The sequence below is a fragment of the Trachypithecus francoisi genome, unplaced genomic scaffold (assembly GCF_009764315.1).
Source record: "Trachypithecus francoisi isolate TF-2019V2 unplaced genomic scaffold, Tfra_2.0 Lachesis_group9, whole genome shotgun sequence".
In the NCBI taxonomy this organism is placed as follows: Eukaryota; Metazoa; Chordata; class Mammalia; order Primates; family Cercopithecidae; genus Trachypithecus; species Trachypithecus francoisi.
This window is the reverse complement of record NW_022681474.1, coordinates 71,579,829-71,724,007: the sequence shown is the minus strand read 5'-3', so window position 1 is coordinate 71,724,007 and position 144,179 is coordinate 71,579,829.

Sequence of the window (144,179 nt, the reverse complement as noted above, 5' to 3'; positions counted from 1 at the left end):
GTTCTAGTTTTCAGTAGACCCTAGCAACTGTCTTGGCCCTGGGCCCCAGGGCTGGTAATGGCCCTAGGAGGCTGGTAATAGCCTCCTATTGTTGCTAGTCTCTGGATGCATCAACCACTCTCACTTTTCCTTAACCTGCCTCCCCTCTGTCCTTATGTCTTCTTCATTCAAATCACCTGGAATGAATTCTTTCCTGTAGGGGCCCTGGCAGTTAAACCTCTGAATGTTTGAATCTCTTGTAAGTCATGTAATGCCATGCTATCAACTCCAGGGAAGCCTTCTTACCTCTTTCAGGCAGGTGCAGTCCCCAGTTTTAAGAGCAGGGGTGAAGCAGCCCTAACCAGGTTGCTCATCAGAATTGCATGGAGAGCTTTGAAAAAGATGCAGATTCTGAGACCCCACCTATTGAATGACAGTTTTCTAGAGTGAGGTTTTACAATTTTTATTTTTAAAAAGATCTAAGCAAGAAGGGCAAGGTGGTGATAATTGTTCAAGTTAGATGCTGGGTACATGGGATTTGTTACACCATTTTCTCTACTTTTGTGTATGTTTAAAATTTTTCACTATAAAAAAGAATCATATTAAGATTCTAAGTTGAGAACCACTGATTTAAAGTGGAAATTTGATATTTGTTTTGCTTGTCTCATTGTTCTTTTTCTTCATTGGCCTCGGTCAGACCGTGGTAGGGTTCCCATATGTGTAAACAATTGGAACAAGGCAGAGATCCAGCATCTTCTATTGACTATAGTCTTAGGCACCATAAACCCAGGAACTCTGGTCTTGTCTCATAGGATACCCTTATAGATTGGGTCGAGCTGATTTGGCCAAATCTACTGGTCTTTTTTGAGTAGTTCCCACTCACATAGACACAATTTGTGACCTTTAGTCAAATTCTGTAAGTGTAAGGTTGGAAAACCCAAGTCCCTGCACTCTGGGATGGCTCTCCTTCCTTTCTTTATGAGAAAGTTCTCAGGAGTCCCACAGTTCTATTTGTACTGTACCAGAAAGGGACCCAGAGTTCCAAGTAGCAAATTCAGGTTTCTAGTCCCTATTCCTGTGTGATCTTGGGAAGACACTATCCTTTAGAATTTCTTCAGTTTCATAGCATGTAGTGAAAGCATCATCTCTGACTTTGAACCCAAGTTCTGCCACTTCCTAACCATGTGACTTGGGGCATATTGTTCAACTTCTGTATGCCCCAGTTTGTTCATCTGTAAAATGGAAATGTTAATAAAAACCACATCATTAAGTAGTTGAGAGTATTAAATGAGCTACTGTATGTAAAGAGAATAACATTGTGTGTGGTGTATCTTAAGTTCTGGGTACGTGCTATCTGATATTATCATTTTTGCTCCTTAAGTTTGTATTTCTAACTTTGGAGGGCTAGGCAGAAGGAAACACGGCAACAGTTTCAGATACAGAGTTTTTCTTTATCATAATATAATTTGAAAACTACTGCTGCAGATATTGAAGAAATGAATGGCTATAAAATTTTGGGGGAAAAAAATCCATTCAAAAAAGCCTGTGTGGTTGACTTTGTAGTTGCTGGTCGTTTTACAGACTTCTGGGCTTCTGCCATCCTGGGTGAAAGGGCTGGCTGGACCTGAAACTGCTCTTTCCCTGCTCTGGCCTGGGACTGCCAGGAGCAGCTTGAGTTATTAGTTTTGGTATGTGGGAGGCGGTAGTGGAGGAAAGAACGGAGGAGCATCTAGGATTCTCCTAAATCAAGTGGGAAAAGACAAAAGGCTGAGATGACTTTGGCTAACGTACACCCTTTCTCAGCCAACTTGAGGACACCCGGCTTCGTTTAGCAAACCTGACCTCATGTTCCTGTCAATTAAAAACTATGCAAATGTGTTTCGAATTTTGTAGGCAAGGGTGTATTATCTCCTCATGCTGACTATTAAAATTCCTGATAAAAGCCAATATCCAAAAGTTGGATAGCAAGAGAGAGAAAGAAACTTGGTACTAAATTTAATAACTTAGTACAAAAATACATACATTAATACATAATTGTACTAAAGAACAAGTGCTTAAGTCCTCTCTTGGCTGGGAGGAAAAGATTAACCTCCCCTTTACATACAAGCTCACCTAATCTACTAAACTAAACTAAAAAATATATATATTGTGTTTGTTTGTTTTTTATTGTGGAATCTGGGCTTCACAGGAGTGAGATGCTAAGTGACATAAACTGCTTCACTCTTAAGCCAGGATCTAGCAAATGGTTGAAAGCTAGCCCATCTGTAAAGAAGTATGTCTTCACTCTGAAATACTGGTCACTCACTCTGGCATATTCTGTTATTTCCTCCAACCCCTGGTGGCATGTATTTAAAAGTCACTGGCTGAGAAAAGTCGGATTCCATTGCTAATTTTGATGAGAATGGTAAAGGCAGGCATCATCATAGTGCAGGACTCAGTTAGAACCTACCATTCACCCTGTTGTTCTGAAAACTGTCAAGGAGTCACATGGGCTGGCTGCCTGCCTCCTGATGGTATGCTCCAGTACTTGTCTGGGCTTTACCCCTTTTTTGTGGGGGGAATCACGCTTCCCTGGAAGCTCTTTTCTTTCTGCTCCCTCCTCTAACATGTGTCCTGAACAAGATCTCTGTGACAATGCCTTGCAGGTCACAGTGGATGGTTTCATGGCAAGCAACTGATGGAAGCTGAACAGTCAGTGTCTTACCCCTCACATTGGTTCAGCACTGGGTAAGAGACCCCAGCTAGTTAATGTACAATCTTTCCTTGGGATTAATTCCTGCCCCCAACCCTTAATTATGAAAATTTTCAACCATATCACAAAGTTGAAAGAACTGTATCGTGAACACCCGCCACCCAAACTCTACCAGTAGCCATTAACATTTTATTATATTTGCTTTATCTCATATCTATCCATCTCACCAGCTATTAATTCAATTTCTTTTTGTTGCATTTGAAAGTGGATTGCAAATATTAGTACACATCTCCATAAATATTTCAGCTTGTGTTCATTAAGTAGGATTCAGTATTTGTTTACAGTGGGCTTTCTTTTGCTACAAAAATTACATACAATGAAATGCACATATCTTAAGGGTATATTTGCGGAGTTTTGGCAGTTGTACACACTCAGGATTTATTTTCATCAGAAGTGGAGACAGAGTCCCTTTCCCACCAGGAATGTGAGGCTCAAAAATGGGAGCCTAGAGTGGGGGACAGCTATGACTCCAGCCTTCAGATACTGAAAGCCAGCTAGGGATAAGAAAGCTGACATACCAATGTGGAGGCAGAGCTGAGAGATAAAAATAATTTTGAAAGTATTGCAGTCATTTTGGCCTTTTTTTTTTTTCAGTTTGTTAAATGCGCCTGTACATTCCCATATTTGCTGAAATGATACGGAGTTGTTTTTTTTTTTCACTTGCACCCAGAATCCTAATACATAAACTGTCCCCTTTAATGCTAATTCATGCATTACATGTCTATTGCAGATATGGTGTCTATTTTAGGTATCTACCAAGTGGAGAGGGCTTACGAAAGTCTAATATTCCTTTCAAATCTAGGAGACTATGGATCTGATAAGATGAAAGCATTGGCCTTACCTAGGTCCTAGCTACGGATCCATCATATATATGAAATAAACAATTTTGCACAGATATTAGCAACTTTATTCAAAGTGTAATCTCTGACTTAAATAAAAACAAAAGCAAAAATATGACAGAATAACCTCAATATTAAAAGTATAGCTATTAATATTAGAAGCAGGACCCTAATGGACTTGTTAATTATTATTTCCAACTTTGAACATTATCCAGTTTTTGTGACTTTAGCTAAATAATTACAGAAACAGAGGCAGCGTGTTTTCACTGTTAGAGGTGAAATAGGTTGCAAAATGCCAAAGTGGATCCAATGTGGAAAATGTTGAATCCATGTATGAGAGAAGGGGAAAGAGAGGAAAGCTTTCAATTATTTGAGGGGGAGTAAAGGAAGTCTTTATTGCCCAAGAGAAATTTCTACTGTTAGATTTTGGTTCTTATGATACTATTTATCAGTTGTGTTATTTTGGTATTGTATGGCCAATACTGATTTCCTTTTCTCTCTTTGTCTCAAACCAAAATAAAAGTCTCCTTTGGTGATTTCTATAAAAGTCAGAATAGAGGTTATTTTGGGGGCAAAGGAAAGGCTTGTGATTAGAATGGGCTCATGGAGGGGTCCCAGTGTGGCTGTCCAAGTTCTGTTTCTTGACCTAATGGTGATTACAAGAGTGTTCACCTTATTTTTGCTGGGGTTCTATTTTTGTATTTTATATTATACAATACAAATCTTAAAATCTGGAGCAAATATGTAAAGATTGTTAAAATTTGATAAAGCTATAGGGTGGGTACATTATTAATGTATTTTTCTGTATCTTCGGAACATGTTACAATATAACATTTGAATTAAAAAATTCTTCCATAATCTCTAGCTTCTCTATAAAAAATGGGCATTTTATATAGGCTCTCATTCTGAGATCTGTCCACACTGGCAGTAAATGACAGTCATCTCAAAATTGTCACTCTCATCCTTTTCTTTTGCACTTTCCCCTCAAATTAGTTCCTCAATCTCCGAATCTTCCCAGTTCGTCAACTTTTTTGCATGAGTCTTAGCCTGGTTCGTTTTTTTTTTTTGTAGAACATTTGAACTGTACCGTACATTTGAACAACAAATCTTGACTGACCAGATCTACTCATTGCCGAAGTGAATGAGGCAACTAATGTAATTATTTGGGTAATTTATGTTAAAGCTTTCCAGTTCAGATAATTCAAATGTAAGCACAGAAAAGAGTGTAGGCTGGGTGCAGTGACTCACACCTGTAATCGCAGCACTTTGGAAGGCTGACATGGAAGGATTGCTTGAGCTCAAGACCAGCCTGGGCAACAGAGCAAGACCTCCGTCTCTATTTTAAAAAGTGTTTTTAAAGACTGTAGTGGTGATTGTCTTGTGTGACCTAATTATTGCCTAATTCCTAATTTCTTTTGGATTTTGAGTTTCTTGGTATTATGTATAAGGAGGTAATTTGTGACAACAATAGCTAATAATGTTTAAGTGCTTGCTGTGTGCTAAGCACTGTGCAAAGCACTTTCCAAACATCCCTTCATTCAGTCATTCCATAAGTCTGCAAGATAAGTACTATTACTGTCCCAAATTTAAAGATAACAATCCTGAGGCTTCTCAGGATGATTTTTTCAAGTCACACAGTTACCGTGTGAACTGAATTGTAAAAGGCCTGTACCTGGTTTAATACTCTGAGGTCATTGTCTTGAGATTCTTAATAATTTTTGAACAAGGAGCCCTGTATTTTCATTTTACACTGAGCTCAGCAAGTTATGCCCTGTGAGGTAGAAAAGGGCCAGAAACTCCAGAGGTGTGCCGCTAACCCCTATTCCTTTCTGCTGCTTTATTCTTCTCCAAATAAAGTTAGGAGAGGGAAAAAAACAAAGAAACAAAACACCAAGACAGACAAAAACACCCCAAACAAATAACTGAATAACAACAAAAAACTAGAAACAGGTGACCAGTTGATATGGCATATGCGTGTAAGTAAAGACAGCAAGAAACCTATCTGCAAAAAATAATTTAAAAGTGTGTGTTTTGTGCTTAGATGAACATTTCCTGGATATTGTGCTTGGTAAATGAAATTAATATCTGAGACTTCTTCTCCTTTAAGAAATGAACCTATTCCCCTAACATAAAGTTTATTTTTTCTATATTCACATATAGTTAAGGCAAGAGTTATCTTTTCTGAAACCAACCATTTTTGAACAAGAGCACAATCTGTGGATTTGCTTGTTGTTTTTTGCAACTGGGAATAGCTTCTCACTGCCTGGCATTTAGACGTATAAATTCATCCACACTTACCCCAAACAAAGCTACGTGCAGGAAACAGCAGGAAAACAATGGCTACAGAATAAGGAAGGCTGAGTTGTGAGCAAATTCGTGCGTGGGAGATGTAGGGAGGAGTTTGGTCACTTCTTTTGCCTGTGATCCCTTTATTTCCCACTTTTTCTAATTTGAATCTTGATGCTCCTTTTTTCTGTGACAGCTTTGGGAGCTCCATTTTCCATCCTTCTGCAATCTTTGCCCTGTTTTGCGTGTGGTGCCCGCCTGTGCTTGTTTCCTTGTTCAAGTTGCTCAATTTGAGCTGCTCGTTCATGGCTTGTCTGATGTGGCCTCAAGTGTCTTCATGGCTTGGCAGTGAGAAAAAGCTTGGCTCTCACTCTTCCCTGGTGTGACTTGTTCTGTGGAGGGTGAGGGTTAGGGCTGGTGGCAGCAAAAAAGCAGAAACTGGTGCAGAGGTTCCAGTTCCTATTCAAGACTCATTGAGGCATTCACCACTTGCCTCTGGAGAGCTTTGGGACTTAGATGCCTTGAAAGTTTAACATATTTTAGCTTCGATGTGACTTCTTCATCAGAAAGTCAAATCCCAGGAGAAAAAGCTTTTCTTGCCATGCAGGGGCTTGGCTACAGCTCACTGGTGGTTACCGACATGCCCTCTCTGGCCCCACCCAGCTCAACAATGCCCATCATTGTTTCCAAAAGGGCTTTCCCTGTGTCTGGTGCAGACCTGTATAGGCAGCTCCACAGCAGCATCCAGCTGACGCCACGGCCTCCTCAGAGCTGGAGCATGCCTCCCAACCGCCGGCATCCCAAACTGGAGGATTGTCATGAGTAATGTGACGAGGAATTTTTTCCTGATTCTGGATTGAGGATGGATTACCAGCGCAGAAACTGAATTTCTGGGAAATTATGATTCCCAAAGGTCTATCTATGAGTTTAGCTTAGATCTTTCTATGCCAAGAACAGTGTTTCTCCATTGCTGCATCACATTACCCATGCTATGAAACAAATTTAGAGTAGAAGGAAGTTAATTAAGAAAGCTGGGTGTTGATTTCATGGTGAAGATGGAAATACTATTATTATCAGTGACTCTAGGATGTGGATCTAAATTGTCAGCCTCTCCAGTGATGGCCGGGCATGGTCAGAACAGAGAGGAAAGGCCATTTCTGTATCAGGAATCAAGGAAATTGATGGGAAAGAAAAACGCTGACCTCCCCCTAGGAAAATTAACCATCCCCAGAATAACGATCGCACATTTTATGGTTAACTGGAGAACAGATCGTGTTCTCTAGAATCTTACACTGACCAAAGTTGAAAGAATCTTGAAGAGAATTCCTTGTTTCTCAAAGTGGAGTACACAGCAGTTTCTTGGTGTCTTTGGAGCTACATATTAAATTATTGCACATCTATCTCCTGGAGCAACAATTCTATTTGATAAAAATGAAAAAACAAAACTCATGTTACTATATTAGAAACACCAACATCCTATGGAGAAGAAGGCAGCTTTGGTCTGAATCTGAGAGGAGGAAAAACTGCATGCCAGCAAGGGGTCTCTTTGGAGCAATATATCCCAGGGTCCTAACTCTAGGAATCAGTTTTTATTCTCTTGTGTCTTTGGGTTATTTCTGTAAAAAGTTTGACAAGCACTGGTCATGTTAGTAGACAAGTAGAAATGAAGATATTAAATTATTCTCCTCTGGTCACAGAAGGACTGGGCAGGCCCAAGGTCCCTTGAATCCTTCCTACTGCCACTTTCACTGTTCTATAAATATATTCTTTGCTATGGAAAGGTTTGTAAAATGTAAGTATATCTTCCTGACTTAGGAAGATTTATTGGTAACATTTTTTTAAATAATAAAGATATTCAGTGTTTGTGAAATACTGAATTAGAAAAAACATATAATAGAATAGAAATTTATCCAACCTATTTGGTAGAATAACTGGAATAAACGTACTGAAAAACTTGGAGTTTGTACATCTTTAAAAAAATGTTAAATAAATGGATGGGGTACAAGTTTAATTTTATTACATCGATAGATTTTGTAGTGGTGAAGTCAGGGCTTTTAGGGTATCCATCACCAAATAATGCACATTGTGCCCATTAAGTAATTTCTCACCACCCACATCCCTTTCACTCTCTCACCCTTATGAGTCTCCAGTGTCTGTCATTCCTCACTCTATGTCCACGTGGACACATATTTATAAGTGAGAACAGGCCGTATTTGTCTTTCTGTTTCTGAGTTGTTTCAGTCAAGATAATGGCCTCCAGCTCCATTCATCCTGCTGCAAAAGAGTGATTTCCTTCTTTTTAATTGCTGCATAGTATTTCATTGTATATATGTACCACATTTTCCTTATCCAATCATCTGTTGGTGGATGGACACTTAGATTGATTCCATATCTTTGCTATTGTGAATAGTGCTGCAATAAATATGTGGGTGTAGGTATCTTTTTTAATATTCCTTTGGGTAGATACCCAGTAGTGGGATTGCTGGATCAAATGGTAGCTCTATTTTTAGTTCTTCGAGAAACTGTACTCTTTGACAAGGAAATTCTACTTCTATAGATTTTTTTCCCCAAGGAAAGAAACATGAACGTTTGTAGCTATAAAGATGTTCATTTCAAGATTGTTGAAAATAGTGAAAACCTGGAAACAATTTAAATGTCTAATATTTGGGATATGGTTTAAGTAAGTTATAATACATCTTTACCATAGAACACCATTGTAGCCTCACACTCCATTTAAATGATGCTGTGAAGGTTAAAAGAGTACGGATTCTAAAACTTGATTTCTTGGGTTTGCAGCCTGATTGTGAACTTACTACCTGTTAGATGTTGGTAAAATTTCTTAAATTCTCGGTGCCTCAGTTTCTTTTTTCCTTTTTAAATGTATACCTTGCTGTTCATGTATAACTCAGTGTCTCAGCTTCTTCATGAAGATAATGATGTAGCATTACACCTTCCTCACAGGGAACTTACCAGGTACTCATCAAACATTAGCTATTGGTAGATAAGCAGTTACCAAGCAGGAAAGTCATGTATTACTTCTTATTAAATAGAAATCACAGGTTAACAAAAGTCTGTACAATATGACAACGTATTGTATTTTAAAAGATCCTTCTGAAAGATCTAGACCAGTATTCCCAAACTGTGTGCCAAGACATCCTGGGGCACTGTGGTGAATTCACAGCAATGCCCATCCCAGTATATTGTAAAATTTCTAGGGAAACACAGTGACACCTTTGGACACTGTGAACTACATACTACCATTAAGGTGTTTGGACTAAACTACATAATAAACATAATTTATTTTGGTCTAAAATGCTAGACAAATTTACTGAAACACTGAGAGTGCCATGAACCGAGAAAGCTTGAGAACCTCTAATCTAGCTTGTGGACATATACTAAGGTGTTAATGTTACTGAGAGGTGGGGTATACATGCTTCACATTTTTTTTTTTTTTTTTTTTGCTTCTGATTTATCTAGACTTTCTAATTTTCTGCAGTGAACATTTATTTTTATTTTTATTTTTTTATTTTTATTTTTGTTGAGGCAGAGTCTCGCTCTGCCGCCCAGGCTGGAGTGCAGTGGCCGGATCTCAGCTCACTGCAAGCTCCGCCTCCCGGGTTCACGCCTTTCTCCTGCCTCAGCCTCCCGAGTAGCTGGGACAACAGGCGCCCACCATCTCGCCTGACTAGTTTTTTGTATTTTTTAGTAGAGACGGGGTTTCACCAGGTTAGCCAGGATGGTCTCGATCTGCTGACCTCGTGATCCACCCGTCTCGGCCTCCCAAAGTGCTGGGATTACAGGCTTGAGCCACCGCGCCCGGCTATTGTTTTAATTAAAACAATTTCTTCCTGAATCTGTGCGACAACCATTTATTAAGCACTATTTGGTGTCAGTCTCTGGGCTGGACACAGGAAGGCGAAGATGCCACACCCTCAAGGAGCACATACTTGAGGGTGAGTCAGGAATGTAAACAAATAATTGCTGTTCAGTAGAACAGTCTCTGAGACAGTGGTGCTAATTGGAGTGGGAGCACTGAGCTCTGCTTTGGGAGATTAGTGCAAAGTTAGGCACATCTTGTGGGATAAATGGGACTTCCAACTGGAAATGGAGAAGGGGTAGAAGAATGTTCCTCCTTGTGGCTTGTGGGTGGAGACTTGGATACATTTGGTGGGGGGTTTAAAAGACTGGAAAGGCAGGCAAGGTTAGAATGGGAAGGCTTTGGTGGGGCATGCCTTGGACTGGGCGGTTAACTTGTAAAGGACAGGAAAACACTGACAGGTTTTAAGCAGGGGAGTGTTATAAATGTTGTGCTGTGGAAGGATCACTCTGGCAGCACTGTGGAGACAGCACAGGGAGGCTGAGAGAGAGCTGGACAGGGAAGGGGACCAGCCAGGAGGATTTTGTAATAGCCCAGGAAAGAGGTCATGAAGCCCCAGTTGGCTAACAACAGGTTATGCAATGGACCCCTGTGGACTAAATCAGCAAAAGCAAATGATCCAGATGTAGAACGTTGTTCATCTCAAAATATGTTGGTATCTTTAAAAGTAAAAACTTTTTTGTCTGGTGAGAAAGATAATACATGTTCAATACAGAAAGTTGGAAACTATGGAAATGTACAAAGAAGAAAATGAAAGCATCTATAATCCCATGAACTGGAGATATATATGTATGTACATGTACTGTACATGAGAGGTAAAAATTAAATATTATATTTATATTTAAATGCTGATTTATAAATCTTATATATACATAGTTTATTTAAAATATGTGCATATGGTAAAATAAAATCTAACTTAGAGAAGGATAGAAAATAAAAAATAAATATTGAATGTTTGCCACATGCTAGGCACAAAATACAAGAACTTACATCTATTTGGCTATTTAATTCTCACAGCAACCTTGTGAGAAAGGTCTTGCTTGTATTCTGTCATTTTACCCATAAGCAAATTGAAGTACAGAAAGATCAATGTGACTTACCCAGGGTTTGGTAACTCAAGTGTCAGAGCTGGGATTTGAAATGAAATTAAGCTGTTTTTCCTCCAGGGCCTGTACCATGAAATCATCATGGGGCAATTTTGAATGATATATTTAAACTAATGTTGTTTGATTCATTGACTTTACGCAGTGACTCCTGATACTCCACTACAGCATTGTCCAACTGAACTTTCTGCAGTGATGGTGATGGACAGATTCAATATCTGGTCAATCTAGTACAGTAGCCACTAGCCACATGTAGCTAGCTATTGAACACTACAAATGCTGCTACTCTGAACAAGGGACTGCATTTTAAATTTTAATTAATTTAAACTTAAATGGCCAACTGCAGCTAGTGGCCATCCATGGGACAGCACAGATCTCCGTAAGATGAAAAAAATGAACACCTCACCCCTTGGTCATATTCTCTGTCCTAGTAAAACCACCTTTATTTCTTATTTCAGTCCTTTCCCATGATCATCTCCATAAAACATGCCTGTATTTATATTTCTTGATTTACCTAATTGAACATTATGTCGTCCATCCTGTGCAAGATGAGGAATTATTTTGTGTACACCACTCCCACACCCCTCTCTTCTCAATGTTATGAATTTATTTCTATCATTAGTTACTTATATACTTTGGTATTAGTTAAGATTTTTCTGATTGAAAGTGGGATAGAAAAAGCCAAATCCATCTGATTTCAGCAATACAAAGGGAATTTATTGGCTCATATAAACAAGATCAGAGGCAGAATTGGCATTAGAGCAGGCTAAATTGAGAGCTCAATGTGAGTGGACTCGATTTCAGCTCAGCTGTCCTCAGTCTGCAAGCTTCATTTTCAAGTTCTATGTGGTGACCACAGCTGTAGCTCTGGCTTCATAACCTCTTAGATTCTAGCCTAGCAGGAAAGTAAGCATGTGTCTTTCTTGTAATGCTATTTAGGTGTGGCCACAATGATGCTCAGTTAAAACACACACATGTGCACATGCACACACACATAAACTCAGTGATTACAGCAATAAGCATTTACTTAACATGTGTATGTGTGGGTTGGCTAAGTTCAGATGATCTAGATTGGGCTTGGTGGGGATTCTGCTGATCTTGCTAGAAGCTGCTCACACTTCCGAGGTCAGCTGGGGGTCAGTTAATTTAGGCTGGGCCTCTATGGACAGCTCTGCTGATCTTGCTTCTGCTTCTGGGCTAGTGTAGCTCAGCCCTGTTCCATATGTCTCTTCTCTTCTTTCCTGGGACCAGTGACCCATCCCAAGCATATTCTCATGGTGATGACAGAGACACAAGAGTGCAAGACCAGTTGCACAAACACGTGTAACCTATGCTGTGTCAGGTCTGCTAACATCTCATTAGCCAAAGAAAGTCACATGACTGTACCCCAAACCAACCGAATGGAGAAGTACTCTCCTCCCATGGGAGTGAGAAGGAGGCAGAGAATATTTCTGAACAATAATTTTCTATACCACTTAAGCAGATGGGGTTGGCTTGCTCATTTCAAAACAAGTGATGTGGCCAAGGGCATAGGTTGTACACTTTGGCCTAGACCTAGGTCCCAAATTCCATCATGGGTGTAGAGTTACATTCAGATTTGCCCAAAGCATGTGAGCTAAGAGTGGAGAAGGAAGGCTTACTTCAAATCAAGGTCAGGGTTCTGCTAGCTACATATAGGGGAAATGGATGTGAGATGGCAAACCACAGTGACAATTATAACTTTAAACAATAGACTTACACTTTTGTTTCTTGAGTCTTTGGTGTTAGATAGTATCCTTTGACACCACATGCCTAACAGTTCTCTTTCATTCCCCATTTCCACTCTGTCAGCTTGATCATTCATGCTATTTGTTTATATTTATGAATGACGGACTAGGTAATTAACAATGGTGGCTGGGTGTCAGGTGCAGCTCCCTGCCACTGAGTAGGTGTGTCTCCTCAGTAAGCACATCTGAGATTGGTGGCTGGCTGTGTACATGGGTGGGATGTATCAACCACAAGCTTCCCTTCAGGATGCAAGCACAGAGAATCATACAAATGACTTTCCTTTCACCTCAAAACACCAAAAAGAGGGGGCTTCACTGTGGAATGCCAAATCCCATACAACAAGCTTTAGCTCTTCCGGGGAGACATCTTATTTTCTTAATAGATCAGATCTTGGGGAGGGGACGAAGTTTTCTGAATCCCCTCTCACTGTTCCATCTGTATGCATGGAAAAGGAGGAGAGAGATGACAAAGTCAAAACAGTACAGCCATTCTCTGGACAACCTTCCGTTAGTCACTTGGTTTTTGCTCCTCTTTCCATTTCTGAGTTCTGAATCTGTTCATGTCCAACATGAAGATTCCCCAAGACTTCTTTGGAAAGAATGTTCCACCCTTTCTGTAGCCTTCTCCTGAGTAGATCTGGGGTGCTGCTTTCTCTGCTGTCTTTGATCTATCCATACTATTCACTGTCTTTCCATCTTCCAGAAAAGTATCAAAATGTCTGCTGATGGTTTCCTTTTTTTGTCTTCAGCATGGTTACGAATTTATTTCCTTAACTGACTCTTCAGCAGAATTTTGAAAAGGAGTGTAGATAAATGCAAGCATCTAGTCCACCATCTTGAACACACACACACACACACACACGCGCGCGCACATATATATATATAATATTGTGTGGGTATATAAATGTGTGTGTATGTGGGTGCACGCACATGTGTTTTTTTTTAAACAACATTAGATTTTGCCAGTTACATTTTTGCTACTGGCTTAATTGAATACCCTTCTAGAAGAGCTTTGAAAGCTGTTTCTTAAAACCACTTGGGGAAAACAGGGACCTTCCTCTCACTTTATTATTATTTTTTAATAACATTAGTTGAGTTTTTGGTGTTTTTGTTTTTGTTTTGTTTTGTTTTGTTTTTTTGCTACCTGAATGAATAAACTTCACAGATGATACAATCTATTACACAGAAATCAGTTTAAGTTGTACTTAAAAACAAGAAAAGATATGTTGATTCTAACCTCTGGAGGTCAGCATTGGCTTTATCTATGTTTTGGATTTTCGTTGTTACTTGTTTTTAATACTGAACAATCCTAAGCCATACACCCTTATCAAACTAGAGCATCCAGTTCAAATCCCGAGAGTAGCTGGTAAAGAATGGGCCTGGAATAAGAGTGGGTAAATGACCCATGAAAGAAATGACTATGTTATGTTGGATCTAAAACCTAACTGGTAAATATTTATCTGTTACTGTTAGTACTATGTATACATCTACTGTATGCCAATAGTATTCAAAATATATGGTTCTACTGAGGATGGCTAAAACACCCATAGATGGAGGGAGAGCTTCTCTCTAGTGGGCTTCAAATTGAAAAGATGCATAGCATTGAGATAGACACTTTCCAGGAGAAAACCATGACTCACATGGGGATGACTTCAATGGCATCTGGTTTCCATCTTCTTTGTTTCTTCTCTTGGACTCCATTCAGAGGCACTTCCTTCCAGCTGGAGCTTTTAATGGCATAATGTGAAAGCAAGATCCACAGAAGTGGGTTTACAGGAGGGACTTGAAGGAGAAAATGCAGATCATCAGGGGGAGACGATGGAAAATTACACCCAGATGGGAGGGAACAGAGAATGTACACACATCCAGACTAAAATATACCAATTAAAATATTTAGGGAAATGAAGAGTGGTGTATGATTTTTAATATAGGGTAACAAAAATGTGAACGGAATAAAGAGGCAAAGTGATATAGTCCTGATTGCAATTAGCACATTAATGCAATTTCTGTTTCTAGCCTGGGAAAATATGTCAGCTCTCTTTACTTAAATGAATGGAACATGGCGCTGCTTGTAGTCTTGCTATGACTTATTCATTCTACACACTAGCTCCATTCATGATGGCAGTACCCTTCTTTTCCTTTCAGAGCTGGAAAGGTGCTGGTGAAGCTCGCCTGGTGTGCCAAAATGACCTGGAATTGGAGGTAAAGCCACCACCTGGGTGGGTGGGTTGGGCCTGGTTACAATAACCAGCAGCCCATCTGAGTCCATACAAGAGAGAGACTGGAAGGGGTACAGCAGGTCATTGGTTCCTGTATGAAAACATGTATTTTCACATTCTCCTTCTCCCAAGCCATCATTAGCAAGGAGGAAACTCTGTTGCTTCTTTCAAAATGAGAGTCCATTATATGCTGTACCTTTCCTCCCTATATATGATGTTCCTTTTCACTGAATATTACCAGATTTGAGTGATTTGCCACTGGTCTTATTCTCTTCTCTATCTCCAAACAGCTCTTGCAAGAGGCCGTATCCCTGGGAGGTAGGTGGTGATGGCATGGAGGCTGTAACAATGGTTATGGTTCTTCTGCATATTGTGGCAGTCAGAGCTGATCCAAACTGAGAATAAGTCAAAAAATAATTATTGAATACTTGTCCAAGTCTCTGCAGAGATATATTTTAATGAGTAATACTTCAGTCCCTCTTTTATGCGCTAGGGATGCATTCAAGACCGGCAGTGGATGCCTGAAGCTGTGGATAGTACTGAACTCTCACATGTTTTTTCCTATACATACATATTTGTGATAAAGTTTAGTTTATAAATTAGGCACAGGAAGAGATTAACAACAATAGCTAATAATAAAATAGAACAATTACAACAATATAGTGTAATAAAAGTTACGTCAGCATGGTCTCTCTCTCTCTCTCTCTTAAAATGCCTTGTTGTACTGTATTCATCTATTTTTGGGCCATGGTTGACCATGGGTAACTGAAACCTAGAAAAGCAAAACCTCAGGTAAATGGGGACTACTGTATACAAAATGGTAATATGAGACAGATTGCTCTAAGCCCTAAGAGAGATACAAATCAGGCTAACAGGAACAATAGAGGTTAATTCTGATGTGTTGGGAGACAGGAGTACATATCGGAAGGCAAGGGTTGAAATGACAACGTGGAAATGTATGGGGAGGATTCTTCACTTCATTGGTTTGGCTAAATTCTGGGGCAGCATTGGCTTTACATATAGGCTAGGGGTCCATGAACTCAGATGCCCACAGGGGCCAGACAAGCCCCATATATATGTGAATCCGTCCAGGTGTGAAGCAATCGGGAGTGTTGGAACCTGTGATAGAAGGAGGGGCACGCCCCCACAGAAAGATCTTCAATCTCATGTTAAAAATTCAAACAATTCATGTTATTGTCTGCAGATCTTCTCTGTCCTACAAAGGCATCCCTGTGCCTCTGTATTCAGACTCAACTCCTCCATCCCAGAGAGAGACCCAAGCTTCCTCTCAGATGCACCGTCATATTTGCATAACTAACAGAATCTTCTAGGGCTGATCCTCCCAGAAACATGAGCGAGCAGGCCTTAAAGACAAGTACCCATCTCCAGTGTGGAAGATGAGATTCTTTAAAGGGCAATTTAATCAGCTTTCATAGGGCGTTCTATCACACGTGGGCCAAGAGCCCAGCGCTGGAGGAGCTAGTAGAGCTGGCTGAGTCTCCTGTGATTTTTCCAGGACTGCCCGCAGTCAGAGGGGGAGGAGGAGAGCTTCAACCAGAGCAGCTGTTTCACAAGTTGAGCTCCTGAGTAAACTCTTGTCTGAACAGGGAAAGGCCTCTGAGCATAGTTATGACACAGATGGGGAAACTCCATCCCTGCTCTTCAGATGGGGGCTTGGGTGGACGCGCTGCCTGAGCTTTCTTGACCGTATTCCGCACGGAGCTTTTCCCCTTTGGCGCGTAGTGTATCCATCCCATCCCTCTCCCTTTCTAACAAATACAAGGCCTTGGATGTAGTTGCTCAATAAGGACAACTTAGTAAAGTCACATCAGTCCTGATTAAATTCACAGCTTGCTGTAGAATTTTCCGGAATTGAAGAATGACAATCACTGACTTCAGTATGCTCCACAAGTAGCAAATAGGATTAAAGAGAAAATAATAAATTCATACATAGTGAAGCTAAAGAACACAAAAGGGAAAAAAGTCTTACAAAAAAATTAAATTAGAATTTAATCCCTGACTAAAATATCTGCATTCTCTCCTTTAATCCTTTTGACAATAAGCAAACCTATCAATTTATATTAAAGATATAGAGGCTTTATATTAAATCAGAATGTTGTAAATTCTGTGGGCAAACAGGAATACTTTGGGATTCTCTCCCCATCCTTTTTTTACTACTAGGGATTTCAGATATTTGCAAATAGTCTTTTTTGGTTGTTGTTCCTTCCTTTGGTTTAACTCAGTGATTTTCAAACTCCGGCGTCCATAGGAGTATTTTGTACAGGGCTGGACCTCCACCACCCAACCATGTATACAGAGGGAGTTTTGAGCACATGAGATTCTCACCTGATAACCAATTAGATGTTTCAGCCACTACCTGCCCTCCCCCCCCGCCCCCAACACACACAGAGGAGGCTGACTGTGGTGAAGTCAATTGTTCACTCTCCTTATGGTTTACATTTTCTTTTCATATCAAATAGGTAGTCAGATTTGTTCTTCCTTGCTTAAGGCAAGAAAGGAGAAAAAATGAAGCTGCTTCTCTCGGCTGGAGAAGAGATGGCCCTGTTGCTCCTGTGAGCTGTGGGACCTGGGAATCACTCCATAGTGTACCCCTCAGAAGGGAGGAGACTGTGTGTACTCCAAGGGAGGCTAGACCTTAAGGGTGGGTTTTCTCACCTCCTAGAGATCCCTGGCATCCCACATGTGGCCTGAAATAGCAGAGATGAGACCTAAGTGGGCCATGTAGACTGCGACAATTGCTATTTCAGCACTAACCTGTGTAGACAGATGACAAAATACTGGAGTAGTCTTCCCTCAACATTGCATAAGACCCTGTACTCTGTAAGACCCACACTTTTGCAGAATCCTGGTGCGTGGGGGTGTGAGAGCAGCCCAAGCATGGCTGGATTAAATTTCCTGCCAGCTTGGTGGGCTGGTTACTCAGAATCCAAATTTAATTTGATGTAAGGAAATCTGAAAATTTTATCTGTTTCTTGAACACATGAATTTATAGACTGAGATTTACACCTAATTCAAATATTGAACGCCTTGCTAATGGGGAGGATTTGCTGACAGCTACAAGGGATCCGTCTCTGCCAGCATGGGATGGATATGTCCCATGAAAATACATTTCTGAAAGGTGAGCTCATGTCATCAGTGGGAAGCCGTCAAGGTTGAACTATACCAGTAGTTCGGTTTCTCAGTTTTTCCAAGGCCTTGTTGTGGATCACTTAGCTAGTGCCCTGATCTATCCTTGCCAATACTTTTGAGGGTTAAGAGAAACAAACACCAAAGTGCACACATTGAAAAACAAACCAACAAACAGCTTCACTCTTAAAAATCACTTTATTAGGCTCAAGATGAGCTCCTGCCTGCAAAGCTCTCAACTGCTAGAAACTGTGGGCCGGGCAGCCGCCTACTTCCCATCCAAGTCACAGTGCTTAGGGTTCAACTTGAATGGCTAATTATTGGTCACCTCACTTTCTTGTCAAAGCCAAAAGATTATACTTAATGCACAACTTAAGCCGTCCCCTGGACCTCACTTGTTTGGACTGGCAATCACGTTTTTTGTTCCCCTCCCCATTTACCTTAAGTTTTAGTAATTGCACTCTGGGCTCAAAAGAGCATCCCACTAAGCCATTGAAATGTTGAAAAGCTCCCTGACATGGGACATATTTATCTGCACTCAGAGAAAGAGCTGGGACAAATATGTGCGGCTTTGGTATGACAGGATGCAGATTTCTTGTGAGCAATTTCTTAACTTTCAGCTTAATAATAACTATAATCAACTCAGTGCCTTGAGAGTTGGTTAGAAGTGTTGTTACACAGTAACTAGAAACTTTAAAGATGGTAAATAAGTCATAATGGTGATATTTTCCACAGTGTAAACACAATGCCCAGTATCCCTTTGGGCTTTACAAAATGCAGGAACACTTGCTCAATCCATTTTTCTAGAAATAAAGAAGAGAAAGCCCCTTTTCTAGCTCTTCTCTAGCCCTTCCTGCTGTGGGATTTCTAGTAAAAGGACTTGCTCAACTCTGGTAGCTTTTTCAAGGTTGCATCCAATGATCTACTAATAACAAACAGGTCACCTTCCAACAGATGAGAGACTCAAACTGTGGGCATTTTGGGGCCACTTAGAAACACTGACACCAGCGGGATGTAGGTGTAGTCATCAAAATGGAGCCAGGTAGATATTATCAATAATAAAAAAAAAAAGTCTTTCAACTCCAATAGGCCTAATATTGAGCCTCACTACCCAATCTTGAGCAATGAGAGCCTGGATGAGTAAGTAACTTAAGAGATGAATATATATGTAAGCCTCACCTGTAGGATAAGGATTATAATGACTTTGGGACTTACCATATTCTTTTCTGTGTCAAGTTCCTGTGCAATTCATTCTTCCTGCCTTGCTAATTCTTATTCATGCTTACTAGCTCATTGTAAATATGATTTTTCTCCAAAAACTTTTCTGCTACAATCTCCCATATATGTTAGCGCCCCACGGCATGGTCTTCCTCTCAAAACATCCCATCCTATTTCTTCACAACATGTAAGGGATTTTAACTAAATCATTTTCTCTATAATTTGTCTCCATGGTTGGAATTTAAGTTCCAGAGGGGCAAGGAGTATTTCTTCTGCTTACTGTGGTATCCAAAGCTCCTTGTACACAGCCTTACTCATAGCAGATGTTCAGTAAAAAGTTGTTGAATGAATGGATGGTTGCTCTGTCTGTTGAGGTTGGTGTAAGGATTGTGAGACAATGCCTCTAATAGAATCTGCACATAGAAGCAGTCACATCAATCCATTTTAGCTTTATTCCTCCTCTCTTTCACTAGTGTTTGACAGATGTATTCCTTTCCCCCATTTTCTTCTACAAACTCCAGATTTTTTATTTCCTGGCAAAGAATAACAATTTTAGAGTTGGGGGTATAGGAGGATTATCACTTTATGGATCCCCATGTTAGGGACACAATAGTTGAAGTCATAAGAGAAGTTGTTAATTGTCAGAGTCATATAATCTATGTGATGGTGATGGTGGCGGTGGCCCATCTGGAGTGGCCACTACAAGGATGCCAGCTGCAGTGAGGGAGGTGCAGCCAGGGCTGTGCACTCTGCAGCACTGACGGGGGCTGGGAACAGATAATGCCAACACGAGCCCTGCACCCTACCAAGTTGGTGGGATGGGAGCCTGTGCTCCCGGGTGCAGATGCAGCTGTGCAGCCACCTAGCTACAGCTCCAGACCCAGGCATCCCTTTACTCTCAGGATCCCGGGAAGCCCCCTATCCCTGCAGGCTTGGAAGTGTCTGTTCCTGTTCCCTGACCTTGTCCTACTCCTGGATCCCACTTCAGTGCAGAGCAAAGTTGTAGCTAAGCCTGGGTGCTGTTGCAACCTGGTCAGGTTGCGCATGCTTGGAGCAGCACTGACATACCAGTCACCTCTCCCCCAATTGCCTCAGCTTCCTCCAGACTTTGGGCACTGACAAGTGTGAGAGGGAGGCTGGGGTACTGAGGGTGGCTTGGTGCAGGCCTTCAGGTGCCCCTTGGTGTGGACAGCCTGGGCACTGTGTATGGCATGTTGATGGCAGTGGCGGGCAGACAGGTCCCTAGGTGGCAAGGGATATGTCCCTGGTGAAACCCCACCTTCAAGCTGGGAATGCTCTGGAGGCTGGGCTTCTGGTTCCAGGTGGAGACCCTGACCCAGAGTGAAAACTCATGGTGCTTTTTTCCAAGCCCACCCATGGCTTCCCATGGACCAATCAGCATGCACTTCCTCCATTTTGAGCCTATAAAAACCCCAGACTCAGCCAGACTCAGACACTTACTGGGACAACCTGCCTGTCCCACTCGGGTCTCCTGAGAGCTGTTCTGCAGCTCAGTAAAGCTCCTCTCTGCCTTGCTGACCCTCCAGTTAGCCGCATAACCTCATTCTTCTTGGATGTGGGACAAGAACTCAGGACCCACTGAATGATGGGAGTGAAAGGAGCTGTAACACGTTCCTGGCTGGTTCACTGACCTTCAGGCAGTGACACACTCCCAGACTGTGAAAGTGAAGCATTGCAACCCTTGTTGGGGCCCAGACCCCAGGATTCCCTGAACCAGAGCTGTTGCAACACTACAGCCCTCCCTCCCATGCTTCACTTGTGCCCAGCAGCCGCCCCATGGGATGGGAAGCAGCAGTGGGGACAGGCCAGTCCAAGAGCCGTGGGCCTGAGTAGGGCAGTGGGACTAACACAGCTGTAACACAAATACCTGAAACATGTCCCCCACTCTGTACACACCCCCACTTGCTCACTGTGGGTGACAAGAAGGAGAGAAGAGTTGCAGCCCTTCTGGAAGCCCAGATCTTGGGGCTTCCCAAGCCTGAGTTGTGACACACTAACTAACACCCTTTTTGGGGTTCTGCAGTTCCTGGTGTCTCCAAGCTTTCAGGTGCCACTGCATTTCCCCTCATCCATCTAGACCCTGGTGCCTGCAGTGGAAGTCACTTGGGGTATGCAGCCGCATGTGAAGCCAGTGCCTATGCTGGCACCTGGAGCTACCATCCTGCTGCAGCAGCTGGTGTGCCTGGGTGTGCACAGCAGCCAGACCCTGCCCCTGCTTACACATTCACACACCCCCTACCACTCTGCACCTGGCTCGCCCTTAGCAAGTGTGGGATCTGTGCCCGTAGCATGGGCCGAGCACAGCCTGCTGGGCTGTGTGGGTGAGACAAGCCCAGCAGAAATGAGCAAAACTCAAGCAGAGGCACTGCCGGCCACAGAAGTTTCCAGCTGGCGAAATGACACCCTAAGCATTCTGTGACGATGGTGCATTTGGCTCAAGGTTTCTAGCTTCTGCTTCTTCATCTATAGTTCTAGCCTTTGTATTGCACTCAGTAGATACTATATGTTACTTTTTTTTTCTTAATCACCAACATCTGCTAAAACTTTTGCCTAACCAGAGAATTCAACAGGTTACCTGAACGGCTAACCTTATATGGGTCTGACCTAGCTGAGACTGTTTTTATTTTTTGGGACGGGGTCTCACTCTGTTGCCCAGCCTGGAGTATAGTGGCATGATCATGGCTCACTCTATCTTTGACCGTTCAGGCTCAAGTGATTGTCTTGTCTCAGCCCCCGAGTAGCTGGGGCCACAGGTGCATGCCACCACATCTGGCTAATTTTTGTATTTTTTGTAGAGATGGAGTTTTGTCTGGCTGAGATCTTTAATGAGAAAACAATTTCTTACCAAAATTCAGCATCCATTAACCACTTGCAAGTAAAATAACCTAAGAAATTTGTTTTAGACCTGAAAAAAGGGCAGATTTCATTTGCCATAGGCAAGGCAACTGGAATAAAATGTTGAATTTTTAATTTTTTTAAAATCCAAAGAGATATTAGGTGTTTTCTTCTTTTGTTGCGTGATTTGTCAGAATTCATACTGTAAAGATTTCAAATTAGTTCACTGCATGATTCAATGCTAAAAGTGGTCAAAATTGTAGATTCATTTTGTTCTGATACGCTTGCTCTTTGACAGTTTATAGATAATTTGGAAGAAGTGAAAACTGACTGTAAAGATTAGATTGTTTTATCCAGTTAGAGGCTGAGTAAGAGAAAGTTGTTGGAAGTCTTTATCAAATTCAGATCAAAGACTTCTGGGAATTAATGAGTATCTTGAGAGAAACAATCTGTTAGACCCCTCAGAGATGCAAGATTGTCTTTTTTGGCAGACACATATTCATCTGAGCACACTGAATGAGAACATTGCTCATTTGTTCAAGAGTGTACAGGTATATGATATTCATACTACACATATGAGTTGAAGGATGATAACAAATCCAAGTTGGACTTATATTTCACTGTGACCTGGCCTGGACTTAATGGAATCAGAAACTTTGAAGAAGTGCAGAACCATCTGAAACAATGAAGTCACCCTTTCAGAAGCAATTCACTCATTTGGATGCTATGAATCATGCTTCAAGCCTCTTTGCTTGCTTTTGATGCTTAAATAAGGAAAGTTCCTGAATGATCAAGTATCTGTTGTAACTGTGGCACTCAGCTGCTCAATCTTTGGGCAGTGTTTGCATTTGCATGGCTCTGTGACAAAATGTTCTATTTAATTTACACCAAGACCCATCATCAACAATGGAAGCTCAGGAGCAGAATGTACCCATTATTCTCAAAAAGATGAATTTTGCTAAATAGTGATATTTTCCCTGACTTCATCAACAAGAATTGGCTAGCCCTGGGCCAAAAATTACATGTTTTTATGTGAAGAAATTCAGGTAATGTACCTTTATGAGTTGCTTTAAGATTATTTATAAAATTCATTAAAAATAACTTTTGTCATATGACTACAAAAGTAATAATTCTAAAAATTAGGAAAATATAAAAAGCACAAAGAAAAAATATCCACCATCTTAGCATACAGTCATATACCATAATAACGTCGCATATATTTCCTGTTTCCATACTTCCATAAATATACATGTATGAGAATTTATATATGTATGTATGTATTATGAATATATATGAAGGGACATCAAAATGTTCATGGAAAATGCATATTGTGAAAAAACTATGCATGAATTTCAATTTTTTTGCACCAAAATAAACTCGTACTAACTTGTTAGAACATGGCTGAAACAGGATCTAGTTTGAGGCACTGAGAAAGCTTAGACATAAGTTTGTAAAGAGCCCCTGTCAGAGCAGCATGAATTCTGCTAAAATTGAAACAAGAACAAACATCAAATTTAGGGTGAAGCGGGAGTTGAATAACAGTGAAATCATTGATGCTTTATGAAAAGTTTATGGGGACAGTGCCCTCCCCCAAAAGTAGCAGTTTACAAATGAATAACTTATTTTAAGAAGGATGAGATGAAGCCTTCAGTGGCAGACCATCCACATCAATTTGTGAGGAAAAAATGTATCTTGTTTGTGCCCTAATTGAAGAGGACTGATGATTAACAGCAGAAACAATAGCCAACACTGTAGACATTTCAGTTCAGCTTACACAATTCTGACTGAAGAATCAAAGTTGAGAACACTTTCCACTTAATGGATGCCAAAACCATTGTGCTCAGATCAACTGTAGCAAGGGCAGACCTTTCAATGGGAATTGTGAACAAGTGGGATCAAGATCCTGAAACACTTCTTTGAAGAATTATAAGAGAAGATGAAACATAGCCTTACCAGTATGATCCTGAAGGCAAAGCACAATCAAAGCAATGGCTGCCAAAAGGTGGAAGTGAACCATTCACAGCAAAAGTGGACCAGTCCAGAGCCAAGGTCATGGCAACATTTTGTGGGATGCTCAAGGCATTTTGCTGTTGACTTTTGGGAGAGCCAAAGAATGATAACATCTGCTTATTATAGACTGTTTTGAGCACTTTAGTCAAACAAAACTTTAGCAGAAAAATGCCTAGGAAAGCTTCACCAGAGTCCTTCTCCACCATGACAATGTTTCTACTCATTCCTCTCATCAAAAAAGGGCAATATTGTGAGAATTTTGATGAGAAATCACTATATATTCGCCTCGCAGTCCTGAATTGGCTTCCTCTGAATTGTTTTTCTTTAATAATCTTAAAAAACCTGTAAACAGCACCCATTTTGCTTCAGTTAGTAATGTCAAAAAAGACTGCATTGATATATTTAAATACCCTTAGTGTTTTAGCGATGGACTGATTGGCTGGTACCATCACTTACAAAAGTGCCTTAAACTTGATGGAGCTTGTATTGAGAAATAAAGTTTATATTTTTATTGATCTTTTAATTCCCTTTTTCCGTGAGCTTTCTGAAGTCTCATTATACATGTATGTGTTAAAATGATACAACATATTGTTTTGCAAACTTGTACTTTATTATGTATTATAATATTAATAATAGTGATGATAAATATTATTACTGTGTGCTGGGAACTAGGCTAAGCACTTTATAGGAACTATCTCCCTTAATATTTACAGTAACCCTGTGAGATACTATCGTCACCCTCATTTTACATGTGAAGAAACTGACACTTAGTGAGGTTAATTAACTGTCTGAAATCATAGAGGTGGCAACTGGTGAAGCCAGAACTTGAAATGATATCACATTTCAAAACCTATCTCTTAACCATTATGTAATACCACTTGCCTTCTCAAGACATTAAATATTCTTCTATTGTCTTTTAATGTGTATATATTGTATCAAAATATTGATGAAACTATTGCTATTATTAACATATGATAGTTCCAATTTCTAGTAGTATAAATAACAGTGTGATGAACGTCCTTTTAGATAAATGTTTGCCTATAACGTTGGTTAGTTTCTCCTGAATACTGACCTAGATAGAAGGATTTGAATAGCTTATTTGGGAGTGATCCAGGAAACATCAGTAAGGTAAGTAAGAAAGAGAAAGGAAGAAAGTCCATACAGGATTTGTTAATGAGCAAATCACCACCATGGACAACTGAGGCCACATTCCATTATCACCCCTGGGAGTCTGTTCTGAACTCACAGTTGTCCCCATTGAGCATGAGGAATCCTTAACTTCTATCATTGGTTGAGGACTGCTTCCAGAGCTTTTAATCCCTTGACTTCCAGCCAGCCTAATTTGTGATTTAGCATACTTCCTTATCCAGAAAGGATCCCAGGCAGAAAGTTGCCAGTGCTGGCAGTTGGAAACTACATTGCATGCATACACAGGATAAGGATGGACACTGACAGCATCTGCTACAGCATATGTCCTTGATGTTTTCTTCCTGGATAAATTTAGGTTAGATACAAATCGCAGATATAATAACTCTGGATTGCCACATTGACCCACAGAAAGATTGTTAGCAGTTTATACATACTTTCTGTGCTATGACAGTGCTGGGGTTTGCTATGTTTAGATACTCACTATGTATAAAAATGTATCTCATTTTGTATTTTCTTGATCACTGTTGCAGTCAAACTTTAAAAATATCAATATATACTTATTAGTAAAATTAGCCTGTGTGTGTGCATTGCCTTTCGTTTATTTTGATTATTTTTTCTGTTGGAGTGTTCATCCTTTTAATTGACTATTTTTTAATGTGTTGCAAACATTTTTTTTCCTAGTTCATTCTTTGTCTTTTAATTTTTATAATTTCATTAACATGGAAGAGTTTTAACCTCTTACATACCTTCATCTATATATACCTTCATCAGTTTGCTTCATAAACTTGGATTGTTCATGAATTTTTTTTTACTTTAAAAATGTTTAAAACCTCTGATAAATATGTCTGGTATTTAATTTATAGTTTGAGGTAAAGATCAAATAGGTAATCTAGGCCAGTCGTGGTGGTTCATGCTTGTAATCCCAGCACTTTGGGAGGCCGAGGTGGGCAGATCATGAGGTCAGGAGATCGAGACCATCCTGGCTAACATAGTGAAACCCCGTCTCTACTAAAAATACAAAAAATTAGCTGGGTGTGGTGGTGGGCGCCTGTAGTCTCAGCTCCTTGGGAGGCTGAGGCAGAGAATGGCATGAACCCAGGAGGCAGAGCTTGCAGTGAGCCGAGATTGCGCCACTGCACTCCAGCCCGGGTGATAGAGCGAGACTCTGTCTCAAAAAAAAAAAAAAAAGTACTCTATCTTTCTCATAATGATTTGAAATGGCACCATTTACTTAGTTCTTATGAAACTGATCAATCTATTGAAAACAATAACTGAGGGACTTCTTGATTGAGTGATTTGTATTTCTTATATTTTCTGGCATCCATACTTGGAATAGCAAAAGGCAGTATATCACAGTAACTGCTATTTAAAAATTTTTAAATTGTTGATATTCATGATATTATGATATTCATAGTATTCATATGATTATATGACTTACTATTGCAAAATCCTGGCTACCTAAAGCATATACCCACCATTGCTTATATTCTTGGCATGGATGTACAAAAAAATCTGCATGATTTTTATCTAATTTCCTGCATTTTTTTTTAACATTCCAGCCTACAAGTCACACTCATAACGTCATCTAGAAAGAAAACATTATTTTGAATTTTTATTGTAAACATAACTTGACATGATTTTTAAATTACGTTGTCCACAAGAGGCAGCACTCTCTTCAGCAGGATACATTATTTGGTTATAAAGTAAAATTCTAAAAATTGTTACGTGTTGAATCAGCCACCAGGGACTCCTTATGTTTCCACAAATGCAATTATCAGTAGCATAAAAATGGAAATTGCCTGTAAGTGTTCAAGCTTCAACAATCTGCCTTTTCCGATGGTGTAGTTACATGGGAGAAGTGAGCCAGAGCTGGGGTGCACAGCACAATACACAGTCTGCTACTTAGCTATCAGGCTCCCTGATTTAACATGCACCTGTCATAGATTACATTTACCATTTTCCAAGTGGTGCCCGTCAAGCTGAGTCCGTGTGGTGTCATCCCACTGTGTTAAAATGTCAAGGGGTTGCTTATCACAAGTGCTTGAGAAAATTTGTTGTTCTAAGAAAAGAAGCCTCACAATGACCTCCTGTCAATACTGTGTCAATGGAATAAATCTCCAGAAAGGGTTCCAATAGCTTTCTGTAATCGGTTGAATTGTGACCTGCTCCCAATTCCTATGTCAAGGTCCTAACCCTGAGTATGTAGACGGCGTCTTTACAGAGGTAATCCCTTTAAAATGAGGTCATTAGAGTGGACCTTAACTCAATGTCACAGATGTTCTTAAAAAGGGGGAAATTTGAACACAGGCAACACGTAGAGGGAAGATAATGTGAAGAGATATCATTCTCTACAAGTCAAGGAACACCTGATGGTTGCAGAGTGAAGAGAGGGGCCCATGACAGAGCCTTCCCTAGTGCTTTTAGAGTGACCATGGCTCTGTGGACACCTTGATCTTGGACTTCTAGACTCAAGAACTGTGAGACAATACATTTCTGTTGTTTAAACCATTTGGTGTATGGTGATGATGGCAGCCCTAGCAAACTAATGTACTTTCCTTGCCTATTTTACTTATTTTGTACCCTCAAAGCATTCTGCCTATACTTCTAGAAGAGATTTATCACATTTTATTGAACTTTAGTCTTTCCTAATTGTTGGTAAATGGGTAATATGGATATGGGAAAAATTCCAAGTATAGAATAGCACAAAAACAGACTTAGGGTGAAAACAGTCTCCTCAGCTGGTTCCCCAGTGCCCTCTACCCCACCCCTCCAAGCTCCCTTCCAAGAGGCAACCACTGTGACCTGTATCTTATATTCTTAGTTTCATGATCATCTTCAGTTTACGTCTTTATTTCCTTTCATTAGCCATAGGCCTCTTGGGGAAAGGTACCATTCATTCATTCTGTGTAATCTCAGCTCTCCATAAATGTGATTTTACAAGACTGTTTTCTGTGTAGATGCAGGCAGATGGATACATAAAATTCAAGCTAGGTTTAAGGCTACAATTCCTGGTAAAATCCAAACACTTCTGTTATTTAGTCATTTACACCTTTGCGGGTTAAGTGGGACCTGAGAGAAGATTTTGCTCGGGGGTAGAACAAGGAGACAGTAAGGAACCTGGGCAAAGTTGGGGAGATTAAGTGGAAAGAAAGTCATAAAACAGGAAGCAAAAACTTTGTTGATCTGACTTCTCTTTTGCTGTTTTTATAGTTCCCTAGTAATTGACTTGGAATAGAAGTAACCTAGCTCCTGTTTGTTAATCTGAGAGGCAGTCTATTATCTTGGTTATGAGTTTCAATTTGGGGGCCAGACTGCCTGTGTTTGTAATACTAGTTCTACTACTACTTAGTTACATGATATTGAACAAGTACTTCCACCTCTCTGTAATGAAGTTCTTCATCTGGGAAATGAAGAAAACAAATAGTATCTTCTTCTTATACTTGTTATAAGGATTAAAAGGGCTGGCACGTAGTAAATGCTGTGTTAGATGTATTACTAATCACCTATAAATTGTCCCACTGTGAGTTTGTTAGTGTATCAATTAGAACGCTTTTCTGGCAGCAAGTTGAAGAAAACCAAAGAGGAGCTCAAATAATAAAGATGTTCATTATTTACCATAACAGGAACTCCAGAGGTGGTTGTCAGGGTCGGTAATTCAGTGGCTGGTTGACACACCAAGGATGAAGGTTCCTTCTTTCTTTAAAACACCAAAGTTTGAGGGATGGGCATCTCAGCATGTCAGCTTTTGTCCTCAGTCTTCTCTCCTCAGGGTCACAGAATGTCTGTCACTGTTCCAGGAGTCACACATAGACATATTAACATTGAGAGAGAGAGAGAGAGAGAGAGAGAGAGAGAGAGTTAGAAAAGGGAGTACCACCACCACCACCAGTCTCTTTGAAAGAACAAGTAGAGTGTTCCCAGAAATTGCCAGAAGTTTTCTCATGTTTCATTGGCTAGAATTGGACCACATATCCATGCTTAACCAATTATTGGATGTGCAATAAGAATCCCATGATCATGGCTGGGACCACCTTCCATGAAAGATATGGCCATCCAGAGCAGGGCACACAAAACCAGGACTCTGCTAGCCTAGAAAAACAGCAGTGTGTCAGCAACAGGTGTCTCTACCACACTTAGTTTGCCTTTTGATTTCTGGATTTAAGTTTGCTTACTTGTTTATTTATTCCAGTAAGTTATTTTTGTTTTGTTTGGCCTTAATGTGTACCTCCGGCCTCAGATAAATTGTCGTGGAAAGTAATACTCTTTGCTATTTCATACGTGTGTGTGTGTTTGAAAGAATGAGAGAGAGAGAGAGACTGTTTTTGTGAGAGCCTATTTTTCTCTCCAGTTCCTCTAAGGAAACCACCATTCAATCTTCTTTACCCAACTGTTCACACTTCCTAGGTAATCTCATCAGTGTTCATGGTCTCAACTACTGCCAATAGGATGATTCTCCAATCTCATTGTCCACCTCAGATCTCTTCTGAGCTTTAGATATGCATATTCACCTTCTTGATGGCAGTCTTTATTTGTCTCTCCTATGGGAATCACAAAGAAGTCCAAAACTGAATATTTTCTCCTAAGTTGACATAACTAGCCATCAAGGAGAATAGGGCCTTATGGAGTTCACAGTGGAGTAGCTCCAGTTCACCAGGTCTTGTCTCTGATTGTGTGTTTCTGACATGCTTAATTTCTCTGGATCCTGTCCTGCCAACTTGACCAACTTTTCCATTAACTGTCTCAATTTCCAACCCTCCTTCTTTACTTTATGATCCTCAAGTAAGCTGTTTCCTGTTGGACAATGCCTCTTGGGCTATGTCCTGACAAGAATGCATCTTGGCACAGTTGGAGCTCTCCAGCCTGCTCTCTTGTCCCTCATGAGGTTCCCATGGCCACTGTGGCAAGACATGGCTTTTCTCCAGGCCACGGCCAGCTCTTTCCCCCTATTTCAACAATGGAGGGTTACAAGTTTGTCATTAGCACTTAATTCCTCACAATGGACAAGTGGTCTTTCAAATGGGACTGGGGGACAGAAGCTTTGTAATTGGAATGACTCAAATACAATAGAAAGACACTTTAAAGTCAGGTGCAGTGGCATGCACCTGTAGTCCCATCTACTCAGGGGGCTCTGGTGGGAGGATTGTTTGAGCCCAGGAGTTCAAGTCTGAAGTGCACCATGATTGTGCCTATAAGTGGCCACTGCATTGGGCAACACAGGGATTTAAATTGAATTAAATTAAAAAGACATTTAAAGATACTGTATAATTGTGACTGTTCACTATAAACTGGAATTAAAGAAAACCATGCCACCTCATGCAACCTTGAAAGCAAATTACCAAACTTTGAGAGACTACAAGGCTCTCTCAGGGTAGAAGAGAGGGAGCTTGCACTCTTTTCTCAAGCTCACCAAGCTGCAACCAGATCCCTGGCATAGAGCCCCATCTAGGAAATGCCCCAAGTTCTTCAAGTGAAGAAGTGGGAGTCACATTTCTTCCCAGTGAGTTCACTGGCCCCGAGGGCACCATGGCAGGATGAAGCCTTATTTCTAGAAGAAACTGGCTTTTCTGTGGCAGGCCCAATTAAGCCACCAGCTGTGATCAATTATCTAAAAAACCAATCAGATGCAGGCAGCTGGGTAGTGTGGGGGCTGGACTGGAATCTTCTGAAAGTTAGACTCTTGGCTGCCTAAAACTTCAATTTCATTTGTATTTATGAAGCCCCTCTTCAAACACAGATGGATCTTATTGAAGATCCTGCATATGAGGGGTGTTAGGACACTGGGGAGGAAGCCAAGTTCAAGGTTTACCGTCTGACAAGTTATTAAAGACATATTAAAAAACCTTGAGTTTTCCTGTTCTATGTCTATATTTTTGTGGGGTGGGGTGGGGAAGGGTTTCTATGGCCCAGGGACTTACACCTACTGTGCTTTTTCCTCATGCAGTACAAAAATCTTCTCTTAGAAAAATGCATAGATGTTTTTATGCAAGTATCTCTAGGGCTATATAGACTTGAGCTTTGCAGTGGTTTTCAGACTGTTCCTCAGAACCACCTAAGTCTGATAGAATTTCTACAGGGCCTGATTTGGGAGGAAAGGTGTGCCACAGTTGGGATTCTAACTGGTCTTTCCTCCCAGGTATTAAAAAAGTTTTATTTTTAAAGTTTTAAGTCAAAGAAGTGAAGGCTTAATTTGGGATATCAGCCAACAATTAGATATTTTGGGAGGATGAGAAACTTTCATGTAACTCTGAAATTTACCGTACATGTATTGCTCACTACATGAGGTCCTAACCAAGGTCATAGTTAAGGTTACAGCTGGAAGAAAAGATTGTTCTGCCACCCAATGCCAAAGAAGCTGTTAAGACTAAGCTCTTGTGTCAGGAACTTCAAGATAGGCTTCTCTAATTCTTCTTCCATAGAAGTTCTAGAGAAAAAGGTGAAATGCATAAGTCAAATGGTTAAGGAAGCCAAATTAGACATCAAACTGTTCTAAGAGCTTGATCTGAATTGTTTTTATAATTGAAGCAGCCTTGTTCTATGTCATGAATGCTGTCTCTCATCACTGAATTTCAGAAAGCAGAAAAATATCATTTTACTGTTTCATGCTGTTAGGGCATTTGTACACTGGAACCTATTCATGTTTCCTGTTCTGTCTTATTAATGAGCAATGTCCATCATATACTGCTAAGAGATAAAAAATAGTTGTATCTTAAAATTCGATTTACTATATTGTGATTAATTACTTTTGTCACCAGGAAGCATACGGGAAGTAAAAAATTCAGCATCTTCTTATTGAGTTCATTTTACGTGCCAGGTACCATGCCTGGCATGGGGGTGGGGATTAAAAAGTGGAGCCAGACCCAGTCCCTGCACAATGTCCCATAGTCTAATGGAAGAGAAAGGACTGAATATAACTCTAAGAAAATTGCAAGTGAGTATAGGAGGTGGGGAGAGCTAAATAATGAATGAGGCTGGGGTAGGTTTTTGAGATGAAGCAGTAGAGAAAGAGAACACTAACTTAAATAAATGAAAAGAGACTGACATCTTAGAGGTATCCTGGTGAACTTTTGGAACACTAGAGATAAAACAATAATCCTAAACTTTTCTAGAGAAAAAAAGAAAGGCAACTGGAAAGTCCAGGAAGAACTAAATGCCAAATAAGAAAATCAGTTCAACTATGAAGCAAACAAATGTATCAAGATTTTGTGTCACTGAGTGTTTAGTGCTTCATCCTTTAGATATGTAGGATAATATCTCCTTCTTTATAGGTCCAGGCACATTACTTGGCATTATGGTGAATAATCTTTACATTATCTTAATATTGTTAGCACTGTTTGTTGCTGTGACCATCAGAATGAACTAGGTTGGCCGGGCGCAGTGGCTCAAGCCTGTAATCCCAGCACTTTGGGAGGCCGAGACGGGTGGATCACAAGGTCAGGAGATCGAGACCATCCTGGCCAACATGGTGAAACCCCGTCTCTACTAAAAAAATACAAAAAACTAGCCGGGCGAGGTGGCGGGCTCCTGTAGTCCCAGCTACTCGGGAGGCTGAGGCAGGAGAATGGCGTAAACCCGGGAGGCGGAGCTTGCAGTGAGCTGAGATCCGGCCACTGCACTTCAGCCTGGGTGACAAAGCGAGACTCTGTCTCAAAAAAAAAAAAAAAAAAAAAAAAAAAGAATGAACTAGGTTATGCTGCATATGACCCCAAGTCTTAGTGGCTTCCAACATCAAAAGTTGATTTCTTCCTCACACTAAATGCGCATTATTGGTCAGCTGAAGCCCAGATGTATGTTGTCCTCACTTGAGGGCCCAGGCTTTCACTGGAATGTTGTCAATCTCATGGCAGAGAAAAGAGACATGGTGACCCATGTCTCTTAACATTTCCGTCCAGGAATAACAAACATTGCTTTCACCCACATTTCACTGGCCAAGGCAAGTCACATGGCTACTCTTGAATTCAACGTGGGGTGTGTGTTTACAATCTTACAATAGGTGGCACCACAGAGATAGAAACAAAAATATTTGGTGAACAGTAATACAAACTCTCACAGGCCACCTTTCTTGTATTCAGCTATTCATATCCTCCTTTTCCCAAAAGCTGAACATACTCATCCTTTCTCCAAGAAAGACAACCAGAAGTCCTAAATAGTAATTTGGACTTCCCCTTTACTTCTAAGGAAAAGGCCAGTATCTTCAGGTGATAGGAGATAGTCTCTGTATCAGGTGTGGATACAGCTTTTCTTGATCCAAAGCTTCAGAAAGAAAAGGAGAAGCCATCTGCCTCTTACAAATCCAATATATAGTGACCCCCCCAGGAGGATATTATCTAAGAGAAGGAAGGATTCCTTGATTAGGACATGGTTCTGTTCCCTGGGTGTAGCTCCTAGACATTTTCTCCCTTAGCGCTTTACTCTATCCTATGGGAAGTCTTACTTTTACATTATTGTCTTTGGCTACATATCAAGAAAGAATTATAGAACATGATCTCCTTGGGGTCTAGAGAAATTTCTCCTCCTGCTTCAGCTCAAGCAGGAAGGATGGGGAAGAAGAAAGTGTCGCTTTTTTGTTTGTTGTTTGTTTATTTTGTTTGTTTGTTTGTTTTTGAGACCGAGTCTCGCTCTGTCACCCAGGCTGGAGTGCACTGGCACAATCTCGGCTCACTGCAAGCTCTGCCTCCTGGGTTCACACCATTCTCCTGCCTCAGCCTCCCAAGTAGTTAGGACTACAGGCGCCCTCCACCACGTCTGGCTAATTTTTTGTATTTTTAGTAGAGACGGGGTTTCACCATGTTAGCCAGGATGATCTTGATCTCCTGACCTCGTGATCCACCTGCCTCAGCCTCCCAAAGTGCTGGGATTACAGGCATGAGCCACTGCGCCCCACCGCAAGTGTCGTTTTTTAAGTCTTAAACAATGTTTTAAAATTTAGGCTAGTAGTTTTATTCATAGTACAATGCTTTAAAAAACTTAACTTCATATCTACTTGATTCTTGTCAAAGAATTTCTATTCTGTTTTGAAATATGCCTCTCTAGACATGTTTAATTGCTAGTACCTTGCATCTATCAGACTTTCCAAGGAGACCAACACCCTTAATCTCTTCTCCCTGAGTCATTTTGTCTAAAGGGATTTACTGAATGCTGTCTTACTAGGTTGAAAAGTTCCAATAAATGGCATGCAGAAACTCCTTCATTTCATCCTTGCCATGAGGCTGAATTTTAGTAGAACTTTGGTGTTCAAAGACATATCCATATTCCTCCCACACAGAAGAAAACCAGAACATTTTATAATTAGGAACATAATCTGTCATAATTTCTCTTAATTTTAGAGTCAACATATAGAAAAAGCACAGAAGACAACTGCAGTTATACTGTAGAATTGGAGCACTAAAAACATTAACCATATGAAAAGAAGAACATAGCTGACAAAGGTAGGAAGATAAAAGTGGTGTGTGCAAACTACTTTCTTAAATAGAAATCTTGCCCCATACCTCTGGCTCATCAGGCTTTATCCTGTACTCATGGTGATTATATAACTTATCATCTGAACCAGGACACTCTTGAGAGTTGGTGCTATTAATAATTACTTCAGGAAAATGAATACAAACAGAGACTGTCCTATTCAAATCAGGATCTATAATTCCCTACCTGAACTGCCCAGTCAGCTCATGATCCCAATTACAGATATTGCTGGAATAGTGTGACTTTTCAGTTGTAGAAAAAGATGCTCCTCGTGTCAATCATAATTTGGCAGCATGTAAGTGAACAGTTGCCAGTACGATTGTTTGCCAGGACCCATGGTTGAAACCACTTCTTTTTTTTGACTATTGTTGCTGGTACCTAGATACCACTGCCAACTCTGCTAACTTTCCTTTTGGCTTTTATGACTGGGAGTCTGCAATTGTGGAAGAATGAATTTCGAATGATGTGATTCTGGATGAGGACTTGGAATGAGAGAATCACAAGTTAATTATGCCAGAGAAGCTTTCATTCATTCAACAAATATTTATTAAGCATGTTTTACATGCCAGGAACTTTACAAGAAACTTGGGCTACTTGGCGACTTTACTCCAGGAGTGGGTTCAGACTCCTGATGGATGAGCTCCAGGTCCTCCCTAACCAGACTGCCGACTTCCTGAGGGCACAGCCCACCCCTCATGCTTTGAGTTTCTCATGTAACCCATCATAGAAAGTGGAAGAGGCTTCAGAATATTTGTCCCTATGAGATAGAATCATATTCTATTTAGCTTGGGACATGGCAGGTACTCAGTTGTTAAATAAAAAATAGTTATTGAGTAATTTATTTATTAAGTTCCATTCCTTTGGTTAAACAAAATCTGGTACCGCACCAAAAGCAAAACACTCAACTGTTTGAGGAAGTCCAGTTTAGTTTGTTTCAGAAGTATTTTTGCCAGAATACTGAAATTCTTTCATGAAGCAACACTATCTTGCTCTTCTCAGAATTAGTGAGTGACCTTACAACATGAGATGAGGGTGAAGTGTTTTTTTCTTTAAGGCATCTTTAGCGCAGCCTTATTCAAAATGAAGCATATTCTGAGAGTTTCTCTTAGTCTTTTGAGATGTTGGTTGAAAATCCATCATGACTTCATTTGAAGTATTTATGAAATTTCAGCTTGAGAAACACATCTGCTCATTTTTTTCACTGTGAAATTACTTCACTTAACAGAGGGTTGCAAATTTGGCAGTCCTGTCATGATTTAAATGGCCGGAACCTCATTAGTGTTGCCAGCATGTATTTAATAAATTCAAATCAGAATAGCATTTAATTTAGTTTTAATAGGATAGTTAATGTGTGTTAACGAAATATCAATTGATTATTAAAATAGAGAGTGCTGAGGTGTAACAGATATGTGAGATATAAATCTTGTTGCTATGCCATTAATTCAGAATTACATAAGCAATACATGTCTAATTAGATTCTTAGTAGTGATGAGTTGTAAGCATTTATTGAGATTCGATAAGATCGATGTTATAGACTTGTGCTAAGGACTACAGCTTAATTAAGAAAAGAGGAACAAACCTTCGTTCCCATTTTCGCCAGTCTTTGCCATTTTCTATTTCATATACTATTAAGCTGGAGGAGTGGTGGCGGAGAGAGGGGTATGTGATCCAAGTACGGTACCTCAGGTAATCCCACAGTGGTCAATAACAAGAGTACAGGGCTGATTATTCTCTGATGAGCTTGGATTTGGGGCCTTTGGATAAGGAACTCACTGATATCTTTTCTTTTTTATTTTTCTTTTTTTGAGACAGAGTCTTGCTCTGTCACCCAGGCTGGAGTGCAATGGCGTGATCTTGGCTTACTGCACCTCCACCTCCTGAGTTCAAGTGATTCTCCTGCTGCAGCCTCCCAGGTAGCTGGGACCACAGGCATGCGCCACCACTCCTGGCTAATTTTTGTATTTTTAGTAGAGATGGGGTTTCACCATGTTGGCCAGGCTGGTCTCCAACTCCTGACTTCAGGTGATTGACCTGCTTTGGCCTCCCAAAATGCTGGGATTACAGGCATGAGCCACTGCGCTCAGCCAGGGACTCACTGATTCCTAATATCCTTTTCCTATAGAGAATTTTGGAGATTCAGCACGACATGGCAATATAGTCAGACCATTTCAGTAGCACAAGGTAAAAACTGACCCAGAACCAAATGGAATAAGAACAGGTCACTTACGTACTGTGATTTTAGGAGTTCTAGCTACCCCCAAATTATCTCTCCTACTTCTCTCTCATACCACTTGGAAATCATTCAATTATTCCTTTGAGCTCAAGGTATTATTACCTCTTGATTCCTGGATTATACAAGATAGCCATAAAGTCTGGAAACAGGTAATTTTATAAGATAAATGGATAATTGATATAAAAAAGATATGACATGTTCAATGACATTACATGATAACACTCATTGTGTTGTCCCTTGGTAAAAATACATAGCTCAATGTGCTGTGCAGAATGACAAGTATTGCATTTCATTGACGCAGTATTTCATCATCCCCCATACATGTGTATGTGATGTGTTGCCTTACTTGTGTCTCTGATTTTCAATGAAGAAAACTGCATCATTAGCATACTCCAGAAGAAGTAATCAAGTGGGTTTGATCTGTAAGAAATGATTTATCTGTGCCACCAGATCTTATGGCTACTCTGTATTTTAAGCTCATATCTGTCAGTTCTCTAATATCATTTGGAAAATTACTCAAACTATTTACTTGTCATATGTCATGGAGATACTTTGACTTTGGAATTAAACACATGATTTTGAGGTTTGTGTTTTGTTCCTAACTGTATGGACTTCTGCAACTTACTTAACTTCTCTGGGCATAATGATACTGAGTCCATGGTGTTATTGGGGGAGTTAAATTATATTTAAATGAGATCAGGTATTAAAAATGCCCAGCACAATATCTCCTACATTTTTCTGGATAAAATAGATATTGGTGTCATTTATTCTTCCCTGTTCTCTTCTACCCTTTTCTCTACCTCTTATGTTATTTCATTACCTTTAATGTACGAACATTACCCACTCTCTTTTCTTTTGGAGGGGACAGATGGAATGCTGATTCTTAGATGGGTGTGTGGCTTAGTTGCTGGAAACCTGAGGGAGGAAGTGGAGGAAGGGCAAAGAACCACAAAAGAGAAGGTGGTAGAATACTAACAACAAAATTTCTTGCTGCTCACATTTTTGCCACAGGCCAATCCCGGCCTAACTCAGCATCAAAAGCAACCCCAGCTATAGCTGTTGCAGGCACCAGGTTGCTCTGTTAGAGAGGTTAAATACATTAAAGCAGTTCCTTTCTCTACTGGAGCTCCCCTGGGGCAAGGCCACTGCCTACCTCAGTTGTGTATTCCTAGACTAGGCAGTTCTGAAAGGAGACATCCCAGTCTGCATGGGTGTAAACACTGTTTCTGGCTTATAAGTTTTTTGTGCATCATTAATTTATTCTCTCAGTTATTCATTTGCAAACATCCCCTGAAAGTGTCCCCTAGTTTCATGACCTCTGCAAATCTCTGCGGATAGAAAGATGATTCAGAGAGGTTCACAGTTAAACGCAGATGCCTGCTTGCATTGACTTTTTATACTTGGAAAACCTGTACCTGTTACAATAGGAACCTTCCAAAGAAAGGAAATCATTAAAAATCATTCAAATTTCCATCTACAAGGTCAAGCAGTAAATAAGAAATTTGACTTTTTTCCTAGAAAACTCAATATCAGAAATTATGGGCTTATATTTCCCCTATTTATTACTTTCCTTGTTAGTAAGACGGGTACAGGAATCTGACTGTGGGAAAGGGTCTAATAATCTAGGCTCCTTTCTTTGCTGTTATGTTGGTGTTTTCCTCTATTATTTGTAATCTCCACCAAAAGTTAAATAAAAGAAGAAAGATTAATTAGGCAGGTTTTATTTTATATCTTCTATCAAAAAGCAACTATTTTCCAAGTCTCCTACTATGTACTCAATATTCTAAGCTCTGTAGGAGATAGAAAAAGACACAGGAAATATTCCGTCTTCATGGAGCTTTCTCAGTCCAGTTAGGGAAACAAAACTCACTTATTTGAAAAAATGGAAACGAATTGCGGACTAGACTTTGTGGTCTAGTTAATATGAGATCAGAGATGAAAAGAATCACAGTGCACTACATTCTCCAGACAACAGATTGAAAGAAGGAAAAGAAAGAGGAAATAGCTAATTTCTAGGAGTATCCTATTCCATTTTTAAAAATGTAATCATTCAATTCAGTTTCTGGGGCAAGTCTTATCCTCATTTTATCTGTGTAAAAGCTAAGACACAGAAAGTACCTAGCCGTATTTCTTTACCTCTCTACAGTTGCATAGCAATTAGGTGTTGAAGTTGAATTTTATTCCAAGACTAGTTGATGTCAGAGTTCTTTCCCATAGATAATACTGAGGCACCAATGGGTCTTGAGCCAGGTCTTGCCAGATGATATACAGGTATAGAGGAAGACCTGGATACAGGAAGGAGCAAACCCTTCAAGAAGCTCTGTGCATTTGGAGGGTAGTGAGGAGTCTAATGAGATCAAAGTGGGCTGGGGATAGTGGGAGACAATATTTTCCTTTAAATTAACTGTATTCTTTGACTTTTTTTCAGTAGAATGATTGATATTGAATGAATAATGTTTAAGTTAAGCAATAAAAAATAAGTTTCGAACTCTTTAAGGATTTTTACGATAAAGATCTAAAATGTAGTTATCTTTTTTCTACAGTGTATTTGTGTACAGGAAAAATAAATAAATTTCGATTGCTACTCAACTTGGAGCATACAGTACTATGCAGCATGGCTCAAGTGAGTAGTTTAATTGAATACTGTATCAGTCTGTTCTCATGCTGCTAATAAAGACATAACTGAGACCCGGTAACTTATAAAGGAAAGAGGTGTAATTGAGTCACAGTTCCACATGGTTGGGGAAGCTTCACAATCATGATGGAAGGCAAAGAAGGAGCAAAGTCACGTCTTACATGGTGGCAGGCAAGAGAGCATGTGCAGGGGAACTCCCCTTTATAAAACCATCAGATACCATGAGACTTATTCAGTAGCATGAGAAGAGCATGGGAAAAACCCACCCCCATGTTTCAATTACCTGCCACTGGGTCCTCCCATGCCACGTGAGGATTATTACAATTCAAAGTGAAATTTGGGTGGGGACACAGAGCGAAACTGTATCACATACTAAGACCTGCAGTTTGGAATATTTTGTTATTTATGTGATTCATGAGCAAACAGATGCTTTCTGGGATCTGTGGATCTTTGAAAGCAAAGGAGTAGTTTGACAGTCCACCATGACGATAGATAAATTGTGAGCCTCCATACACCTAGTGACCTCAAAATACATAAAACAAAATTTGAAAGAATCACAAAGAGAAACTAATTCAGAATCATAGTGAGAGATGTTAATACATTTCTCTCAGAAACTGGTAGATCAAGTAGAAAAAATAAAACTAGTAAAAGTGTAGATTTGCATAGCATAACTTAAAAGCTTGATGTAGGCATGGAACCTTGTAGGCATGGAACCTTGTAGTCAAGAGTCCAAGATTTCATTATTTTAAAGACCTAATTAAACACGTAAAAAAACTGATCACACACTAGGGCAGGAGAAGAGGCTGAACAAATTCCAAAGATCTATTCGCATGAGCCATCTTATCTAATCACAGTGAAATAAATTAGAAACTACAAGAAAAAGACAATTGAAAACAACAACTACCATCATATTTTTGGGGCAATGGGCATATGTCTAAAAACCTTAATTGTTGGGCCAAACACGGTGGCTCGTGCCTGCAATCCCAGCACTTTGGGAGGTTGAGGAGGACTGATCATGAGGTCAGACGTTTGAGAACAGCCTGACCAACATGGTGAAACCCCTGTCTACTAAAATACAAAAATTAGCCAGGCGTGGTGTTGCATCCCTGTAATCCCAGCTACTCCGGAGGCTGAGGCAGGATAATCGCTTGAACCCGGGAGGTGAAGGTTGAAATGAGCCGAGATGGCACCAGCCTGGGCAACAGAGTCAGACTCCGTCTCAAAAAACTAACAAATAAACAAAAAAAAAATTAATTGTTAAGGAGGAAAAAATGTGGAGATTAACACTATTCAGTGCTGCATTTCAAATTATGAGCTAAAAGCAGAACTCCGTAGAAGATTTATCACCTATAAATTAACTCTGTGTCAATAAGAATTCAACAGAGTTTTCGTGATACTTTAAAAACTATATTATTCATAAAGAAGTCAGAAAATAAGAATAGCCCATAGCTAAAACTATTCTTAAAGGAGAACAAAGATTACAGACCTGTACTATGTGATATCCAGATTAGTTATGAAGCTATAGTAATAAAGGCAAGGTGGTATTGTGCAGGGATTGATAAACAGATTATCGGATCAGAATCTACAGCCTAGGAATGACATCAAGTGCACACAGGTTTTAGGTGCATAACAGAGGAGTCAACATCAAATCTGAGGGATGGTGATATGGTTTGGATCTGTGTCCCTGCCCAAATCTCATGTAGAATTGTCATCCCCAGTTCTGGAGGTGGGACCTGGTGGGAGGTGATTGGATCATAGAGGTGTTTCTCATGAATGGTTTAGCACCATCTTTTGGTGTTATTCTCATAATAGTAAGTGAGTTCTCGTGAGATCTGGTTGTTTAAAAATGTGTAGCACCTCCCCGACCCCAGTCTTGCTCCTGCTCCCACCATGTGAGATGCCTTGTTCCCCCTTTGTCTGCCACCATGATAGGAAGTTTCCTGAGACTTCCCCAGGAGCTAAGCAGATACCAGCATTTAATTGGTTTGTAGCTGAACCTGCAGAACCACAAGCCAATTAAACCTCTTTTCTTTATAAATTATCCAGTCTCAGGTTTTTTTGGGGGGGGAGGGCGTGGGGACAGTGGGTGGAGTCTCACTCTGTTGCCCAGGATGGAGTGCAGTGGTGCAACCTCCGCTCACTGCCTCTGCCTCCAAGTTTCAAGTGATTCTCTTGCCTCAGCCTCCCGAATAGCTGGGATTACAGGCGCCAGCCACCACCCCTGGCTAATTTTTATGCTTTTTATTAGTAGAGATGGGGTTTTCACCACGTTGGCCAGGCTGGTCTCAAACTCCTGACCTCAAGTGATCAGCCCTCCTCAGCCTTCCAAAGTGCTGGGATTACAGGCATGAGCCATCGAGTCCAGCCCTCAGGTATTTTATATATATATGGTAATGCAAGAATAACTTAATACAGATGGAACGGACTAATCAATTATTGCTGCATAGGAAAAATTGTTTTTCATACAGAAAAAGTAAAATTAGATCACTGCCTCACATCATACATAAAAACAACTTTCCAATAGATTAAAACCATAATGTAAGAAAACCCTAAAAAGCATTAGAAGAAAATATTAGAGAATACTGTGATCTCACGGTAAACAATGATTTCATGAACAAAATCCACAAAACCTTGTTTCAAAACAAAATGAATTATTAAATTTGATCACTCCAATTTTTAAAACATCACAATAAACAAAATTCAAATATAAGTGACAATAGAAAGAACAGAGATGCCATATTTGTGACATATAAGCCGAACTAAAGATTATTGTGTAGAATATATACGTCAATTAAAAAGACAAAAAAATCTAAAAGAAAAACATCAAAGGATATAAGTGGTCAATACTTAGGAAAGGAAATTTTAATAATCAAATTTTTAAAAACTAGCACACACACAAATGAGTGAGTATAGGTATAACTGCAGAAATCTGAGTATGACTGGTTGATGCCTAAATGTCAATATGCTGGATATGGATTTTTATATTACAGTTTTGTAAACTATTACCATGCAACAACCAGGCAAAATGAACAAGAGCTCTTGCCGTATTATTTTTATAACTGCATATGAATCTGTAATTATCTCAATTAAAATTTCAATTAAAAAACACAAAAAGATGCTCAGCCTTACTGGTAATCAGGAAAATTCAATCTTAAACAGTGAGATGCTATTTTACACTCAGAAATTTGGTAAAAATTAAGAATTGTGATCATAGCCACTGTTGGCAGGGATGTGAATATTCAAAGGAAAGGGAATTCTAGTAATTTGCTTGTGGGAGTGTAAATTGGAGAATAATTTTGCAATAGCTCTTAAAATTGGAAGTGTGCATACTCAACAAATTCAATTCTAAGTGTATATCCTGAATATGTTACTTGTCTGGTGCTCAAGGGGATGGGTAAAAGGATGTTACTGCAGTTGGTAATAATAAAAAATTGAAAATAACTCAAATATCCATGCGTAGAGTAATGGATAAGTAGATTACGGTATACAATGGAATATTAGACAACAATTAAAATGAATGACCCAGATCTTTGTGTATCAATATGAATAGCATTTGAAGGCATAATGCTGATTGAGAAAAATCAAACTGTGGAGTGTAACATACACTGTGAAACTATTCACTGTAAGTTGCAAACACACAAAACAATTTTCTATATTGTTTATGGAACCATATGTGACAAAATGTTAAAGTAAGACTCTCTCTGTTTCAATTTACACTGGTACCCCAACTCAAAAGACAAAAGTGCTCTTGTATTTTAAAAAGAGATACAAGGCTAGTGTTGCAGGACTTACAAAGGTGTGGTCTGAGGTTTACTCCTTAATTGCTCCTAACTGACCACAACTCTAGTCTTTTTTATTTATTTTTTATTTTTTTGAGACGGAGTCTCGTTCTGTCACCCAAGCTGGAGTGCAGTGGCACCATCTCAGCTCACTGCAACCTCTGCCTACCAGGTTCAAGCGATTCTCCTGCCTCAGCCTGCTGAGTAGCTGGGCTTACAGGCACCTGCCACCATGCCCAGCTAATTTTTTTGTACTTTAAGCAGAGATGGGATTTCACCATGTTGGCCAGGCTGCCCTCAAACTCCTGACCTCAGGTGATCCATCCACCTTGGCCTCCCAAAGTGCTAGGATTACAGGTGTGAGCCACTGCACCTGGCCACAACTCTAGACTTTAAATGAAGAGGGAGATGTCAATAGTGATCTTGGAAATTAGAGAAAGATTTGCTTTGGAAGATGAGTCTCTCTTCCTCCATCCTTTTGGGCACAGCAGTGGGCACTCTTATCTCAAGTTGGACAAGAGGGGCTTCCCTGGGAGACTGTGTCCACAGTTTGCTGAACACAGTGGCCTGGTAGCGGGTGGAGCTTGAGCAATCTAAGATTGAGAAGGTATGACTGGGGCTCAGTGTTCCAAGGGCCCTGCAAGGAAAGAGGCTGCACTGGGAATGACCTAGACCATCAGAGTCAGGGATGCAAGAGGATTCTCATGGACGAAATAAGCCATGAAGAAGAGCCTACCGATCATAAATTTATTCATTCAACAAATACTAAGTGCCTATTATATGTCAAGCACTGTTTTAAGTATTACAATCTGTAAATAAACAAGCCATGATTCTTGTACTCATAATTGCATTCCATTTGGAAGAAACAGATAAAAATGATAAGCATAATATATAATTGAATGACAGAATACAATATGACAAGTATTATGGGAAAAACAGGCAGGAAAAGGGCACTGGAAGTTTGAGAGTGAGATGGGTATGTAGGGTACAATTTTTAGAAAGGGCTTCAGAGCAGGCCTCATTGAGGTGATAAGATCTAGGCAGATGTGGAGGAGCTAAGAGAATCAGACTTCCATATTTTGAACAATGTCTGTTCTAGGCAGAGAGAATGCCAGTGCGAGTGCCCTAGAAGGGAGCATGTACAGCATGTTCAAGGTAGAGCAAAGGGCCGGAGCACTGGAGTGGAGTGAGAATGGGGTGAGAAATAAGAGATGAAGTCTGAGGTCAGGAAGGTAATGGGCTGTCAAAGTGGGGTGATTGCATAGGGCTTTATAGGCCCTTGTGTGTTCTTTGGCTTTATTCTTACTGAATGCAGAAGCCCTGCAAAGCTCTGAGAAGAGGAGCCAATGTGACCTGCTTAGGTTTTAACGAATCTCTAGCTGCTGTGTTGAGAATAGGCTGTTGAGTGGCCAAGGGTGGGAAAAGGAAGACCCACTGGGAAACTGTCGCAGCAATCCAGGGAAGTGATGATGGAGGTTTGGACAAGGGCAGTAGAAGAGGAGATGGTGGGAAGCAGACAGATTCTGGGATACATTTGAGGGTGAAACCAACAGTATTTCCCAGTGTACTGAACAATGTTAGAAGAAAAAGGGAATCAAGGATATCTCCAGGGCTTAGGGCCTGGGCACCTGAAAGAATAGAGTACATCAGTGAGGCAGGAAGGGCTGCAGGTGGTCTGGAGGGCAAGACCAACAGCTCAGTTTTGGGTGTGTTCATTCTGAGATATCCATGAGACATCAAGTGGTGATGCTGGATGTAGGAATCTGGAGCTCAGGAGGCAGGTCTGGGCTGGGATTTCAATGTTGTAGTCATTGGTGATGGTCACGTAAGGCCCCTGAAACTAGGATGAAATCATCAGAGAAATAAGAATTGTAAAGAATAAACTCCAGTCTTAAACACTGAGACATTAGGAACACAAGGGGGAACTAGGATATGAAATTAAGAGGGGACGATTAATGAGAGAGGATGAAAACCAAGGGAAGTGGTGGCCTGGAGACCAAATGAGGAGAGTGTATTCCAGAGGAGGATGCAATCCATTGTGCCATGTGCTGCTGATAGGTCCAGGAAACCGAAGCCGAGAATTGATAGCTGATGATCATATCAATTCCTGATTTTAAAAACCCCAATAAAATAAAAATAAGTGAAAAATTCCTTAACATAGTAAAATGCATCTATAATGTCTATATCAGTATAAGTCCAAAGCGAGCATAAAATTATTGTTTGCAGATAATATGATTGTTTACCTGAAAAACCCAATACAATCAACCAATGGCCCAGGCTGGAATGCAGTAGATCAATCATAGCTCACTGCAGCCTGGAACTCCTGGGCTGAAGTGAGCCTCCCAAGTAGCTGAGATTACAGGTGTATACCACCACGGCAAGCTAATTTCATTTTTTCACTAGAGATGGGTACTTATCATGTTGCCCAGGCTGGTCTCAAACTCTTGGGCTCAAGCAAATTCCTGGGCTCAAGTGACCCTTCCAAAGGGTTGGATTACAGGTGTGAGCCACCACGCCTAATCTGAAAATGTTTAAAACACTAAGAGAGGCCGGGCGCGGTGGCTCAAGCCTGTAATCCCAGCACTTTGGGAGGCCGAGACGGGTGGATCACGAGGTCAGGAGATCGAGACCATCCTGGCTAACACGGTGAAACCCCGTCTCTACTAAAAAACACAAAAAACTAGCCGGGCGAGGTGGCGGGTGCCTGTAGTCCCAGCTACTCCGGAGGCTGAGGCAGAAGAATGGCGTGAACCTGGGAGGCGGAGCTTGTAGTGAGCTGAGATCCGGCCACTGCGCTCCAGCCTGGGTGACAGAGCCAGACTCCGTCTCAAAAAAAAAAAAAAAAAGAAAACACTAAGAGAGTGCAGTTAAGTTTTTAGGCACAATATTGATATACAGAAATCAGTAGTCTTTTTATATCTGAAGCCTCATTGGAACATATAATGACAAAAAAGATCTCTTTTATAATAACAACAAAAAAGATAAAATACCTGGGAAAAAATTCACACACACAAAAGTATAAAACTTACATAGGGAAAACTTTACAACACTATCGGAGGCCATAAAAGACCACCTTAACAAGTGGAAAACACGGTACATCCCTGAACAAGAAGATTCAACATTACACAGGTGATAATTATCCATTAATCTAGACATATACTACAATCCTAATAAAAATGCTAAGAGTTTTAAAATATATTTAAATTGTACAAACTTATTCTAATGTTCAGTGGATAGACAAGTTTGACAATAAAATAAAAAGACGTGTCTTCATGGAAACAGAAAAATCCTAAAGAAAGAGAAAATATAAATGACAAATTGGGAAAAATTTTCAACTGATATAACTGAGGAGTAACTTTATTAATATACGAAGAGCTCCTACAAATAAATAAGCAAATCAACAACTCAATAAAAAATGGCAAAAGAAAACAAATGAGCAGGTAAAATAAAATATAAATGTTTTTAAATGTGTGAATTGATTCTCAATCTCACTACAAACAAAAAAGTTGTAAAACTATAATGTAATATTGTTTTTCACTTATGGGAAAAGATCAAAAAGTTTAATAACATGTTTGGTTAGTATCTAGGACAACAGGCATGCTCATACTTTGCTAGTGGAAGTATAAACTGTTACTGCCTCTTGGAAGAGTGATTTGAGAATGCCTAGCTACAATTAAAGGGCCTCTAATGCTCTTTGATTTAGAAATTCCACTTCCAGGACTTTTCCTACAGATATACCTGCACTGGAGTGGTAACAATATATATATGGGTATTTATTGCAGTATTCTGTTGTTGTTGCTGTTTGTTTTCGTTTTTCAATCCTGCTCCTTTTGTATGCAGAACTATTTTGAATAGCAAGAGATTAAAAACTAATCACCTATAGAAAAGGGCCTGGTTGAATAATATATATTACAACATGCAAGTAAGCATTACACAGCTGTCTAAAACAATGAAGCAGTGTTATACACTGATACGGAAAGTTCTCCAAGATATGTTAAGTGAAAAACAAAAAAGCCAAACAAACCAATGTGTAGAACATGCTAATATTTGTTAAAGGTATACATGTATGATGTACTTTCCTGGAATAATGTAAATAAAGGGTGGTTATTTCTTAGAATAGGAACTGGGTAGCTTAGGGAGACTTATTTTCACCCTATGTGCCTTTTGAATTTTATGCCAGATGCTTGATTTACTGATTTAAAACTACAAATAATTTTGAAAAAGTTAAAATAGATGTATGAACAATTGATTAGGAAAGAGCAAGAAAATAAGGCTTTAGAGGTGTCATCAAGGTACTCTGCAGTGAATTCTGGAATGAAACAAGTTAACAAAGAAGTGGGACTGTATTTTAGATCCTGCTGCAAATTCACTTGAAATCCACCAGATGGCACAAGAAAATGCATTGTGAACAAACTTGGACAGGTTGGTGCAGGTAGCAAACGGGATTGGTGAGAAACCAGGACTCAGAAAAACAAAGGTTCTCTCCGGACTGATTCTAGGTGGGTGCATTCTAACTCCAGGCTAGCCACGGACCTCAAGGGCATGATTTTGTCATGTCAGCCATGCGATGCCAGGAATCAACAAGTAGTATCAACAATCATAAACACGGAATTATCTACATATCACAGCCTCTGCGTGAATGGCTTATTGAATGCTCCCTTCCTTAACATAGAACTATTTTTTTTCTTCCCCCTTAATCCATACTTAATGCTTTATGAAAAGAGGTATTTGTTTCTTGGTAAGCCACGTTTCTTTAATTAAAGGAGGAGGGTTGGGAGAGATCCACTGGAAAAGGAGAAAATTCTGGTTTCACAATATGCACTATTTATGAGGGTGCTTTGCTGTTGAAACCGATTAAAGGCCAGCCCAGCCTAGTTTGCTTCTTGCCCTCCCAAGAGACAATTACTGTCCTGCATAACAATTTGAAGCAAATATCGGATGTGGTCGAAAGAACAGTTGTGGCCCTCTCTCTAGCAACCGTTTCTGCTTAGATTTCTTAATTGTTTCCACCACTTCCTTTCTTGGGCTTGTGGCCTTCTGGGTTCTGCAGGATTCTGAGTTTTCATAAAAAGCCTCCCATTCTCTCTGGAATTCACATGTGCAAGCAGATACTTCCTGGACCTTGGAGCAGCAGCACCTTAGAGAAGTGGCTCCAGCCAAATCCATCCAGTGTACATGCACATGGGAGCCTTTGCAATGCCTGGAATTCTTTTTGACCACTGGGAAGAAGGCCCAAGGGGTCCAAGCCACTCCCTTCCCTCCTCATTCAGCCTAGCTTTCCCTCCCTCCACTCTCAGAGTTCTGGTTTGTTCTTAGCCCCTACTGAGAGTGCGTTTGCCAATGGCTTCCTCCTCTCACCTTCTTGTAGGTCTGCTTCAGGTGTGGCCTTCCAGAAGATTTTGCATGGTAAGATAGGACTTCAAGGAAAGGAACCAGACAGGAAGATTCTTCAATCTTACAGTTTTTAGCATTGAAATGCCCGGGTAGAGAGATATGTAGGGAAACACTGAGTTACTGGAGAAATCACCACCTTTTTTGCTAAAATGAGGGACTAGCCCTCTTATCAATCCTGCCTCTGACCTGTGGGCAAAATCCTGGCACAGAGTTAGAGGCAGGCCAGGGGTGTGGGACCAGAAGTCCGAGGAGCCTCATCTCAGCACTGTGACCTCCATTTAGGGAAAGACTGCACTTACCATCCCGAGCCTTCGTGTCCTCCCCTCTTCAATGGGAACAGCAGTATCAGTCAAGTCCTTCTCAAAGAACAGTTATGAAGAGAGATACATTAATAATTTACATAAAAGAATTTTGAGATTGGTGAGATGTTTTGCAAGCATGGAGTGTGAGTAAAACCACAGCAGATCTAGCTTATGTATTGGAAGGAATGTTGATAAAAAATTATGGCTGTGTTGGGACCTAGGAAACACTTCCATGGCGCTTTTGGCTGAATGTAGGGCTTAATGCAGGTGAGGACATGTGCTGGGTAATTGAAGTCACTGCAGTTCTTCCAATATGGGCTAAATGCAAGGAAAGCTCCTCTGCCCTAGGTAAAGAGCTGGCTGCCTTTTAGGAAATTGAGGCTTTTTAGTGAAAACATCAAAGCTGGGTGCAGGAGCTCACACTTGTAATCCCAGCACTCAAGTGAGATGGGAGGATCACTTGAGCCCAGGAATTTGAGACCAGACTGGGCAACAATGGGAGACCCCATTTCTAAACAACAACAACAACAACAACAACAAATTAGCCTGGTGTGGTGGCACATGGCTTTAGCCCCAGATACTTGGGAGGCTGAGGTAGGGGGATTGCTTAATCCCAGGAGGTTGAGGCTGCAGTGAGCCATGAGTATGACACTGCACTCCAGCCTGGGCAGTCTCTCTTTCTTTCTCTCTCTCTCTCTCTCTCTCTATATATATATGTATGTGTGTGTGTGTGTGTGTGTGTGCACGCGTGTGTGTGTGTGGTGTGTGTGTATATATGTGTGTATATATATAATTTGAAATGTTGATAGAAGCATTGCATTAGTCATTCTTGTCAATGAATGATAAATCAAATTCAATACTTGTAGTTCTCCATTTGTATCTTAATTCTGAGCATCTGCCAATTCTTATCCCATTCTTCACTTTTCAAATAAACTTGCAAACATAGTTGTTACCAAGTCTGGAATTGCACACATAATTCTCCCTAAACCCCTTCTGCCAGATTACCATTATGTAAACCACCTTCTTTAGAGTCCTCCACAGTTTGCAATGGTATTTTACTTGATTTTTTTTTTTTAGTGAGCTCCCCACCTTTAGTGCTGTAAGTCTTATGCTACATTTACATTTAAGCAGTGGTCGACTTATAGAGTATGAAGAAGTTCCACAAATCACATCCATTACCCACAAAGCACTCTGTAATACAGATACCACTTCTCTTTCTTTCTTGTTTTATTTTAAATTCTGGGATGCATGTGCAGAACATGCAGGTTTGTTACATAGGTATACATGTGCCATGGTGGTTTGCTGCATGTATCAACCCGTCATGTAGGTTTTAAGCTCCACATGCATTAGCTATTTGTCCTAAAGCTCTCCCTTCCCTTGCCCCCAACCCCTGACAGGCCCCGGTGTGTGATGTTCCCCTTCCTGTGTCCATGTGATCTCATTGTTCAACTCCCACTTATGAGTGAGAACATGTGGTGTTTGATTTTCTGTTCCTGGATACCACCTCTCTTTTACAGATGAAGAAACAGACTCAAAGGGATTTGCTGATTTGCTCAAAGATGTAGTTTGTCAATTGAAAGTCAGAATTAGGACTTAGCCCTATAAACTGTCGCTGTTTTAGCAGCACCATGTAAGAAGTCGCAACAGTGCGGGAAACGTTGGAGTTTCATGATGCTGAATGAAACTACACGTGACATCTCTCATGGAGCATTTAGTCACGACTCACTGGCCGCTCTACCCTAGCTTTTCTAAAATGTGTTGGAATGTGTAGCCCCTGAGACTCCATAAAAAAAGAGGCTCCCTCATCCAAATATATTTACACTCCCCTCCTCTCCTACAATGCACACATTAGCATTGTAAAGGCCCTGAGAAGTCCTCCACTAAAGAAACCTGTTTTACCTTGTTTGACCCCATATTTCCCAAGCTTATTTGGGCACAGACTTCTTTATATAACATCTATTAAATCTATTAAAATCCTGCAGAATTAGTGTGCCATGCAGGGAATACACTTTTGGAGAAGTGTATAAAAATGATTTGAGGGAAGTTGAGAAAGTCAGAGAAGGTAATCGAAGGGGATTTAAACTAGTCAAGAAAAAGTGTGTGAGAAAAGCAGGCAGCACGGTTGGAAGATACCCCTCAGGAGTCTGTGAGCTTGGCGCTGCTGCTGTGTGCCCTGCCTCTGACAGCCCTTCATCCAGGCACTCACCCAGCTCTGGGCCTCAGCTTCCCCATCTCTAAACCAAAGGAGTTTGCCTGGGATTTCTCTAAAGTGATTTCCCTCCCAAATTGTCAGTTATATTTTCCCCAGGAGATCCTGAAACTAATTCCATGAACACTTTTATTCGCAACCTTTTACTTTGATATAACTTGAAATTCAGAGAAACATTAGAAAAAGGACATACAAGGAATTTTCTTTCCTCGATTCATCCACTGTGTATATTTTGCCATATTTGCTTTCTAGTTCTCCCTCCATCTCCCTCTTTTTTTCTCCCTCCTACCACCACTTTGTCCTATTCTCTCTCAATTTCTTTTTCTCTGAACCACTTGAGAGTAAGTTGGAGATATCATTCCCCTTTTACTTCGATACCTCAGGGTGAATTTTCTAAGGATTAGGACATTCTCTTATCTATCCACAGTATCATCATCAAAATCAGCTACTTAACATTGATACAATACCATCATGTAATTCATAGTCAACAATGAAGTTTTATCAATTCTCTCAATATCTTTAGAGAGAGATTCCTCCCCCAAACTTCACTAACTTTGTATAGAGGGAAAGGTTAAGTCAATGTTAAAATCATCTGGGAGGCCGAGGAGGATGGATCACGAGGTCAGGCATTCAAGACCAGCCTGACCAACATTGTGAAACCCCATCTTTACTAAAAATACAAAAAGTTAGCTGGGCGTGGTGGTGGGCACCTGTAATCCCAGCTACGAGGAGGCCGAGGCAGGAGAATCGCTTGAACCTGGGAGGTGGAGGTTGCAGTGAGCCGAGATCGTGCCGCTGTACTCCAGCCTGGGCAACAGTGCGAGACTCCATCTCAAAAAAAAAAAAAAAAATCATTTATCCACCTAAAATGAAATAAACTGAGCATCTCATTTCCCCTTTCCTCTTGTTTCTGCACTGTATAAATGGGTGGAAGAGACAGATAGGAGAGGAGTGAAAAACTGTCTGAAAAGTATTAGGCAATAAACTTTGGCCTTGGTGTGTCTATTGAGCCATACAAGAACAAATGTCTCCGTGCATGTTAATTCTTTTACTGAAAGTCTTTGAGGTTTACAATGAGAAAAAACTGGTTTATTGTGAAAATCAGCACTTTCTGAAAAACGAAATTTGGTCACTCCTTCTTTTATTTATTCTCACTGTGCATATATATTTCCTTAATTAGATTTAAGTGCCTCTGAGTGATAACTGGCTAATTCAGAGCACAGTGAGAGACTGGGCTGGCTAAAGAAGGTTTATCCAAGAAAAGAGCAAGGGGTGTGTTTGGAAAGGTAGGTTTGGCACAAACTTTGAATACTTAAATACATCTCTTAGGATTTAATTCTTTTCCTCTTTCCTAGAGAGAATGATTGCATCATAGCCTTCCAGCAGTGGAGGGCAGATGAAAGAGAACAGACTTTGAAGTCCTAGGAATCAAATCTCAGCTTTGCTGCTTATTAGCTGAGCATGTTCCTTAACCTTTCTGGATCTCATTGAAAAAATATGTATCTTAAGAAAGTGGACTGAGAAATGGGCTTCAACGAGCTAACATGTATAAAGTGCTGGTCCTTCCTCTTCCCACTTGTGTATATCTCATATCCTCAAATATTCTCATTTGTTAAATGCTGAAAGTCTAAAATCAACTTCTTACAAGAATTTAACATTTACCTGGGACCTACACCTTTGGGAGAAGGAATTAGGTCCTTCTCCTATTCCTAGGAAATAGGAATATGGTGATGCTGCAAAACACCTTCATAAAGGTGGTTTGGACATTTCAGCCTGGATTGTGTTGATTGCTTCCCTCTTACATGTGTTTGGTTTGTCATCTTCACTCTTTTCCCCAGATGTCTCCATTCTGATTGGAAACCTCAAATACAACAATCTGGCTTTCACAAGGAAGGTCCAACTGCAGGTGCGCACAAAATGAAGCCCAGCGTCTCTTTCCTTCCTTGAGGAGAAAGGCGGGGTCAGCTGCTTGGAAGAAGTTGGTTGGAAATGTGTATGTTTGTGTGGTTTGGAAACCTCCCTTTTCTTTCTCTGAGTTTTGGAGACTTTTTTGACTCCCCTTGGAGACCCACGTGGGAGGAAGGTTTTGGCTAAGTAAGGGTTCTGTGTGAGACTCTTCTTATCTGGAGCCAGTGCTGAGACTGGAGTCCAAAGGGGAGCACTATTTCAGGAGTCCCTAAATGTGCTGTGTATTTGGTTCTGGAAAATAATTTCCAAAAGGTATGTGTAGCCACTATTTGCATCCTTCTTTTAAAAAGCAAACAGCAGATGTGTAGCCAGCATCAGGCAACAAATGACAAATATATTCAAGCCCATCATTAGTAGGCAAAGGTTAGTTGCTATAGAGAGAAGTCAGTTGCTTTGAGCCATTCTTTTGGCTTTGAGTGGGTGGTTAAATAAGAAAAGGAGGGGGGTTTAAGAACAAGATGAAACAAAAATGTTGAATGGAAACCATTTTCTTTTAAGGGGGCTGTCAAGTGAAGCAGTGATTCGCCTACAACCCCCCTTTCACCCAACCAAGTTTAGACTTGCTTGACACAATGACTGGCATTTCCGCTCTCAGGTACGAATACTCCAAGTAAGAAGCTTGCTCGTGCAACTGTCTTTATGGACTTGTGTGATACGTCTGATGAATTGAGTTAATTCATTCATTAACTTAACTGGCAAGATTTAGTGGTTCACGTTGAAAGCATGAATAACCATTTTGTTCCTTGAATGACTCTTGTTTAATGCCTCCTAATGTATTTTGCCCAGGGTAAAACTTGCTATATGAATTATTCACTGCTAGATGGAATGAATGGGGCCATGTTTGCCCAAGAATGTTAGCTGCAGTTATCTGATACGATGGGGCACGGTGGACGCAAACAAAGGACAATGGATAATTGAGAATGCGGTTTTAGGCCTCAGCCATTGCAGTTAAGATCTTTGTAGAAAGCATAGCACCTTTTTGTCCTGTGTCACACATCATGAGAGCCTCAGTGAGAAAAGAAACTCTTGGTTTTTAAAAAACAAAAAAGATCTAAGTGTGGTTCAGAAGTGGACACTTTTGTCTTTGGTTAAACTTTTGGTGGAGGGTGGAGGGCAGTGGAGGAGTAGAAACACATTTAAGAATTTAAAATAAAGAAAGAAATTAGTAATTTTTATCATTGTGTCTTCACTGATGTGAAATGAAATATTTTTGGTGAAGGAGAAGCAATGAAGAATCTTAACCATGATTTGGAATCAAGAAGATGCAGGCCTTTCCATTTAGGAGCATTTGGGGTGAGTTATCTCCCTGGCTAGAGTGCCCAGCTTCACCCCTGAAATGCCTCTGGTTTAATAAGAATGATTTATAATCTGGAGACACAGTTAATGCAACTTAGTGGGAGCTGATAAATGAACCACTGAGTTTACTTATACAAATAAATGGGGCATTAATCTTGACTTTGAATTTCCTCATTGGGTTTTCTTCATAACCATTTATGATATTGTGAGTGACAAGAAGAAATGATTGGCAAGTTTTTATGGTTGGCAAAACTTTTCTAATTGTCTTTAAACTTTATAAACAAGACAAATAAGCCTTGAGATTGAAATATGGATTAAACTGCTCCATCCTTTTAGTGTTTACAGCTTAGTGGTAGACAACTTGTTAACACTTGGATTCAAAAGGCACTGTGACACACAGCTGAAATCCCTGCCAAGCTTTGAGTCTTTCTGTGGCAGAGCTGGGCAATGTCACCAGGGTCTTGCTAGCATCTGTTTCCTAAATATAGATCCATTGGTGAAGTGTCCACCCCTGATTTACTCTGGCCAAGAGATATGGTACATACATGGCAGCAGCTTCCCATTCCTTGTGTGGATGGAGAGTTACTTCTCAGAGAAGGGAGATTCCAGGCGAGGATGGCACTTGTGGTAGGCTGACTGCCCCCCACCCCAAGACATCCATGTTCTAATTCCTGGAACCTGTGAATGTTACCTTGTATGTCAAAGGGGACTTGCAGATGCAAATAAGGATCTTGACATGGGGAGATTATCTTGCATTATTTGGATGGGCACTAAATTTAATCACAAGGGTCCTTATGTAAGGGAGGCAAGAAGGTCAAAGGAACATATAGGAAATGGAATGACGGAAGCTGGAGTGATGAAAAGATGGGCTCACAAGCCAAGGAATGCAGGCAGACTCCAGAATCCAGAAAAGGCAAGGAAATGGACTCTACCCAAAAAGATCCAGAAGGAACCAGCTCTGCTAACCCTGGTTCCACCCTGATTTTAGTCCAGTGAACTGACTTGGGACTGCAGCCTCCTGAATTGTAAGATAATGAATTGTGTTGTTGTAAGCTACTAACTTTGTTGTAATTTGTTGGCAGCCTTTACAACAGCAGCAACAGCAAACTAATATGACATCCAAATGGTCCCCCCTTTGAGAGTATTATAAATATCTCAAAAAGATCTCTATTTTCCTTGATCCTCACCCTCTCATAAGTTTCAAAGCCTAACATCATGGTGTCATCTATAAAATTGTTAGTTCACTGTAAAAGAACTGTTGAAATATAGACCATTGTGTCACTTCCTCTGAATCAGAAGACTGTGTGTTGTGGAAATACTGTATGCAACAGGGAGGGCTATGTTTCCAAAGGGAAATAAAGCCTTCCCGTTTGCATATGGTAAAGCTCAAGTAATTGTTGATACAAGGACAAATAAATTCATGGGGGAACACAGGGGGAAAAACAGCCATTGAAAATCAACAAGTAACTCAACTGTTTCTGTTTAATATTAATGAGTTTCAGTGTTAAAACTCATTGTAAGACATAATATTAATAAATGGGAAAATCAATGGTTGGCTTCTAAATTAGCCTTTGTTTTCATTTGAGTCTAATAAAAATGCTAAAGGAAAATCAAATTTAGTCTTCAAAAATAACTCTTTGAGCTTTTTTTGGCATATGTCTGCAAAAGACATATATTCTTTTTACTTATTTTCCCCTGCATTGGTATCCACTAGAGCGTATATCACTACAAAAAGTCACTTTATGGGAGAAACATGTCAAGTTCATTACAATTTGATCCTGCTGGTCCCTTTAGGACAACCTGAGACCAGTGTTGTGTTTTTGATTCTCAGCTACTTTCCCAGTGTCTTCATGTGGGCGGGGGGAGAGTTAGACAATTATGAAAAACTTAGACGTCTTTTATTGACAAATTCTGATCCTTTTCTGATGGTCATTCCCCTTCATTAATATCTCTAGCATTTGACACAGCTGATCACTCTGTCCATCTCTCCTCTTTTACTGCTGTAACTTTGTACTCACTTTGTACTCACTTGGTTTCCCTTCTACCTGCCCAGAGGTTATGCATCAACTCCTCTTCTCCAGCTTTTGTTCTACCTATAAGCATCTCCCCAGTCTCAGTTCTTACTTCTTGCTCTCTTTCTTTTGTAGGCACTTCTATTTTGATGACAGTTCAAGAGCCTTCTTTCTCCTGACCTCTATCATAGCACCTAAAAACAACCTCCAGGTAATGCTACTTGGGTAGTTCATCCCCTCTAACACATCCACAGCCTTGAACATGGCTATGGCTTCTTCTGTACCAGTGCCCTTGCACATGCTCTTCCCTCTCTCTGAGGTTCTTTCTCCTCTTCTGTTTGCCTATCAGATGCCTACAGATCCCACTGTATATGTCCCTTCTTCATGGAAGCACTCCCTGACCACCCGACTAGATTAGATTCCCATTGTAGGATCTCTTAACACCTGGTGGGAAGAAAAAAAAAATTAAAATCCCTTTTTGAAAAATAAAAATATGACATAAAAATTAGTACCCCTATAAGAAGGAAATCAATTCTGATTAAAGGGATATTATGAAGCACATCAATGGGAACTAAAAATATTTTGCTTTTCAGAAACTTTGCCATAAAATGCTGATAGGAAAACTGAATTACATCTTAGTGAACTAAACCAAGAGCCGTGTTTAAGTGACTCAGTGACTAAGCAAAAGTCCTCAGTATGACCAACTGTTATATGCTCTACTCTGTAGCATCCAAAGTTATTATTCAACTTTGAGCTAGAACTTTTGTTTGACCATCTGACATTTAAACCTCAACGTTTTGGTAACTGTGGAAAGCCATAAATCATGGCTAGTACAGAAGAGAATGACTGTTCATGAATTGTACCTGTTGTTAATCATTTTAGCCGTAACTGAACTTAAAAAATGAACTCCCTTAGGTTTTAAAAATATTTTCTCTTCCATAGCCTACCTCTATATTCTGCCACACAAGTGATTTAAAAAAACAGTTCTATTGTGATATAATTCACATGCCATACAATTCAATCATTTAAAGTGTACAATTCAATCACTTTGAGTATATCCACAGAGTTGTGCACCCATCACCACAATCAACTGTAGAACATCTTCATTATCTACACAAGAAACCCCACATCTCTTAGCTCTCACCCCTGAACACAAAATATCTCCATACCCAGCTCTAATTGGCTTTCTTTCTTGATGGACTTGTTTACTCTGGGCATTTCGTAGAAAAGGAATCATACAATATGTGGTGCTCTATAACTGATCTTTTTCACATAACATAATGTTCTCAAAGTTCATGGATGTTATATCATAAATTGGTACTTCATTCTTTTTTTTTTTTTTTTTTTTGGAGATGGAATTTTGCTCCTCTTGCCCAGGCTGAAGTGCAATGGCACGATCTCAGCTCACTGCAACCTCCACCTCCTGGGTTCAGGCAATTCTGCCTCAGCCACCCGAGTAGCTGGGATTACAGGTGCATGCCACCACACCCAGCTAATTTTTTGGTATTTTTAGTAGAGAAGGGGTTTCACTATGTTGGCCAGGCTGGTCTTGAACTCCTGACCTCAAGTGATCCACTCGCTTTGACCTCCCAAAGTGCTGTAATTACAGGCCTGAGCCACCGCACCTGGCCTCTTCATTCATTTTTCATGATAGAATAATGTTTCACTGTACCACATTTTATGTATCCATTCATCAGTTGATGTCATTGTGTTACTTCTACTTTTTGGCTTTCATGAATAATGCTGCTATGAATATAAAATGGTTTGTGAGGTTTGAAAACTACTTGTACCTTTTCCTCCTCTCCATAGTTATTTAAAAATAAAAGGTAGCTTAGACATTTCTAAATCCGAAGCTATAACAAGTTCCATTTTTTGGCAACTCTACAAAATATATTTCACCGGTTGTTATTGTTAACTATCTGTAGTTATTTATATGACATTGGTTTTCCCCCATCTGTGAGCTCCATGAGGACAGGAATCATGTTGAATTTTCTTGTTGCTGAATCCATGGCAACTTGCCCAGTGATTGGGGTGAATTAAATCTTTCTTGACTGACTAATTTTGCCTAACCCTAATCTTAGATTGGCCTCTCAAATTCCCCATTTCTGTTAATGATATTACTATTATCAGTCATATTTGACTCTTCTCTTTTTCACTTCTTTTATATCTGATCAGCAGTTTTTTGAAACCTTGTTCGAAGCAGTTCTCAACATTTGTGCACCTATTCTTTCTCCCACACCACTCCATCTATACCCTCACAGTTGGCCGTCCTGCTTTCCTTCGCTCCAACTTCTAAGCTATTTTGTGGAGCGATGTCAAAGTCATCTTCACTTCATTTCCCTCTTTATTAACTCCCAGTGGTTTCCAATTGGCCACCGACTAGAAATCCTCAACTCAGAGTTGGAAGAATTTCGTAACATGATTCCTGAAATCATGAGGCAAGTGCTACTTCAGTCTTTTCTAGTACTTTCCTCTCCTGATTATTAGAAGATAGGCTCTACCTCTCTGGTCTATTGGGTTGGACTCAGATTTTCAGATCAACTGCTTAACATTGTCAAGGAAGCAAATACCAGTAATTTGGAACATTTTTATGGCCAGCTCTCTTCTCATCAACCAGTGCCAAGATTGGTTCAAAGATTAGTGAATATTTGATTCACTAATGTCAAATCAGTACATTCCAACCCAAAACATATTTACTTTGATATTTTAATCTCTTTCCAAAGGTCCTTACCCATAATAATATTCTGTAAGAAATTCCCTGTATATCAGAACTTTCTGCTTTCCTATCATAGGGAAGATCATAAATAGATCATTAATACATCTCCCACATTCTATTTCTTGTACAAGCTCATATCTTCCATGACACTTGCTATGGTGCCTCGTGTATGGTAAAAGTAAAGATACAGAGAAAGTCTTATTTTTTTTCTTAGAGGAGAATTTCTCCCACCAATCCCCCAAGCTAGAAATGCTTACTTTTGTCAGGTAAATAATTAGATCATCATTTAGGTTTGGAGGGACAACCTCACTTCCAGTGTGTTGAGATAACCACACACAGTTGCTTAAGGTCTCTGTATACCAGAGACCTTTGGCCTGGTAAACTATCTTAGTTTTTTGCTTTATTTTGGAATGTGCACCACTTTGGGGTCAGAGCTGAATTGTTTGGAACAATAGCAGTGATTTGGAGAATGGGTTCTGTTGGGGAAGGGGACAGCCAGTAGCTAGAATCTAAAAAAGGCTATGTGAATAAATAAAAGGTTTCAAAGAGGATTTTATTGAGGTTATTTTGCATGTAGTATGCAGTTAAAATCCTCTCCCCTCTCCACAAAATTTTGTCCCATCCGCTCACAAATTTTTAAATAAAATCTCGTTGCTTGCTAAGTCCTTGTGGGGTGGTTTGCTATCTGAGGCTAAGATTTTGCTGAATTAGGCCCCAAGGTTGATGATGACAAAAGAGACTGCCAGTGACAGGGCAGCTATGTAGGCTTTGCATACATTTTAGCTAAATATGTATTAAATGTATATGTTTTTCTTGTCTTCTTATGTAGATGATATTCCCCTGGCTTCTAAGTGATTTGTAGAGGAAGTATTCAATGGTAACTTCCTAATTAAAGAGGAAAGTGCTGTTAATTCTAACTTGTCTTTAAAAGAGAAAGAAAAGGCACTTGCTGGGTATCCTCTTTGTAGCAGACTTTCACATTTAATCTCAGTGAATCCTTACAACCTTGAGAAGTAAATACCGTTAGTATTATCCTGATGATAATTACCTTAATTTTCTGGATGAAAAAACTAAGGCTCAGTAAATTTAAATAACTTTCCCAGGTACATATCACTGGAAAGTTATAGATTTGGGATTCAAACCCAGATCTGTTTGACCCCAAAGGCCTCTGTGAACTCTACTATGAACTTCCATTTGAGAGAGAGGGGGGAGAGACAGAGAGGGAGAGAGAGAGAGAAAGACAGAGAGAGAGAGAGAGAGAGAGAGAGAGGAATTGCTCAGAGAGAGAGAGAGAGAGAGAGAGAAATTGCTCATTAAGAGAAGCTAATTTGGTTTTGTGTTAAAAACAACGTCCTTGATGTTCTTGTTTCCCTTACTTTGTTTATGTTCCTATTGTATATTAATTCTATGTCAGTGATTGACAAGTCCTGGGCAAGTTTTGGTTGTTACAGATAATGTTTCTCAAAAGCCTGGCTGGGTTCTCTGTGACCACCCACCCCAGAAGATTATGAAACAAATTAGAGCTGTTAAATAGATCTGTTAATTTGAGGAACCACCCCCAAACCCTCTATAATTTGTATGCCACATATAGATTGGTAGCTAGCATTTCTTCCTTTGTTACCACAAAGATAGAATCTTTTCCTTATTCCTGATTATTTCATTTTTGTCCATAGAGAGTTGAGGATGAAATCCTTCCCCATATTCTTTAACAACCAGCTGTCTTTAGATTCATTGAATGTTAGCCTGCCTCAAAAGTTAGAGCTAGCCATAAAATTGTGCATATTGAGTATGTTATGTCATTGGGTGGCAAATTACTGAGTTGTCTTTAAATGTAATCTTGAAACAGCAACATGAAAAATATTTTTTGTTTTAACTCTCAATGATGAGGATGGCTTCCTTCTTCCAAGGTAGATTATCGGTTAAAAAGTCACAGGACTGCAAAATTGGGTACTTCTGGTTACAAGAGAAAGTCATCAGCCATTTGGACCATTCAACAATGCAACCAAAAGTCAAGGTTGTCATTAAGACCAACCTACCGTAATTGTTCATGAGTGGTATCTAGTCAAGTAAAAATATCATCTTCAGAAGCCAATTACTACCAAAGCAGTGGTGGGTTTTGTGGTTGGTTTATTTGAAAATCATTCCTAGAGATCTTGAGGAAAGAATCAGACTTCTTCAGTAATTAATGTGTTATTGATTCAATTCAGATTTAGCTTTCTTTTAAATATACAATGTACTAGAATGTGAATGAATACCTGCTGATTAGGTTGATCAGAAAAAAAAAAAAAAAAAGTTACTTCCCAAGACAGATTGGTTAAGAAAAGCAAGTCAAGTCAATAAGCAGATTTGACTGGTTTGGGTGAGGTTCATTGTTTTACCGATTTTGACTGGCACATCTTGCTTAGTTACCATTTAACAGTTCTTATGTGGCCCTAGAAATATTACCATCTCCAGAATTGTGACAACCTCCCTTAGGTTTGCTCATTTGGACTCCCAACTGCATTCAAGAAGTGCTTAATAGGCACCCATTTTAGGTGAGCCCTGCTTGGATAAAACTGGAGCTGCCATATTGTTTTAGGAATGTAAAGCCAAGAGAGACTTTTCTTGTAGCTAAACTGAGAGGCGTTCCCCTTTTCAGCCGTACCCACACATAGACTTGGGAATCAGTCACCTTCAAGAGATCTGATTGGGGTTTCACTAGACCACTGCTTTCCAAAATTCAGCTAGAACTCCTTCAACCCCAGACTTCTCAAGATTCATGCAAGATCCCTGCGGCTTGAATTTCTGTCCTCCCTTCTGGCTCCAAGTTCCTCTTTCTGTGGGTCTCTAACTTCCACTTAAGGCCCACCTTCTATTGTATTTCCCTTCTCTCAGCTAAGCTAGGCTCTGAACTGTCCAGATGTGAAATGTGACCCCCTTTCTCTGCTTTCTTCCTCAAGCCCACTCATTAAAGGCATATGTTCATTAACTGTTAACTATAGCTCTCCAATAAGTGGTAATTGACTGTCTAGGATACTGAGAATAAAAGCATATTCTATTAAATGGTTCCAGACTATGTAAAGATTTTTAAATTATCTTATTTCTTTTCAAATTCCATTTTGTCTTCCTTTTTATATTTTAAAAAGCAGTTTCTGACAAGGAGTTTCCATAGTTCAATAATGACTTCCTTAGCCAGGTATAAATTTTTTGCAGAGGTAATCTACATGGTATCTCATAGAGGCACTCAAATTTTTCTCAGTTGACAAATGAAATACAAGGAAATAACACATGGCAAAAAAAAAATTTCTCTATACAAATTTGACTTATAGATAATGGATGATCAAGCCTAAGGATATACTATTCTAATAAATATTACTCAATAAAAATATTTCTAATGAAGTTGTGGGTAGCACATTATCTACTTTTCAAAGGATTTGCTTTTATACGTTTCTATTTTTTGCACATTCCAGAGTCATTTTGATTTAATTGAAAGCAACTGTGAAAATCAAGTCAATTTAACATCATTTATAAAAATAATCTTTTAAAATGGGCTGAGTGATTGAAGGAAAATGCAGTTTTATTTCCCTTTTTTGGATCACTAAAACAAATTCATTATAACTTGCATAGATGAAATCGTAACTGAAGATTTAGCAGAGAATTGAGATTACTAGAGAATGAAAATTCTTCTATGGTCAAAGAATTTTTTTCAGAGCCACTTAGTTGAAATGCGGTATACATAAAGGCCTAGTGTATGTTGGCAACTCTTAACTCTGAGATTTACATCTTTTGCTATTCCACTTTAAAATTAAAATATTCAAAAATGTCTTTTATTCGCCTTTTCAGCCATTTAGTTTCATTCCTTACACTATGCCCTAGACATGGTGAACTTGATTGCCTACAGAGTGAATTAACGAGTCTTTTATGTCAATGGGAGTTGATTAACAACATTTGTGACATTTTCAAATCAATCCTCCTATGTTCTCCAATTATGGCCTCATTGTGGTTAGGCACCATCCTAGGGGAAAGAAACAAAGGGTGAGTGGGAATCCACATACTTCCAACTGACTTCAGAAAAGCAAATTAATAAAGGGAAGAGTCTCTAAATTATGTTTTCTGTTGTTGTTTGTTATAATAAATGCTGAATGCAAATGCATGTTCTTTAAGTGTCTTGGCTGTCCTTCAAAAATGTGAGTTATTTTGACAGAAGGCAAAAGCTCTTTCCTTCAACCTGTCTCCATAGTTAATTTAGATTAATTTAGTTGTTTTTTCAACATAGGGGCATTTCTAAACTTTAAAGTTAATAGTATTTGCACAGCAAATATACTAAACAATAACATTACAACAATGAAATATCACAACAATGAAAATATAAGATGATTTTAAATGAAGGTTATTTGAAGCTATAGTTGGTTTTTATACTACATAAATTAGGCTAAAATGTATATAACATATATACTTGTATATCGAACACAATATAATATATTCTATTGTGTATCTAATTATATAATAATATATATTAGATACATAATTATATATAATTAACACAAGTTTTTAAAATATTAAATAATTAATGATATAATTACATATATCATTAAGACAAACCTTGGCACTAGTTTCTGGGTAACCTTGAATCAAACACTAACTTACCTGGCTCTTTAGCTCTATTACTTAAGAAGTTTGGACTAGATGTTCCAAAGTGCTTTGATTTGACAATTTATTATGTAAGATACATTCTGATAATTATCGGTTGGATCTTTTTGTAGAAACATGTTTTCCCTTCTCAGCCCCACTTTCTCTCACTTATCAGTTATTCTCAACAGGTAAGTCAGGGCATGCTGATATTTTTGGTACTTTCACAGGTATTGCTTCACATTTTAATTGTGGTGTAAAAGTTGTTTTTGCTTCAACTGAGGATACATATTATGTTTTATGATATGTTCGATGAAGCATTGTCGGCAGTTCTTTCAACAAGGTTAAGGTATAGTTTGCCAAAAGTAAAGGGTGGAAGGAGAATCACTATGTAGAACCAGTGACTGCTGTCCAACATGGTAGCCATTGGTCACATCGGCTATTGAGCACTTGAAATGTGACTAATCCAAACTGAAATGTGCTGCACATGAACAATGCATACCAAATGTTGAAGGCTTAATGCAAAAATAAAATGAAATATCTCAAGAATTTTTTTATGTTGATTATATTTTGAAATGATAATCATTCTGGATATAGTACATTACATACAACATATTGTTAAATTACTTTCACCTTTTTTCTTTTTACCTTTTTAAAAATGTGGCTACTAGAAAAGTTTAAATTCCATGTGTGGTTTCCATTATATCTCTTGGACAGCAGTGGTGTAGAGTCATCTGTTTATTGGAACATGAAAGAATTGCCTTATAATATATAAGAAAATATGATCAGGTCAACAGCGTTTCCAACAGCTGCATAATGCAGAGTGTAATTGAATAGAAATATAGATCTACTATAGCTGTGATTGTCTTAAAGTCATTTGTGACTTGTTTAGTCTTTTTCTGAGCTTCTGAAACCCTTTAATGTGTACCCTCCTACACCGGATACAGAGGGCCAAGAACAAAGTCTCCTTCAGCTGTGGGTTAATGTTGAAACTCTGAATGTTCCTTCTAGTATCTTCAGGGACACGTTTTTCTGTGACTTTCACTCTAACATATGCCTAACTCCCAGGGTAGATAAGAGAAATAAGCAGGAAAAAAGCAGCCACTTTTCTTAAGATTGGATCTCTAACTTGGACTTCAGTTGTGTTTGTAACTCAGCCTCAGTCTTAGAGGACATCATTGGCTCTGCCTAGCTCTTCCCTTCTTCTCCCTACCCAGAAGTAAAGGAGATTTGCCTTCAGCTTGGCGTTTTCCATTGGTGTGCCTTTTTTGAATTTTTTCAGGAGTTAGCTACTAAGTACACCTCTGTGTGCATTTGGAGACATATAGACAAAGAAGTGTGCTTGGAAGGGATAGAATTTGGAAGTGAGAGATGAAGGACCTGAGCATGTTCAAAATGCAGTTAACTCTTTGAGGGCCAGTGGTTCTTTTATGAAGGTCCCACTGTGCTCCAGTTCTTAGTCTTGCTTGTTCCCTCTCATTTGTTCTGTTCTGGAAAATTTCAAGCCCAAACATCTGTTTTGAAGTTCTATGCTCCTTTCTGGAAAACAGTATTTTTTATTAATTCCCAAGTTTGCTTGTTTCCGCCTTATCGTCCCCAGATGTTCTGTCCCTCTCTCCCTTTTCTCTCATTCTAGTAATTGTGCAAACCCAGGAATAACTGCTGGCAGATTTTTTTCCCCTTTTGGATCACCCTGCATAACTTTCTCCCAGAATCCTACCTCTGCTCTTTGCCCATCTTTCAGTGGACTTTGGCCAAAGTCCATGAAGGATTTGGGAGGCTAGGATAAGAAGGTGGGCAGTAATTTCTCTTCTACAATAGGTAAGGGTCTCCTTGTAACCATAGTATCTATATACAGGTAGAGCTACAGAGAAGGGAAATATATTTCATGACTGTCGAGAAAAGGTTTTTTGTTGCTGTTTTATTGGTCTGCTATTAAAAAATAAAGCAAGTATAAAAGTTTGCTTTTTTAAAAAGGAATAACATTTTATCCTTTTTATTTTTAAAGACGAAAGATAAGAGCACATAAGTCAGCCATGATATTATAGGACAAGAGTCAAGAACAGTCTTTATATGTATTATAAATATAACAATAACAGTACATCAAATCTAGCACATTACAGTTTTCCCAGTGTTTTCACCCACAGATATGGAAAGATGGAGGAGGTGGGGAGTCTGAAATCCTCCAAATGGAGTAGCTGAATCCTGGCATTAGTTTGGATGCAACTCTGAAAAAGAACTTCGGAAATTTGGGTAAATCATTTTTCTTCTGTAATCCCCTGTGACTTCATTCACACCTGGCTATGATTTTACATCATTTTGGTTTTCACAGAAATTGTATGTTCTTAGTGGCAAGATTTTATTTATGTCCATTTCATGGAAGAAGAAACAGACCCAGAGAGGTTCATTTTTTTATCCAAGATCACACCACTGCTCAGTGATAGGCTAAGAGTCAGAGTTTAGGTCCTCCACTGAGGTCGAGTGGAGCCTTGGCTGTTGGTCAGCCATGGGGCCATTGGTTTCCAAGGACACCCCCAACCAGTGTTGTTCATTGTTTTCCCTTTAACTTTATGTATGTGGGTCATGGGAAGCTGAGGCTAGACCTGTTGACTATGTTGCATGACCTCCTGCCGTGCTCCAGGCCACAATGTGTTGAGGAAAACAGGGCACATGTCTGTGAATGCAGAGCCAAACCAGGCCTCTGGGGGTTGAGAAGGCTGAGATGAACAAACTGCTTTGCCCTCCTCTTGGAGAGAAAGACAGATACCCTCTGGGCACCCGAGGCTGATACACCTCTGTTCCCCTGGAGAAGATTCTGGAAGACAGAAAGAATCTCAGGAAGAGCCCTGTTATCTTCCAGTGTGAGTTTTCTGAATGTTGAAACGGAAAAAGGAAAGAAAGCAGAAAATCTATTATGTCTACAGTGATTTCAAATCTAAGCCTTTTCTGTGAAAAGTTGGCAAAAGATGAGGATTGGTTTGACTCTGGCAAAGGAAAAAGATGAAGGTGCTGACATGACTGATGATAGGATTAGGATTTTCACTCATTCATTCGTTCATTTATTCATTCTTCTATTTAACAAATGCTTGCTGAGTATGCACTACAGGCAAGGCACTTGCATAGTGGGCAGTCTCATTCAGAGGCAGGATCAGTAGAAAGTAGGAGAGAGATTACAGTTAACCAGGAGAAACAGAGAGTTGAATACATATTAAGAGGAAACATAGTGAGATACCAGGCAGATCTGTGAAATGATTACCCACTTTTAACCACAAAAGCAAGGATAGCCAAGAACTTGATCAGAGACTGACTAAATAGAGACACAGTCCTCAGTCAAGGCACTCTGCGAACTCCATTCCTGGCTTCCCTGGTCAAAGACCCCTTCTTCTGGGAAAAGCCACATGCAAATTAGGTAAGCAGTGATAAGAGATAGAGTACACGTGGTCTGGTTCTCTCCACGGCAGAAGAAGGCCTAGAAGGCCTGGAGAGGAGTTTCCAAGGGTTTGTACCACAAAGGAATGACATCATGAATGGAAATATCAAAAGATATTCTTTCTTTCTTGAGAAGAGAGACTATTTACTGATCATAGCCTCCATCCAGTTGCTTATTAACCTCGTAGGTATCACTGTCATCCCAATGCCCATCAGTCAAGCCCTTGTGAATCTGAATTCTTCTAGAACCTCTTCCTTCCACCTCTCTGTCTTCCCTCTGTTCCTCTTTTGTGTGCATACTCACTCACTTACTTACACATTTAATGAACTCATTGTGTTGCAGGACCTATAATTCATACTGCCCTCAGGATGATTTCCTCCCTGGTCAATGTTGGGAGATAGAGGAGGCCCAGAGCTTCCTTACAACACACCCGCGAGAACTTTATCAGGGAGAAAACAAGAGGACCGGTTTGACTCAATAGTTCTGAAACAGATCCTGTGGACATCAGACCGAAACTCATTTAAGTAGTTCTGCATGTAATTTAAACCTCTTACTTTTAGTTCTGAGGATCCACAGCAGTTGTTTAATTGCTGGGATGAGTTACCAAGGAAGAACATGGAGTGTCCATTCTTGGAGATCTTCACAAAGAGAACAATCTACTGTCTGCTTTGTATGAGTTTCTTTTGCCTAAAGAGATCTTTCCCATTCTCTATGCTATAGCTTTTGGTTGTGCTAAAAGGGACAATTCTAATGAATATTAGTTTTTTAGTTACTTCTGCTTTGCTACTAAACTCTAATTTTGTCACCAGAGTAAAGGTTCTTCGTGATCTTAATCAAAGAAGAGAAAATAGTCTCAAATGTGTTGTTTGAAAGAGAGGTGTCCAATACATTTTCATCTGAAGAGATTCCAGGAGACCCTTATTCAGAGATTGCAGAATTTACAGAATAGGGTAAATTATGATGGCTCTTTTGAAACTATCAACAGGGAAAGGAATACATCAGCAATACATAAAAATGTGTCCTGATTAGTCATTAAACAGCCGACATAAAATATGAACTGTTCTTTCTTCCTCCATCTGATTCATGTTTACACATCATATTCCCTGTTAATTTTTTTACATTCACTGAGCTATGAGCAATGAGTCACCATTTTAATTGAAAGTTCTTGCAGGCAGAATGAAAATTGCACTAATCCTAGAGATGTTCATCCCAGGTCCTCAACTGACAGTGAGGCCCTCCCATGTGAAATGAGAGTTCTGAGGGATACACCTGGGCTTTCTTTGCAACATGTTGATCCTCCAGATCAAGTTGTTCAGCAGTAAGTTGGGAATGCAACTCCAAACATCAGAGGGGGCTGGAACTAGACATAGAGATGCAAAGGAAGGTAATGATTTAAGATGTGGGTGTAGGAGAGATCAACAAGGGAAGCAGGCGCAGCGATGAGGAGGAGAGAGCCAAGGACAGGCTGTTGGAGAACACCTACTCATGAGCAGGGGGACCCAGAGTGCAAGGTTAGCAGAGTGGGAAGACAGGAAGGAGTGTCAGCAAGAGGTCACCATGTCATGGCCCTCAAGAAAGCAGAGAATCCCAAAGAAAGTATGGTCCACAGAGTCAAATGCAATAGAGACGCTGGCAAAACAGTGACAAAAAAGTCATGGGATGGTGGTGGTCCAGGTAGCTTCTGAGGAAGTTGCTCCAGTAGAGACTTGAAATAGATAGAAACCACTCTGCAAGATGCTCAGGTGTCCATGAAGAATAATTCAGATTAATCTTCCGAGAAGCCTGATGGTGAAAGAAGGGGAGGGAGAAGAGGAGAGTCCAAGTGCTCGTAAATGATTTTGCTTTTTAAGACTGGAGATTATCTGGGCAAGTATCAGGGGAAGGAGCCTCTGGAAAGAGAGACTGAGAAGCAGTTGATAAAATACTGAAGGAGCTGAAAAGAACCCGATTCACAACCTGAAGAGAAGCTAGCCTGGAAAGAAAATAGATATGGGTGAAGATAAGGGAATTTCAAAATACAAACACATCCTCATTACATAAAATTCAAACAGCACCACTGCATGATGGCTAAGGCCATGGAACCTGGAGTCAGACTGCCAGGGTTCAAATGAGGATTTGGCCCCTAAGTAGTCTTTGTGACCCCCAGCATGTTATTTGATACTCTGTGCTTCTGTTTACCCAATTTAAAAATGTAGAAAATAAGGGTGCCTACCTTATAAGATATATATATCTTCCTATTCACATTGAATCTAGAATACTTGCTGACGTTTTGTCATCTTAAAAAAACAGAATCTTGTTTCATCTTTTGAATGCAAATCAAACAGCTCAGACTGGGTTGGTCCAGGTCACACTGAATCTGGAACTCACTCTAGTCTGTGCCTTTCCCCCAGCACTTGCAGTTGCCTCCCTCATGGCCGAGCTAATCAGTGGGTGATGAGTCAGACAAAAGAGAGACCAAACAAACCCTTCTTCACAGTGCAGCAGGTGTGAGGGAAAAATAAACTGTAAACAAAGCTTATTGATCTCACAACAACGCTCCTTGAAAGCACTTTCTTTACTTACATAGAGAGATACTCCTAACACATTTTTCTGCTGCTCAAGAACCTTCCATGGCTCCCCAGTGCCTATGGAATTACAATGGCAACATGCCCAGGCTGGGCTTTTCTTGTTGGTGTCTAACCCTGATGGTTTAGCTGAAACCATCTAAAATATGATTAGAATTCAGAATTAATTTTGTAAAGGAGAGAGTCTGAAGGCTTCATAAAGTTCCTGGAATATGTGAGTCTGGGCACTAAAAGTCTAAATATTTTAGCCCGATATTCAACCTCTTCCATTATCTAGCATCAGTTTAGTATCCTAATCTTATGTCCTATACTGTCTACTCAAATAGTGTTTCCAGTACACTACTGTCTTCATCATCTCTTAAGCTGGTCTGGGCAGTCCAACCTCTGTCTTTGTCTTGCTGTTATCCTGACCAGGAATGCCTGTCCTCCGTCTGTCTGCCCACCTAACAACCACCCATAATTGAAACCACATTTGAAATACCCCCTTCATCTGTGAAACATTTTCTGAAAACTATTGGCTAAAGGGACCTCTTTCCTTTACGCTGCTCCATTTACTAGTTGTCTTTTCGTTTTTTCTTTGGATCTCTCATGTTATTTAATTTTTAACCCATTTTCATTGTGTAAAATTCATACAGTATAATAAAATCTCCCAATACCACATTTTACTCTGAAAGAATTACTGTTACGATTTTGATGTGTCTTTTCATGCTTTTTTTCTATGCACTCGTGGACTTGTGAATATATAGATAAATATAGCTGTGTTTATTAGTTATTTTTTAATGATTTATATTTTATTTCTTGATAATAAATTCCTTGAGGGAAGTTTATGCATCTTTTATCCCTCACATTTGCAATAGAGTCTCTGAAAAATCAGCAGTTTCCTAAAACCAAATTAGGGCAAGATAGGATCTGCTATGTGAAGAAGTGGTAGTCAGAGAATAGCCTTCTTGGATTTGAACATGGGCTCTAAAGTGACTTTTACTTGAGTTCAAATATTAATGTGAATTTAAGCTCTAAATATTGAGCACTCATTTTGTACAACAACCATGAAAAGTGTTCCTTCATTCTGCAACTGGAAACATTGAGAAAAAGTGATAGAATAATTTGCCCAAATCCACTTACCTAGTATGTGGCAAAGTGAAAATTTGAACCAGATCTTGCTGCCTGTAAAGTCTTTATTCTTTCTGTTAAGAGTATGCTCCCTGGGAAACTGAAAGAAGGAGCACAGTGAAGGCAAGATGGACTTTGACTCGGCTGAATTCGTTTGTTGATTCAATTACATGATAGGTGTTGTGGTAATGCTGGAATAAAGACAAGTTAGAACTCTTTTTAACTTCCCAGGGAGGATGGGCTCAAGAATCAAATTAAGTGAATTTATCTTTAGATAAATTCATATCGTTAGAATTTCATGCATCTTTCCACCTTTCTTATGTGTGTTGGCGTTTTTGTTTTAACTGCTCTTGACCTCTGAATTTCACTGCCTGTCTGATCCTTTGGTATTGCCTTTAAGAGTTCTTTTTGGTTTTTTGTTTGTTTGTTCTTTTTGAATGTTTATCCTACCCTACTACTAAAACTGTGGTACTGAACTAGTAATTCATAAACCAAGAGACTGAAAGGAAAATCAAACTGATAGAAAATAGACAAGAAGATATCTAGGGGTAATTTCCCAGAAGTGATGCTGTCTGCAGATTTTTTTGTTTATGCAAACTAGATAATCAGGAGGGGCGTGAGGATTACCTTTTCCTCTCCACCTGCTTCTTTTGGATTGGATTTCTCTGGGTTTTAGCCATTAGCCTACTGCCTTTTTTCATACAATACATCCAATATTCTCTTCCTGGAGAAACTCAACTATGACAAAAGCTGCAGCTAATATTCATATATCCTATCACTGACCCTCAAGGCTCTAGGTTCTCTAGATTTTTCTTCAATCCTCAGGCCCACACAGTGAATGCTAACTTCAGATCCCTATCTATATTTCCTACAGGCATCACAACCCCACTTTGCTTCCTCTTCCTCCCCTTGGCCCCATTCTCCATTTCATATTGCCAATGTTGATGACTGATACCTCTGCCCATCAAACTTTTCAGATCAGAAACCTTACTCCCCTACTTTCCACTCAATCTGTCATGAATCTCTATTGATTCAACCTTTCAAACAGTTCTTGAAATTGTTTTCTCACCCCATTTCCATTGCTATGCCTTTAGAGCAGGCGCTCTTAATTCTTGCCAGGACAGTGTATGTCATTAGCCTTCTAACTGGTCTTTCTGCCTCAGGTGTGATCTGGTACACAAGGCTGCTTAAAATCTTTCAAAGGAACCCAAGTTCTTGAAGTAAAAAGAGGGAAAATCTTTTAGGTGTGAGCCCTAATGCTTTTCTGGTGTATTGTTATCCTAGCCAGTCATTTACCATGCCTCTGTGTGCTCAAGCCAAAAATGGATAACCATATTTCATCAAATCTAATGCACTATTGTTTCTAAGACACACCACTCTTTTATATTTCACAAAGAAAAGGAGGTCAGGGAGGGGGAGCACAGTCAACTAAACTATGACTTGTCATTAAAGAAAGATAGACCCCAACTTTAAAAATGTTAACATGTGAAAACTTACGTGTCCTAGAAACAATGAAATATGGTACTTGATGTTTCCCTCTGGCCCGTGCTCTCTTGTACATGTTATTCCCTTTGCCCAGAATGACCTCACTAAAATCTTTTGAGTACCAGGCAAGCTCCTGTTTCTTCTTCGAGATCTGCCTTCAATTTCTGCTTTTTCAAGAAGGCTTCCCTGACCAATCTTGACGGAGTTGAGAGCTCCTCATCTGGTGCCCTCTGTGTACTGAGCATGTGGCGATCATCATTTGTACCCAGCCATCCATACCCTGAAGAGCAGAGACTGTGTCCTACTCATGGTGTTTCTTTGATGCCTAGCACAGTGCTGGGAGAGAGTGGGTATTTCTTTAGTGTTTGGTTGACAATGAATGTTACTCTGGCTCATACCCTCTGTTTACCCTGACCTTACTTTCTAGATGTATGGTGGCTTGGATGGATCTACTTGGTGACCTTTGATCTGTCGCTGGCCAGTGATTTTTTTTTTCCCCTGTACTCACTTAACACAGATGACATATTAAGGTTCATCATTGATCTAAGCAACTAGATCCTAAGCTCCTTCAGTTATACATGTCTTGGATTGCTTGTAGCATTTAGCATGGGGCCCAGCACATACTGGACACTCAATAAATCTTTTTTGATTGTTCACCCAGCCCTTTACAATTGGAGCAGAATGTGAAAGCTGCTGAAAAACAGCTTCAGTCTTAGACTGAATATTTTGGTTGCCATGGAATCTATTTTGTACAGAGATGCTTTTGGTTACATTACAACACTATTTGTTCAAATTATAGAACTGATTACTCCTAAATCTCTTCTTCAGGGCTTAGTTTTTATTCTTTGTCCTGGTGAAAAATATTGGTCATTAGAATATCTAGTTCAGTTAGCGAGAGCATTGCATGTGGAAAACTGTCAGGCTCATTTTAATAATTGTTCACTGTTTTGGTCAGTGTGGAGAATATTTCACTCTTAGGCCCCAGGCACATTTTTCCCACCACAAGTAAACCCCATTGACCCGATTTCAGTCAGGATTAGTCTGTTCATTTCATTTCATTGTGAATGTTCTTATAAGGGTAATTTATGGTATTTTTAGATTTGTGAATTATTGTAAGCATAATGGGTATTTTCTGATAATTTTCATCATAACTGTTAATTTAGCTAATCACAAATTATTACTGTAGTCTGTATAACAGACGAGGAACCAAACTGGACAAAAAAAGAGTTAGGTAGATTTCCCTTTACCTGAGTCCAAAAGAAGGGAAAGTTCAATCAAGGATATTGAGTCTATTGGTTCAAGACCATTTTGTGACTATTAACTTGTTGATGCAAGTCAAGCTCCTTAGTCAGAATTTGGGGTGCTTCCAACAAACATGGTTGTGTAGGGGTGACAATCAAGAGTAAATCCAGTTCATGACTATATAAATGATTTGCCTCACTGGTTGTTGTCAAGTGGTTATAGTAAATGTGGTGGTAGCCAGTATTTCATGATTAAGAATGCCTAATGGGGCCAGGCGCGGTGGCTCATGCCTGAAATCCCAGCACTTTGGGAGGCTGAGGAGGGTGGATCATGAGGTCAGGACATCGAGACCATCCTGGCTAACACAGTGAAACCCTGTCTCTACCAAAAACACAAAAAAATTAGCTGGGTGTGGCGGTGTGCGCCTGTAGTCCCAATTGCTGGGGAGGCTGAGGCAGGAGAATGGCGTGAACCCAGGAGGCAGAGCTTGCAGTGAGCCGAGATGGCACCACTGCACTCCAGCCTGGGTGACAGAGCAAGACTCCATCACACACACACACACACACACACACACACACACAAACACACACACACATACACACACAAGAATGCCTAATGGGAAGATTCACTAAGTCAGGAACATTACTGAAAGAATATGACTGGAGGCAATGACTGTGTCCAAGTGCATATTGAGTTCTAGTGGGAAAATGAACTCCCACTAGTGGCAAGCCAATCAGAACAGTATGTTTATTACACGTGGTTCAAGTCATAAGCCAACTTCTTTTAAATTGGTTTGAGACAAATGAGAATCTGTGAAAATAGATGTTCCCATGAAAGGTTCAACCACCCATCATTGTTGCCAGCAAATTTTGCAACAGTTTTGTTGCTTTGATGCCTCCAGCTGAAATGTCCACATTGGCCAAGGGTCTAATACTCCAGGTAAAACTGTGAAGTGAGTGAAGTTTGTCTTTGAATCTCTACCACTTACTCACCCTATACCATTTCCACCATTTGTGTCTTCTTACTATCCCCTTTTTATCTAAATCACAGTTTCCTTCCTCCTGCCTTAGACAACCCTAAGTCTACAAATTTAGTACCTTTCAGTTCTGGAGTTAGAAGTCTGAAATGAGTTTTCCATGCTAAAATTAAGGTGTTGGCAGGGCTGTGTTCCTTCTGGAGGTTCTAAGAGAGTATCTGTTTCCTCGTCTTTTCCAACTTCTAGAAGCCACCTGCATTATTTGGATAATAATCCTCCATCTTTAAACTGGTAGCATCTTCAAATCTCTCTCTGACTCTTTAGGTAGTTATACTTCCTTCTCGGGCTCTGTCTCTCCTGTTTTCTTCTTATAAGTACTCTTGTGATTATATTTGACTCACAGTAATCCAGAATTGTCTTCTCATGTCAAAATCTTTAACTTCTTCATATCTGCAAAGGTAACATATTCACAGGTTCTGAAAATAGGACATGGACATCTTTTGAGATCATTATTCTGCTAACCATACTAATCATGTGAGCTCAGGAAAGTTATTAGATCTTTGTTTTTTCATCTGCAAAATGATAGTATTAGGTTTCTCAAAATGTTGTTATGAAAATATTATTAATATTATAAGATAAGGCATATAGAGTACTAAGCACAGTGCTGGTGCTTTCGTAAGCACTTAACATTTTTTACTTTAAGAAATATGAGAATTGGAAGACAGTGGAATCTGTTAACAAACAAAATGACTGTCACTGACTTAGGCAACTTCCACAACAACTCCGTTTGAACAAACTATAGAGAGTAATGCTTAAAGAGAAAACACTAGTATTTACCTGTTGTCACAAACATCAGTATCTTTCACAAGTTTCATGTCTCTGTTCCCCCTAACACTGAAACTTGATCATAAGTACCCACTAAATGAAATAATAAATAATCCTTAAGCTTGGAAGAAACATGAAAAGTCATCTAATTGGATGCCTCCAGCAACCAACACTATCTCCTGCCTGTAAGTGTCCATTCTGTCTTTAGACAATATTATGGTTCGAATGTTTGTCTTCTCTAAAACTCATATTAAATAATTAATCCCCAATGTGGCAGTATTGAGAGGTGGTGCCTTTAAGAGGTGATTGAGTCAAGAGGGCTCTGCACTAAAGAATAGATTAATCCATTTATGGATTACAGGATTAATAGGTTAATGGGTTAATGAATTACCATGGGACTGGGACTTCTGGTTTTGTAAGAAGAGGAAGACAGACCTGAGCTAGCGCACTCAGTCCTCTTGCCATATGATGCCCTGTACCATCTCAGGACTCTGCACAGAGTCCCCAACAGCAAGAAGGCCCTCACCAGATACAGTCCTTGACCTGGGACTTCTCAGCCTCCATAACTGTAATAAATAAATGCCTTTTCTTTTCTTTTCTCTTTTCTTTTATTTTCTCCTTTCCTTTCCTTTCCTTCTTTCCTTTTTTTTTTTTGTTGCAGTTTTTAAAATTTCAATAGGTTTTTAGGGAACAGGTGGCATTTAAGTTCTTTAGTGGTTATTTCCGAGATTTTGGTGCACCCATCACCCAAGCAGTGTGTACTATACCCAGCGTGTAATCTTTTATGCCTCACCTCCGCCCACTCTTTCCCCCAAGTCCCTAAAGTCCATTGTATTATTCTTATGCCTTTGTATCTTCATAGCTTAGCTTCCACTTATGAGTGAGAACATACAATGTTTGGTTTTCTATTCCTGAGTTACTTCACTTAGAATAGTGGCCTACAATTCCATCAAGGTTGCTGCAAATGGCATTATTTCATTCCTTTTAATGGCTGAGTAGTATTTCGTGATGTGTGTGTGTGTGTGTGTGTGTGTCACTTTTTTTTATCCAATTGTTGATTGATCGGCATTTGGGCTAGTTCAATATTTTTTCAATTGTAAATTGTGTTGCTATAAACATGTGTGTGCAAGTATCTTTTTTTGGATAATGACTTCTTTTCCTCTGGGTACATACCCAGTAGTGGGACTGCTGGATCAAATGGTAGTTCTACTTTAGTTATTTAAGGAATCTCCACAGTGTTTTCCATCATGGTTTTACTAGTTTGCATCCCCACCAGCAGTGTAAAAGTGTTCCCTTTTCACTTCATCCACTCCAACATGTATTATTCTTTGACCTTTTAATAATAGCCATTCTGACTGGTGTGAGATGATATCTCATTATGATTTTGGTTTTCATTTCCATGATCATTAGTGATGTTGAGCATTTTTTCATATGTTTGTAGGCCATTTGTATATTTTCTTTAGATAATTGTCTATCCATGTCCTTAGCTCACTTTTTGATGGGATTGTTTGTTTTTTTCTTGATGATTTGTTTGAGTTCCTTGTAGATTCCAGGTATTAGTCCTTTGTTAGATGTATACATTGGGAAGATCTTATTGCAAAGATTTTCTCCCACTCTATGGATTGTCTGTTTACCCTGCTGATTGTTTCTTTTGCCATACAGAAGCTTTTTAGTTTAATTAAGTCACATATATTTATCTTTGTTTTTGTTGCATTTGCTTTGGGTTCTTGGTCATGAAGTCTTTGCCTAAGCCAATGTCTAGAAGGATTTTTTCTGATGTTACCTTCTAGAATTTTATGATTTCAGATATTAAATTTAATTACTTGATCCCCCTTGAGTTGATTTTTGTATTAGGTGAGAGAAGAGGATCCAGTTTCATTCTTCTACATGTGGCTTGCTAATTATCCCAGCAATCTTTGTTGAATAGGGTGTCTTTTCCCCACTTTATGTTTTGATTTGCTTTGTCAAAGTTCAGTTGGATATAAGTATTTGGCTTTATTTCTGGGTTCTCTATTCTGTTCCATTGGTTTACGTGCCTATTTTTATACCAGTACCATGCTGTTTTGCTGACTATGGCCTTATAGAATAGGTTCAAGTCAGATAAAGTGATGCCTCCAGATTTGTTCTTTTTGCTTAGTCTTGTTTTGATTATGTGGGCTCTTTTTTGTTCCATATGAATATTAGAATAGTTTTTTCTAGTTCTGTGAAGAATTATGGTGGTATTTTGATGGGAATTGCATTGAATTCTGTAGATTGCTTTTGGCAGTATAATCATTGCACAATATTGATTCTATCCATCCATGAGCATGGAGTGTGTTTCCATTTGTTTGTGCAATCTATGATTGATTTCAGCAGTGTTTTATAGTTTTCCTCGTAAAAACACCCTCTTGGTTAGGTATCTTCCTAAGTATTTTGTTTTATTTTTTGAAGTTCTTGTAAAAGAGGTTGATTTCTTGATTTGATTCTCAGCTTGGTTGCTGTTGGTGTATAGCAGAGCTACTGATTTGTCTACATTAATTTTGTGTCCTAAAACTTTGCTAAAATCTTTTATCAGTTCTAGGAACTTTTTTGAAGGAGTCTTTAGGGTTTTTAGGTACACAATCATATCATCAGCAAACAGTGACAGTCTGACTTCTTCTGTACTGATTTGGATGCCCTTTATTTTTTTCTCTTGTCTGATTGCTCTGGCTAGGACTCCCAGTACTATGTTGAATAGAAGTGGTAAGAATGGGCATCCTTGTCTTGCTCCAGTTCTCAGGGAGAATGCTTTCAACTTTTCCCTATTCAGTATTATGTTGGCTGTGGATTTGTCATAGATGGCTTTTATTATAATACATTAAGGCACGTCCCATCTATGCTGATTTTGCTGAGGGTTTCAATCATAAATGGATGCTGGATTTTGTCAAATGCTTTTTTTGAGGTGATCATGTGATTTTTGTTTTTAATTCTGTTTATGTGGTGTATGACATTTATTGACTTGCTTATGTTGAATCATCCCCGCATCCCTGGAATGAAACCCACTTGGTCATGGTGGATTATCTTTTTGATATGGTGTTGGATTCAGTTAGCTAGTATTTTGTTAAGGATTTTTGCATCTATATTCATCAGAGATGTTGGTCTGTAGTTTTCTTCTTTTGTTATAGCCTTTCCTGGTTTTGGTATGAGGGTGATACTGGCTTCATAGAGTGATTTAGGGAGGATTTCTTCTTTCTCTATCTTGTGGAATAATGTCAATAGGATTGGTACCAGTTCTTCTTTGAATGTTTGATAGAAATTCAGCCATGAATCAATCTGGGCCTGGACTTTCTTTGTTGGCATTTTTTTTTTAAATTACCATTTCAATCCTGCTGCTTGTTACTGGTCTGTTCAGAGTTTCCATTTCTTCCTGATTTAATCTAGGAGAGCTGTATATTTCCAGGAATTTATCTACCTCCTCTAGGTTTTCAAGTTTGTGCACATAAAAGTGTTCGCAGTAGCCCTGAATGATCTGTATTTCTGTGGTATTGGTTGAATTAATAATAGCTCCCATTTTATTTCTAATTGAACTTATTTGGATCTCTCTTTTTTTCTTGGTTAATCTCGCTAATGGTCTATCAGTTTTATTTATCTTTTCAAAGAACCAGCTTTTTCTCTTTTTTTGGAGATGGAGTCTCACTCTGTCACCCAGGCCGGGGTGCAGTGGCATGATCTTGGCTCACTGCAAACACCACCTCCTGAGTTCAAGCGATTGTCCTGCCTCACCCTCCCAAGTAGCTGGGATTACAGGCACCCACCACCATGCTTGGCTATTTTTTTAATTTTTATTTTTAGTAGAGACAGGGTTTCACCATGTTGGCCAGGCTGGTTTCGAACTCCTGACCTCAAGTGATCCCCCCACCTTGACCTCTCAAAGTGCTAGGATTACAGGCATGAGCCACTGTTCCCAGCCATAGAACCAGCTTTTTGTTTCATTTATCTTTTGTTTGTTTGTTTGTTTCAATTTCATTTAGTTTTGCAAAGATCCTGGTTATTTCTTTTGTTCCCCTGGGTTTGGGTTTGGTTTATTCTTGTTTCTCTAGTTCCTTGAAGTATATCCTTAGATTGTCTACTTGTGCTGTTTCGGACTTTTCAATGTAGGCATTTAAGACTATGAACTTTCCTCTTAGCACCATCTTTGCTGTATCCGGGAGGTTTTGATAGGTTGTGTTACTATTATCATTCAGTTAAAACAAGTTTTTAATGTTCATCTTGATTTCATTGTTAACTTCAAAATAATTCAGGAGCAGGTTATTTAATTTCCATGCATTTGCATGGTTTTGAGAGTTCTTCTTGAAGTTGATTTCCAATTTTATTCTACTGTCATCTGAGAGAGTACTTGATATAATTTTGATTTTCTTAAATTTATTGAGACTTGTTTTGTGGTCTATCATATGATCTATCTTGGAGAATGTTCCATGTGCTGATGAAGAGAATGTATATTCTGCAGTTGTTGGGTAGAATGTTTTGTAAATATCTGTTAAGTCCATTTGTTCTAGGGTATAGTTTAAATCCGTTCTTTGCTGACTTTCTGTCTTGATGACCTGTCTAGTGCTGTCAGTGGAGTACTGAAGTTCCCCACTGTTATTGTGTTGTGTCTGTGTCATTTCTTAGGTCTAGTAGTAATTATTTTATAACTTTGGGAGCTCCAGTGTTAGGTGTATATATATTTAGGACTGTGATATTTTCCTGTTTGGCAAATCCTTTTATCATTATATAATGTCCATTTGTCTCATTTTTGTCCTTTTTTTTTCTTTTTTTCTTTTTTTTTTGAGACAGAGTCTTACTGTCACCCAGGCTGGAGTGCAACTGCATGATCTTGGCTCACTGCAACCTCTGCCTCCTGAGTTCTAGCAATTCTTCTGCCTCAGCCGCCTGATTTTTGTATTTTTGTAGAGACGGGGTTTCACCGTGTTGGCCAGGCTGGTCTTGAACTCCTGACCTCAGGTGATCCTCCTGTCTCAGCCTCCCAACTTGCTGGGATTACAGGTATGAGCCACCATGCCCAGCCCCTTTTTGTCTTTTTTAACTGCTGTTGCTTTCAAGTTTGTTTTGTCTGACATAAGAATAGCTACTCCTGCTTGTTTTTGGTGTCCATTTGCATAGAATATCTTGTTCTACCCCTTTACCTTAAATTTGTGTGAGTAATTATGTGTTGTGTCAGTCTCTTGAAGACAGCAGATACTTAGTTGGTGAATTATTATCCAGTCTGCCATTCTGTATCTTTTAAGTAGAGCATTTAGGCCATTTACATTCAACATTAGTATTGACATGAGGTACTATTCTATCCATTGTGCTATTTGTTGCCTCAATCAATATCTTGCTTTCTAAAATTTATTTATTATAATTTTGTTTTATAGGTATTGTGAGATTTATGCTTTCAGGAGGTTATATTTTGGTGTAGTTTGAGGATTTGTCTCAAGATTTAGAGTGCCTTTTTTTTTTGAGATGGAGTCTCGCTCTGTTGCCCAGGCTGGAGTGCAGTGGCCAGATCTCAGCTCACTGCAAGCTCTGCCTCCTGGGTTTACGCCATTCTCCTGCCTGAGCCTCCCGAGTAGCTAGGACTACAGGCGCCCGCCACCTCGCCCAGCTAGTTTTTTGTATTTTTTAGTAGAGACGGGGTTTCACCGTGTTAGCCAGGATGGTCTCGATCTCCTGACCTCGTGATCCGCCCATCTCAGCCTCCCAAAGTGCTGGGATTACAGGCTTTAGCCACCACGCCTGGCCCTAGAGCTCCTTTTAGCGGTTCTTGTAGTGCAGGCTTTGTAGTGGTGAATTCTTAGTATTTATTTGTCTAAAGAAACTATCTTTTCTTCATTTATGAAGCTTAGTTTCACGGGATACAAAATTCTTAACTGGTAATTGTTTTGTTTAAGGAGGCTAGAGGTAGGGTCCCTATCCCTTCTGGCTTATAGGGTTTCTGCTGAGAAATCTGCTGTTAATCTCATACGTTTTCCTTTATAGGTTACCTGGTGTTTTTGCCTCACAGCTCTTAAGATTATTTCCTTTGTTTTGACTTCAGATAACCTGATGACTACGTGCCTAGGCAATGATCTTTTTGTGGTAAATTTCCCAGGTGTTTTTTGAGCTTCTTGTATTTGGATGTCTAGGTCTCTGGCAAGGCTAGGAAAGTTTGCCTTGATTTTCCCTCAAATATGTTTTCCAAACTTTTAGATTTCTCTTTTTTCTAAGGAACACCAATTATTTTTAGGTTTGGTTGTTTAACGTAGTCCCAAACTTCTTGGAACCTTTGTTCATTTTTTAAAAATCTATTTCTTTGTCTTTGTTGGATTGAGTTAATTTGAAAACCTGTCTTTGAGTTCTGAAGTTCTTTCTTCTGCTTGTTTGATTCTATTGCTGAGACTTCCCAGTGTATTTTGCATTTCTCTATGTGTGTCCTTCATTTCCAAAAATTGTGATTGTTTTCTATTTATGCTATTTCACTGAAGATTTTCCCTTCTGTATTAGTCCATTTTCATATTGCTATGAAGAAATACCTGAGACTTGGTAATTCATAAAGAAAAAGAGGTTTAATGGACTCACAGTTCCACGTGGCTGGCGAGGCCTCACAGTCATTGCAGAAGGCAAAGGAAGAACAAAGGCACATCTTACATGGCTGCAAGAAAGCATGTGTAGGGGAATTGCCCTTAATAAGACCATCAGATCTCATGAGACTTATTTGCTATCACGAGAATAGCATGGGAAAAACCCTGTCCCCATGATTCAATTACCTCCCACTGGGTCCCTCCCATGACACACAGAGATTATGGGAGCTACAATTCAAGATGAGATTTGGGTGGGGACACAGCAAAACCATATCAACTTCATATCTTGTATATCTTGTTGGTTTCATTAAATTGGACTTCATCTTTCTCTGGTGTCTCCTTAATTTGCTTAATAATCGACCTTCTGAATTTTATTTCTGGCAATTCAGAGATTTCTTCTTGATTTGGGTCCATTGCTGGTGAGCTAGTGTGATCTTTTGGAGGTGTTAAAGTACCTTGTTTTGTCATTTTACCAGAACTGTTTTTGATTCCTTCTTATTTGGACAGACTATGTCAGAGGGAAGATTTGGGACTCAAGGGTTGCTGTTCAGATTCTTTTGTCCCAAGGGGTGCTCCCTTGATGTAATGCTCTCCCCTTCCCCTAAGGATGTGGCTTCCTGAGAGCCAAACTGCAGTGATTGTTATTTCTCTGCTGGATGTAGTCACTCAGTGGAGCTACTGGGTTCTGGGCTGGTACTGAGGAGTGTCTGCACAAAGTCCTGTGATGTGAGCCATTTTCATGTTTACTATCTTCATGGATACCAGCACCTGTTTTGGTGGAGTTGGCAGGGGAGTGAAATGGGTTCTGTGAGGGTCCTTAGTTGTAGTTTTGTCTATTGTACTAGTTTTGTATTTGTTGGCCTCCAGCCAGGAGGTGGCACTTTCAAGGGAACATCAGTTGCCATAGTATAGTGAGGATCCAAGAAGTGGGTGGAGCCCTAGAGCTCCCAAGAGATTATGTCCTTTGTCTTTCGCTACCAGGGTGGGTAGAGAAAGACCATCAGGTCGGGGCAGGGTTAGGCATGTCTGAACTCAGACTCTCCTTGGGTGGGGCTTGCTGCATGCTGTGGGGTATGGGGGTGTGGTTCTCAGGCCAATGAAGTTATGTTCCCAGGGGGATTGTAGCTGCCTCTGATGTGTCATGCAGGTCACCAGGGAAGTGGGGGAAAGTTGGCAGTTACAAGTTTCATCCAGCTCCCATACAGCCCAAGAGACTGGTCTCACTCCCACCATGCCCCCCCGCCCCAACAGCACTGAGTTTATTTTCAGGCAGCCAGTGAGCAGGGCTGAGAACTTGCACCAGGCCACCAGCCTTTCAGCTGAGAAGGCAAGCAGGGTTTTCAGGTCTCATGCCTTCCTGCCTGCCATGGCTTCAGTGCTGTGTATGCACTCCCAGTTCACCTCCTCCCCCAGTTTCTATCGAGGAAATTTGTGTTCAGTTGAAATTGTCACAAAGTTCAGCTGGAAGTTTCTTTCTCCCTGTGGTCTTTTCCCAGTTCCTCTGGCAGCCCTTCCAAGGATCTCTGCGAGACGAAGTCAGAAATGGCTTCCTTGGGGACTGAAAGAGCCCTCAGGGCCCTTCCCACTACTTCTTCTACTCTTGTATTTTGCTTAGCTCTCTATATTTGTCTCAACTTTAGGTAAGGTCAAACAAATCCTTCTCCCATGATCTGGACCTTCAGTTTCCCCAGTGAAGGTGTGTGTTCGAGGGCAGACAATCCCCCTTTCACACTCTCACACTTTGGGCACTCACATTTTTTCAGCCATCTTCTGGGACCTGCAGGAGCAATCTGCTTCCTTCAAAGGGTCTGTGGATTCTCTGGGCTTTCCAGGTATTTCCTGTGGTAGCTCTTGGAGCAAAAGTTTACAATGTGCATCTCCACAGGCTGATCTGTCCATCTGAGTGGGAGCTGGAAGTTAGTCCTGCTTTCTATCCACCATTTTCCTGCTGTTCAAATAAATGCCTTTTCTTTATAAATTACCCAGTTTCAGGTATTTTGTTATAAGCAACAGAAAACAGACTAAGACAGATAGCTTTAATCATTACCAAGTTCTTCCTGCCATTAAGCTAAACTGATTCCTTTTAATGTCTTTCCTTTAGTTCTATTTGTGTCTGCTTGCTTATAATACATTTAGTGTTTCTTCTATTAAACACTCCTTTAGCTCTTGGAAGACAACTATGCTGTTTCCAGCCCCACTCTAGCCTCACTCCTAAACTTTCTCTTCTCTCGAAAATTCAAAACCAGTTCCTCATGCTAAACTCTAACAAAGATCAAGGTTCTGTTCGAGGCAGGAAAAACAAACAAATAAAAAAAGAACTGAAACAGTGGCTCTTTTTTGTTTGACCACATCCTCTTGTTTATCTTGAAAATCAAGGTGGACAGACTCTATGAATGTGAGATGGAAAAAAGCCAAAGAGGCTCTCTGTGTTACTATGATGACTACTTTGATCTGAGCTAGTATTAATTACTTTTTTCCTAGACTACTGCAATATATTTCTAGCTAAGTACTAATTGCTATTTCTGACCTGTGTCCCTGTCGTGCAGATAAGAATACTTACACAGAGTCTCAATAGGTAATTTACGCAAGGTAATGTCATATGTAAAAGAATTGACTCCAAGACTATTTTTATCTGTAGTCTGTAACAGAACTAAGGATGGCCAATGAAATCAACACTCGGGTCATGAATTCCATCTAGATGAAATGAAAATAATGGCACTTTTGAAAATAATTTTAAAAGCATACTTAAGAGTTCTGGTTCCAAGGCAGATGGAGTAAGCACACTCCACCCCGTCTCTCCTACTAAATGCAACTATAAATTCTGGACTGAATGCATGGGTCAGCTACTATGTGAAGTCTCTGAAAAATAAATGGTAGCATCCAGGTTGAAGAATAAGACTTGAATTCAAAGTTTGGTCAAATCGTTTATGAGTTTACCATGTTTTTCCTCCAGTATCACCTAGCCTAGACATGAAGGCAGCCTGCTATGGTTTGGATATTTGATCCCTCCAAACCTTATGCTGAAATTTGATTTCCAGTGTTGGAGGTAGGGCCTGATAGGAGACATTTGAGTCATGTGGGCAGATCCTTCATGAATAGATTAATGCCTTCCCTGTGTGGAGGGGTGAGTGAGTTCTCAGTCTAATAGTTTTCGGGAGAGCTGGTTTAAAAGAACCCAACATTCCCACCTCTTGCTTCTGCTCTCACCATGTGATCTTCGCACACATCATTCACGTTGCCTTCTGCTGTAAGTGGAGGCAGCCTGAGACTTGCCAGACGCCCAGCCTTCTAGTCAGCAGAATCATGAGCCAAATAAACTTTTTTAAAAAACAAATTACTCCACCTGAGACATTCCTTTATAGCAATACAAAAAGATTAAGATACAGCCCAACATCTGAAAGTGCACACTGGCTGCTGTCAGAAAGATTCAAGAGAAACGCTTCTGCTTTAAAGGATAAAGAAAGAGGGGTGCATAGGGTAGAAAAGAGTGGAGAATACTTTGGTATTTTTCCCTTTTCTACTACCCCAACCCCCAGGCATTATGGAAGTGGCAATGGTACAGTGATGACAGTGATAGCTGAATAGATGCCTAAAATTCTGAAAGAGGGGGACCTTCCCCTGACCAGATGAGTATGGATCTCAGAGCATGGCATGAATTCCCATTGCTTTTTTTTTCTTCTCTGTCTTCATCACTTGACCTGGGACACGGATATTGTCACAAGAAGTGCCTTGCTGAGTAGAAAAAATAAAGCTTCAACTTCCTAGCTGGAGGCCCATGCAGGAGGTGCCAGGAAGCTAAAACACATCAATGAGATCACAGAGAGGTGGGAAGTCGAAAAAGCCATTCTATATCATTGTGTGTGAATGCCTGAGATCACCATCGATGTGCCCGTGTATACATCTGAGCATACGATAGGAGTGAAGGACTTGGCCACAGGGTGGTACACATGGGGAACTGATCTGGATAACACAGGAAACACTTTAAAATTAAAGTGATATTGGAAACATAGCTTATAGAAGATAAGTCAGAACCTGTGGCCCAAACCTAGACTAGACAGCTGCCGGTTTAAACAAATAAACAAAAATATTTCCCTTTGGATTGAAACTAGATTTAGAATCTCATAATGTAATCTTCAAAACATCCAGGATTCAATCCAAAATTACTTATACAAAAATTCAAACAAACCAAAAAATAAACAAACAAAAAAGGAAAATTCAACTCTCAAGGAAAAGACAATAACAAATGCCAACTCCAAGATGACAAAGATATTGGAATTATCTGTAAAATAAAGGAAAGTGTTCTTCAAACAAATGGAAAGGTGAAATATCTCAGCAAAAAAATAGAAGATATAAAGAAAAACCAAATACAAATTTAAAAATTGAAAAATATACTATCCAAACTAAAAAAATCACTGGATGGATCCAATAGCAAAACAGAGATAACAGAATAGAGTCAGTAAACCAAGTTGGAAAACACTCTGCAGGATATCATCCAGGAGAACTGCCCCAACCTAGTAGGGCAGGCCAACATTCAAATTCAGGAAATACAGAGAACGCCACAAAGATACTTCTCAAGAAGAGCAACTCCAAGACACATAATTGTCAGATTCACCAAAGTTGAAATGAAGGAAAAAATGTTAAGGGCAGTTAGAGGGAAAGGTCGGGTTACACACAAAGGGAAGCCCATCAGACTAACAGCAGATCTCCCGGCAGAAACTCTACAAGTCAGAAGAGAGTGGGGGCCAATATTCAACATTCTTAAAGAAAAGAATTTTCAACCCAGAATTTCATATCCAGCCAAACTAAGTTTCATAAGTTAAGGAGAAATAAAATCCTTTACAGACAAGCAAATGCTTAGAGATTTTGTCACCACCAGGCCTGCCCTACAAGAGATCTTGAAGGAAGCACTAAACATGGAAAGGAAAAACAGGTACCAGCCATTGCAAAAACATGTCAAAATGTAAAGTCCATCAACACTAGGAAGAAACTGCATCAACTAGGGAGCAAAATAATCAGCTAATATCATAATGACAGGATCAAGTTCACACATAACAATATCAGCTTTAAATGTAAATGGACTAAATGGTCCATTTAAAAGACACAGATTGGCAAATTGGATAAAGAGTCAAGACCCATCAGTTGCTGTATTCAGGAGACCCATCTCACATGCAGAGACACACATAGGCTCAAAATAAAGGGATGGAGGAAGATCTACCAAGCAAATGGAAAACAAAAAAAAAGCAGGGGTTGCAATCCTAGTCTCTGATAAAACAGACTTTAAACCAACAAAGATCAAAAGAGACAAAGAAGGCCATTACATAATGGTAAAGGGATCAATTCAACAGGAAGAGCTAACTATCTTAAATATATATGCACCCAATACAGGAGCACCCAGATTCATAAAGCAAGTCCTTAGAGACTTAGAAAAAGACTGAGACTCCCACGCAATAATAATGGGAGACTTTAACACCCCACTGTCAACATTAGACAGATCAACGAGACAGAAAGTTAACAAGGATATCCAGGAATTGAACTCAACTCTGTGCCAAGCGGACCTAATAGACATCTACAGAACTCTCCACCCCAAATCAACAGAATATACGTTCTTCTCAGCACCACATCGCACTTATTCCAAAACTGGCCACATAGTTGGAAGTAAAGAACTCCTCAGCAAATGTAAAAGAACAGAAATTATAACAAACTGTCTCTCAGACCACAGCGCAATCAAACTAGAACTCAGGACTAAGAAACTCAATCAAAACCGCTCAACTACATGGAAACTGAACAACCTGCTCCTGAATGACTACTGGGTACATAACAAAATGAAGGCAGAAATAAAGATGTTCTTTGAAACCAATGAGAACAAAGATACAACATACCAGAATCTCTGGGACACATTTAAAGCAGTGTATAGAGGGAAATTTATAGCACTAAATGCCCACAAGAGAAAGCAGGAAAGATCTAAAATTGATACTCCAACATCACAATTAAAAAAACTAGAGAAGCAAGAGCGAACACATTCAAAAGCTAGCAGAAGGCAAGAAATAACTAAGATCAGAGCAGAACTGAAGGAGATAAAGACATAAAAACCCTCCAAAAAAATCAATGAATCCAGGAGCTGGTTTTTTGAAAAGATCAACAAAATTGATAGAACGCTAGCAAGACTAATAAAGAAGAAAAGAGAGAAGAATCAAATAGACACAATAAAAAATGATAAAGGGAATATCACCACCGACCTCACAGAAATACAAACTACCATCAGAGAATACTATAAGCAACTCTACGCAAATAAACTAGAAAACCTAGAAGAAATGGATAATTTCCTGGACACTTACACTCTCCCAAGACTAAACCAGGAAGAAGTTGAATCCCTGAATAGACCAATAGTAGGCTCTGAAATTGAGGCAATAATTAATAGCCTACCAACCAAAAAAAGTCCAGGACCAGACGGATTCACAGCCGAATTCTACCAGAGGTACAAGGAGGAGTTGGTACCATTCCTTCTGAAACTATTCCAATCAATAGAAAAAGAGGGAATCCTCCCTAACTCATTTTATGAGGCCAACATCATCCTGATACCAAAGCCTGACAGACATACAACAAAAAAAAGAGAATTTTAGACCAATATCCCTGATGAACATAGATGCAAAAATCCTCAAAAAAATACTGGCAAACCAAATCCAGCAGTACGTCAAAAAGCTTATCCACCAAGATCAAGTGGGCTTCATCCCTGGGATGCAAGGCTGGTTCAACATACACAAATCAGTAAATGTAATCCAGCATATAAACAGAACCAAAGACAAAAACCACATGATTATCTCAATAGATGCAGAAAAGGCCTTTGACAACAGCCTTTCATGCTAAAAACTCTCAATAAATTCGGTATTGATGGAATGTATCTCAAAATAATAAGAGCTATTTATGACAAACCCACAGCCAATATCATACTGAATGGGCAAAAACTGGAAGCATTCCCTTTGAAAACTGGCAGAAGACAGGGATGCCTTCTCTCACCACTCCTATTCAACATAGTGTTGGAAGTTCTGGCTAGGGCAATCAGGCAAGAGAAAGAAATAAAGTATATTCAGTTAGGAAAAGAAGAAGTCAAATTGTCCCTGTTTGCAGATGAAATGATTGTATATTTAGAAAACCCCATTGTCTCAGCCTAAAAATCTCCTTAAGCTGATAAGCAACTTCAGCAAAGTCTCAGGATACAAAATTAATGTGCAAAAATCACAAGCATTCCTATACACCATTAACAGACAAACAGAGAGCCAAATCATGAGTGAACTCTCATTCACAATTACTACAAAGAATAAAATACCTAGGAATCCAATTTACAAGGGATGTGAAGGACCTCTTCAAGGAGAACTACAAACCACTGCTCAGTGAAATCAAAGAGGATACAAACAAATAGAAGAACACACCATGCTCATGGATAGGAAGAATCAATATCGTGAAAATGGCCATACTGCCCAAGGTAATTTATAGATCCAATGCCATCCCCATTAAGCTACCAATGAGTTTCTTCACAGAATTGGAAAAAACTGCTTTAAAGCTCATATGGAACCAAAAAAGAGCCCACATTGCCAAGACAATCCTAAGTCAAAAGAACAAAGCGGAGACATCACGCTACCTGACTTCAAACTATACTACAAGGCTACAGTAACCAAAACAGCATGGTACTGGTACCAAAACAGAGATATAGACCAATGGAATAGAACAAAGCCCTCAGAAATAATATCACACATCTACAGCCATCTGATCTTTGACAAACCTGACAAAAACAAGAAATGGGGAAAGGATTCCCTATTTAATAAATGGTGCTGGGAAAATTGGCTAGCCATAAGTAGAAAGCTGAAACTGGATCCTTTCCTTACTCCTTATACGAAAATTAATTCAAGATGGATTAGAGACTTAAATGTTAGACCTAAAACCATAAAAACCCTAGAAGAAAACCTAGGTGATACCATTCAGGACATAGGCATGGGCAAGGACTTCATGTCTAAAACACCAAAGCAATGGCAACAAAAGCCAAAATTGACAAATGGGATGTAATTAAAGTAAAGAGCTTCTGCACAGCAAAAGAAACTACCATCAGAGTGAACAGGCAACCCACAGAATGGGAGAAAATTTTTGCAATCTACTCATCTGACAAAGGGCTAATATCCAGAACCTATAAGGAGCTCAATCAAATTTACAAGAAAAAAACAAACAACCCCATCAAAAAGTGGGCAAAGGATATGAACAGACATTTCTCAAAAGAAGACATTCATACAGCCAACAGACACATGAAAAAATGCTCATCATCACTCACCATCAGAGAAATGCAAATCAAAACCACAATGAGATACCATCTCACACCAGTTAGAATGGCAATCATTAAAAAATCAGGAAACAACAGGTGCTGGAGAGGATGTGGAGAAATAGGAACACTTTTACACTGTTGGTGGAACTGTAAACTAGTTCAATCATTGTGGAAAACAGTGTGGCAATTCCTCAAGGATCTAGAACTAGAAATACCATTTGATCCAGCCATCCCATTACTGGGGATATACACAAAGGATTATAAATCATGCTGCTATAAAGACACATGCACACGTATGTTTACTGCGGCACTATTCACAATAGCAAAGACTTGGAATCAACCCAAATGTCCATCACTGACAGACTGGATTAAGAAAATGTGGCACATATACACTATGGAATACTATGCACCCATAAAAAAGGATGAGTTCGTGTCTTTGTAGGGACATGGATGCAGCTGGAAACCATCATTCTCAGCAAACTATCACAAGAACAGAAAACCAAATACCGCATGTTCTCACTCATAGGTGGGAATTGAACAATGAGATCACTTGGACACAGGAAGGGGAACATCACACACCGGGTCCTATTGTGGGGAGGGGGGTGGGGAGGGATAGCATTAGGAGATATACCTAATATAAATGATGAGTTAATGGGTGCAGCACACCAACATGGCACATGTATACATATGTAACAAACCTGCACATTGTGCACATGTACCCTAGAACTTAAAGTATAATATAAAATAGATTAATGGAAATTATACAAAATTTATTTATAATTATTAGTATTATTAATAAATAAATATTACACAACAGGGAGAAAATTTTTTTAAATAAACAGAACCTTAAGGAGCTATGAGAAATACCAAAAGTTCTAACATCAGTGTCATGTCATCAGAGTTTTACAAAGACAGAAGTAAGCGCATGGGCCAGAAAAATCATTTGAAGTTACAATGGTTGAAGAGGTCCTAAATTTGGCAAAAAAACAACAACAAAAAAACCCATAATGTTTTATGTTAAAGAAGCCTGGTGAATCCAAAATGGAATAAAACCAAAGAAATTCATGCCCAAACACAGTATAATCAAACTGCTGAAAACTAAAGACAAACAATATTCTTGAACAGCCAGATGAAAGCAATGTGCTTCAAAAAGAGGAACAAGAAATCAAATAATTGTAAATTTACTGTTAGAATTCACCAAGGCTAGAAAGAAGTGATACAAGATTTTAAAGAGTTAAAAGAGGCCAGGCGCAGTGGCTCATGCCTGTATTCCCAGCACTTTGGGAGGCCAGGAGGGCGGATCACGAGGTCAGGAGATTGAGACCATTCTGGCTAGTACGGTGAAACTCCGTCTCTACTAAAAATACAAAAAAATTAGCCGGGCCTGGGGGCGTGCGCCTATAGTCCCATCTGCTGGGGAGGCTGAGGCAGGAGAATGGCCTGAACTCGGGAGGCGGAGCTTGTAGTGAGCCGAGATTATGCCAAGGCACTCCAGCCTGGGTGACAGAGAAAGACTCCATCTGGAAAAAAAAAAAGAAAAAGAAAGAAAGAAAGAAAAAATAGAGCTAAAAGAAAGGAACAGTCGACTCCAGAATTTATATCCAGTGAAAATATTCCATATCCGGTGAATATTCTATTGTCAAGAATGAAAGTGAACATTTATCAACATAGAAAAACTAAGAAAATTGTCACAAGCATAACTACTCTAAAAGAAATGCTAAAGGAAATTATTCAGTGAAAAAAATTATATTGGAAGGAAACTTGGACATGGGGAATGAATGAAGGAATAGTAGCAGAAATGCAAAAAAATTAGTAAACATAATAGACTATTCTTTCTTTCTTAAGTTCTTTAAACTATATATGATGATTGGAAACAAAAATTGTAGCCAAAGTATTTAATACATGTGAAAACTACATCATTAAAAAGGAGAGGTGAAAAGGTTTATTTTATGGTAAGGTTTCTATATTTCACTTATAGTGGCAAAATACTAATTCTAATTAGACTGAAAATTTAGTGTATATATATATTATATATGTAATTTAAATATATGTATTTAATACCTGAAGTAATCACACACACAAAAAAAATTTTACAAGGAGATATAGTCAAAAGCTTACTAGATAAATTATAACAGAATTCTAAAAAAATTTTTAAATATTCAAAGACGACAGGAGAGGGAAAAAGAAGAACCAACAAAAGAAAACAAAAACAAAAACAGAGAGAACAAACAGAAAACATTAGTAAAATAGTAGACTTAATCTAAACATACTGAAAATTATATTAAATGGAAATGGTCTAAACCTGTCAATTGAAGGATAGAGATTGTCAGAAAACAAAAAATAAAACCCAAATACATGTGGTTTGTAAGAAACACACTTTAAATTTAATGATATAGGCAGGTTAAAAGTAAAAGGATGGTAAAGATATACCATGGAAACCGTAATCAAAACAAGTGGGTGGCTGTATTAATGTCACAGTAGTCGTCAGAACAAGGAAAATTATCAGGGATGAAGAGCTACATTACATAATGATAAAGGGTCAATTCACCAAGAAGACGTAACAATCCTGAATGTGCATGCACTTTACAGCAACACTTCAAAACATGAAATAAAAACTCATAGAGCTGAAATGAGAAATGGAGACACTCACAGTTATGATTGTATGTTTCAACAAGCCTCCCTCCATAACAGAACAAGTAGAGAAAATTAAAAGGATTTAAAATCGCTGAACAAAATCCCATCTACTAACTGAAACTAACTTGATATTTATAGGATACTCCACACAATAACAACAGAATACAAAATTTTTTCAAGTGCACATAAAACATTCATCAAGCTAGGTCATATCCTGAATAATAAAACAAACCTTAAAAAGTTGAAACCTACTGGAATAATACAAATTATATAATTTCAACAAATAAATAACAAAGACAATTGAAAAATCTCTAAACAATTGAAAATTAAATAACATATTTCAAAATAGTCAATAGATTAAACAGTATTTCTCAAGAGAAAATTAGAAAGTATTTTGAGTTTAATTAAGATAAAAAATGGACAATTTAAAAAGTTTTGGATATATTGATTAGAGTAGAATTTACAACAGTAAATGTTTCTCTTATTTTAAAGTAAATGTTTCTATTATGATCAAAGAAAGGTCATAAATCAATCACCTAAACTCCACCTTGAGAAACTAAAAAAAGAATAAAATAAACCCAAAACAAGTAAAATAAAGGAAATAATAAAGATAAGAGCAGAAAGCAAAGAAATTGAAACCAGAAACACAATAGAGAAAATCAATAAAACCAAAAGCTTGTTCTTTAAGAAAAGATCAGTAACATTGGTTTAGCCAGACCAACAAAGAAAAAAGGAGAGAAGATGCAAATTATCAATATCAGTAATGAAAGAGGAGATATCATTATTTAATATTCCAGATCCTGAGAACATTTTAAAAAGTAAGAAAATACTATGAACAACTCTGTATACATAAATTTGACAACTTACACGAAATAGAACAAGTTCATGAAAGCTATAAACAACCAAAACACACTCTCAAATAGCTAACCTGAATAGTCCCTGCACCTATTAAGGAAATATGTAATTGGAAAAAACAAAACCAAGAACAAGAAACCTGTATGCTCAAATGGTTTCACTGATTTATTTTCCAAACACTAAAATAAATAAATAAATAAATCCCACCAATTCTATATAATGTCTCCTAGAAAGCAAAAGAAAGAAATATTTGCCAATTCATTTTATAAAGCCAGCATTACCCTTGTTCCCAAACTAGACAAAGACAGGACCAAAAAAGACAGAAAAGAAAAAAAGAAAAGAGAACCACAGACCAATATTCCTAATATACCTTTATATAAGAGTACTTACATCTATGAGTCTATGACGTAAGCGATGTAAAAATACTTCACAAAATAATGATAAACAAACATATATACATATAATGACCATGATCCATGTGGGATTTATCCCAGGAATGCAGAATTGGTTCAATATTCTAAAATCAATTACTATAATCCACCACGTTACCAAACCAAAGAAGAAAAACTTTCGTAATTATACAAGTTGATGCAGAAAAAAACATTTCACAAAACACAATGTCTATTCACATTACAAACATTCAGCAAACTAGAAATAAAAGGGAACTTCCTTAACTATATAAAGGGCATCTAAGAAAATCCTCAGGCTCAAGTTATACTTTATGCTGAGGAACTGAATCTTTTTCTCCACAATTGGGACCAAAGCAAGGATTATACTCTCACTAATCCTATTCATCATCATACTGAAAGTCCTAGCTAATGCAAAAAAGACAAGAGAAAGAAATAAACGGCCAGGCATTGTGGTGTAATTCCAGCATTTAGGGAGGCTAAGGTAGGAGGATCACTTGAGCCTAGGAGTTTGAGACCAGCCTGGGCAACATAGTGAGACCTCACCTCTACAAAAAAGAACAAAATAGCTGGTCCCGGTGGCACAGGCCTGTAGTCCCAACTACTTGGGAGACCGAGGCAGGATTTTAGCTTGAGTCCAGGAGGTCAAGGTTTCAGTGAGCCATGATCATTGCACTCCAGTCTGGGTGATGGAGGGAGACCCTGTCTCAAAAAAAAAAAAAAAAGAGAAAGAAAGAGAAGAAAGAAAGAAAAGAAAGAGAAGAAAGAAGAAAGAAAGAAAGAAAGAAAGAAAAGAAAGGAAAAAAGAAAGAAAGAAAGAAAGATTGGGAAGGAAGAAATAAATCTGATATTATATAGAAAATTGTCCATATATGATTGTCTGTAGAGAAAATTCCATGGACTCCACATAAAAGTTTCTATAACGAATTTAGCAAGATTGCAAAATATGAAATCGACACAAAAATCCACCATATCTATGTATGCTAACAATGAGCAAATCAAAACAGAAATCAACAAAATACTAGCAATTGCTATAGCTCCAAAACAAGTTATCAATCAATCAATCCAAAACTTAGCTATCAATCTACAAATTATTTGTAGCCTTAAATCTGCAAAATACTGATGAAAGAAATCAAAGAAGACCTAAATGAAAAAGAGAGATTGACTTTTCTTGGGTCTGTTGTGTCATTCTCAATGGGTTGAGAGACTCCAATAGAATTAAGACGTCAATTTTCCCCAAACTGATATAGAGATTAATGCAATTCCAGGCAGATTTTTTTTTCTTTGTAAATATAGGAAAGGTAATCCTAAAATTTATATGGGAAGGGAAAGTTTTTAAGACTTAATAAAGCTATAGTAATCAAGACGTGGTATTGATGAAGAGACAGACACACAAACCAATGGAATACAATAGATAGTTCAGGGAAAGAAGCACACAAATATGACCAATTCATATTGGACCAAAGCAGAAATACAATTCAATGAAGAAAAAATAATCTTTTCAACAAGTGATGATAGAACAATTAAAGACACATAAAAATCGACATAAATCTCACAACACACGTACAAAAGTTATAAATGGATGATAAACAACATCAGCAAAGTTTTACGATACTAAATCAATGCACAAAACTCAGGAGCAATTCTATACACCAATAACATTCAAGCCGTGAGCCAAATCAAGAACACAATTCCAATCACAACAGCCACAATAAGAATATAATACCTAGGAATACAACTAACCAAAGAGGTGAGATGTCTCTACAATGAGAATTACAAAACATTGCTGAAAAAAATTAGAGACAACACAAATAAAAAGGAAAATATTCCATGCTCATGGAGAAGAGGAATCCATATCATTAAAATGGCTATATGGCCTAAAGTAATTTACAGATTCGGTGGTATTCCTATCAAACTACCAACATTTTTCACAGAATTAGAAAAAACTATTATAAAATTCATGCAGAACCAAAAGAGAGCCTGAATAGCCAAAGAAATGCTAAGCAGAAAGAACAAAGCTGGAGGCATCATGTTACCTGATTTCAAACTATACTACAAGGCTGCAGTAACCAAAACGGCATGGTTGTGGTACAAAAACAGACACACAGACCAATGAAACAGGCTAGAGAACCTACAAATAAAACCACACATCTACAATCATCCGATTTTTGATAAAGTTGACAATAACAAGCAATGGGGCTGGGTACAGTTGCTCACACCTCTAATCCCAGCACTTTGGGTGGCCAAGGCAAGCAGATTGCTTGAGCCCAGGAGTTCAAGACCAGCCTTGGCATCATGGCAAAACCCGGTTACTACAAAAGAAAAAAAAATACAAAAAATTAGCTGGGTATAGTGGCATGTGCCTGTGGTTCCAGCTACTCAGGAGGCTGAATCAGGAGGATCACCTGAGCCCAAGAAGTTGAGGTTGTGTTGAGCTATGATCATTCCACTGTACCCAGCCTGGGTGATAGTAGAGTGAGACCCTGTATCAAAATACAAAACCCAAAATAAAATCCAAGCAATGGGGGAAAAATTTCCTATTCTATAAGTGGTGCTGGGATAATTGGCTAGCCATATGCAGAACATTGAAACTGAACTTCTTTTCACCTTATACAAAAATCAACTCAAGTTGGATTAAAGACTTAAATATAAAACCTGAAACTACAAAAACCCTAGAGGAAAACCTAGGAAATACCATTCTGGGAATAGGCCCTGGCAAAGATTTCATGACAAAGACTCAAAAAGCAATTGCAATAAAAACAAAAATTGACAAATGGAACGTAATCAAACTGAAGAGTTTCTGCACAGCAAAAGAAGCTATCAACAGAGTAAAGAGATAACCTACAGAATGGGAGAAAATTTTTTCAAGCTATGCATCCGAAAAAGGTTTAATATCCAGAATCTATAAGGAACTTAAATCAACAAGTATAAAACAAACAATCTTATTTAAAATTGGACAGAAGACATGAACACACATTTTTCAAAAGAAGACATACATGTGGCTAAGAAGCATATGAAAAATGTTCAACATCACTAATCATCAGCGAAATGCAAATGAAAGTCATAATGAGGTATCATCTCAAACCAGTCAGGACACCTATTATTAAAAAGTCAAAAAATAACAGATGCTGGCAAGGTTGCAGAGAAAAGGAAACACTTAACATTCTGCTGGTGGGAATGTAAATTGGCTCAGTCACTGTGGAATGCAGTTCCATGATTTCTCAAATAATTTAAAACAGAATTATCATTTGACCTAGCAATCCCATGATTCAGTATATACCCAAAGGAATATAAATTGCTCTACCATTAAGACACATGCATGCATCTATTTCACACAGCACAATTCACAATAACAAAGACATGGATTCAACCTAGATGCTCATCAGCAGTGAACTGGATAAAAAAAAGTCGTACATATACACCATGGAATACTATGCCGCCATGAAACAGATTAAAATCACGTTCTTTGCAGCAATGCAAATGGAGCTGGAGGCCATTATCCTAAGCAAATTAACACAGGAACAAAAAACCAAATACGGTGTGTTCTCACTAAGTGGGAGCTAAACTTGGAGTACACATGGACACACAGATGGGAACAATAGGCACAGGGGCTTATTTGAGAGTGGAGGACAAAGGAGGGCGAGGATCCAAAAACTACCAGACGACAAAATAATTTGTATACCAAACCCCAGTGACATGCAATTTACCCATGTAAGAAACTTGCATATATACTCCCTGAACCTAAAATAAAGGTTGGAGGGGAAAAAATGGATGATAAACTTAATGTAAAGCTATAAAAATTTTGAAAGAAAACACAAGAAAATCTTTATCAAGAGCAATTACCACAGCTCCAAAAAATAAAATAAAATAGAAGAAATACTTAGCTATAAATCTACAAATCACGGGGTAGGCAAAGCCTTCTTAGATATGACACCAAAAACACAACCCATTTTTTTTTTAAAGGATAAACTGGACTACATCAACATTAAAGACTTTTCCTCTGCAAAATACCAAGAGAATAAAAAGGCAAATTATATACTAAAAGAAATATTTGCCATGTATATGACAAAGAACTTGTATCCATAATATATAAATACTGTCAAAACTTAATAGTAAGAAAATAAGCTACCCAGTTTTAAAATAGGCAAAGAATTTGAACTACACTTAACCAAAGAGAATATACAGATGGTAAACAAGCATAGGGAAAGATGCCCAGCACCATTAGTTATTATGGAAATGCACATTAAAGCCATGATGATACCACCAGAAACCTGTTAGAATGGCTGAAACAAAAAATATCGACAATACCAAGTTCTGAGAATGATGCAAAGCAGCGGGAACTGTCATATATTACTGAAAGGAACGAGACATGTTATAGGCACTATGGAAAACAGCTTGCCAGTTTCTTATAAAATTAAACATACGCTTAACTTATGGCCCAGCAATCCCACTCCTAGGTATTTACCCAAGAAAAGTGAAAACTTGTATTTCACACAAAAATCTGCATATGAATGTTTATAGTAGCTCTAGTGATAACTACCAAAGACTGGAAACAACTCAAATGTCTTGAAACAGGTCAATGGATAAACAAACTGTGGTACATCCAGACGATAAAACATTACTCAGCAGTAGAAAGGAATGAATGCTTGATACTTGCAACAACATGCATCAATATCAAAGGCATTTTGCTGAATGAAAGAAATCAGTCTCACATACAAATGGCCAACAGATATATGAAAATGTGCTCAATATCACTAATCATCAGGGAAATACAAATTAAAGTCACAATAGAATGTCTCCTCACACCTATTTGAATGGCTACTATCAAAAATGAAAGATAAGTTTTAGAGAGAATGTGGAGAAAAAGGAAACTTGTTACACTGTTGGTGTGAACATAAATTAGTACAGTCATTATGAAAAAACAGTATAGAAGTTCCTCAAAAGATTAAAAATATAATTACCATATGATCTCACCAGCAACCCCACTTCTGAGTATGTATCCAAAGGAGTTGAAATCAGTATGTTAAAACAGTATCTGCACTTCCATGTTTATTGCAGCATTATTCACAATAGCCAAGATACCGAAGCAAACTGTGTCCACCAACAGATGAATGGATAAAGAAAATGTAGTGTATAATACACAATGCAATACTACTCAGCCTTAAAATATAAGAAACTTCTTTCATCTGCAACAACATGGATGAACCTGGAAGATATTATGTTAAGTGAGATAAGTCAGGCACAGAAGGACAAATACTGAATGACCTTATTTGTCTATGGAACCTAAAAACTAAAACTCATAGAAGTAGCAAGTGGAATGGTGATTACCAGAGGCTGGTGGGGGGAAAGGGAAGGGTGAGGATACGAAAGGGAAGATAATTGTCAAAGGGTACAAAGTTTCCATTAGACAAGCAGGAATAAGTTTCAGGATCTATTGCACAGCATGGTTACTATAGCTAATGATAAAGGTTACATATTTCAAAACTGCTAAAAGGGTTGATTTTAAATGTTTTCACCACAAAAAATATGATAAGTATATGAAATGATGAATGTTAATTAGCTAGATGTAATCATTCTACAATGCATAAATAATTCATGACATGACATTGTACCTGCTCTATAATTATTATTTGTCAATTAAAAATAAAATAAAATGGTTAGGCACGGTGGCTCATTCCTGTAATCCCGGCAGTTTGGGAGGCTGAGGCAGGCGGATCACTTGAGGTCAGGAGTTCAAGACCAGCCTGGCCAAGATGGTGAAACCCTGTCTCTACTAAAAATACAAAAATTAGCCCATCATGTTGGTGTACACCTGTAATCCCAACTACTTAGGAGGCTAAGGCATGAGGATCACTTGAACATGGGAGGCAGAGGTTGCAGTGAGCTGAGATCGCTCCACGGTACTCCAGTCTGGGCAACAGAGTGAGACTCCAATTCAAAAATAAATAAATAAAATGAAATGAAATAAAATAAAATAAAATACAACAAAACTTTAAAAAAAGGAATCAGTTTGAAATGGCCACCTACTATATGATTCCATTTGTATGTCATTCTGGAAAACACAAAACTATAGTGATGAGAAAAGATCAATGGTTGTCAGAGGCTATGGACAAGAGGAGGATGTGTCTAAAAAAGGAGCAGCACAGGGAATTTTGGCAGTGATGGACCTATTCTGTGTCCTGCTGGTGGTAAAGGTTTACATGAATCTATATATGTGTGTATATATACATACATATATAACATATATGTATATGTACATGTTTATAGACATATATGTCTATACACTATGTATGTGTATATGTATATGCATGCATATGTATGTATAAATAATATACACATGCATATGTGTATATATAATCTGTAAACATAGATTCTATATATATAACACATGTAATCTATATATGTGTTAACTCTACATCAAAAAAATCAATTTTATTGGATGTCAACTTTAAAAATAAAGAAAATAGAGCAAAAATTCATACTTAGTATTTCAAATATTTTTAAAGGAGGAAATACTATTCATGAAGAAAACAATACATTGTGAAACATAAAAACAGGCAGAACTGAAACAGTATCATGTGAGTGTGAACATTTTTTGGAAGACAGCGATTAAGTAACTTGACAAAAAGACACATATTTAATAAGAGACACTAGTGGGATTTGAATGCAAGTCCCCTGACTTGTACTACAGAATAATTTTTACAGAACTATCCCACAAAGCACCCATGCTGAGTGGGAAAGAGCCCCGAATTCGGACTCAACATGCTTGTATTTGAATCTTGGCTCCATCCTGCCTACTAGCTTTGAATCTGTTTTCTCTTCTGTAAAATGAGATTAATAGCAGGATCTACCTTATACAATTTTGTCACGTGTGTGTAAAATGCTTCGTGTATCTCCGGCATAGGAGTGTTCAAGAAACGGCAGCTATTTGCTTCTAGCAGCCTTAGTTTCTTCCCTAGTAACATAGAAATGACACCCGCGCTGTGAGAGATTTAAAAAGTGTGCTACAAATATGTTCTTTTGCTGGCATGTTAGTATTTGCACAAAGAACACAAGTCCTTGACGTTTATATTTGGTTACAGAAATGGATGAAGTAAATTGAATTTAGATGTGTTTGATTCGAAACACAGTCTTCCTTTCAGCCCCACCCCACCTCCAACTCCTTTCTCATTTTTTGTTGCATAATGAATGCTTTCTGAGTACATGTCCATAACTATTTAAAAACTTCAAGATTTTCTTCATCGAGATTTTATATATACGTATATGTTTGTGCGTATTAAATATGTGTATGTATTCCTGTATGGCCTGCAGAACCATATGGATATGGTTTGGATCTGTGTCCCCACCCATACCTGATGCTGAATTGTAATTCCCAGTGTTGGAGGTGAGGCCTGCTAGGAGGTGATTGGATCATGGAGGGGAAGATTTCTCGTGAATGGTTTAGCCCCATCATCTTGGTACTGTCCTCATGATAGTGAGTGAGTTCCTGTGAGATGTGGTCATTTAAAAACGTGTAGCACTTTCCCCCTCACTCTCTCACTCCCGCTCTGGTCAGGTGATGTGCCTGCTCTCGCCATGTGATGTGCCTGCTCCCCCTTCGCCTTCTGCCATGATTGTAAGTTTCCTGAGGCCTCTCCAGAAGCCAGCAGAGCCAGCATCATGCTTCCTGTATAGCCTGCAGAACCATGAGCCAATTAAGCATCTTTTCTTTATAAATTACCCACTCTCACGTATTTCTTTGTAGCAATGCACGCACAGACTAATACATATATAAACTGGGCTCAATGACAAGGAAAAGCGATCAAGATCAGGAACAAGAGGAAGGCAGAGGGAAGTGAGAGGAGCAGAGAAAAAGCCTCCTAGAATAACTTTTCTGGGCAAAGCGACTCTGGTTAGCTTGCTGCTTTTACGTACTTGTGAAGCAGGAGCACACATTGCAAGCACCCTGATTATTATTATAAATATAGATCACCTCGATTACTGTAAGTGATGTTGCTTAATACAATGGATAGCAGCTTTTTAAAACAGGCAAAGCTCTTTTCCAAGTATTGACGTCAGCGGGACCTTGTAATTGTTCCTCTTATTGGTTCAACTGCCACTACAGCCACAGATGTCCCCAGCAAGCATGACAGGGACTGCCACTTTTCCACACTGCAACATAGACTTACAGAAACTGCCCTCTACTTGGGGTTGGTAGGGTTGGCAGCGACCTCTGCCTCTAGCTTATTAGCTGTGTGCATCATTTTCAGTTAGAGGTGTAAGATGATTGGGAGAAGCGGATCAAGGTGCGCTTAGGTAGGAAACGTTTGTTTTATCTCTTTTCTCAGTTGAATTTACAAAATTCAGTGTTAGAATTCACCTCAGTTCATCTGTAAGGTAGGCATTGGTGCTGTCTTTATTCTTAGGCCAAGGAAATGCCTGCCTGGTTTAATTTTTTGGGTGAGAATCGGCGAGCCCTTTCCTCCTACTCCAACTCATTCTCCCACCAGCCCTGACATGTTGCTAGAAATATCAGGATTGTTAAATCTGGATTAATATTTTGGCTAGATTTAATCTTTTGGCCTTTTAGCAAAGAGTAGGACCTAGAGAAAAAGAGATCCAGGAAAGACAAGTTTTGGCAGGAACATTAAAGGTAAGATAGAAAAAGGGATTAGAAGCAGCAAAGAATGATGGGGTTCAGAGGTGTTCAGGGTGCTGGGCAGAGATGAGGAACACTCAGAAAGGAAGAGAACACAAATAAAAGTGGAAGTTGCTAAACACGATTTTGACCACTCCATCGGAAGAAATTTACCCAGATATCACTTCATACCTGTTAGGATGGCTTTCATCAAAAAGACAAAAGATAAGTGTTGGTGAGTGTGGGAAGAAAGGGAACCCTTGCTCCCTGTTGGTGGGAATGTAGATTGATTCAGCCACTGCAGAAAACAGCATGGAGGTTCCTAAAGAAATTAAAAATAGAGGTGGTGGACATGACCCAGCAATCCCTCTTCTGGGTATATACCCAAAGGAAATGAAATCACTACATCGTAAAGAAATCTGTGCACTCGCATATTTATTGCAGCCTTATTCACAATAGCTAAGATACGGAAACAACTAAAGTGTCTGGCGATGTATCCATTGATAAAAAAAATTGTGGCGTCTTTATATACAATGGAATATTATTCAGCCTTAAAAAAGAAAGAGATCTTGCCATTTGTGACAACAGGGATGAACCTAATTGACATTAGAAGTGAAATAAGCCAGGAACAGAAAGAAAAACACTGCATGACCTCCCTTATATGTGGAAACAACAAAAAAGAATTGAATACATTGAAATGGAGTAGAATAGTGGTTACCAGGGGGTGAGGAAAGGGGAAGATGTAGGTCAGCAGGCACAAAGTTGCAGTTATGGAGGATGAATAAGCGTAGAGCTCTAAAGTACAACATGAGAAGTATAGTTAATAATATTGTATTATAAACCAGAAATTTGCTTGGAGAGTAGGCTTCAGGCACCCTTACCACACGTATAAGAAAGATAACTGTATAAGATGATGGATATGTTCCTTTCTTGATTGTAGCAATTGCTTTGCTATAGGTATACCAAAGCATCATACTGCACACCTTAAATATAGAAAATAAAAAGTAAATTAAAAAAGAAACTTACCTGGTCCTTCTAAGATTAAGTAATAAGAAAATGATTTGGTAGTTGGCTATTCTCTGTGTCCTATTTTATCACACTCTGAGTAATGTTTATTGAAGAGCAGGAAATACTAAAGATGTTGGGATTTAGTGATAAAATGAGATGTGTCATGACTTTGAAGTTGGTTGTCTTAATTTTGCCTTTCTTCACCACAAGTAAGACTTGGAAAGCTGTGAAATCTTGGGTTTTTTTTTCCCCCACTGGCTATGTTCCCATGTCCATAATAATGCTTCCAGAAAGACCAAACTCAAGTCATGTCCCGGATGTGACAAAGACTGGAATATTATCTAGGATCTGTTTAAAACTCTCATTTTCTGAGAGAATATTTGCTAAAATAGCTCTTATAACTCCCGACAGTCTGACTGGTTTTCTCGCTGCCTGTGAAGCCTGATTTGCTTTGACTGAGACCTGTATACACGTGCTCCACCTGTGGTAATTGGCCATGCCCTAGGGTTGAGGGTAGGGTGGGGGACCACTGTACGTGTGTAAAACAGAAATGACATCTTCATTTCCTGCAAAAGCCATTTGTGTAAACTGTGTGAACTTTGCTGAGTTTAAATAAATACTTTGAAATCTGAGATGACTGGGATTTCTTTCTGCACTGTCTAGAGTAACAGTAAACTTCCAGCAAATGTTGACTTCTCAGGAAGTAGCCACAGCCATCAGCTTCATCAAGAAAAGGACGGGAAGAATTTCTTCTCCACATCACGGGAAGCTCTAAATGGATGCAGATAATTAACCATGTTATAAAGCCCCTGGTTGTGCCTGAGTTCTGTTAATGGTTTGGGTAACAGTGCGAGCTCTGGGGTCAAAAAGCACTAGGTTTAAAGCCCATTGAGAATGGACAAGTTAGTAACTTCCTCTATCTCTGTTTTCTCACATGTAAAATGGAGGTAACAATAACATGTGAAGCACTTCAACCAATTCTTAGAGCCCAGTAAGGGCTAACTAAATGGCAGATACTAGTATCATTATTGTTGCTCTTCATGTCTGTTATCATCATCATAATTATAATTCCTTAAATGGATATCTTTTTGTCATATGCTCCACAGATTTGGAGCCACTCCTCCGATCAGACCGGGTGGATACACCTAAAATAGCACTCTTAACTGCTAGGGCCAAGATGGCAATTAGGTTTCAGCTCAGTGTTCCAACTCTGATTAGTTGATATTAGCTTCCTGGAAAGCTGGGTAGACCAGATTCTTAAGGCTGTTGTGAGATTAGCAGAGCGTCATGATTGATTATCACTGTCTGCCATAAGCATGGGAGGGAAAAGGGGAACACTCTGCTTACTTGCCAGCCCTGGCCTAGGAGCTGTGTACCAGGGCTCAGATGCTTTCTGCCCCACTGAAACAGTGCCGAAAAGTACAAACATTCTCCTTTCTTGGTACTGTAGTTCTAACAATCCTGATGTTAAAAGGATTCTTATTGGTAACAGGCTATAACCCAGTTCAAGACCAGACACTGAAAAATTATTGAGTTGTCCTCGTTTTTCTCTTTTTTCAATTTTGTTCAGGGCTTCATAGCTTCCTTCTGAGCAAACTATTTGGCTAGTAGACATGATTTGAGTAACATGGTGATCTGCTTTTCTCCAATAATGATGATAATGGCATATATTTTCAGAGCACTTAATTTATAAAATGCTCCTACATCCATTAGGATACTTTATATTCAACTGTTTGGCACGCAGAAAGCACAAAAGGAAGTGAAGGCAAAGTGGTGTGGGTATTTCTCAAGTCTCATCTCAAGCTCATTGATGATTCTAGCACATATGTTTTGTTTCCAAAGTGCTGGCGCTTCACTTCCAGGGTAATGGTATCTGCCTCTTGCTGTGATCCTTCCTCTGGTTTCTTGACTCCTTAATTAATTTTCCTTTCATTTATAATTCTTCCTCATGTAATACATGTTTGCCTGTTGTTAAAATATTGCCCTCACATTGTGCAGCATGCCCCAGTATTTCCTCAATGAGTCACTTATGGATCTCAGGGCCAATTTTGTTCCCAAGACAAAATGCCAAGGCTAAGATGAGTTCCAGTTTTGTGCTAACGATTTCAAATTCTTAAGGCTTAGAAACCTCCCCAAGTGCCATACAGATACCAAAATGATCAAATGGCGGCCTCTGTAGAAGGCAGGCTCTCCATCCTTTGCTGAACCAAAGGGCTGTTTTCCTGTTCTCTTAGATAGCTTCTGCTTCAGAAGTATAATCTATTTTCTCCCACTCATCCAGTCTCAAGAGATTGGGAACTATTTTGCAATAAAAGATGTGTAAGGCTGACCCTCTCTGCCTACGCTGCTCTCTGCTTAAATAAGTTGAGTCAGTATTTCCTCTTTTTCTAATTCAGCAATGGGCCAGCTGGTTTTGTCTGATAGACTAAGACCCAATTAAATGACCTTCTTTCTAACCGGGAAGAAATAGAGGTAAGTAATTATTTAATTAATGGAATCAGAGAAGACTGTGAAACATATCAATTCAGATTCTAAAAGTTATTTCTTTCAGAGCAATATTTTGGGACATTTCCATAGAAGAGTGATTTGTTTCCATTGTGAAACTTTGAATTACATAACAGAGAAACTATGTCTTGCTGTCAATTGATTGTATGACAACCTAGAGGGATGAAAATTATTTAGATGAAGAAATAAAAAAGTATTATGTGTTTGTTTTTTTAATTTTTTTTGGCTTCAAAGCCCAACAAAAATCTATTTAGGTTGCATGACCTAAATAGTCTCTTATATAATTGTTTTCACTGTGTTAGGGTTTGGTATTATATCTGCAGTTTACATTAAAAGATACTACAAGAAACAACCATATGAAAACTAATTTTGCATTTAATTTGGGGATATGATTTAAATACATTTTCCACCATAAGTCAGTGTCTCTCTATGATGCCCCACCCAAGACATTTCTTAAAGAACTAAGTTTCACAAGAAACAGTGCTTCTCTTGAAGAACTGATCAATTTTTGCCTCAAAGACAATGACAAATAATAACTAACTGAGTATCTCTTTTATGCAGTTGTTTTGCCTGTTAGGAAATTCAAAGAAAGATGTGTGGTTCAACTTCAGCATGAAACTCTAGATATATTCTGGAGTTAGAAATGGCTCAAACAATACAGACCTGTAGCATCTCATTCACAAGATGGCTGGAGAGAGGTGACTATTGGCACTGGTACTACTGCTCATTGGTGTTATCAAAACACAGGCCTTTTCCTTGTATTTTTCTGCTCTTCTGTCTTTGGCTGTTGTCTTCTTGGTCCAATAGTTTGTGCTTCATGTCACCTGACTGCAGCCACAGAAGCAAACTGCATATCCACATTCAAGTCAGAAAGAAAGAGAAGGGGTGGGCCAGCAAGATCTCTTCTCCCTGTCCATAAGAAAAGGACGCAAAAGCTTTTCCAGAACTGATCTGCTTATATCTCACTGGCATCTCTGGATCACATGACTGCCCAACAAACTCAGAGTTACCCAAAAAGAGGTGGAGAGTGGGTAGAAAATTAGTAGCTATAACAGCATATTTTCCATGGTTCTCTTTGTATACGTATTCTTAAAGTCAGTCTTGAATCTAAGGAGTTAAGAATAGTTTAAGATATGGCCCTTGCTTTCTCTCTATAAGCTTAGCCTTCAGTGGGGAGGCAATTCATTAATGGATAATTAAATAATAATGAGATGATAATAACATTACAAGTCAGTAACACATGAGGTACGTAATGCGATTGATGATGAATTACCAAGCAAATGGTCTAGATAGTCAATGTTGAAGGATCACACTATGATTTGTGATGAACAGGATGGATTTCAAAGAATAAGAAGGGTTTGATATAAATCTTACAAAGGAATAAAAGATATAACTGAATCTCTTCTTTTGTCATTAAGCCCAGAGATACATGTATTCTGATGTAATTTTCATTTGAAAACACACCATCTTCTTCAATTTAGAGTCAGCCTTGGACTTTTAGAGATTTGTTGAGGATCCATGGTCCTTTGGTTACCTGAAAATCAAAAGTCAAGTGATAATGTAAAATAGCGTAAAAAGAAAAAGAATGTAGCTAATGTAAAAAACTAATGAGTAAGTGTGTCTATGGAGTACAGGAATTGGAAGACTCTAGTCGAGAGAGTAGAGCAGAAGTTTGAACTCTGAACACATGGAGGACAGTTCCAGTTGACATTTACTAGCTGTGTAATCTTGAGCAAACTGTTTAACTTCTTCAGTCTTGGATTTTTCTGATATGTAAAATGAAGATGATGATTTTCCTCACATTGATTTGTGCAGATTATATAAGCTAATACTGTAGATAGTGCTGTGTAAACTTAATATTAAGGTACAAAGCATTATTTAGAAGTGATACTCATTTCAGTGATAATCTTCTTTATATAGATTTGATTACTATCACTGCATCAAAATGCCTATCCGATAACTAGGTTCTCCATTGATTTCACATCTAGTGTTGGGGACCAAAGCTAACAAGTCCACTGAGGCCAGGGTTAGTAACATACATTGGTCTCTGACACAGCAGGAAAGGATCAGGTGTTCTGGTTCTCCCAGGGGTTAGCTGCCTTCCCTCTAGGGTCTGTTAGCTTAGAGAAATTCTCAGCTGTCAGGATCAGTGGGGTTCATTCTGGATCTGCACATAATACTGGTTCAACTAGAAGTCATGCCTGTGTTAAAAATGGGTTGTTAATGGAGCAAGCTTTTACCTTTCCATTTTGAAAAAAACTTGACATTGCATCAGTAAAACTGGAATGAACCTCTGAAGAAAGGTTATGGGATAAGAACAGCATACTGGTGTTCAACAGTAGTTCAATCTGTATTTACTAGATTTGTTCACGGAAAACTTAATTTTGGAAACAGTAGAGTGATGTGCACTCTGCAGCTGTGCTACCACTAACCTCCTGAAATAATTAACAAAATGAGAAAATAACCCATTCATAGAGTTTAAAGAAACTCCCACGTGGAGCACTAAGTACTAGACAGAATGCAGAAATTTTCCTCTAATCCTAGTGTTGTAGATGTGCAGTAAGGGGAAGAAGGATACACAAGCCAGTCTAAAATAGAACCCAGTGGGTCCCATCCATTCTATTTCGGGGAAATTCAGTGAAGTGGGTACTGGACTTACAAAAGTGTTGTAATGAATGTTATATGAAAACTTGCGGGTGCCCATTTATTGGACCCACCCTACTGGACCAAAAACAAATGTTAATTTTGCAGACAATGAGAGGTTGTAACTGAGCATATGCCTCACATACTTGACTGGCTGTGACAGTCTTAGGGCATGGTGTCCAAGAAATTCCAGACATGGTACTCATTCTCATTATTGTCTGTTGAGCTGATATTTAGCTGGAATAAAAGACTTTAAACAAATAGTCCAGGATGGGCTACTGACCTTGACAACATAGAATAATCATTTCAATAAATCTTAAGTACATTTAAACCACTAGTTTCCTGGACATCCTAAAATTTCCAATTCTGTTGCTAGGAAAAGAAATGAAATTTTATGTTTACTGCATTGCTCTATGACACTCTTCATAAATTAGTCATTCTCTAGGCACCTTGGAAGAATAAAATTAACATGTTTTTAGGTACTTACTAAGTGCCCAGATCTTACATATGACATCTGACTTAATCCTCATAGCCAGGCCAAGGGTAGGTGTTGTTATCACGTTTTCACAGATAAAGTGAAATCTGGGAAGGTTACCCGTTTGACTCAAAATCACAAAGAGATAGCATGGGGATTTTAAGGAGAACTTACCAATTGCACAATCTCTTATCTGCATTGATTTTGAAGAGAATTATTCTTCCACTATAGCACATTGTCTATGAGTAGACAGTAAGAATGTGTATGTGTATATGTGTGTATATATATATAATGTATAAATATATATATTGCCTTCTTTTGACTGCTGTGTCTAAGAAATAGGAGGAATTGTGACAAACTGGATTTTCGAATTACCTGAGGGTTAATAGTTGCTCTGAAAACTTTGTTGAAACTGTTTCTGAAAGGAATCTACTCTGTCCATTGGCCTAGCAGAATATAGTGACTAAGACAACCTTTTCTCTGATTATGTCATAGTGTTGACCAGATTTTTGCTCAAATGTCACCTAATCAGAAAGTCTTCCTATGGCTGCACTTGATAAAATAGCACCATCACCCCCACTCTCTCCTTACATTGCTCTACTTTTCCCTTCACAGCACTTATCACTAACTGTCATATTACATATTTATTTGTTTACTTTCTGTCTACCCCCACTCCCTTAGAATGTAAGCTATATAAGAGAAGACTCTATTATATCCAGAGTTGTTTCTCTGGGGCCTAGAATGGTGCCTGGAATATCGTAGGCACTCAAACAATGTTTATTGAATGAATAAATCCAATTTATGTTAGTTTTAATTATTTGGTCCTATTGCCACAGATACATAGGGCTGAATCTGTATGTGTGACATTCCTGTCACATATTAATTGGTACCTGGAGCTGGAGTTATTGATAATAAAGCTTTAGCCATTTTATCCAATTCTTCCTTATGCAAATAGGCATGGAGCCGTAATTTCAGTAAATTAAGGCTTCTGGTGAGTTGGAATTGGTCCATCTGGCTATCAGGGTTTCCTATAATTTGAGGAAAATGATTGGTTTCTTGTTTGCTGCTTCTTACATCACGCAATATTTTATCCTGAGCATATGTATCCCATGTAAACACATTCACTCTTTAACAAAGGGCATAAACTTTGAACTACTCAATTCTAAAGAAAGCAGGTTCCAATCTCCTTAATGTACTCTACAAAGAGATTCCTGAAAGGCGAGTATCCTTGGAAAAGGCATCCAATTGCTGTTTTCTTTCTCTCATTCTTTCCCAGCACAATCACTACCCTACTGTATGACCCTGGTTAAGTGTTGTTGTTGTTTTATTGCTTATAAAAAGTAATCCACATGCTGATTTGTAGAAGATAGGGTAAAAATGACTGAGTGGTAAGAGACAGACAAAAATCTCTTGTGAATAATACTAAAATTATTTGGCAGCTTAAACCAGGAATTTCAACGATGAATTAAACAAATGGAGTGGTCACAGCAAAGATACATGTGTGTTTTGAGTATGAAATGGACCCCAAATGCTATGTAAAACCAAATTCTATCATTGTCTCTAGGTTGTAAGTCCAATGTATTTGAAAGCATGGACGAGCCTTCGGAGTGTCTGAACACCTTCACGAAAACCTTTCTATGAGACCCAACATCATCATGGGAGGGAGTTAAGTGGCGGCTAAGAGCCTCGGCTCTGCAACCAGACTGCTTGGACTTCAATCCTGGTCTGACATTTACTGGCTGGATGACTTTGGGTGAACTTTATTTTATAATAAAAGTCAGGTCATGGCTCTTGCTGCTCAAATCCTTGTCATGGTTCCCCAACTCTTCAGCACGGTCTATATGGTTGTGTTCCTGCTCCATCTGGGACCTCCTTTCAGGCCACTCTCCCTCTTGCTTTCTGTGCTTCAGTCTCAGGGATCTTCTAGCTGGGCACATTTCAGGGCTTATGCCCTTGCTGGCCCTTCACTTAGAATGCTCCTGCCCACATATTCTCATGGCCTGCTCTCTTGCTTCCTTTAGACCTCTGACCAACTTTTACCTCCTCTGCAATGTTTGGTCAGAATATCTTTCTAAAATAGCCTCTCTCTGACACTCTCTACTTCCCACCCGTCTTTACATAAAACTTATTATCCTTGAGCTTGTATTATAAATGTCGATCTCTCTTGTCTGGGCTGCACCCCACCCATCCCAACCCTAAATATAAGCACCGTGAAGTTATAGACATTGTTCGTCCACTGTGGGAGTCCAAGGTCTTGAATAATGCCTAGCACATACTAGGTGCTCAGTAAATATGTGCTGAATGCAGGAATGGATACTTGACTTAAATCGTGTCTATCAGAGCTTCTTTCTCATTGATTTAAAATTGGGCCCCAAGAGACTAAGTCATCAGCACATGCTACAGCTGTAACGTCCAACAGTTTCAAAAGCTGAGGCTCCAATGTTGGGAAAGCAATTACTGGTCACTTTTTAAACAAAGGAATACGGTCAGGAAGAGATAGGGATAGAAAGGGAGATTTGGGGATGGTCTCATTTTCAGTATTCTTAATTCTTCTGATTCCCTTTGCTTAAGAGGTTTGAGTGGATTTCTGTTTCTTGCAATCAAAGAATCCCTGACAAATACAGAGGTAAAGTGAATTGATCCTCCATAAGTTTTTGAGGTCCTAGAGGGCAGAGAAAATGTTGGTGTTATCTTTTTATATTTCTATCTCTAGAGTCTATCACATACATATTTCAAGTACATATTTGATGAATAATTAACAAAAAAGTTTTAACTTGGAATGTAATAATATAGATGCAACAACCCCATCTTACCTTCCTAAGGGAGCATTTCTCTTTTCTTTTATATGTGTTCTCATTATCCAGATACTCTCAGTCCCTCACTGAACATTCTCCTCAGCATCTTCGCAAGGGACTCATAAAAAAGTTATTCCATAACAAAGCCTTTCCACACTAGGCACACACCAAGTTCTGATGAAGAGGAAATGAAGTTTCAGGGTGTACCAGGTCAAAATATGAATGTCCATTGCGCCAAAGGGAGAAGTTCTATTATATTTAATACTGTGGTAGGTTTATGAATTTATATGTTCAAAGAGTTGGTTGAATTATTTTGTGGTTATTTTTACAATGGTCATACTGGTTTTAGTACCAACTGGCGAATTGTAAATTCTGCTCTTTGGTGTCAAAAAGAAATCATATGACAGACAAAAATCGGGCTTGAATTGAAACATTTAATTGCAGCAACAACCAGCATTGTTCTTTTAGATGATTTAATCCATACTCGAATCCCTGATTCCACCTCTTCATCACATGTACACTAACTATAATTCCTTCCAAGACAGAATTTCATTTTTGTGGACTGTTGGCTTCATTAAGTGTCCTGAATGTAGCCTGCCCCACTTCCCTTGAAGACCCCTTCTGCTGATAATCCCCTCTGTTTTATTTAATTTTATCATCCTATTGGTTTAATAACATTTCCACCAAAGATGAAATGTCTTTATCTTTGCAGTAATGCCTTTTCAATTCTTGTATGAGCTGCCATTTAAATCTCATTTATTACTTTTTGGATAAAATAACTATTCACAATGATTGTGAAATTAGTTACCCATACTTTGGGCTCTTATGTATTATTCCTTAATTTATCTAGCCTCCTCTCACCATCACCCCTTCTTCTGGGTTCACTGCAATTACTGACTAAGATATCCTCATCTGAATTGAATAAAAAGGAGAAAATTGATATTGTCCCAGAGTCTTTTATACCCTAACAAATCATACTCACAATTTAGAATGCTATCTTATATTAGATTGATTTTCAGGGCCAGTTACCTACGTTACCTGAAAACTAGGACAAGAACACACTAATTCAACCATTTGAAGACTGAATCTATTGTTCCCACTTGTTATCACTGTCAAGAACTGTTTGACCCAAGTTGGACTTAATTTGGTTGCAAAAGTGTCCAGACTTACAGTTTAAGGTAAAGGGAAAATTTCATCCAATTTCTAGGCAAAATGGATAAAAGCTCAAAGTAGTAATGTGCTGTGGATGAGACATGACTAATAGAAGGACATACAGCCACAGGAAATCCTAGCTTTGCTGTTCTCAAACCCAATCTTGTGACATCCCTCCAAACATGTCCCCTCTCACCACCCGAGGAACGTGGGCATAGGTATAATTCTACTTCCTCTGCTACTCTCCTGATAGAAATAGCCCACGTTGAAATGCTTTCTGCCTTTTTAGCCCAAGAAACATGGAACATGAAGATTCTGTTCAATTCTAGGCCAACATTCTTATGTTTAGAACTATCTTGTGCTCCATTGTGAATATGGGCGTGGACTGGACCTTCAGCATCTTATCTTTGTTCCATGCAGGCAATTTCAGTGATCCCTGGCAAGTGACCCATTCCTGTTGAATTCTGGGTGGTCAAGGATCTGTAGCAGGTGTTTAGGAGAGAACCCTTAAATGAAGTAAGATTCCTCATTTGGCTGGTGTGAGGTCTGATAGGAGGTTGATGTGGTGACTCCAATGTACCAATGTTTCATATTCTGTAGGAACATCTGCAACATTATTAGCAAGGCATCCTGTCAGCCTCTCAACAGCCAGGCCAATCAGTCTATCCATGGAACTTAAAAAATCAGGGCTGAGGAAAGAGGGCCAGCCTCTTTCAGGTGGCAGGAGCTGTGAAAGGAGAGATTTGGACAGTATCAGTGGTCACGCCTTCTACCACAAATGAAAGGCTGGTTCACTGGGAGAAAATATAATACTGACCCACAGAGACACCAGAGGTGAGGAGAGGCCAAGAAAACCCAGGTACTGTTCAAATCCCTGGTTCCCATCGTTCCTGAAATCCAAAGGCACCTCTTCCACTTTCAGAGTTTGACTATTCAACTATTTCTTTAATCATATAAAACACACCTATAAACCTTCCAATAAGCTCTTCCTTCCTGACCTGGTCGGAGGTTGGGGTTCCACTCACTTGCCCTTAAAAGTCTTAATTGTACATATATTCTTGGGAGTTCAAAAGCAAATATCAAATCAGTCCATCCTAACAGTATGTGGGACAACGGAGTAGTTGGTAATTATTCCAGTTAAAATTTTTTTTTCCAATCTGCCTACTGCAATTAAGAGAGGTATAAGCAGGAATCACAGGTTTTTGGTTCTGTGTTAAAGGTTGGGGCACAATTTTCAACAGGAAGTTGCTATATTAGCTCCTGTACACACCGATCACTTGTTCATCAACACATTCTCCTGGCCTCCCTTTTACTGGCTGAATACAAATGGCCACTGATGGAGGAAAATGGGCAGAGCCAAACCCAGGGAATTCCTGGTAACCTCTCCACCGTCTCTCCTTTTCTTCTCATGAGATTGCATTTTAAATGTGACTTCTACCTTAAAATGTAAAAAATACTTTTCCTAAATCCTTTAGAATATATGCCTCCTAATTTTATAAATTTAAGTCCCAATGACAGTTGGTGATGTTAAACCATTTCAGTTCTCCCTCCCCACATCTCTGGAACATTCCATAGGCCAGAATATTTCAGGTTTTGGCATATCCATTTCTATTCCCTGTAACTTTCCAATCTGTCTCTCAGGGCACCTAATGAAGACCCAACTCTCACAAGTCTTTTGTTGAGTGAATCAACAATACTGCAAGAGTGTTGAGATGTTGGGAGTGGATTAATCCTTCTCTTCCACTAGGTGGTGCTGATTGGCATGCCATCTGTCTTGGAGTGTTTTAAAGGCCTCAATCCGTCACCATTTGGTTGGCAGTAAGACCTGATGAAAGGCAGCAGGTCTATTTGTCCAGGCCGGGAATTTCTGAGTCTCATCTTCAGCTTTTTCTTCTGAGTGGGCCTGAGCTAGCCCCTTCTTTGTTTCCTTGTTTTTAAATAGGGCCGTTTTGACCCTATAGACAGCCCTTTATCCAGCTGTCAAAGGATGTGAGATGTCCTGCTCTCTTGCTCTCTCTATGTCTGTTGATACATCACAGAGGCCCATTTTCCTGGGGTTTGGATTTGGGGACACTGCTTAATAAGACTCAGATGGGAAAGGGGATCTTTGGCAGAGAGGAAAGACATAGTCTTGGGCAGCCATTACTGGACATCCCACTATTGCTCTGAACTCTAGCCATTAGCACTTGATCCCATGGTATTGGTGACCCAGGGGCTTTACTTTTTGCCTGCATCTGCATTCTAGATATGGCGTTTACTTTCAAAATATGAAAAATACTTTCCTTGGAACCTTTAGAACACACTTACAGAGGGACTTTTTGAAGAACTCATGTTTGGGCAGGACAATATCCAATACATAATATTTCACTTATTAGGCATCATCAGAGAAACAGGTGTTGCATATAAGCAAATTTTCTGGCCGGGTGTGGTGGCTCACGCTTGTAATCCCAGCACTTTGGGAGGCTGAGGCAGGTGGATCACCTGAGGTCGGGAGTTTGAGACCAGCCTGACCAACATGGAGAAACCCCATGTCTACTAAAAATACAAAATTAGCTAGGTGTGGTGGTGCATGCCTGTAATCGCAGCTACTCGGGAGGCTGAGGCAGGAGAATTGCTTGAACTTCGGAGGAGGAGGATGCAGTGAGCTGAGACTGGGCCATTGCACTCCAGCCTGGGTGACAGAGCGAGACTCCATCTCAAAAAAAAAAAACCAAACAAACAAAAAAAACCCGGCAAATTTTCCCGATAGTCACATCTTATTTATTTCGTTTTATGTCAAATCTTTTTTAAAGTTTTGCAGGATTAAAGTGCATAAAAATAGTACTGAAAAATATTGTGCTTTCCTACACATAATGTGTTAAATTTAATTTAGCTTACATAATAAATTCTAATCATATATAGATATTGATATTTGTTGTTGTGGTTGTTGTTATTCTAGGAACTGTTGTTGTAATCTGGTATTCTTGCCCCCCAAAATTGCTAAATGCTTCTACTATTTTCCTTTCTTTCTAAGCACACTCTACTCTTCTATTTTTCCAATTTATCATCAGTGGCATATCTTATGCTGGATACTATATTGTCAGGCTGCATAATGTGTGTTAACATAGATGCTGAACTCCTCCACTGAAGGTGTGCATACTAATATCTTTGGACAAAGGAAACTGCTCCCTTCCTGCCTTCCATATGGTCCTCTGTCCTCCTGAAAACCCCAAACCCCAAGGACAGTTTCCTGGCCAATGGTCTAACAAGAGACCCTGCACTGGGCACTGTCACTCTCATAACACCTTCTTGCTATCCATACTCTATAACAGAAAACAAAAAGAGACACCAAAAAAATAACATTAACATAATAAAATAAGGAGAGGAAATTTACAAAGAGGAAATCAGCTGCAGTGGCAAGCTCTTACCAAAAAATGAGAGACCAAAAAAGAGCAGACAGAATGGAAATCCAATTTAAACTGGTTTAAGCTCAAAAGTTCATGAAACAGAAAGACCTGCAAAACTTTAGAAGAGGTGGCTACATGGGCCCAAACAGCCTTCAGGGCCTTAGCAGTCTTTATCTCCTCTCTGATTTCCTCTGCCTTGGCTCTGCTCACAAACCTACGTTCCCCATCCAAGGCCTCCCGCAGATCCAGGATCATACCCTCCTAGCTTCTAGTCAAATGGGAAGAGAGCTTCTCTTTTCAACAATTCCTACAAAAAATGCAGAATTGCCTTTTATTAGCTAGGCTTTGATCTCTTGGCTCCTGAAAGTCAATTATTGTGTCTGAAAGGCTGCAATACACGGATTGTCCAGTTCTGATTGAAGTTATCTCCAGAGATAGAGGGATGAGTCAGATGACCAGAAACACATAGACTTAGAATTTAGAGTTTGAGTACAGTCATTTTCCTAAAGGATAAACCATGGTATTGTTACCAGAGTAAGTGTAAGTGGATGCTGGGAGGATAAACCCAACAGATTTGTGCTAGAGAAGCTAATGGAGACCACTCCCATGTGGACTTACATAGAGATCTCTGCCCCGACGCTGAGTCACAACTGTGGCATTCAGGACACATGTCTCCACTACTTGCCAAAAGGGCTTTTGACTTGAACCATAGAAGACCACCTTATTTATTTATTTATTTATTTATTTATTTATTTATTTGAGACTGGGTCTCACTCTGTCACCCAGGCTGGAGTGATCTTGGCTCACTGCAACCTCTGCCCCCCGGGTTCAAGAGATTCTTGTACCTCAGCCTGCCGAGTAGCTGGGACCACAGTCATGCACCATGAAGTCCAGCTAATATTTGTATTTTTAGTAGAGATGGGGTTTTTACAATGTTGGCCAGGCTAGTCTCGAACTCCTAACTTCAAGTGGTCTGCCTGCCTCAGCCTCCCAAAGTGCTGGGATTACAGGCGTGAGCCACCATGCTCAGCCTAGAAGATCACCTTTTTATAACTTCCAAAGTAATCATTGATCCATAAAATAATCATCAATAAATACGAAAACTACTATATATAAAAAAGAAGAAGCTAATGGAGATGAGGGAGTCAAGATTGGATACTGATTTACCAGCTCCTTTTGTGACTCAGAATACTTCTAACAACACAAGCCTTGCCCTCCCATTGGATGTCTTATCTACCACATGACCTTCATCATGAAGGTTCTCTTCTTACCCCATCTGCTCCTCACAAAATCAGGATGGGAGAGGTAGAAGGCAAGGCTGCTGTTGAACTCTCCATTAGCCAAACATCTCTGAATTCTCCAAGATCTTTTATCTTATTAGTCAGGCTCTCAATTACTTCAACTATTTTCTTTTATTTTCACAGGTCTGAAATAGGTCCAACATCATGGCTATTTTTCCAAGGACATAAATGTTACAAAAATGATCAAATATAGATCAATAGCTAGCCCTGTGTTGTTCTGATGGTTGACCACATGATGTGGAATGAATGCATGTGTCCCTCCAAAATTCATATGTTGAAACTTAATCCCCAATATCTAATTCTCAGTAAGATACTACTTGGAGGAAGAAAATTTGAAAGGTAATAGATCATGAGCACAGAGCCCTCATGTATGGGATTAGCGCACTTATCAAAGAGATCCCAGACAGCTCTATTGTCCCTTCCACATGTGAAGACACAGCAAGAAGATTGCTGTCTATGAACCAGGAAGACAGCCCTCATCAGACACCAAATCTGATGATGTCTTGATCTGGGACTTTCAGCTTCCTGAATGGTGGGAAATAAATGTTTGTTGTTTAAGCCACCCAGTCTGTAGTATTTTTGTTATAGCAGCCCGAATTAACTAAGACACACATCAAAAAGGACCACCTGTGTTGTAAATCCAGATCATCCTTCTTACCTACTTTACCTACTGTTCCATTCTAAGTTTTGAAGGATTCTCTAGAACCTTTCCTTCCCTCTCTTCCTTCCTTGCTTCTTTCCTCCCTCCCTCCCCTCTTTCTGTCCTTCCTCAAAAACAGATTGAAATCTTACTATGGGCCAATCACTGAGGACACAACCATGAGGACCAAGAAGTTGATGCCTGACTGCCTGACCTTGCAGAGCTCACAGAGAGTGGCATGGACAAATAAGCAGACAATTACAATACAGAGTGGTCAGTTCTAGCAGAGGAGTAGACATAGGCTGGCATGAATGACTATAAGGCTAAGGGCCCTTCATTCAAACTTGGAAGTTCAGAGAAGACACCCTAGTTACATTATATTGAAGCTGGGTTCTTAAAGATGAGAAGGAATTAGGCAAAGAAAATGTCCAAAGTGAGGAAGATGTCCCAGGTGGAGGTAGCTGTGAGGGCATGGCAGATTCAGAGAGATGCCACTCCTTCAGTTTGGCTAGAATGGTGTGAGTGCAGCAGGAGAGGGGCGGGAGCAGAGGGGAGGGAAGAGATGCGGTTTCCGGATCTTAGACAAACCCATGTGTGTGCTACCAGATCAAGTGAATGACTTGTTTTCTCACTTTCAGTGTTCTTTCCATCTTTTAATTTTATCAGTGAGAAAGCTTTATTTTAACAAATGTCAATTAAGCAATTATGCCAGTGGACCAGTCTGAAAACAATGTGTGCCACTTTGTACCTCTCTGATTGTTCTGGCTTTGCCATCTCCTCCTCTTTGTAGCCTGGCTACCTCCTTTCCTTGTCTTCACCACTCTTCTAAGTACCCTTCTAAATCCCCCTTATGCTGTGTTCCCATAGCAGCCAAGGCAAACCTCCTTCATGGCATTTCCGCATCATGTTGAAATTCCATCAGCCAGTGTGGCAAGTACCCTCTAAAATGACCCCAATGATCCCAGCCTCTTGGTATTCATGTCTTAGTAAAATTCCCTCTTCTCGAGTATCAGCTGAACCTAGCGACTCGCAAAAGTGGTGGGATGCCACTTTGGAGATTTGGTAATAAAAGGCGGTGACCTCTGTCTCAGGCACTCTCTGCTTCCTATCTCTTGAGTCACCACCAACCATTTCATAAGGACACTCAAGCAGCCTATGAAAGGGCCTGCATGGCAAGGCACTGTGTGAGTGGACTTGGAAGCAGCTTCTCTAGCTCCAGTGGAGTCTTGGGAATAATGCAGCCGTGGCGGAAAGTTTGACTGCAACCTCCTGAGAGACCCTGAGTCAGAGGCACCCAGCTAAGCAGTTCCCAGGTTACTAGCCCACTGAGACTATAGGATAATAAATGTTTGATGTTTGAAGCACTCAGTTTTAGGGTAACATTATGGAGCAACAGATAACAAACACAGCAAGTTTGTCTTCCCCACCAGACTCTGAATGGGGAACCCCACCAGACTCTGAGAGAGAACTGTGTCTTACTCATCTTGGGCATCCCAGTGTCCGGCACTGTGACTGCCATAAAGTTGATATCTTATAACTCTGACGAAAGGAACAGAACCAAATTGCATTTTTCCTTGTAAACCCTGTCCTACACATATGTGCTGTGTGAATCCAGCCCATTTTTTTTTTCTTGGCCACAGAGAGAATGGGTTGGGTTCATTCCCATTACCACAAAGCCCTCAAGACACACTTGCCTTTGCCTGATCCCCATAAAATGCCTCAGGTGATACACAGGCAGGAGGAAAAAGACCCGAACACATCTTTCAGACATTGAAGAGCAGAAATTCTTACCTCTGGTCCATGAGCACTGGTTTTAGGGGTGAGAGTACTGCCTAGGGTTGTATGCAAAAGTCTCCAGGTTTGTACATTATTTTCAGGGAGAGGATTCATAACTTTACCAGCCCCTCAAAGAGATCATGATTAAAAGTCTTGAAAAGCCAGTGCTCCAGAGAGAGACAGAGGAAAAGAAAGAGATGCAATCTCTGATGAAAGATTTCCATGTCTGAGGGGGAGCCAAGGAATGAGGGTGATTCCAGTTGAGCTGGACTTGCATCATCTCACTTTCCCTGAAACCATTCCCAGCTAGGATTGAGATTCTAGAAAGTATACTAACGGATGATTTTTTTTTCTCTTCTTCTTCTTTCCTGTTCCTTCAATGGTGAAAAGAAGCCTTTGGCATGTTGATTGTATTCAGTTAACCCCTGCCTGTCTCTCAGCCCCATCCCCTCCCCAAAAGAATATTGAACAATATCCTGAGCAGGCCAGGTGTGGATCCGGGCTGTGTCTGGCCTTCTTGGGAAGCAGGTGAGCCTTGGCTTCATGCCCATCTCTTTTTCTGTTTTGCCTTCTGAGCCTACATCCTCTAAACATGTGTTTCCCTCCTCAAAACTGAGCCTGTGCCCCGTTCCTCTTATTCATTTTCATCCTTACCAAAGCATTAGTTAATAACTGAGGTGTTGGTTGTTATAGAAAGAAACTCATTGCATTTGACTGTCAGAGGAACTGATATTTCAAGGCACTAGAGACTCCCAAATCAAACCACAAAGGTATCTGTTTATTCCTAAGGAGAAATGTATGTGCTAGCTGGGATCACAACAATAGGTCCTGACCTTCTGAGAATCACTTGGCCTCCCCTGGTCATTAGATCTTTCTCTGTCAAGTAAGAGAATTGGATTAGATTTCCTCCAGTGTTCCTTCCAGTCTCAAAACATCAGAGGGTTGAAGGAGAAAAAAAAAGTTACTGAGAAGTAGACTTGGACTCAATGTTCACATAAACTACCAATAAGCAGAAATGTCCAAATACAGAATGGGAGGTAGTAAACACCCTCTCATGGAGATGTTGATTCAGAGGCTGGACAACCCCTTGCAAAAGATATTATTAAAAGATATTATTGTTTATGTGTGTGTGTGTGTATGTGTGTGTGTGTGCAGCATCCATTCATTCAACAAACACTTAGAAAGCCTCACGTATCTGCTAGGCACTGATGAGTCAGCATTGAAACATGACATTGACAATTTCTGCCTTAGTAAATCTGCATTCTAGGATCAAGTAACACACATGTATATACAGTGTAGGTATATACACAGTAGAAAGAGGTGGAGTCTGAGGCAAACTCGAGAATGTATGCCCTAACTAAAGGCATACAACGTTAAAATGGTACCCATTTTGTGGGCCAGATAAGTCTGCAAGCTGAATTAGACACAGATCACAAAGTCGTGATCCATGGTCCAGGTAATAATAAAGATTAATTGAGTGCTCACCATGTGCCAGCCTGTTCTAGGTGCCTTACACACATTAAATCACTTATTCCTAGAATTAAACTACTTTTATAGGGACAATTATTTTCTCCATCTTACAGACGAGAAAGTCATGGCAAAAAAAGAGTTAAGTAAGGTGCCCGGGTCACTTGGCAAGCTGATCTGTGACTCCAAACTCACTTTTGAAACTCTATGTTGCCTCTACCTAGATGATTCCTCTGGTTCCGAACTTTTCTGGTTATGCAGAATTGGTCTTGTTTAATCAAATCAGTGCAAGTGAGTGAGTTTTATTCATTTCTTTTACAACGACCTGCCTCATATAGGTATGAGTGAAGAATCAGACTTCATTTTAGGCTTGAACCAGAATGACTGCTGACATTTCATCCCAGCTACTCAGGAGGCTGAGACTGGAGGATCACTTGAACCTGGGAGGCAGAGGTTGCAGTGAGCTGAGATCATGCCACTGCACTCCAGCCTTGGCAACAGTGTGAGACTCTGACTCAAGAAAAAAAAAAATGTCTTCTCAAAAGTATGTAAGCCCCAGAAGATACTCGTGTAAGATTATATCTGTCCCTGTAAAACAGTCAAAGGCTGGGGTCAAGCAGGCAACAAACAATTTTCTCCTTTACATGTCAAGGAAGCAAGTATGTTACTCACCCTCTTACCTAACAAGCTTGTGCCTTGACCACAGAATGGTGAAATTTAAGAAGTGGAAGAGATCTGAACATCAAGTATAATATTTCTGTGGGATCTTTATAGGATTTATAAGAAGACAATAGCTACATGGTGAAATAACTTCAGGAATTTCTGCGTTGAAAAAGAGTTAACCTAGTTTTGTTAACTTTTAGGCTTCTTGGACTCCTTACCTTATTTTTCATGGGACATGTCTTGGACTGGGAATGTTCTGCAGAATAGATTTGTAAAACCTGACCTGATCTTCCCATCTAATTTTCACATGTGAGGAATCTGAGGAGCTTGGGAAGATAAATGAGCCACTCAAGGTCACACAGCTGGTAAATAATAGTACTGATAAAAGGTCTTTGAGTTTTATGGTTGTGACAGCTTAGAATTGAAAAGGGTCTTAAAGAATACCTAATTCAAGCAATTCACTTTGTTAGAAGAGGAAATACAGCTCCAAAGAGGATAAGTTACTTGTCCAAAGCTGTACAGGCAGAGTCTGGACCACATTATACACTTTCTGGCTTCTCCCTGGAAGGAAACAAAGTGAAAATGAATTTAATTATGATAGCCAGAAATGACTCTTAACCAATATTTTCTAAGTATGCATAAGAGCTTCTGCTAAATGCTATAAGACACTGACATGACAGACACTGAGATGCTGCTGTAGCCTCAGTAAGGAAACTGATGTGGCAACTTCACATTAGAACCACTGGGAGCTTTATCAATACTACTGATGACCTTGTCTGAGCCATACTCTACAGAAATGAAATCTATTGAGAAGTTGGAGGTGAGATGGGGCCCCAGTGTCTGTATTTTTAAAAACTGCCTGGGTGATTCTAGTGCAGTCAGAGTGGAGAACCACTAGCCTAGAAAAAACAAGATCTGAAGTTGGAGAGAAGAGAAAAAGAGATGGCAGCAGAGGCCTCAGGCCAAGGGGTGCCTAGATCACCAGCAGAGAGGAGGCAATGGTGTTTATCTCCTTATTACACACATAAGCGTGCGTGCACGCGCGCGCGCGCGCGCACACACACACACACACACACACACACACACACACTCTGCTCTCATCTTTCTCCTCTCTGGCTAAAAGGGGAGAAATCCCTTGGTGGGAATAAGACCAGCAGTAAGAAGAGATGGATAAAAAGATCACTGGCCAGCCTTGGGCCTAGCTAAATCTTGCTAGCATGAATTTTTAGAAAATTCTGTCAGCATGGTCCCGTGACTTTCTTCTGAAACGCTCCCATACTCTGTATGGAAGCAGAAAGAGTAGGCCTGTGGGTTACTTAGAGCTTTGGGCAGGCAGGTTGGACACAAGGCTTCTTGCTAGCAGCAGAATTGACAGCTGAGAGAAGCTGGTTGATAGATTCCATGCAGATTGTCCTTGTTTCACAATTGTGGTGAACCAGTGATGACTATAAGGAGTAGACCCCACTGTGAGGGGGCGCACCTTATTCTACGTGGTGAATTCCCTGCCCAGGATAGTGGTGGTTCACTCTGCCCATATCTGTGTTTCCTACATTTCTTTCAAATCTCCCTTAACATCATTTGGAGATAATTTATATTTTCATTTTGGGTAAATTTTATACTTACAACCATCCCTCCAATTATTTCTGTAATAATGACCTTCCTGTGCCTAGCGGAACTGCCAAATTCGGCCACAGCACAGCTGATTATGAACTTGTGACTCAGTGGCCGACATTTGAAGACAATCTTTAACTCCAATAAGAAGCCAGCAGCCAGCATCTTCTAGCAATTACTGTAATTTATGTATTCAAAAAATGAAATGGCAATGTTCAGATTTCTCTAAGAGATTCTTGACTTAACCACATGAGGACTGAGTCTCATTTGTAGAAAAATGAGACTAGCTTCTTGTCCTTGACCTCTGATCACAGAGAGTCTCAGAATGAAGTGCTATCTGAGATTAAATTGTAGCTTTCTTTTGTTTAATTTTTTAAATTTTACTATCCCCCGCTCCAGCTGGAACCCGAGAGTTAGTATGCACAGTCTGCTTTCCAACTGAACTGCCTAATCCTCTATGACTCAGCTGTCCAGAGCCACAGCTGGCTTGGCATTGATTTTAAAAGCCTCTCTCTCTCTCTCTCTCTCTCTCTCGTTGTTCTGTCTCCTTTCTTCTTCCCCCTCTAAAGTCCCCTCTCCCTCTCCCTACCGCAAGCCAGTTCCACGGTGAATCAATTGCCAGGTCTTTCCAATTGGCCATAAGCAGTGCCAGAGGGAAACTCCTAGTTCTCTGGCTACAGGCTTGGGCCGGGGAAGCAGCTTATAAGGTCAGTGTCCCAAACTCAAGCAGACAGCAGTACAAATAAACAGCCATGGGGAGACAGACACGGAGTCAGGAAAATCCCCTACATGACTAGACTATCAGTTTCAGCAATGCCGTGACTGAGAACATCAGGTTCAAGCCCATGACACTGAGGCCAAAGGGTTTGCCTTGGAATAAGTGTTGTTCTCAAGCCCATTTCTCTCTAGCCAGTGGCCATATTTTGTTAAAGAAAAAAAAAATTCACCTGAAGGATGACTGGGAGTCAAAATTAAATAATTATAAAAAATGATACATTTTCAGGATTTGAGTTAATTGAGATAGAAGGACAATCTAAATTAGCTAAGAACCTGAATTATGGAAGTTCTTGAAAGACAAGTGCCAGTGGGGAAGGGTCCTCCTGATAGTGTTCTAGAAAAAAAATGGGTATTTGAAACCACAGATGTCCATTTAAATGGACAAAAACCATGAGGTTCTTACCAGAGGCAGATTTATCATGAAACTAGTGAGGCTTATATTTCAAGACTTCTCTCTTAGACAGACACAGCTAAGGGGCACTAACATTGTGTTTATATGGTTATATGTTGTAAAATTTGCAAAAGGAAAATGTTTTAATATTCTTTTTCTTAAAAAGGGATTGCCAAGTTATACAAGCTTCAGACTCCTTGAATCCTGAACCCATATCAATTGGGAAAGGCATCTGGGGACAGATGGGGTGAGTGAAGGGGATTGCCTTTGGGGTCCACTTTTGTTCTTGTTGATTTGGATGAAAGGAGGAGGTACCCTGGTGTGGGGTCCAGCTTTTCATTCTCATTGGTGACTTAGGGTTCCCCTTCTTCCAGTCAGGCTCCCTCATGCCCCTCTGAACAATCTGATGTCACCCTACAGACACTTCCTGTGATCATGGTTCTTATTTTAGAAGTAAATGTGAGCATACATGTGCCCCGCATAAAGAAAGCATTCTATAAAATGCTAGCTATGGTGAACAATTTATCGTGATCATAATGGTACTCCCTTTCTTTTGGGCATTTCTAGAGCAACTCACAACCTTGGCCATGACAATCGTCTATGGTTGAATGTGTGACTCAAATCAGGCCTTTTATAGTCCTTCCCTAGGTTATTCAACTGCAGCAAAGAGGGTCTCTTTTCTCTGGCTATGGCTGACAGCTGACAGGGATCCAGCCTTGTGGGAAAGCTAGTGTGCGAATGAATTCTAGAGAAACTCAGTAGCCTTCCAGTGCCTGATTTCAGTACCCCATCCCATTTTCCTGCGGATTTATAAGCCCACACAATTCCCTTTCTTCTCAAGAAGGTTGCTGTCTCTTTTAACCTAAATTATCCTAATCCATTTTTAATCTGGAGTCACATGGTCATGAAAAAAATTCTTCCGGCTCTCTTTTTCTCTTCTATTGCAGCAAAGCTTCCTGTTGAGCATACTTCCTGTAGAATCATCTCCTACAGTGAAATTTCAATCACTTTTATCAACAATCCTGACATCAATGAATTTCTAAACATCTTTCACTTTTGCAACTCAAACTATAGCACAAGCACCTATTAGGTCCAAGGCAACTGGCTCCCATCTGGACCAGGTAAACTACCTGGAATCTGACTGTGCTTCTACTGCAAAGTAAACAAAAGTACAACATCTCCAGGATCTATTACTGAAAAGTGTGGGAACTGGTAGGTTGACCAATGACGGCCATAACTTCCGCAATGTATTAGGCGCCATGTATATATTGGATTTAAGATTATCTGGCCGGGCGCGGTGGCTTAAGCCTGTAATCCCAGCACTTTGGGAGGCCGAGGCGGGCGGATCATGAGGTCAGGAGGTCGAGACCATCCTGGCTAACACAGTGAAACCCCGTCTCCACTAAAAAATACAAAAAAATTAGCCGGGCGAGATGGCGGGCGCCTGTCGTCCCAGCTACTCGGGAGGCTGAGGCAGGAGAATGGCGTGAACCCGGGAGGCGGAGCTTGCAGTGAGCTGAGATCCGGCCACTGCACTCCAGCCCGGGCGGCAGAGCGAGACTCCGTCTCAAAAAAAAAAAAAAAAAAAAAAGATTATCTGAGAGCTCAAAGCACATTTTGACCATCACAAGAGTTAAAACGTAGATCTGGCTGTGTTGCGTGTAATAATTTTGGTCTCACTGAAATTATTCCCTAAGAGAAAACTGGCCCTATTAGGGACACCTTAGGTTAGTCATTTCCTGTATGTATAAGGCTTTATGACTAGAGGGCCTCTTAGCATCTGACGACTCTAAGTTTGACCCAATAAGATGCAGTGTTTACAATGCATAAATGTATACCACAGCTCAAATTGATCTAGTCAACACTCTAATTGGTGTTGATGAGAATAGGGCCTTTCAATTAAACAGTTAAGAATGACTAGTAACTACTTCACAAAAAATATTTATAGTCGATTTATTAGATAATACTATTAAAGACTTAAAAACAGTCCTTTTCATAAGTGAGTTACCTACTCAATAACCCCACTATATTCAACTTGAAACCCAATTTTCATGGAAAGTTCACTATCCAAGTTTTCATAAATTATATGCTAGAAAAATTCAAATTATAGGGCAAGCGGCAAATGGTAAGTTACCCTGAATAGAGTGTTGGGCTGGAATTCGGAAGTCCTAAGTTCTTGTCTTAACTCTGTCCCTAAATTACTGCAATTACTCTGAGCCTCAGTTTCTGCATCTGTAAAATGATAGAGTTGGACCACATCATAACTATAATTTATTGAGCTATTACTATGTTCCAGGACTTGTGTGTGGAGCTTCATGCACATTATTTTATTACACCGCCATTTATTTCTTCCATTAGTTATTTTAGTACATAATACTTTTTATGCTTTATTCTGTACAGAGCAGAAAAGTGAGGCTCACAGAGGCTAAGAAACTTTTCCAAGATCACACTGCTAGTAGGTGGCAGAGTAGAGATTCAAACTGGGTTAAACTAGGTTCAGGGCCCACACACTTAACTACTACTTGATTCTGTTATTTTTGGAGGATCTCAAAGATTCTTCTGGCTACAAAGTACTTTTCTTATATTTCTAAGTAGCAATCCATTTCAGGATTAACAGGGTTTCATTGTTCTCTTAGTATATTTGGACTGGTTTGTGACAGTTAATTTCCAATTAATCCAATTATGATAAATGTGAGCTGAGACCTGTAAATTCAATTATAACCAACTCAGAACTAATTTTCAGTAAAATTAAGAAATACCAGTCAAGAAAACACCAATGGTTGTTAGATTCTCTAACTTATTCTGCAGCTTATTTTGACTACATTTTAGGAACAAACCCCATTTAGAAGATGAACTTTGTCCTGAAGGGGAAACTAACCACTCATGGCACTTTCCCCATTAGTAAAATCGTAAAACAAATATGGATTTTTCCCCCTGGTTTCCAATCCCTTTACTCCACCCCAGCCACCACAAACACAGTCTGTCGGTGTGGTCTGACTGCTTGTTATTGGTGGCAGTGACTTTAATCCTACCCCACCTCCTCCAAGAGGGAGCTTGGACACCAAGGGTTTAGCTCTTGGAGTATTTCTCATGCTGTTTGAGGAACTGAAAGTTGGAGCTATGAAGAAATATAATATGTGGCCCATTGCCTTATAGATGTCCCAACAGTGAGGGCACAAATAAAGCAGGTAAAAATGCAGAACAGAGTAGAGTAAAGGATATGTTAAGAGCTCGGCTTCTATGGTAGACGTGAGGGAAGAAGTTATGATTGAGGGTTGGGTGCAGAAGAGAAAGAAAGAGATTGAGTCGAGGTATAGACAAGACTTGGATTGGCTGGGGAGAATGGGAAGGGGAAGGAGAAGAGGGGTATTCTAGGTAAGAAAACCAGGATGGGGAACAAGGAAGGAATGAATGCGGTATGCTACAGCACTGTGAAGAGAACTTCTGTGCTAGCAGACTTCTAACCAAAACCTCTAGTTAACAACTAGAAAATTCCATCAGAAAAGGTCCTCACAGGCAAGGACTTCATCTCTTTTGCTTATCACCATGTCCTTGGTGTCTATAACAATATTTGACACAGAGAAGGTAGCCAACACATATCACTCAATGCCTAAATGTTGTATTTCATGTAGATCTGTAGCTCTCAAAGTGTCATCCCTGGGCCAGCATTTTTGACGTCACGTGCCAGAAATAAAAATTCTTAGGCCCCACCCCAGACCTACTGAATCAGAAACTCTAGAATTGGGCCCCAGAGTCTGTAGTTTAACAAGCTCTCCAGGTGATTCTGATGCACATTGAAATTTATAAACCATGTCAAGTGCTGTGGCTCACATCTGTAATCCCAGCATTTTGGCAGGCCAAAGCAGGCAGATCACTAGAGGTCAGGAGTTCGAGCCTAGCCTGACCAAGATGGTGAAAACCCATCTCTACTAAAAATAGAAAACGTAGCCAGGTGTGTTGGCACATGCCTATAGTCTCAGATACTTGGGAGGCTGAGGTGGGAGGATCATCTGAGCCTGGGGAGGTTGAGGCTGCAGTGAACCGTGATTGTGCTACTGCATTCCAGCCTGTGTGACAGAGAGAGATCTGGCCTCAAAAAAAAAAAAAAAAAAGAAGAAAGAAAAGAAAAGAAAAAGAAAAAAAAAAAAGTATGAACCTTGGATGTATACCAAAGCATGATTATGGCAATTTTCTTCCTGCCTCCAAAAGCCGTGATACTCTTCCTAGCATGTTCTAAAAGGGAAGAAAAGGAATATTTATTCTTTAAGTGCTGGTCAGTAACATCTGAAACACTTAAGCGCTGGTAGTGACATCTTTGCATTTTAGAGAATACAACTGTCTAAATCCAAATAAGTAAAACTAGATTTATCCATTTATTAGGACTTAGAGTGTCTCTCACAGGAAGAGGAGGACCCCAGGCTCTGGGAACACAATACTACCAAAAAAACAAAAGTGAATTTAAAACTGTGAATGAAATGATGAAGTACTAGTTTAAAATGGCTGACTGACCCAAGTATTTTCCCTTCTAAAAGTCCAATAAAATAATAGTAAAAGAATAACTAATAAGAGCAAAGAGAGTGGAAAGGACACTAGAACCATTTCAATTAATGTCTGAAAATTGGAAGAGAACAGAAAACGATGGGACCTTCTTGGAACAACTTGAAGGAACGAGTGTTGCTGTTAGTAAATGCTTGATGCAGATTCCTGAGGAGCTGAGGCCTTAAGAGTAGCAAGTCTCCCTCTACTCCTGAAGTAAATAAGTGTTCTCCATGATATTTCATAAAACCAGAGAACTGGGCTGGGCATGGTGGGTCACGTCTATAATCCCAGCACTTTGGGAGGCCGAGGCAGGTGGATCACCTGCAGTCAGAGGTTCTAGACCAGCCTGACCAACGTGGTGAAACCCTGTCTCTACTAAAAAAAAAAAAAAAAAAAAAAGCAAAAATGAGCTGGGTATAGTGGTGCACACCCATAGTCCCAGCTACTTGGGAGGATGAGGAATGAGAATCACTTTAAACCGGGAAGTGGAGGCTGCAGTGAGCCAAGAAAAACCTAGAGAACTAGAAGAGACATTGAAAACTGAAATTCTAAACTCCATATTGACCAACTAAGGAAACTGGGGCATAAGGAAGTTAACAGATGATTGTCCCTGGTAACATACTGGTTACTAACAAAACCTAAGAATCCATGATCTTTCTCTGAGTGTGCCTTCTATCATAACCCACTGCCTGTCTCAATTCACCAGGATCGCCAAAGCCTTCCATGATGAAGTGTCACATCACATGGATCTCTATCACACTGTTTCGTGAGGTGTAGACAAGAATACTGAACTAGGTCATAACACTCATACACCCCAGCTCTGAGCACGTGTGACTGTTGATCTATTAATCTGCATTGTGTTTGTGGTGGGATCTACAGTGTGTTGGGGGTGGGGCAAATGGAGATGAGGTTGTTAATTTGCATTTTCAAGTCTTTCTTTTTCATTTTAAAAATTATGTAGGCTCATTAAATAAATAATCCCAATAACTGTAGAGTATTATTTGGTGTTTAAACATCCCTTGGAACTCACTACTATTCATGCTTTGTTTAATATTCTATTTAAAGTCTTACGAATTTATCAAACAATCAGCATTTCTTTAATCATTAAACAATTAACATTCCTTTAAATATTTGTGCAAACCTTACAACTAAAAAAATTAAAATATGGATCCATCAAATAAAAATTTCCCAAATATTTAAATATTGATTGCTAATGCAAATACTTCTAAATATTTGATTAAAATCACAATTTTACCATAATAAATTATCTTTAGCATTTAAACATTTAAAAAGCAAACACACAAATACACACTATTAAAGTGATGAAAAGCTAATTTGTAGCCTGAAACTAAAACTAGTTCCCCAAATGTTAATGCCATAGACTTAAGTACCAGTAAGTTATTTACATTTCTTCTCAGGCTTGTCTTCCTTACATTTCTGTAATTTCAGTATTTTTATATCTCATTAGACTGAAGGAAAAGGACCAGTCTCAAAAAGCGACAGTTATGATACCTGGGTAATGAATGGATTGACATTTGATCTGTTGCAGTATCTAAGGTAGTTTTCATTTTCTCCTTTTTATGATAAAGTTTCATTTCTTATATCATGGCAGTTTTAACTTTCTGTCTTTCACAGAGATTTAAATATTATAAACCTAGTGCTTTTCTGAAAATGATTTATTCTTTTGTTGGGCACAGCTGGTAGTAGGTAACACATTGACTTGCCATTTTGATATATTGATTCTGCCTATTAGTATTATTAAACAGTAATATAAATCTTACCAGTATTTTATTTAAAATGAAACTTATTGGTATTTTATTAAACCTAAGAGGGCTATCTAGAGCAGAACTTTGCAACCAGCACAATATGTAATTCACCATTCCTATGTGTGAATGACTGGGGTGCCACCATTTGGATCCCTTCTGCCCTGAGCTGCTTGGAGCCTGGAGAGTTCAGGAAATCTGGAAGAGGGGAGAGAGAAAGGGGGACATCAAAAGCAGCTGTGTAATATGTCATGAATTAATGTTTTTTTGGATAAATATCATCATTTTCTCTGTGTGCCATGAAATGAAAGGTTTGAGAAGCACCAGTCAAGAGGATTCATCTCCAAAGGGGAGACTGAGTCTGCCTAGTCGTTTCTCTTCTGTAGGACATAACGCTTACTTGTCCTTTTGGAACACACTGTGGCATGTCCTTTCCACTTGATTATTTTGTGTGACCACTCCCGATGGACTGCGGAACCCTGTTTTGCCAGTTTTAATTGGTTTTTCTCATTCTTCTTATAGTATATGCCTACTTTCATCAGAATTACATACAATTCTATTTATTCTTTCCTCCTGAAACAGAAAATAATGGGTAGTGAACTATAAATTATGGATTATTTCTTATTAAGAAGAGAAACAAAATCTTTGTACTTAATTATATACCCTTAATTTATAAAACCAAAAAGAAATTAAAACAGCCTATTATATTAACCCCCTTTGTATTACAATGATGTTTGTATACACTTTACATCAACTTTACCTTTTTTGCATCACTAGAAACTAATAATTTTTCCTAGAGAGTTGCAACCTACTTTGATGAAACATTGTGTTACTCATTTTATCTTATCTATTTTGCTGAGTTCAACCTAGCTAAGGGAAGCCTCTTTAAGTTGAGTCTTTTGCCTTTTGAACATTGCCTCTGGCATTTTATAAAAATATGCATGCTATCTCGGACTCATCCTGACATTTCCCTGACCTCACGACGTGGAATAAACTACCTTTTAAAGGCTCTTGGTGCCCTTTAGTGGAGAAAGGAAGAGAGAGTTTACATAGAATGCTGAACTTTAGTGTAGTATGTTTCTAAATGCTCCTTTTCTTAGAGTATGTGGCTTTATCCATCCATAATATTCCTTTCCACATTGACAAAAGCAACAACAACAACAGCAGCAGCATCCTATGATCCCATTACCCCCCCCACCACCACCAAAAATTAATACTGTTTGTAGGTCCTGCAAACTGTTTTTTCTTGAACAAATCTTTGACTTAGCATGTTCTTCTTTTAAATAGGGATGGTTCTTCAATGTAACAGGTAGTTGACAGGATTAAAGGAAATAAAAAAAGACCCTGAAAATGAAAACTATTTTTATTTTCTACTCCTACTATATTCTATTCATACATGATCCTCTCAAGATTCCTAGGATGCTCCTATGTTTCTCTATTTCCTTATCTTTGCTCTTCTGCTAATATTTAAAATGTGTACCAGGCTCAGCTTAAAAGCAGCCTCCTTTGGGAGCAGTCTGAGGTGTTCAGGCAGACGGAGTCCTTTCTTTGCCGTGTTTCAGGAGTACCCCAATGACTCTGCTTTTAAAATCATTGATTATGTGTATTTATTCACATGTCCATCTCTCCTAATAAGGTATGTTTGTTGAGGGCAGAGATTATATTTTATTCGTCTTTATATACAAAGAGCTGCACATACTACCTCGTGTGAAATAAACAAGAGATGTTTACTGAATCGATTGTTGTTTGGGTTAAATCACTCATTGATTGGGTTACGTCACTGATTATCTATTATCATGCAATTAAACAAACCCAAAGAGTTATTGACAGGGAGGATGAATAATTATTTCTAACACTAGAATTACTCTGATATGATCAGGCTCCTCAAATTGAAGTGTATGCTTCTTAAACTGTGGAATGGAATCACCTAAGACAGGGTTCCCCAAACCCTGGGCCACGGACCCGCACTGGTCTGCTCTGTGGCCTGTTAGGAACTGGGCCGCACAGCAGGAGGTGAGTGGTGGGCAAGCTAGCATTACCGCCTGAGCTCTGCCTCCTGTCATATCAGCGGCGGCATTAGATTTCCATAGGAACTGAAACCCTATTGTGAACTGCTCATATGAGGGATCTGGGTTGTGCCCTCCTTATGAGAATCTAACTAATGCCTGATGATCTGAGGTGAGATGTAACAGCTTCATCCTTATACCATCTCCACTCCAACCACCGTCCATGGGAAAAGTGTCTTCCACAAAACCAGTCCCTGATGTCCTGATGTCAAAAACGTTGGGGACTGCTGACCTAAGTGACTTGTGGAAAATGTAGGTACCAGACTCTACCCTAGACTTAGTGAGCCTGAATCTCTGATGACAGGGCAGGCAATCTGCAGTTTTGACATTTTCTCAGGTGACTATTATACCCATCAATGTTTCAGAACCCTTGCCTTAGAGAAATCCTGGCTCTTATCACACCGAATGCAGAGCTCAATCCTAATTCAGAGGTCCCTGACCTTATGATAAGGTGTTTCTGATATGAGGGTAGATACATCTCCCAGGATGAGAACCAAGGTGGACATGATAAAGCTAAGAAGGAGGTCCTTCTTAATTCCTAGTACTATCTCATACTGACTAGTGAGCTTTTAGAATAAACCACTTACGGACCAATGATTGTGTCCATGCAACTGATGTGTACTGACATGGATGTGGGCTTTGGCACCAGAGTGGGTAGATTTGATTTGGTTCCCAGAATTATCACATGTTGGCTGTGTGACCAGATGCAGGTGAATAAAGCTCTTTGAGTTTCCATTTTCGTTTTCTCTAAAATGAAGATGTGAGAACCCCTTTTACTCACAAGATTGCAGTAAAGACTGTGAGAAGCAATGACATATGTAAAAATGTTTTATTAAACCTCAAAATGGTCTCGGTTAATTATTATTTTCAGTGCATAGACCAACTTAAAAGGTTCACTTCTAGATCATGTGTTTGACAGCTGCCAGCTACTCATGGCTGATAAAATGGACCCTGAGTGTCCACTTCACCATAGACACAAATGACATCTATGATGTGACTGGGAATAGACCCTGTTACTGGTCATGGAGCATGATATAAGTAATCACTCGATCCCTCAGGTCTGCAGTCATAAAATTAGCATTGAGTTGCCCATTTACATAGATGAAAATGCGCCACACAGCCCATGCCATGAATAACTAAGTATCATGTTTCTGTAAGTTACTAACATTGCTCTGCTTTGAAGAGTATTAGAGCTCTACTTTTGCTAAATGCCAGGGAAAATGTATCATTCAATTCAGAAGTGGATATTGGGCACTTACAATATGTAAGGAGTATATAGCTCAGAATAAACACTTTGAAAATTGAAATAAAGAAAGACATTTCATCTGTTGAATTAGAACTGGCCATTTGTGATGGCTCAGATGCCCCCTTCTGCTGCAAAACAAGCTGAGGAACTACATTTTACCTCACTTAGTCACCTTCATTATTCCTTTCTGCAGGCTCCAAAGTCCCCAGAATTGCACCTGCACAGATAGCCACTCAATATTTGTTGAATTGAATGTATACTTCTTATCCAAAAGAAGATCTTCATCTAAGACACCTTACACTGGTGAATGTGGTGGTTATAACATAATACTTCTCTATAAAACTCCAAGTTCCACATATAGCTTAGACAGAAGCTCTTATTTGGATGGGTCCTTGACACCTTGACAATCTAGCATTTTCCAAAATGCATTCCATGGAACACTAATCCTGTGAGATACTCCGTGAAAGGGAGGGTTCCATTGTCAAATAACTTTAGGAAACATTGCCCACCTCCTGTTGGAAGGTATCAATTGCAAAATGACATATTAAAGGCTCTGAGAAGTCCTGCAGCAATCCTGTATTTTGTTTTTATTTTGAGAACCTGTTTTTAAAATTAGTTTTTAATTGACAAATAAAAATTACATATATTTATCATGTCCAACATGTGTTTTGAAATATGTATAGTTTGTGAAATGACTAAATTAGGCTAATTAACATATGCATTACCTCACATATTTATCATTTTTCTGTGCTTGTGAGAACTCTTTTTTTTTTTTTATTATACTTTAAGTTCTAGGGTACATGTGTATAATGTGCAGATTTGTTACATATGTATACTTGTGCCATGTTGGTGTGCTGCACCCATCAACTCGTCAGCACCCATCAATTCGTCATTTATATCGGGTATAACTCCCAATGCAATCCCTCCCTCCTCCCCCCCCATGATAGGCCCCAGTGTGTGATGTTCCCCTTCCCGAGTCCAAGTGATGTCATTGTTCAGTTCCCACCTATGAGTGAGAACATGCGGTGTTTGGTTTTCTCTTCTTGTGATAGTTTGCTAAGAATGATGGTTTCCAGCTGCATCCATGTCCCTACAAAGGACGCAAACTCATCCTTTTTTATGGCTGCATAATATTCCATGGTGTATATGTGCCACATTTTCTTAATCCAGTCTGTCACAGATGGACATTTGGGTTGATTCCAAGTCTTTGCTATTGTGAATAGTGCCGCAATAAACATACGTGTGCATGTGTCTTTATAGCAGCATGATTTATAATCCTTTGGGTATATACCCAGTAGTGGGATGGCTGGGTCATATGGTACATGTAGATCTAGATCCTTGAGGAATCGCCATACTGTTTTCCATAATGGTTGAACTAGTTTACAATCCCACCAACAGTGTAAAAGTGTTCCTATTTCTCCACATCCTCTCCAGCACCTGTTGTTTCCTGACTTTTTAATGATTGCCATTCTAACTGGTGTGAGATGGTATCTCATTGTGGTTTTGATTTGCATTTCTCTGATGGCCAGTGATGATGAGCATTTTTTCATGTGTCTATTGGCTGTATGAATGTCTTCTTTTGAGAAATGTCTGTTCATATCCTTTGCCCACTTTTTGATGGGGTTGTTTGTTTTTTTCTTGTAAATTTGTTTGAGTTCTTTGTAGATTCTGGATATTAGCCCTGTGTCAGATGAGTAGATTGCAAAAATGTTCTCCCATTCTGTAGGTTGCCTGTTCACTCTGGTGGTAGTTTCTTTTGCTGTGCAGAAGCTCTTTAGTTTAATCGTATCCCATTTCTCAATTTTGGCTTTTGCTGCCATTACTTTTGGTGTTTTAGACATGAAGTCCTTGCCCATGCCTATGTCCTGAATGGTACTACCTAGGTTTTCTTCTAGGGTTTTTATGGTATTAGGTCTAACATTTAAGTCTCTAATCCATCTTGAATTAATTTTCGTATAAGGAGTAAGGAAAGGATCCAGTTTCAGCTTTCTACTTATGGCTAGCCAATTTTCCCAGCACCATTTATTAAATAGGGAATCCTTTCCCCATTTCTTGTTTTTGTCAGGTTTGTCAAAGATCAGATGGCTGTAGATGTGTGGTATTATTTCTGAGGACTCTGTTCTGTTCCATTGGTCTATATCTCTGTTGTGGTACCAGTACCACGCTGTTTTGATTACTGTAGCCTTGTAGTATAGTTTGAAGTCAGGTAGCGTGATGCCTCCAGCTTTGTTCTTATGACTTAGGATTGTCTTGGCAATGCGGGCTCTTTTTTGGTTCCATATGAACTTTAAAGCAGTTTTTTCCAATTCTGTGAAGAAACTCATTGGTAGCTTGATGGGATGGCATTGAATCTATAAATAACCTTGGGCAGTATGGCCATTTTCACGATATTGATTCTTCCTATCCATGAGCATGGTATGTTCTTCCATTTGTTAGTGTCCTCTTTTATTTCACTGTGCAGTGGTTTGTAGTTCTCCTTGAAGAGGTCCTTTACATCCCTTGTAAGTTGGATTCTTAGGTATTTTATTCTCTTTGAAGCAATTGTGAATGGAAGTTCATTCATGATTTGGCTCTCTGTTTGTCTGTTACTGGTGTATAAGAATGCTTGTGATTTTTGCACATTAATTTTGTATCCTGAGACTTTGCTGAAGTTGCTTATTTATTGAGCGTTTTTAGCATGAAGCGCTGTTGAATTTTGTCAAAAGCCTTTTCTGCATCTATTGAGATAATCATGTGGTTCTTGTCTTTGGTTCTGTTTATATGCTGGATTACGTTTATTGATTTGCAAATGTTGAACCAGCCTTGCATCCCAGGGATGAAGCCCACTTGGTCATGGTGGATAAGCTTTTTGATGTGCTGCTGAATCCGGTTTGCCAGTATTTTATTGAGAATTTTTGCATCGATGTTCATCAGGGATATTGGTCTAAAATTTTCTTTTTTTTGTTGTGTCTCTGCCAGGCTTTGGTATCAGGATGATGTTGGCCTCATAAAATGAGTTAGGGAGGATTCCCTCTTTTTCAATTGATTGGAATAGTTTCAGAAGGAATGGTACCAGCTCCTCTTTGTACCTCTGGTAGAATTCAGCTGTGAATCCATCTGGTCCTAGACTTTTTTTGGTTGGTAGGCTATTAATTATTGCCTCAATTTCAGAGCCTGCTATTGGTCTATTTAGGGATTCAACTTCTTCCTGGGTTAGTCTTGGAAGAGTGTAAGTGTCCAGGAAATTATCCATTTCTTCTAGATTTTCTAGTTTATTTGCGTAGAGGTGTTTATAGTATTCTCTGATGGTAGTTTGTATTTCTGTGAGGTCCGTGGTGATATCCCCTTTATCATTTTTTATTGCATCTATTTGATTCTTCTCTCTTCTTTATTAGTCTTGCTAGCGGTCTGTCAATTTTGTTGATCTTTTCAAAAAACCAACTCCTGGATTCATTGATTTTTTGGAGGGTTTTTTGTGTCTCTATCTCCTTCAGTTCTGCTCTGATCTTAGTTATTTCTTGTCTTCTGCTAGCTTTTGAATGTGTTTGCTCTTGCTTCTCCAGTTCTTTTAACTGTGATGTTAGAGTGTCAGTTTTAGATCTTTCCAGCTTTCTCTTGTGGGCATTTAGTGCTATAAATTTCCCTCTACACACTGCTTTAAATGTGTCCCAGAGATTCTGGTATGTTGTATCTTTGTTCTCATTGGTTTCAAAGAATATCTTTATTTCTGCCTTCATTTCGTTATGTACCCAGTAGTCATTCAGGAGCAGGTCGTTCAGTTTCCATGTAGTTGAGCGGTTTTGATTGAGTTTCTTAGTCCTGAGTTCTAGTTTGATTGCACTGTGGTCTGAGAGACAGTTTGTTATAATTTCTGTTCTTTTACATTTGCTAAGGAGTGCTTTACTTCCAATTATGTGGTCAATTTTGGAATAAGTGCGATGTGGTGCTGAGAAGAATGTATATTCTGTTGATTTGGGGTGGTGAGTTCTATAGATGTCTATTAGGTCTGCTTGGTGCAGAGATGAGTTCAATTCCTGGATATCCTTGTTAACTTTCTGTCTCGTTGATCTGTCTAATGTTGACAGTGGAGTGTTGAAGTCTCCCATTATTATTGTATGGGAGTCTAAGTCTCTTTGTAAGTCTCTAAGGACTTGCTTTATGAATTTGGGTGCTCCTGTATTGGGTGCATATATATTTAGGATAGTTAGCTCTTCCTGTTGAATTGATCCCTTTACCATTATGTAATGGCCTTCTTTGTCTCTTTTGATCTTTGATGCTTTAAAGTCTATTTTATCAGAGACTAGTATTGCAACCCCTGCTTTTTTTTTGTTCTCCATTTGCTTGGTAGATCTTCCTCCATCCCTTTATTTTGAGCCTATGTATGTCTCTGCATGTGAGATGGGTCTCCTGAATACAGCAGACTGATGGGTCTTGACTCTTTATCCAGTTTGCCAGTCTGTGTCTTTTAATTGGAGCATTTAGTCCATTAACATTTAAGGTTAATATTGTTATGTGTGAACTTGATCCTGCCATTATGATATTAACTGGTTATTTTGCTCGTTAGTTGATGCAGTTTCTTCCTAGCCTCGATGGTCTTTACATTTTGGCATGTTTTTGCAATGGCTGGTACCGGTTGTTCCATTCCATGTTTAGGGCTTCCTTCAGGATCTCTTGTAAGGCAGGCCTGGTGGTGACAAAATCTCTAAGCATTTGCTTATCTGTAAAGGATTTTATTTCTCCTTCACTGATGAAACTTAGTTTGGCTGGATATGAAATTCTGGGTTTAAAATTCTTTTCTTTAAGAATGTTGAATATTGGCCCCCACTCTCTTCTGGCTTGTAGAGTTTCTGCCGAGAGGTCTGCTGTTAGTCTGATGGGCTTCCCTTTGTGGGTAACCCGGCCTTTCTCTCTGGCTGCCCTTAAGATTTTTTCCTTCATTTCAACTTTGGTGAATCTGGCAATTATGTGTCTTGGAGTTGCTCTTCTCGAGGAGTATCTTTGTGGCGTTCTCTGTATTTCCTGAATTGGAATGTTGGCCTGCCCTACTAGGTTGGGGAAGTTCTCCTGGATGATATCCTGAAGAGTGTTTTCCAACTTGGTTCCATTTTCCCCCTCACTTTCAGGCACCCCAATCAGACGTAGATTTGGTCTTTTTACATAATCCCATACTTCTTGCAGGCTTTGTTCATTTCTTTTTCTTCTTTTTTCTTTTGGTTTCTCTTCTCACTTCATTTCATTCATTTGATCCTTAATCGCTGATACTCTTTCTTCCAGTTGATCGAGTCGGTTACTGAAGCTTGTGCATTTGTCACGTATTTCTCGTGTCATGGTTTTCATCTCTGTCATTTCATTTATGACCTTCTCTGCATTAATTAGTCTAGCTGTCAATTCTTCCACTCTTTTTTCAAGATTTTTAGTTTCTTTGCGCTGGGTACGTAATTCCTCCTTTAGCTCTGAGAAGTTTGATGGACTGAAGCCTTCTTCTCTCATCTCGTCAAAGTCATTCTCTGACCAGCTTTGATCCGTTGCTGGCAATGAGCTGTGCTCCTTTGCAGGGGGAGATGCGCTCTTATTTTTCGAATTTCCAGCTTTTCTGCCCTGCTTCTTCCCCATCTTTGTGGTTTTATCTGCCTCTGGTCTTTGATGATGGTGACATACTGATGGGGTTTTGGTATAGGTGTTCTTCCTGTTTGGTAGTTTTTCTTCTAATAGTCAGGACCCTCAGCTGTAGGTCTGTTGGAGATTGCTTGAGGTCCACTCCAGACCCTGTTTGCCTGGGTATCAGCAGCAGAGGTTGCAGAAGATAGAATATTGCTGAACAGCGAGTGTACCTGTCTGATTCTTACTTTGGAAGCTTCCTCTCAGGGGTGTACTCCACCCTGTGAGGTGTGGGGTGTCAGACTGCCCCTAGTGGGGGATGTCTCCCAGTTAGGCTACTCAGGGGTTCAGGGACCCACTTGAGCAGGCAGTCTGTCCGTTCTCAGATCTCAACCTCCGTGTTGGGAGATCCACTGCTCTCTTCAAAGCTGTCAGACAGAGTCGTTCGGGTCTGCACTGGCCTCTGCTGCTTCCCCTGTTGTTTTTTAGCTGTGCCCTGTCCCCAGAGGTGGTGTCTACAGACACAGGCAGGTTTCTTTGAGCTGCTGTGAGCTCCACCCAGTTCGAGCTTCCCAGCGGCTTTGTTTACCTACTTAAGCCTCAGCAATGGCAGGCGCCCCTCCCCCAGCCTCGCTGCTGCCTTGCGGTAAGATCGCAGACTGCTGTGCTAGCAATGAGGGAGGCACCGTGGCCGTGGGACCCTCCCGGCCAGGTGTGGGTATAATCTCCTGGTGTGCCCGTTTCCTTAAAGCGCAGTATTGGGGTGGGAATTACCCGATTTTCCAGGTGTTGTGTGACTCCATTCGCCTGGCTAGGAAAAGGGATTCCCTTCCCCCTTGCGCTTCCCAGGTGAGGCAATGCCTCGCCCTGCTTCAGCTCTCGCTGGTAGGGCTGCAGCAGCTGACCAGCACCGATTGTCCGGCACTCCCTAGTGAGATGACCCCAGTACCTCAGTTGAAAATGCAGAAATCACCGGTCTTCTGTGTCGCTCGCGCCGGGAGTTGGAGACTGGAGCTGTTCCTATTCGGCCATCTTGCTCCGCCCCCCGAGAACTCTTAAAATGTACTCTCAGCAATTTTCAAGAACACAATACATTGTTATAAATTATAGTCACCATGTTGTATGTTAGATCTCTTGAATCTGTTCCTTCTATCTCACTGAGATGTTGATCCTGTGACCATCTCCCCAGTATCCCCTTCCTTACCAGTTCCTGGTCACCTCTATTTACTCTCTGCTTTTACAAGTTTGACTTCTTTAGATTCCACAAGAAAGTGGTATCGTGTGGTATCTGTCTTGCTGGGCCTGGCTTATTTCACCTAATATAATGCCCTCCAAGTTTGAGAGCATGATAATATGTGACACAATTGGGTAAATTTTGCTCTTTCTTGTTATGTCAGCTTCCTATGACTCTGCTGGTGTGACACAGGCTGTGCCTCCTGTAAGGGAGCCATCCCCTTTTAGGCTTTTAGTTGCCACTTTCTGCCTGTGACATGTTTGTCTCTAGACAAACCTAACTCCCGACTGACTAATCTCATGGTGACATTGTGGCCTCTGGTTGCCCTTCAAGGTAAACGTTAAAAGCATTTTTTTCAACAAATTAACTCATTTTTGAGTAGTCAATAAGTTCTAATGTTTCAAACATCAAAAGGTAAGAAAAGGTGTTCAAAGAGAAGTCTCCTTCCCACCTGCCCCAGGTGTTCAGTTCCCACTCTTTATCACCAACACCACTAGGAGTAATTACGGCTTTTAATTTCTTCTTTAACCTTCCAGACTTAGGCATATCCATGCTGATATATATCACACACACATAAATAGTGTCCGTTCCCGTTTACAGAAATAGTGCTTATTATATACATTTTTTGAGGAACAAAAATTATCATCAGCCTAAAATATGTAAATTTCACAAAACTGGATTCTATTTCCTTAATTTCCTCATATGAAGAAAGATTTAAAAATACATCTGTGGAAGGCTTTGAGCTTTGAGGTCTTGCGTTTGGCAAACCAAGATCTCCTATAGGACAAGAGGACCCCAGCAGGACTAGTGGTATGTGTCAAGTTCTTGGATGAGCAAACCAAAGCACAGGCCTCCTTTCAACCTTGCCATGGTAGAGGCATGGAGAGACCTCTGTGACTCCTCAACGCTTCACTGCTGATATGAAATATGCATTCTGCAAAAGCAAGCTTTAAACATAAAATAGGCCGGGGCAGTGGCTTGGCACTGCAATCTCAGCACTTTGGGAGGAGGGCAGGAGTTTCAGACCAGCCTGGACAACATAGCAAGATCTCATTTCTAAAAAAATAAAAATAAAAAATTAGCCACATGCAGTGGTGCACACCTGTAGTCCCAGCTATTTGGGAGGCTGAGGTGGAAGAATTGCTTGAGGCTGGGAGTTTGAGGCTGCAGGGATAGCACCACTGCACTCCAGCATGGATTACGGAGCCATGAAACCCTGACTGTATAAAACAAAAACAAATAAACAAAGAAAAGCAGGCTGGGTGTGGTGGGCTCATGTCGGTAATCCCAGCACTTTGGGAGGATGAGGCCAGTGGATCACTTGAGGTCAGGACTTCAAGACCAGCCTGGCCAACATGGTGAAACCCCGTCTCTACTAAAACTACAAAAGTTAGCCATGCGTGATGGCAGGCACCTGTAATCCCAGCTACACAGGAGGCTGAGGCAGGAGAATTGCTTGAACCTGGAAGGCGGAGGTTGCAGTAAGCAGAGATGGGCAACAGAGTGAGACTCTGTCTCAAGAAGAACCCAAAACAACAAATAGCCCCCAAAACCCATACAATACAAAAGCAGATTTGCCAAACAGAAAATGTCAGTGTCAATAGAAGGCTAATAAGTAGGAGCCTAGGGAGGGGGAAAAGATAGTTACGATGTCACACTGAGTGAAACATTCGCAGCAACTGCTGCTTTTTTTCAATTTTAAAAGCACGGAAGCAGAGACTCTGACCTGTCATCAAGGCAGGATAGCAGAATGGTTCTGAGGATCTAAAGTCAGTCAGGACTGTTTTCATGTCTCAACTGTGCCACTTACTTTTTGTGTACCCTTGGGCAAGTTACCTAACCTCTCTGTGCCTCAGTCTTGTCATCTGTAAAACGGGAGCAATAGGAGTACCTACCTCACAGGACTGTTGTGAAGGTTATGGGAGATGGTGCTTATGAGGAGCCTAGCCAAGAACTTGACTCACGCTGGTTAATATTTACTGAACAGAGGTGATTTTTAAGGGGATTTTATTAGCACATGCAAGTAATGATTCATTCACTTTAAAGTTCAGACCCAGAGCAAGTTGTTGAGTTTTTGGTTGTTGTTAGTTTTTGGTTGTTGTTGATATTTGTGCTCTTCTTTTGCTACTGCCTTAGAAGCGTCTAATTCATCCAGCATATTTGGAGCTAATTGTATTAACTGCTGAACAACAATTTCAGTTCCAGTGGGTGACAGAATCAAATTCTTTCACATTATCTTAGTCCCTGGAAATGGGTTAGTGGACCAGAGTCATCTTGTTAATTTGCAGAAATGGCTGAGAGAGGGATCCATTCCAAATCTTATCCATTAACTCCATGGAAAC